This window comes from Anopheles arabiensis, chromosome 3 (assembly GCF_016920715.1).
Source record: "Anopheles arabiensis isolate DONGOLA chromosome 3, AaraD3, whole genome shotgun sequence".
Classification (NCBI taxonomy): Eukaryota; Metazoa; Arthropoda; class Insecta; order Diptera; family Culicidae; genus Anopheles; species Anopheles arabiensis.
Window position 1 is genome coordinate 31,704,830 of NC_053518.1, and position 121,896 is coordinate 31,826,725.

Below are 121,896 nucleotides of genomic sequence, written 5' to 3' on the forward strand. Positions count from 1 at the left end.
GAGTGCCGTTCCGGGAGAGGCTGGCCATACGGTTGGCCGGCAGTATGCGGAGATTTGTTGTTTTCGTTGTTGTTTTCGCCTTTCTTTGCCATCGAAATCGAATGGTTCGACCGTGTTGGGTTCGATGCAGTGCGGTGCAAAAGGGATGCAATCGTATGCAATAGCTCCGTACGTTCAGGCACGACGATGGTGTTGCCCGACCCTGCTAGTGCCTACGTTTGTTGCCCGACCCTGCTAGTGCCTGACACTGCGCTCCGCAAAGGCAAGCGCAAAAATTGGCAGCCGGAGCCGATTTCGATTGCGTTCCAGTTTCCGCGAGCTGGAGCCAGAGCCGAGACGATTTATTTCGTCGACGGGTTGGGAAAAAGGGATAGTACAGTGCACGCTTCCGGCTTTCTTTCCGGCACGCTGATTTGTGGCGGAGTGTGTGTGTGTGTATGTCTGGGTTTTCGTCTTGGGGAAAGGCTTCTCGTGTCGGAGATGCCGGCAGACCGATAAGCTGAATGTCAGCCGGGTTGTGTGAAGGGAGTTTTATCGTTATGCAACTGCGCGAGGTTCTGTCTTAAATAGGCCTACAAGCTGGAGAAAACGTTAAGCAACATTTCGTAAGGTAATGGCTATTTCCATGCGATCCGTAACGCTACCGTACGAACCTCGGTACGATCGCAAGCGATAAGAATGACAACAAGGAAAGGATCGTCGCTGCCAACGATGGACGCTACTACAGAATACCAAACAGCTAGCTTTGTTTGTTCCCATTTCCCTCTTAGCTACGAAGAGCCCGATGCATTCCCAACCATCCAAGTTGGACTTCTTGGAACGGAACCTTGGTGTCCTCTTCCCCAACAAAGTGTCACCAGTGCCTGCATTCTGCGTCGCTGGTGTTGATGAATTAACATTCCGTTCAATTGACCGGGACTCCGAAGAGAAGCAAAACAAACGAGGGTAGGAGGAAGAAAGCAGATAAGCCTGAGCATTGCATCGGACCCGTTGGGGGTTGGGAAGCGATCGAGAAAAGAAGGCGAACATTCTTGTGCCCAATTCCTTCCGATTACTTGCGTGCAGCGTCCCCGAGTGACAGCGTGAAATCCACTTTGCTTTGCTGCGAATAAGACAAGGATCTGAATAAATTCGAATAAATTTTATTCCCCTCTCTGGTTCTGTTCGTCTCTCTCTCTTTCTCTCTCCCTTTGATCACATCACATCCTGGCATAACCGGTGACAGCAGCAGCAGCAGTTAGCTGAGGGAGACCTCATATCTCGGACCCCTCCCGTTGTGCAGATCTTTGCTGGCGCAGTGGCGCACCCGTCCGGCCGGACGCAACCCGGTCACAGTTCAAGCAACTTCAATTGAGCCAATCAAACGAGACGAGTGATGTATGTGTGATGTGACGGTCGATTCCGTTGCGTATTCGCGGCTTCTTGAGGCGAGACAATTGGGTGGCGCGTACAGATGCGCCCTGTCGCTCGTGCGCTTACATCTTCCGGAGCTGAATGTGAAATTGTCCGGCTAAAACACCATAATAATTTAACTGATTACCCCAGTCATCACGATTATGGCGTGATCGGGAGAGAGAGAGAGGGAGTGGTTTGAGAAGGTGCTGTGAGGAGGCACCCTGGGAAGACACCCAGGCGAACCAGAAGACGCTGCCCGGGAGATGTTACGTCTTTGGTGTGACGAATTAAGGGCACGACCAGCCGCGGGGCGGTCGTTACTCGGCCACGGGCTGGTGAGAACTTTCAAAACGCACGCATGACAGGTTTGATGCATGCTGTGTGTATGTTTTCGGGAGTACTTACCCGGATATCATCTCTCGCCTAGCATGGGTCGTCCATCCAATTGAACCCATTTCCTGAACACTGTCCAGAGGGTTGGGCGCTAGACTCAGATCGCGCGCAAAGTGTCTGTGGCATTGGACTCTGGTGGTCGTGATCGTCACAAGTGGTTGTAGCTTTTTGCCGTTTGACAGTTTCATGTGTCTGGTGCGCGGAGAGATAGAGAAAGGGAGAGTTAGTGAGAGTTAGCGAGTGAACTTTCAAATCCAAAATCGCACCACGTGCATCCAACTCATAGGCCCAAAAGCAAACTAAAAAAACAAAACCAAACAAACAGAACCTTAGAGACCTCTTCAAACCACTCGAGACAACATTCCGTGTCGTGTTTCCTGGCTGCGAGCAACTTGAGCAGCAGGCCCTCGTTTGTCAAGTATTTAAATAATGTATGTAATTATATACATCGCAAAGGCGGGTGAAGAATGTGCGTGTGGAAGTGATCGGTAAGGTTTTGTTGGGAGAAAGTCCTGGCAATTCAAAGGACATGGGTGGACGAGAGAGAGCGAAAAACTACGGGCAGAGAAAATCCTGAATAATCATCATCATTCCAACAGAATGAGTGTGCGTGTCCTCTTTTTTCCCTTTACTCGTAACATAACTAGATTGCGTTGTGCTTGTTGACGAATGCGTAGCTGCGTGGATGCATCATTTCGCCATGTGCATGCGACGAGATGGAAGATGAAGGAAGAAAACCAAAAAAAAAAAACAACCACCAGGCAACATGCAGGAGAGAAAAAAGTGCTCATCTGAAGAGCCGGGATGAGGCTGCTGCAAGGGAGGAGGCGGCGAAAAAGGAAATGCAAGGGACGCGTTTGTTTACAAACGCATCCTGCCGGAGCGGATTTTAACGAACTTTCCCACGCATGTGATGGCGATCGAGCTAAGGTGGTGGCAGAGCAGGGGTGGGCAACACGAGAGCGAGGCATGCACCAGATTAAACATGTGCGCAGATGGGCATATGGAGTTGTGTGACATCCTTGTTTGGTGTTTCTTATTTTTTTAATATGTCACCATTTTGCCTGTAGGAATTCGTCTATAGGAATATTACCATGTGGTAGATTGCAATGGCGTGTCACTTGTAGAGGAGTGATATCAGGAGATGTCTAGAAATAGCAGCTATTGGCTAGTCTGCTAGATATCAAAGAATAATATCAAACTTTTGACATCATCTACCAAGACCACATACAATGTTTTTGAAGAAGATTGAATGACTCCACAATGTCGTAATTCGATGTCTTGGTGTCTTCTATTCCAATCTCAACTCGTTGCAGTACTCCTCCATAACTGCTTATGCTCCATGTTGCATCCCGAAAACCATAACCGTTATGGGTTCTTGATGTAAGTGACTGAGTCTCTTCAAACCTGGAGGTGGTGGTGATATTAATTGTTTACTGTGTGTGTACTTCGTTGCAGGAAGAGCACTGCAAAGTTGCGAAACGATCACCATTATTGGTGATCGACCTACAACAGCACCACGAATTGAGCAACTCCAGCAACACCGCTAGTGTGGAATTGCTTCGGGAGCTTCTTACGTTTGACGCCTCACACGCACGCCACACACACCTTGTCAAGCAGCTTGTTGCGGCCGATCATTACGATCTTGGATGCCAAAACCGAACCATCCGTGAAAGGTGCTCATAATTTCTTTTCGCCGTCGGGCCTCCCTTCCCATCCACCCCGTCCGCATCGTCCGCAGTTTTATAGATAGGATCATAACATTAAAAAAAAGGTGAGTGAGAGAAGACAAAAAAAAACTATTGGCCTAGTTCCGCTCTCCGGCCTACGCGCCACGGCCACGCAACACGCGCGCACGCTCGCGCACTATTACCGCATCCCAAGCGGCCGACCGGGAGGGAGGAAACCGGGCGCTGCAACGCAACGCGCCACTCGAGCAAAACAGCAGGCAAGAAATAATACCACCAGCAGCTCCTTAGGCCCAAACCTCGTAACCCACTGCCACTGAGTGAAGAAGCCCACCGCTGCAAAACCACTTTCTTCGGTGGCGGCGTGTGCGGTTGCGTGAGAGCCTTACGCGTCCGATCGCACCGAAAGAGCCGGCAAGGAGTGCGCGAACAGGGAAGGGGGCAGCTCTCACCTCAGCTGACGTTGAGGAGAAGGGCCGCGAAATACAAAAAAAACCAACACAACAGCACAATCATTGATCATCGCGGCGCAAGAGTCAGGAGACAATTGGGCGGAAAAAGTGGGCTGCTAGTTGGGAGTTTTTTTTCTGCTTCCTTGGAGCACCCCGTGTGGCACCCCGGTTTTTTTGCTATTGCATCATACCCGACAAACGATCATCTGCCAGTGGTGGTGGTGGTGGTGAGGGTTTATTTTTCCGCGCCGTCGTCCACCCTCCGGCCAACGTTGTCGAGGGGCTAGCCGGTTGCTGCGGATGAAAGTGGAAGTGGAACTGCTTGGCCGATCGCCGAGCGAGGAGGGATGGGCGAAAGGCAACCGCGGGAGCAATGTTATGAAATCGGATGGAAAAAGATTTCTTTCACTCGTTGGCTCCGCTTTCCGCAAACGCGATTGTCCTCAGTGTGCCACCGGGTTGACCTGGTGGGTTTGCCTGGTGGGGCCCGGTCTCGTCTACTTGGCCGACCGTGGTGGCGCTATTGTTTCGTTTTTGTTTCGGTTCCCCGTCACACACAGGGGAGCAGGAAAATGTGTGTTTGAGAAACTGGTCTTGCGTGGTTTTTGTTATTTTGGCCAGTCGTTTTGGGTTACATTTTTATAAGCTGCATTCAAAACCAACCAGTAAGAGATGCTTTATTTAAATCGTCACGTGTAAACATTTTCTCCAATGTGGTGTTTGTGATAGGTCCTTTTCCACCCGTATGTAGGTTAAGTCATACAATTTCCCGGTCCTCTTCCATCTTCGTACACACATTTGGAGTCGATGATTTCCTGCAAATGAAGTAGGTCGATTTAGAGACGATCTTTTTGAAGCAATTCTCTACAAGACTGTACCGTGACCGGATCGAGAAGCTTTGCCATCCTGAAGATACCCTTCTCTGTCACTGCCATAAGGATGGCTGAAAAAGCAAAGATTATTGGAGGCTTCAGTTCTATTCAGCACCGATATCCGCTTACCGAGGGTAATAAAAATGGTGATTTTCATTAACAGTTTCATTGTTTAAGCGCTAGATCAATGTAATACAAGTATTTCAAGATTATTTAGATTGCAGCACACGCGAACATTGCGCTAAAATGAATGTAGTTGTGATTTAAATGCTTATAGAGCAACAGAATGGGGAGAATTGAACGAATTGTAGAATCAACAAAATTCGTTTGATTGATGATAACGAATTCGATGAGGAGATGGTATTGTTCCTAGAATTATCGTGAGATGAAAAGTGAAAAGGAAGGGAACAAATTATGGTCTTGTGAAAATGAACCAATATGCATACCGAAAGTTCGTCGGAGTAACATTTAACGCTAATAAAGTGGACGTAGTTGTTTTCTGAACGACAATGTCTTCAAACTCCTGATATCTTTATTTTTCGATTCCAGTGCATTAAGTTACACACTTTACTTCAATATCTGTTTCGTCACATTCGCCGAATACGTTCGCCTGCAAGGAAGGAAAGGAAGGAGCATTTATAGACTGTTAAACTGTGTAAATGATTTTTCCGTTACCGTGACATGTTCGCGTGGCTCGTGCGTCGTACTAATTCCAACCTTTGCCGCTGCTACTCCAAGCAGTGCTGGAACAAACAGGTGTTATCGGTTTATCAATGAAAGCAAGGGAATTTACCTCTCATGCGAAGAATGGATACTTACCGAGTAGTGCGAAAATAATTACTTGTTTGAACAGCTTCATTTTTGACCAGAGCCGATTGAGGATTAAACACAATCAACCGTTTGAAAGGGTAATTGCTTCTACTTAAATAGTAAATTATGGTAGAAATACACCGGCTTGCTGTATTTCAGGAAACATGTGGTAGTGCATGTTCTGTTCTTTAGAGTGTTTAAAATGACTCGTTAGACAGCTGTTTGAAACGAATCACGAAAAATGTCTTACAAGGCAAAATAGTTTTGCTTTTTGTGAATGAATTCGACACGGTTTTGTTAATATTAAAACTCCACCAAATTATAACTCCGAGCGTTAGACTATTTCTTCATGATGCTTGGAACAGTCCACTCGGTAGAAGTTCCTTTTATTTCAAATATTTTCAAATATAATGTGTTATAGACTTATACTCAAACCTGCTTGTGTTATACAATAACCCTATTACCGTAGTTTTTGTGTGAAATGACAAGGATAAACTAAATGAATAAAAAATAGAAATAAATAAACAAACTTATTCGAAGTTAATTATCTCAGTTTCATTCAATTCGTGTTTACAAGCAACATATCACCTTCGAATCATTGGTATCTGACTACATGTACTAACTTGGAGTTTTCATAGAGGCACCAAACGTTAGTAATACCGCTTCTATTATTATATTCCGTAATCTGTCGGATGAATGTATCCGTCAGGTTCGAAAGGGGGAGGATCAACTTTTTCCGTTACGGGCATTTCCCTAGCACCCACGAAAGCAACCAGCGCTGAGAAGGAAAGAAAAGCAATGTCGCAAAATATAATGCGATGAAATCTTTACAATAAAACAAAACTATAAAAGAATAGATTACCGAGTAACGCCAAAAGCATAATCTGCACGTAGAGCTTCATGTTGGATGAATTTTGATGTTAACTTTTAGCAGAGAATGCCACCAATAGAAAGATTCGCTCTGCTTATATAGTACATAGTCTAGTACATTATGAACAATCAATTACGAACATTTTACGTCTTTTTGTTTGAATTAGTTTCACTAACGTGTTTGGCACGACTGGTTCATACTATTTGCTCAAAATTAGTTCTGGATGTATAGTGCAGTTCTTGAACAAATTTAAAAGAGAAACAAGTGCATTCGATGCCTAACATGCACCTTGGTGATACAATTCCCTATCAAAAGTATCTAATCAAAAAGTGTGTTCAGTGTGCCTGAATGGTTCAGCAAGCGCAAAAATAAGATTTATCATTAATGCAAGCTGTTGTTCCCTGCAATTATCGGCAGAGGACACTAACTCGGTAAGAGTTTAGTGTGACCGACGTCGAACACTTCTCGGGTCGAGTATTCCCGATACTCGATACTTGATCGAGTTTGATCCGGAACAACTGATTTAGTAAAGAAATACCAGATCATTCTGCGGTTTAAGGATTGAAGATGACAACTTGTCTAACATTTTGAACAAATCAAGTAACCTTTTAAGTAAGCTATTGACATATTAAATTATTAAAATATTAGTTTAGAAGTATTGGTTCTTAGGAAGTTCATTTTAGACTTTGCTCGGGAGTTCTATTCGAATTTTTATTAACATTAAATAATAATAACAAGTGTGCCAAGCTGCCGCTATTAACACAACACGGAAATATAACTGAGTGAAGAGATGCGTAAAGCATAAAAGGATGGTAAATTGCTTTAGACTGATTTCATAAATCTTTAATTATTTCAGTTTAAATTAAATTCGTGTTTACAAGAAGCTTTTTACATTCAAAGCCTTGGAATCTGATTTCATGTACTGATGTGGATTATTGTAATTTTCCCTTTTTTCATGACTTAGCACCAAACGTGAGGATTAGTCCCTTCAAGGCATCCGTCATAGAAGCTCTGCAAGTAAAATGGTACGCACGTTGAAATAGATGTTGACTAGTTTCCTAATAAACTGTTAGCCGTACTTCATCGTCTGGATCGAACGGTGGAGGATCAACTTTATCCGTTACGTACATTTCCCCAGCACCCACGAAAGCAAGGAACGCTGAGGAGAAAAGAACAAAAATGTCGCAAAACATAATGCGATGAAATAATTACAATACAGCAAAACTATGAAAGGATAGGTTACCAAGTAGCGCCAAAAGCATCATCTGCACGTAGAGCTTCATATTGGATGATTTTAGCAGTTAACTTTCAGCAGAGAATGCCACTAACAGAAAGATTTGCTCCGTTTATATAATACATGCACAATCAATTACGAATGTTTTTCATCGTTTTGTTTTTGTTGTACTAACATGTGTGGAACGATTGGAACAAGTATTTACTCAAAATTAGTTCTGCAGGTATAGTGCAGTTCTTGAACAAATTTTGAAATGGAGCTGTTGGAAATTATGTGTGTGTGTGTGTCTGTGTGTTTATGAGGTCAATCGGCTTGATTTGCACTAAGAAAGTGCATGTACGATCGCGGTTCATTTTCAGCTGAATTTTCATTATAAACGAAGATTTCCATTGCATAAAAGTGCTTTTCAGAATATAACTTTGCTCAAAACTTTAATTTCCTTCCATTGAGATTTGACATTATTCGGATGTCACTTTGTTATAAGTTTTGTAGAACACTTTGCACGTTTGTTTCAATTTGTTGGGACGATTGTGGCATTGGTTCAGTCGGTTCGTCTGAAGTAGGGTGTCCACACTTTCCAGCTTCATAGGTTTCACAGGCTTCTACGTAAATCTAGGGAGCAACACGGAGAGAAACATTGCTATCAAATACGCTGAATTTTAACTTGCTTTGAAGCCCTGTCTTACCACATAATCCGGAAAGGTAGGTTTTGGTACTGAGCCTTCGGACAATTGTCCCACCGCTAATCCAATCAGTGCTGTTAGGAAGGTATTGAGATAATTGCAGTCAAAGAAGGGGTTTGAGCATTCATTTTACAATAGTGTGTATACCTATTAGAGTAAGGAGAGCTATTTTCACTATGTTTGACATATCGTTTCTTTGCACGTTCGGAAAATCTTCAATACTACGTGCAATGATTCGAACTAGGCTAGTATTTGAGCAAATATTCTTGTAAAAACCTTGAATTCGTTATTATTTTCTGTTTGGTTCGCCAGATGGTCTGACAAATGGTTATAATTTGATTGGAAACAGTTAGTCTTAGTAGTTTGACGCATTTGAAGCTTAATATGCACTTTCGTGGAACATTTCCCAATAAAAGGTATCTAATCGAGAAGATCTAGTGTGCTAGAATGGTTCAGCAAAGCGTTAAAATAACATTTACAAAGTAGTGCTATTTTTTTTAAAATAAGAAGAAGCAATAACAATGAAATTCGTCATGTAAGGTTAATTTTTCGAAGTAGCGAATGGAGTGAAATCATTACATGCTCGGGTTCCATCCGGTAAAACTGTTGGCGATTTAGTATAGAAATCCAGTAAACCAGAGCATTATGCAGTTTATCGAGTGAAGATAATAGCATGTTTAGAATTCTAAACAAATCAACTGACTGATAAAATAGTTTATCTACAAATTAAATAATTAAAATATTAGTTAAGAAGTATTCATGCTCTTGTTGTTCAGTTTAGAAGTTATTTGAAAATTCCACAGGAAATTTATTAAATATAAAACAATAGAGACAAGTGTTAATTTTTGCAACTGTATTTTTTGTGGTAAAGATGTCATGATGTCAAGACTGCCGGTTTAATAGTCTTTTATTTGCCAAGCACTCATGGCCACTGGAAAATGGCGTAGAAAGTATAAGCATCATATTTGAATCTTGGTTATTTGACATTTGGAATTTGGAAGAATGGAGGTGCACGACTAGAAAACGAGATTCATCAAATTGTTACTGAGGTGTGGGATAGCGAATCGATGCCTTGTGATTGGAATCTTGGCATCATCTACCCCGTATACAAGAAGGGAGACAGGTTGGACTGCAACAACTACAGGGGTATTACGGTGTTGAATACTGCCTATAAAATATTCTCCCTGATCCTTCAGGATCGCCTTGTCCCGCACGTCGAAGAGATAGTAGGAAACTATCAAAGAAGATTCCGAAACGGAAAATCAACCACTGATCAGATCTTCACCATGCGGCAGATCTTGGAGAAGATGGCTGAATACAGAAACGACACATACCATCTCTTCATAGACTTCAAAGCCGCATACGATAGCATAGCCAGGGTAAAACTGTACGACGCTATGAGCTCATTTGGAATCCCGGCCAAACTGATAAGGCTAGTTAGAATGACTATGACCAACGTCACATGCCAGGTGAGGGTGGATGGAAAACTCTCAGGACCTTTTGCTACCACCAAGGGTCTGCGCCAGGGGGACGGGCTTGCCTGTCTCCTATTCAACTTGGCGCTAGAGAGGGCCATCCGCGACTCGAGGGTGGAGACTACGGGAACCATCTTCTATAAGTCAACCCAGATCCTGGCATACGCTGATGATATAGACATCATTGGTCTGCGGCTCTCCTATGTAGCAGAAGCCTACCAAGGGATTGAGCAGGCGGCAGAGAACCTCGGATTGCAGATAAACGAGGCAAAGACCAAACTGATGGTGGCAACATCAGCGGACCTACCAATAAATAATCCGAATCTACGTAGGCGTGATGTACAGATAGGTGAACGCACTTTTGAAGTCGTCCCAGAATTCACCTATCTTGGGTCAAAGGTCAGCAACGACAACAGTATGGAAGTTGAGTTGCGCGCAAGGATGCTGGCTGCCAACCGGTCATTCTACAGCCTGAAAAAGCAGTTCACCTCAAAGAACCTGTCGCGACGGACGAAGCTGGGACTATATAGTACCTATATAGTACCAGTACTCACATACGCCTCTGAGACATGGACACTGTCCAAATCTGACGAAACCCTCTTAGCCGCGTTCGGGAGGAAGATGCTCAGAAGGATACTTGGCCCCGTATGTGTGGAAGGACAATGGAGGAGCCGCTATAATGACGAGCTATACGAGATGTACGGCGACCTCACTGTCGTACAGCGTATTAAGCTCGCCAGGCTCCGGTGGGCTGGCCATGTTGTACGCATGGAAACGGACGACCCAGCCCGTAAAGTCTTTTTTAGGCCGTCCACAAGGACAGAGGAGGCGTGGCAGGCCCAAATTGAGGTGGCAAGATGGCGTGGAGGCGTCCGCCATTAAGGCCGGGATAACGGACTGGCAGACGAAGGCGCGAGACCATGAGCGGTTTCGAACACTCCTGAGGCAGGCCAAGACCGCAAAGCGGTTGTAGCGCCGGATAAGTAAGTAAGTATTTGACATTTACTCAGGTACTACCTAACTACCTGGGAGAGAATAAACAGTTTTATGGAAAGCTGCAATTGCAATGGTGAACTTCAATTGCAGTGCATATGCACTACTACTACTGTTGTAAGGAAGCGTTATGATTGTTTATAACGCTTAACACTTGCGGCCAATTCGTGACATGGCAGTATATTGTTGTCTTTTTTATAGTGATTGTATGTATAAAATACATCCTTGAATCATTCAAAAACACGTATAAGGCTCGCTTTAATGAAGCAATTTTTATTAGCCGATATTATTTATAATTTTTTAATTTTAAAGACATTTTGAATAGTAAGTAAAAATTACTACCATCCGTATGATTTGGTTAGTTCAAATTGTTAAATATGTGGATAAATTCGGATGATTTAATAAGTGGATGAATTCGTCTTAAAGTTCAGTTGTTCTTAGGATAAAGCGATTAAAAAGCGCATCAAACGGCTAGTTTGCAAAGCAGTTAGTTTTTATTTAAAATGCAGCACTGCAGAAAATTGATAACTTTACAGTTGAATAAATGTGAGGTTTATTTTGCAACGTTTTGGTTACAGTTGTGAGCTGTTCAACGCATCAAATCTTTGTTCTCTTTGGTTTCTTGTTTAATGTCAGCAAGAGGCCTTTTCGTTGGTGGGTTGGCAGTAGTCCAGCAGTCCTTCTCCAGCCCAAAGGTTTGGCACAATTTTTCATAAACGGACTGAAATAGAAGGTTTGATGTTAGATTGGAGAGAATACGCTGATGTGTTGATTTTCGATTGAGTATCATACAATATCATTGCGAGATGGTTCGGCGGATCCCTGTCCGAGCAGTGCTAGAGGAGGAAGTGAGTTAAAATAATAATGAAACGTTATTAGATGTTGGAAGCCGCTTAGTACTGTCACTTACCAATAAATGCAAAGAGAATTATGGTGGCAAGGAATTTCATGTTTCGGTGTTCTTTTTTACAATGGGTTTCGATTGAAACAGGGTTAGTATAAGATTTAAACGTTACAGGGACGAAAGAACAGCTTATATATTAGCGTGCTGATGTGGAATCTCACTTGCTACATGTTCTAGAAATGTTGAACATGGATGGAATTGGTTGCAGTTAGCATGTATGGTAACATATTTATATGGTTGTTTATTTCAGAATTTATCATAATAACTGTTACAAGTGTGAGCTTTGCGATTTGATTTCAATTTTGTAGTTGTAGTTGCTAGTTTAAAGTCAAATTCAATTCATTATTTCATTTATTCTGTTACGGATGCGGCGTACATCCGATAAAGATGCCGTCTTCATCAAAACATGGAAAGAACTGGGTAAAGAGATAGGTTAAGAATTAAAAAATGATCCACTTGTTAGCTCTTGAAATTACATACAATTGGTCTTGCGGTGGTTGTGGTTGCCGGATTTATAGCCATTTTTCCGGCACTCACGAGCCCGAGCAAAGCTGAAAAATGAAATTGGTATAAAACATTACAATCGTGAAAGAAAAATATAAGTTAATATCACAAGTCCACTAGTTTGCAATACACAGCAATGAATTACCGAGCAGCGCGAAAAGAAAAACCTGCACGAAGAACTTCATCCTGTATAATATTCCGCGATAATGAACAGCCACTTAGTGGAAACCACTTTTAAAGTATTATTGTGGGCTGAAATCTAGGTTTATCGAGTGAGGTAATTTGATACAGGATTGTTTGTTTTCTCAATTAGTCAAATGAATTGGAACGTCGTAACGATGTTGTTTACACCAATACTTGGTGTGTGGATAATGATTACATTAAAAACTATGCAGTTAAGATTTGGTATAGATTATCGCATGACCTCATTTGATTTATACTGCTTGCAAAATTGTTTAATTTTTTATTAATCGCTGTTCCGGTGTTTTTTTATTACTAAAAGGTTCTCACACAAACTTGTTTAATAACGTTAGTATTGATTTGGAAACTTTCGTTCATATTAAAAAACAATAAAAAACTTCAATATCGTGTTTAATTTTTAGCTGTGAACAATACAATATGTCATGTTTTATTCATGCCTTGTTATTCCTCCTGGATGACACTCAACCAAGAAGCCATTTTTATCGAAACAAGGAAAAAAGGAATCCTGTATGAAGAAATTTGAAAATTTTAAAATAGAAGACCAATAAATTTAATGTAAAGAGCGATCTTCAGCCTGCTCATAGATAGACATGGCAGTACCTACCGGTTGCTTAGCACTCACGTGTCCGGCCAGGGCTGCAAAGACATTATAAAGGTCGTGAAAGCAACGGTCAATTTATCTTCACAAGTTTAGAAGTTTGCATAAAGCAGGAATGTATTACCAAATAGCACGAACATGAAAATCAGTACGACGAGCTTCATCCTGGAAAATGTTTAGCGATCATCAAGAACCACAAAGTGAATTCCGCCAAATGATGTTGCAAGCTTAAATAGCTAATGGAGCTGAAAAGAAAACATCTCTATGGTTGGTTGTTTACACACGGTGCTATGTTGATATATAGAACAGTCGGTTGATAAGGGTGCGATACGGTTGTGTACAATGCGTGACGAATTGTGGTATATGCGTTTATTGTTGCCTTCTTTATTGTGATTTTGTATATTAAATAGATTGCTGAATCATTCAAAAAACACGTACCAGGCTTATTACAAGTAAGCAATTTTTATTAGCCAACAAGAGTTTTAATTTGATAATGCGAAATACATTTTCGATCGATAATTTAGTTATGTTTTGGTTCTTCAGTTTGGCATCATATGATTCACTTCGTTTGGTGGCGAGCGATCATACCCCGGAAGTATCGAAGAGGTTAAATCTCTAGATTAACCTTTAATACCTATTTAAGGACATGTAGAGCGATCAGTCAATGAGCAATGTTAAGGCAAGATATTTTGTACCACAACTTACCATACGGGTGGTATCTGAAACCATTAACGCCAGAAAATTTTTGAATTGTGCCTATTATTTCTTCAATAGCACTTTGTACGATCGGATTACTGCCCATTCTAGACGACATGTATCGAAGCGCTGATATCAGCTCGACGATTGCCGGTTCTATGTCTACAGTTTGAGCTTCTACATATCCGATCGTGCCTATGAGTTGGTACAAAAAAAATCAATCAATCCACTTTGGATTCTTCCATTTACAATAGCATACTCACCCACTAAAACAGTGCAAAGAAATAACACCAGTGCGATCTTCATGTTGATGTACAGTTTTAAGTAACTTGGTCGATACTACCAATGAATGGGATTGAAAGAGACGACAAAGCGTTGCAGTTTAAATAGGAATCTGTTCTGAAAGAATTGACACCTATCACATGTATCTAATATGTGGATGGATTCGGATGATTTATTTGCTACACCAATTCGCCTTAAAGGCCGGTTGTTCTTCGGATTAAGCGATTAAAAAGCGCGTCAAACGACTAGTTTGCAGAGCAGTTAGTTTTTATTTACATTGCAGCACTGCAGAAAATTGATAATTACTTGCTTCATTTCACAAAATTTATACGTGGAATAAAACAGGTGTGAGGTTTATTTTCCAACGTTGGTTATAGCTTCACTTCATTACAGGAGTAGTAATATAGGAGTAATAGAACGTTATTTGAACAAGAAATTTGGGTTTTACGATGTACAAAAGTGGATTTACGTCATTATTCGTAATATATATTTATAATCTCTTTAATCATACTGGTTAGTTTAGCCCAGAAGCTTTTGGAAGAATTGAGTATTAAACATGAGTAAGAAAAATCTCATCTCAGGAGCAAAAATAAAAAAAATAAATATAATCATCAGACTACTTGCATCCAAGGTCTTTTGTTTTTCGTTTTAATTTAATTAGAGAAGTATTGATTACATGCAGTGTTTCAAACGGTGATAGTCGTTGACATAAAATTTACAAAACGTATTTTCGCGTGAATTTCTATACTCCTGTAAGTGAGCACTATTTTGCTGGTGAACTGAGTTCCAATATCTAAATATCGGTAAATGCACGATTAAGCAGTTTTGGCGTCACATGAAAAATGTCAAATGACATTCATTCTACTTTTTTTTGCAATCATGCCATCGCAAAAGCATTGATTGTTATTGCCCAAATGATTACCGTTCTTCGAAAGTCGAAACCATGAATATCATGATCGAAAAATGATTTTGACAGCCGCCTACTGCGAATATCATAAAAATGTCTTCAATTGACAACACTGATCATATGGTTTCTTTTTGCATATTTTTGCATATTTGGATTGTCACATATCTTTGATAAAAAGATTAGCAATTTTAGACAGTTTCAGGGAACAGGTGGGGATAGCATAGGGATTGCATGAGGAAGGTTATGTATTGGTTTGAAGTTAATGTTATAGATTAATTTATGGAGTGCGATATGTTCTCTCCTAATATAGCTTGAGTTCAATTACGTTATATATTGTTATACAAATTTTGATTACAATTGCTCATTTTTGGAAGAACAGATAGTTAATATTAAATAGAATAGGAGAAAGCACGCAGCCTTGAGGTACTTCTGCTACCGGGGTGTATTATTCAGAGGTTTTTGAGACACAAGCACTGCTTTTTTATTTCATTAGTTATAAAACTATGGATAGTATGAATTGAATTATGTGGATATAAAAAATATCACCTTGCCTGAATCAAATAATACTGATCCTGGTGACATTTTCGAGTTCCTCTAAGAAATTATGTCACTCTTTATTCCGTCTAGTTGATGTGTTCTAGAAATCCTTGATAGGAAACCATATTATGATTTAGGAATAATACATCTATTATCTGTGATCTTTCCTTATTTGTGAGTTATTTGCTTTTTAATTACTTTTCCAAGGCAACTAAGCAGAATGATAAGTGATAGATTGTGCAAAATTGTTTAATTTTTTATTGATAAGTGTGTTTTTATTCTTACAAGAAGGAACAAACACACACACATACATAAACACACACACACACACACACACACATAAACACACACGCACATTTCAAAAACATATTTAACCACGTTAGTAATCGTTTAGCAACTTTGGTTCATATTAGAAAACAATAAAAAAAACTCCAATATAACTCGGGTTCAAAATTCAACAGTGAACAATACAATTTGATATGTTTTATTTGTGCCTTGGTAGTCCCCCAGGATAACACACTACAATGTTGCCATATTTATCTAAACAGTCTAAAAATGGGGGATCCTGCATCGAGAAATAGGTTAAAAAATGAAAATAAATTTAACAGACATGGCAGTACCTACCGGTTGCTTAGCACTCACGTGTCCGGCCAGGGCTGCAAAGACATTATAAAGGTCGTGAAAGCAACGGTCCAATTATCTTCACAAGTTTAGAAGTTTGTATAAAGCAGGAATGTATTACCAAGCAGCACGAACATGAAAATCAGTACGACGAGCTTCATACTGGAATTGATAATCAAGAACCGCAAAGTGAACTTCGCCAAATGATGTTACAAGCTTAAATAGCTAATGGAGCTGAAAAGAAAACATCTCTATGGTTGGTTGTTTATATACAGTGCTATAGCTGGATCGAATCGGAATACTGCAGCAAAGCTGAATAATGAAAAACATTATCGTGTATATTGTGTAAAAATGAAGAACAATTTGAAGAAAGCAATCATTAAGTCGGTGTGCCGTCAAAAATGCATTATAGGGAGTAATTATATTAGAAACTTAGTCGCTTTCTAGTATTTTTGCTTTATTTCATATCCTTTATTTGGCTTCAGTACAGAATTTTCCAAGTCTCTTTTGAATGTAAACATTGTTTATCACCGCGTGCAAGATTTTATTCCATATAAATACCAATTTTGCAATTTTTTAACAACATGCCCGTCATGGGTTCAATCCCCAAATAGACCGCGCCGCCATACGTAGGACTGACTATCCTGCTATGGAGGGGAATCAATTAGTCATTGAAAGCCATGCCCACAAGTAGTGGGTACAGGCAGGCCTTGACCGATATCGGTTGTTGAGCCAAAAGAAGAAGAAGAAGAAATACCAATTTTAAATTTCTTCAGTATGATTTTCAACACTTGATGGGTCTATTTCTATTATTTTTTCCGGAGTTTTGAAGCTGCATCTCTTAAAAATTCGTACAATATTAAAAAAAATCACATGGTTTTTGTTGCATTTTTTTGGTCACCATAATCATTAAATTGCACTATAAATTGTAATTGTAATTGTAAACCAAGTGCTCACACATTTCATAACCAACTTTTAAATTTCAAACGAAAATCTCGCAATGAGTAATCTGAGTAATTTCGCTTTACACGCGTCAAACTAAAGTTAAACATTTACCCATTATAAAATTGAAACTTTGACTAACTTCGAAATGATGCATCAAAATGCATGTTATATTAATTTTGAAAATATTGTACAAATCTTGATGAGATGTGACTCGAAAACCACGAAAAAACGATGGCGATGATTTGAAGATTATTTGCCAGTTGATTTATGCAAATAAAAGTGTTTCAGCACAATTTTTTGCCAAAAAATTAGGATGTTGTGTAACTTATTCCTCGATCATAATAAATAATGCTTTGTTCAAAGGTTTTATTGTATGAAATAGCCTCTACAATCCACCAAAGGAGCAGTTTTATCAATCTACAGTGGGTACTGCTACAGCCGATGCATCGGAGGACGCTTCTGTAAGAAATGTTGAATATTTATTTGAAGGTTCAAAACGATGTTCGATGTTTGTTTGCTTACTTGTCATGCCAAACATACTCTGCAATTTGTCGGGATGCTTTTTAGCAACTACCACTCCCGTAACCACTGGAAAATGGAATGAAAAGGCATAGAGAGTAGAAAGTATTATATTATATTATATTAGTACTATATTTGAATCTTGGCTTATTGACAATTCCATAGGTTCTTACCTACTTGGGAGAGAATAAACAGTTTCATGGATAGCTTCATTGCAATGGCGAACTTCAACTGCCGTGCATATGCACTGACACTAGTGTTTGTAATGTATGTTGATAAAAAGTACAGTCGGTTGATAAGGAAGCGATACGGTTGTGTACAACACTATACATGTGTGATGAATTGTGGTAAATGTGTTTATTATTGCCTTCTTTATTGTGATTGTATTTATATATAAAATACATCGTTGAATCATTGAAAAACACGTACCAGGCTTATTACAAGTAAGCAATTTTTATTAGGAGTTTTAATTCGATTATATTAAATACATTTTTGACCGATGATTTAGTTATGTTTTGGTTCTTGCAGTTTGCATATCCATGGTTTGTAGTTCAACAAGCGAAACCTTTACCGCCTTGCAAGATTGAACAAATGACTGTCACTTCACGTCGTTTGGCGGCGAACGATCATACTCCGGAAGTATCGAAGAGGTTAAATCTCTAGTTTAACCTTTAATACCTATTTAAGGACATGCAGAACAATCAGTCAATGAGCAATGTTAAGGCAAGATATTTTGTACCACAACTTACCATACGGGTAGTATCTGAAACCATTAACGCCAGAAAATTTTTGAATTGTGCCTATAATTTCTTCAATAGCACTTTGTACGATCGGATTATTGCCCATTCTAGACGACATGTATCGAAGCGCTGATATCAGCTCGACGATTGCCGGTTCTATGTCTACAGTTTGAGCTTCTGCATATCCGAGCGTGCCTATGAGTTGGTACAAAAAATCAATCAATCCACTTTGGATTCTTCCATTTACAATAGCATACTCACCCACTAAAACAGTGCAAAGAAATAACACCAGTGCGATCTTCATGTTGATGTACAGTTTTAAGTAACTTGGTCGATACTACCAATGAATGGGATTGAAATAGACGACAAAGCGTTGCAGTTTAAATAGGAATCTGTTCTGAAAGAGTTAACACCTATCACATGTATCTAATATGTGGATGGATTCGGATGATTTATTTGCTACACCAATTCGCCTTAAAGGCCGGTTGTTCTTCGCATTAAGCGATTAAAAAGCGCATGACACGGCTAGTTTGCAAAGCAGTTAGTTTTATTTACATTGCAGCACTGCAGAAAATTGATAATTTTACAGTAGAATAAATGTGAGGTTTATTTTGCAACGTTTTGGTTACAGTTGGAGCTGTTCAACGCATCAAATCTTTGTTCTCTTTGGTTTCTTGTTTAATGTCAGCAAGAGGCCTTTTCGTTGGTGGGTTGGCAGTAGTCCAGCAGTCCTTCTCCAGCCCAAAGGTTTGGCACAGTTTCTCATAAACGGACTGAAATAGAAGGTTTGATGTTAGTTTGGAGAGAATACGCTGATGTGCTGATTTTCGTTTGACTGTCATACAATATCATTGCGAGATGGTTCTGCGGATCCCTGTCCGAGCAGTGCTAGAGGAGGAAGTGTGTTTAAATAATTATGAAAGGTTATTTATTGGAAGCCGCTTAGTACTGTTACTTACCAATAAATGCAAATAGAATTATGGTGGCAAGGAATTTCATGTTTCGGTGTTCTTTTTTACAATGGGTTCCGATTGAAACAGGGTTAGTATAAGATTTAAACGTTACAGGGACGAGCGAACATCTTATATATTAGCGTGCTGATGTGGAATCTCACTTGCTACATGTTCTAGAAATGTTGAACATGGGTACAGTTGGCTACAGTTACCTTAGAGTGCATGGCATATAGTTGTTAACATGAATGCAATAATCGATAACAGAAGAGCTTGAACTTTTGAACACGTGCGTTGGTGATTGTTTTCTTTTCATCAAGTAACTTTAAGCAATGTTGTTTTGGTGTATTTCATTTGATTGTGCTGAATGTTTGTATCACATTTACCCTATATGCGGCTTTAGTAGAAATTGTGTTTTTGGTTGGAATATATTCCATTAGACAATCTTACTTTTTAAATTAAAAACTATTGATTTTGATTTTATAGTAACCGTAAGTTTTTCGGTCTGGTCGTCGTCAGTCGTCAACTCGTACGACTTAACAACATGCCCGTCATGGGTTCAAGCCTCGAATAGACCATGTTCCCCACACGTAAGACTGACTATCCTGCTATGGTACCAATAAGTCACTGAGAGCCGAGCTCACTAGTGGTACAGGCAGGCCTTGACCAACAACGGTTGTTATGCCAAAGAAGAAGAAGAAGAAGAAGTTTTTCTTTGATTTTGTCTTTTTCGGATGTTTTTATAAGTTATAAATACATTTAAGTTGCATTGACATATATTTTCGTCATTTTTTATGGTTTACTAGGGTTTAAAAGTACATATCTGTGAAAACTTGACTGCCTCTTGCCAAAATGTTGAATATACAAGCTTATTTATACTGTCACACATGTTTTGAAAAGCTTGCTGAAATGGAAATGTAATATTACGAATTTTGGTTTATAGTGGGTATATATTTATCTTACCAATGCTTCATCCGACGGTTGTGCGTATATGAGCCCCATCAATGCTATTGGGTTATATAAAATAGGATTAGTTCAATCTTAAAAAATCTGTATGGAGGCTTTTGCTGATGCTTACTGATGAATATAACAAAAAGGCTTGTTAGGAAATGCATATTGATTGTGCGTGTTTTATTTTATCTCAAACAAGTTACTATTATAAAAGAAAACGCTCTCCTTAGTTTGCAAAATAGCATTAGTTGAATGAATCGCTTATATATATTCTAGTTTTATTTCGATATTGCTTACTATTTGTTCTTCTGTTTTTATATCCAGGATTTACAAATTCGTTAGTTGGACGCAAAATAAAATAATCATAAACACTGAATTTGTTTCTCATTATTCATCGCTTTGCTTCAATTTATAAACAATAAACACTTCGGAGGTGACACGTGCCTCCTATTAACTTATTTCGATTCACTGTACATGGTCTGGGAACTATCCGATTCAATCTGTTAGGAATATAATATGTTTGCCCAGATCAGTAGTAGATTTGTAAGTAGAAAAGTTTTAAGTAGAAAAAGATGGCATTTAATTAATTTTGTTTCACATCGACGTGATGCAGACTTGACAGCTAGCAAGCCTCACCTTACAGCACTCTTAAATTATAGTTTGCAATGAAGTGTCTCGATGTATTTTTGAATTCAAAGATTTATTTTTGGCAAGCTAATGGACATGTTTGTGATTGGTGAATATTTCTACAGTAATATGTTTGGGTTTTGGTTCTTGCAAGAAGGTGTAGGACAATAGTCGTTTTCAAACATTTACATCTTGCAACATCTTACAATAGTACGAACGAATTCTGCTACTGCCGCTTCAGATGCTTTTTATTTTAAAATTACAATAAGCGGAACTCGTTCACCATTGCGATTGTTCGATGCGATCATTAAGCGCGAGGTTTTTTGGCCGATGGTGCAGTGGTAGGACCAGTCACCCAGCAGTCCTTCTTCATTCCATGTTTTTGGCAACGGCTCTCGTAGTCTTTCTAGTGGAATGAAACTAAAGATAAAATGATAGCTGAAATATTTGCTACAGACTGATCAGTGCTCAATACAAACAATGGGGCCCTTCACGATTCTAGTCAACTTTTTGTATGGAGTTTGACAATTAAAGGCTGAAATCATGTAAACACTCCATACAAAACCGCACAAAAACTAGGCTGCAATTTTTTCATATTTTTCATATTTTTAATATTTCTTCATTCAGAAGCAGAAGCGATAAACATCAGCCTTCGTAATTCATACACCTTGGGATAAGCCCACCTGTATATTATACTCACTTAGATAGCTGCTCGAAAACTGCTATACAATGCAAACAGCTGACAGGCTGAAATTTCAGCTTACAACGGAAAGGGCCCAATGTTAACATTTGTCTCTTCAGGTTGAGCTGACACCAGTACCGCAAGGGCTGTAAAGGAAACCAAAAAGGTTACGTTGCATGGCGTACCTATAGTTGATGTTGCTTGCCACTTAGTTAATCACTTACCGAGCAGTGCAGACAGGAACGCTTTCATGAGGAACTTCATTTCATTTCATTTCATTTCATTTCATTTCATTTATTAATACAATATCCGCCATCAAGGCTAAATAAGGCAGACTTAAAACTTAATAAACCCTAACAAATAAACAAAATAAACAAAATGATTCATGATTCATGATTCTTCATGATTCTTTGATTTGGTTATTGTAACAAAACTACAAACCAGTGAGCGAGTGGTTATGTAGCTGATGGAGCAACTATTTATATAAATAAACAGCTTCTTTACTTATCGTTTTGCTTAGTGAGAAAAATGGGCCATGGCTCTATAATCTTCGATAAAATGCTGGTCGGAGCAATTGTAACATTTCGTTTGGTACATGTTAGGTTTTTGTGTACAAGGTAAGATTGTTAAATGGCATAACCTTACAAGGTTTTCTTTATCGCGATATCGTATTTTACGCTCTCAGGCTGGGCTAAATCTCTCAAGTTTCAAAACAAGTTTCGCTTTTAGTGTATATTGATTGAATAAAAAAATTGCTTGCATTGCGGTTTTTTGCTATATTGTTATTTTTCATCAAATATGTGGTGAAATATCGATAAAATGAGTTTGAATGTAGTAATAGTTGTGGCTACGTTTGGAGCAATTGTATGCTCATTGCGGCAAGTTGATGCAGACGCCCCAATCATTGCATTCATTTCCAGGATCCTACAGAGAAAAGGTGGAATTAAAAGTGGAATAGACCTTAATGGAATGCTATGGAATAATGATGTTACCTCAGCTCCTGCCGTTGGATAGTCTGTTATTTGTCGTCCTGCTACCGCACCGAGAAGCGCTGGTAGCGAAAATATAAAGTATACGAAATTTAATAAGCCAACCGAACCAAGTACAGTAGCGATCGAGACTTACCACAGAAAAGGGAAAATATTACACTTGTCGAGATACGCATGGTTCTTTGAAAGAGACTTTAAGCTTCAAAGATTATTTTTAAGAGTATTTATAGGAGCTAAGGTCGCCCGATGTTACGTGCGATGGTTTTTTTTCCTAATAATCAATTCGTGGATGTTTATGTGCAATTGGTTCTATGACAAATGTTTGCCAAAGCGCTGGAATGATGTTTTGGTGTTTGATGTTTGATGAAAAAGAGTTAATTACTTCAATCGTTTAACTTCATCGCTTAGATATTGTTTACTTAATTACTTTAATTTGCCCGTTCATACAAGGGGTTCTTTCTTGTTATATAAAGCTGTTTTTGAGTTAGTTTTTGAGTTCAGTTAACTTTATCGCTCGATATCAAAATGCCAGACTAACTTTAAAGAATATATAAATAAATATATTAAAGCTGACTACGATTTCTGATAGTCTGATTAGGGTTTATTTTGAAAAAAAGTTTTGTTGATGTTAATTTCAGTGTTTCATTCAATGGTCAATCAAAACACGCATCGTTTCTGCAGCATTCAGATTTTTTTAGTTGTATTTTTCATAAAATCATGTTGTGTTTGAAGTTATTGTGGATAACATTGACATTCACCACCTGGCATTCAGGAAGGAAGGAAGACAAATCTTCATTCCCTGCCACACCATACAATGAGGCACCGCTTCACGCTTTGCGACTTGACTGGGAGCAGATAAAGCCTCATTAGTTAGGCAAGCTGGAATATATAATGCACATAAGTTTGAAATTTTGGAGAACGTGAGTTTAATTTATTGATTATGTTTGATATAGAGCAAACTTACTTGCTACAATGAGCATGATTAAAACAAGATGGTATAATTGCTTCATTTTGCACGTCTTTGGAAACAGGTTAGTGTGATGCAGCAGAGTGATTCTTGTTATATACTGATTTATTTCCAACCTGGAGTACTTTGTACAGTGTTTGGCGAAAAAGATGCAACACGAGTAGGTGTACCAATAAACAAGCAGAATAAAATTCGTGTTGAATTGTTACCTTTTTATTTGATTCTCCTCGGACCAGCGCTTAATACTGGTATGCAGTTTGTTCCTTGTAGCTGTTAATTTGTGCTGCAACAATGATCTAGATTTAATTTTGAATGGAATGCAAAATATTAGGATTTTTTTATCATTTACCATTTCTTTGAATTCTTTTTTACTAAGCATGTAGAGGCCGGCATGATCGCGTAGATCATTACGCCAAATAGAAGAATACATCGGTTAGCATCGGGCCGTGATGGATTCGAGGCCCTGATACTTTTCACACTTTTAGTCAAATGAGAAAAAACAATATCTACAACGATTAGCAATAACATAATATGGTAATGCAGAGGTTTCATATGGTTATTTTCAGGGATTCAGAAGCAATTCTTTTGAAGGTAAAATTTAAATATTCAAAACGCCAACAGGACTCTTTCTGTTGCACGCAGTAAATTATTATTGTAGATTTAAATACGTGTTTTTAAGCTGTTTTTGTCTAAAAAAGTTTTATATAAAGACGCTAAAAAATCCGTCACTTGAATCGGGTGCAGGCAAAAGGGTGACCTTTTGTCTTTCCCCAAGTCACGATCGTAAGCTTTTGAGGGATACTCGGTCTGAATAGTGGTAGACGATGATCACACTAAGCGTTTACAGTGGTGTTCTGTAGGGAATTACCTGAAGCAATACAGTCTGAGCGAATCAACCGTTATTACTAATTTACACAAATGGTATGTGAATTAAGCACAAATGCATTGACACAGTTAGTAGGTATTTTGGTGTACAAATTATCGAACAGTAAAAATACAAGTAAACTGCACTTTTTTGAGCTGTCAAATTGGACGTTTTTATTTCATTAATATATGTGGGAATTCTTTAAAGGCATGATATTGAAATACCTATCAGATTCTGGCTGCCGTTTTTTCTTCTTCAGGTGGTTTGTGAAAAAATCATAAAACTGTTTAGAACTTTCCATAACACTTAGTGAGTGTAAGTTCATGTTTAAATAACTTTTTTTATTCTGTTTTCAGTATACAAATGCATATGTTTTTATGTTTACTTTATTTGAGACTTTGAAAATATTCTATAAATGAGGTAAAACATGCTTTAAACAAAATAAGCATTCATCCCGTGCCTTAAATCCCCGTAGTGCAAAACATTTTTCCAAGATGAAACGTACAAGAATTTGGCACAGCGTCACGCTTTTCCATTTCACTGGATGCAGATACAGCGTCATATATTAGGCACGCTATAATATATCATGAACGTTAGTTGATACATTTATCAAGTTTGATCTAGTGCGTACTTACTTGCCACGATGAGTACGAGCAGAGCAAGATGGGCTAATGGTTTCATTTCGCACGACTGGTCTTTGGAAACAGTTTTGAGTGATGCTCATTATATACTGATTCGTTTGCGATAAATTAATGCGAAGCGAATAGCGTCAACATGACTTGGTTGTTCTTGTTCTGATATAGTATTAACCAAACAAGGTGCAATGTGGCGTTGTGTGGCAATAAACACACACACTCACACATTCATGGTTAATTGTTTCTTTATCATTTGGTGTGTTTTTTTTTTATTTTGTAGATATGGCGACTTCCTTCAGTTTTAATATATATCGCCTATGTTGAGCATACATGCATCGGTTGCCATCCTCGTGCAACAGTCGTCAACTCGTACGACTTTTCCGTCATGGGTTGAAGCCTCATATGAATCGTCCCCCTATAGCAAGGATTTAATATCCAACGGCGTGGTATTAATATATCGGGAAAGCATGTATAGGTCGGCATGATCGCGTAGGTCATTACGCCAAATAAAAGAATACATCGGTCAGGATCGGGCCGTAATGGATTCGAGCCTCAGTCCATCCAGTCCGGTCCATGATATCGAGGCTGGGAATAAACCTTTGAAAGAGTTTTGGGTCTATCTAACTTTTTTCTTAATTTGTTTTATAATAGCTATGGGTCTAATGGATGACATTTAGTAGCAGAGTAAAGAAGACATTTAGTAGCATGATAAAGAAGAGATAGCCAAATTACTGCTTTCTGTTTATTTATTAGAACTATTTCGAATTCAAGTAAGTTTTTTGGAAAGAGCCAAACTATCAAAATCCTGATCAGCATGTATGGATAAGCTGATTTGGAGAGGCATCGGGTTAAGGACAGTGAAAAAATAAACTTTCGTTTTTCTACTTTTTTAAGTTAAGCACTCATTAACATTGGGGTTTCTTGACATCAATAAATATCAATGAGTGGTCAATGAGAGGAGGCCCATTACTGCAGCATTGATAAAAACTTTTATTGTTCTTTTTATCAAATCATGTTGTGATTGTTGCTATCGCGGATAGCAATGAAATTATCCTCCAGGAATCCAGACACCTGGACACATCAGCTTTCCCTCCCACATCACACATTGGCGCATTGCTTCACGCTTTACGACTTGGCTGGGAGCAGTTACAGCCTCACATGTGAAGCATGCTGGAAAATATCGTGAACGTGAGTTTAATTTATTGATTGTGTTTGATATAGAGCGAACTCACTTGCTACGATGAGCACGATGAGAAGAAGGTGGAATAGAAGTTTCATTTTGCCCGGCCGGTCTTTGGACACAGTGTAGTGTGATGCTGAAGAGTGGTTTTTATAGTGATTTTGTGATGTATTAATGCGAAACGAATAGCGGCAACATGTTTCGGTTGTTCTTGTTCTAGTACAGTGTTAATCGAACAAGGTGCAACATGACCTAGTGCAGCAATAAAAGTGTTAGCTAACATTTGCGGTGAATTGCTACCTTATCATTTGACGTTTTGGTTTTCATTTTGTGTATATGGTTTAGTGGACTTGAAGGGTGCCGGTCTCTACAACATGCCCGTCATGCGTTCAAGCCCCGAATAGACTGTGCCCCCATACGTAGGATTGACTATCCTCCTATGGTAACAAAAGTCACTGAAAGCCAAGCCCACTTTGCTAGTGGGTACAGGCATGCTTTGGCCGGCAACGGTTGTTGTGCCAAAAGAAGAAGACAGGACTTGAAGGAAGCTTGAATGCACATTTTGTCACAAGAGTAATGGGAAATTCAAAAAGCAAAAAATCATTCAAAAAGCAAATATTCGAAGTAATTTAATTTTTTCTTCTCCCAGATGGTAATGCAACTGTCACGCTCTGTTAGGGAAGTTTTTTGTTATGTGAGCTGTTAATTAGTATCGCTTTGACAAGCAAATCTATCTGTTAAATCTGTTATCCATGGCGATTTTTATGATGGAGAAAAATTTATTCAGTGAAAGAATTTGTTTTGAACGTTGGATTTTCGTATTCCACGCATGTTTTGAAGAAAAATCTCAAGCTTACGATTTGCAAACTCTCAAGCCTGTACGTCACAGAATTGTCTCGCTTCTGCCGTTTGTCGTTGCCGGTTGTAGCGATTGAAAACAAGCAATGAAATTTATCACTATTTTTTTTATTTTGACTTCTTCATTGCACAATATGAAAGTGTCATTAAGAAATCTCATTAAAGCATTCAGAACACTGTATTGTTGTTGTAAAATACTGTTTTATTGCTGCGAATGCGAAAATGTAATAACGTCAAAAAAGACAGTGTTATGGTAGTGGTTCAACAAAATCATTCTTGCCCTCGTCCCAATGCGGCATTGGGCATTCAATTGTTCCATCGGTACATTGCTCCACTTGATACATTGCTTCACGCTTTACGATTTGGCTGGGAGCAGATGCTGTCTCATACATGAGGCACGCTGTAAAATATCATTAACGTTAGTTTAGTATATTGAGTATCGTACAGAGCCAACTTACTTGCTACGATGAGCACGATTAGTGCAAGAAGGTATAATTGTTTCATTTCGCACGTTTGATGTTTGGAAAATAGTTTAGCATACTAAACTGATCCCAAAGAGCGATGCTTATTATATACTGATTCATTTGCAATGTATTAATGAGAAATGATAACATGACCATGTTGTATTTGTACAAGCACACTGTTCCGCGAACTAGATGCAACCATAATTGTTACCATTTTATTTAATTTTTCTAGGAAAGATGGAACTAATCGTTCAATACTGGCATACAGTTTTTCTCGTGTAACATACAGTGTGTGCTGCAACAATGCTGTAGATTTTATTTAGAATGTAATCCAGGTACTATTTAACGTGTTTGCCTGGTTTGTTGTTATTCTTTGTATTTACAGGGCACATCAATTTAAACATTATATTTCACATTGATAAACAGTTGCATTCAATGGTACCGTTCAACAGAGAAACCTTTAAGGTAAAACTATGCCATGATATCCACAACGAGTATGTTGATGAAACCCCAATATGTTGATCAGTCGGATGCAAAAGTTGGTTTGATAGTTATATGGTCGTTATATTATACATAAAATACAAGAACACCTTGTCAATTTATTGCTTTTAACCCATGTATTTCATTAACTCTCTTCGCACATTCTATGCACATTATATTGTAATATATAACAATTTTAAGTTGTATTTCAGATATTTGTCATATAGGTGGATCAAGAAGAGTACATCGCAAGTTTTAATACAACTTTTAATTGCGCATACTGTATGTTAGCCTGATGTTTATTGAGGTTTGATGTTTTATTGGCATGGGTATGTATATATATATATTTTAAGAATATGAGTTTGCTCTACTTTTTATCCCATCCCAGCAAAACCCCAAGGACAAACCATGGTTCTATTAACAACGATACACATAACAGAGCTAGGAGCTCGCTTTACGACTTTACTTTTGCACCCTGTGAAGTCGCAAGGCGGTTCGCTGACCTCGTCGTTGTAGGTATTAGCAGCGTATGTGAAGCACACTGTAAAATATCATCAAAGTTAGTTGAGTATTTTGATTGTATTTTATACAGATCATACTTACTTGCTACGATGAGCAGAAGTACTGCAAGTTGGAATGATTGTTTCATTTCGTAAGTTGTCGACGTTCTGGCGTCTTTGGAAACAGTTTAGTGAGCTGCTGAAGGGTGAAGCGTATTATATACTGATGCATGGGCGATGAACTAACCCAGAACAAATAGCGACAACATGACCTGGATGTTCTTATTATTGTACAGCGTTAAGGGGTAACAATTTGTAACATGAATTGGTGTAGCTACTTACAAGTAGGTTAATATTCGTAGTGAATTATTCATTTTAACAAATTGAGCACACCTTATCATTTGAACATGCTAGGAGTTGCTGAATACTTGTATTTTGTTTATTCATTTTGAGAGTTTATATAAACTCTCTCAGCATGCTAATTCATTATCGCTTAATGTTCCGCCAGGTGTCAACGATGAAGCTAATACTTTTTAATCGATGTGTTTTTCAACTTCAATGGCTCTGAATTTTCAACTGTCTTAGATATTAGCGATCCACACCGTTTAAATTGTGCTCATCCTCCGCATAGTCGAGTGTAGGACGAAAGGATACAGCTGACCTCAATAGCTCGAGATCTTCCCACTTCAGTACAGCTTTCATAGTGTCGGTGGGTTAATTTTACACGCGATTTGTTTGAAGATTAAATGGTAGCGATTTGGTTATGGTAGCCACAAAGAGAATGTGGATTAAGCTTTGATAGGTTGATCATTTAGATGCAAGAGTTGGTTTGGTACAACAGTATAAAGTTTAGTAATGTGATTACCTTACTTTGAAAATACAAGTATACAACATCCTTTCGATTTGTTGCCTATGTTGGCATCTTTTAATGGTATTATTTAGCAATATCCAACATTTGAATAATGCCTTAGAGTTGTTTCTCCTTCAGCTTAATCAAGAATAGCTCATAGCTGTTTAAACAACTTTTAATTCCTCCGATGTGATACGTTGATGTTTTAGTGTAACAGATATACGCTTAGTACTAAGTTTATAAGTCAATTTATAAAATATTAATTAATTTATTTTCTCCTACCATTGTTCAAATAATCAGGGTAATCTTGAATTCGGGCAAAAATGTTTTTGAATTAACAACCATTTATCCCAACCCAAAGAAACCTGTAGTACAATACATCATTCCATGAATAAATCTACACGTATCGGGGGCAGCTTCACGCTTTACGGTATCGCTGGGAGCAGATACAGCCTCACTTATGAAGCATGCTGGAAAATATCATGAACGTAAATATATTATATTCATTATGATCGATGTAGAGCGAACTTACTTGCTACGATGAGCACGACGAGAAGAATGTGGAATAGTAGTTTCATTTCGCCCGTCTGATCTTTGAAAACAGTGTAGTTTGTTTCTGAACAGCGATTCTTATTTTATATTGATTCATGGTTGATTCACTGGTTCAAAATATAGCGACACCATACCTACGATAAATAGCGATTACATGACCTGGTTGTTCGTGTTCTAGTACAGTGTTTACCGAACAAGGTTGTAGCAACAAAAAAGTAGGTTAACATTCGTGTGGAAGTATTACCTTATCATTTGATGTTTTGTTATTAATTTAAGGGACATGGTATGGTGGGCTTGACTATATTCTGCCTATAATGCGCATGTATGCATTCGTCAACATCGAGAATATCCTGTGGTTTGTCTACTCATACGACTTAATAAAATGCCCGTAATGGGTTCAAGCCTCATGTGGCTTGACCATTCTTTCGTAGCAAGGAGTGACTAACGTGCTGCGAAGTACTAATAAGTGTCGAAATCCTATGGAAGCCGGCATGATCGTGTAGGTGGTTATGCCAAATAAAAGAAGACATCGGTCAACATACGACCGTGATCATTTGGAGGCCCGTATGGACAAGATTTTGAGGTTGGGAAAAACCCGTGATAAATAGAGATAGCAGAATGTAAACTAGGTAGCAGAGGAACGTACAAGCATTAAAAAATGTCAGTACGCCTCTGACCTGCCATCCGAAGCAATCCCAAAGTTATGTTTGTATATCAAAATAGACAACATTTCGTCACAATATAATGAGCAAAGATTTGTGCCATCCAGCCTATGCAAACTGCTCGAAAACAGCTTCGCCAAGCTTGGCACATAATTTTATAGTGAGTGGCAAAGGTGATTTCAACAGGAGTTTTCGAGCAGGTCCACCCCTAATGAGTGGTCAAAGAGAAGAATAGATAGTAGCGAACATTTCTGGAGAATTAATAAAAACTTTTATTGTTTTTTTTTTATCAAATCATGTTGTGATTGTTGCTATCGCGGATAGCAATGGAATTATCCTCCAGGAATCCAGCCAGTTGGACACATTAGCTTTCCCTCCCACATCACACATTGGCGCATTGCTTCACGCTTTACGACTTGACTGGGAGCAGTTACAGCCTCACATGTGAAGCATGCTGGAAAATATCATGAACGTGAGTTTAATTTATTGATTGTGTTTGATATAGAGCGAACTTACTTGCTACGATGAGCACGATGAGAAGAAGGTGGAATAGTAGTTTCATTTTGCCCGGCAGATCTTTGGACACAGTGTAATGTGATGCTGAAGAGTGGTGCCTTTTTATAGTGATTTTGTGATGTATTAATGCGAAACGAATAGCGGCAACATGCCTTGTTCTAGTACAGTGTTAATCGAACAAGGCGCAACATGACCTAGTGTAGCAATAAGCAAGTATGTTAACATTCGTGGTGAATTATTACCTTATCAAATAAAACTTGTTTTTATGAAGTTGATTAGTGTATGGTTAAAGTAGTATAGTATGGTTATTTGTTAGATTTGCAAACTGCTTGCATGTAGTTTATCAATCGAATGCATAGTTGATTCTATAGTCAAACTTGAGCTTGGATTGTAATTAAGATGCTTTTGAATATGGTATTCTTGTTTGTTTTATTTTTATTTACATTATCATTGCATATGAACTTGAGCAACTCTCTCTGAATGTAAAATCTTTATCGCTCAATGCTTTTCCAGGTACCAACAATGCAGCGAAGAGTTAGAGATGATGTACTTTTATTCGTCAATGACTCCACATTCACTTTTCCCCTCGATCATTATGTTTAACATAGCTTAAAAGGTTTCCATCGTCCGCATGGTCGAATGTAGAACAATCTAACGCCAATAGCACATGCTCTTCCCATTTTCGAATTTCGACGTTCTGTAAGATAGTGGATGTGGTGATTCAGAAAGTTGCAAAACGATGTAGTAAATGAATTCACACAAACTTACCAGCAACGGTCACTTATAGCAAGATAGGGTAGAGTAGAGCTTTATCAGCAGAATTTATGAGGAGAATGGACTTGAATCGGCTGAAGATAAAACGATATCCACAAACAGTATGTGGAGTAGACCCTAATTAGTTGTCCCGCTTGATGCAAGAGTTGGTTTGGTAGAAAAGCTGATGCGTCTGTTCCTATCGTTTTAAAACACATAAACAGATTATTAAATAAATAACTAAACAAAACTTCGGGAATTATTCTTGTTTGATTATAAGGTATGTATTTCTTTAGTTTGGTTTGCACATGCTTTGTGTATTACATTGCAGAGTTAAACAGAGTCGAGGCATTTTGTAGTTGATATCTCTCTCGTCTCTCCTTCAACTGTGCTTAGGATAATTCATAGCTTCAGCAGCTTCACGAATGCTTCTCAAAATTCCAGGGGGACGCTTGGTTAAGAATGTATCTGCATCAACCATCGAATACGATACTATGGAGAAGCAAGATGAAAAGGAACGAGTGTTAGAATTGCTGTCATATGTAGCACAACAAATGTTGGAGAAACAGGACTCTTACCAGCCAGAATTAGCACAACGAGTGCGATGTAGAATAGTTGCTTCATCATAGCCATGATTGCGCCTCAACACACAAATTGGTATTAAGTATATCTTAGATGTTTGCTCTATTTTATACCATTGCTTGCTGTTCCGTGGAGTTGTAAACATAAATCGTATCGAATCAAGAAATGGTTTTTGGTTCTGGCTAAATGGACAAGGATGTCTTTCATGAGGGGTAATACAACATTAATTTTTACCTTTTGTGTGTTAGTTTCACGTTCAATGTATAATCGGTATAATTGTATTCGTAAGTTGTTATTCACATTATTATTCATCAGTTTCTAAGAGCAGTCTATAATTATAGCCGCAACAATGGATTCACGAGACACATTCCTTAGTATTTGTTCACATTATGATAAATGAAATCTACAAAAAAATCCATTAGAGCAAAAACTGTATTCGTGAGATGCAGCAAAAAGTTAAAATACATGAGTTCAATATTTTTGTACACTAATGATGATGCTTTTATCTTTTTTTTTATGTAGGGTGAAAAACGATGTGTAAAGTGAAGCAAAAACAACCTTCCAGCAACGATCACTAATAGCAAAACTGAGCTGTGTAAACTTTCATAGCGTTGTTTGCGGGATTTCAGACGCGATTTGTTGCGAGGTAAAAGCAAGTATTGATAAAACTTTATCTTCACAGAGTATCAGAGCTTGATCCAAATGTTAAAATAGTAGAAAAGTTGGTACGTTTTTTGTTATGAATTGAAAATACAGGTATCGAAAATTAAATAAATAAATGAACAAAACTTCACGAATTGAGCGTTTTTGGTTTTAATGCATGTATTTTTCAAGTAATGTTTGCATACTCTTCATGTATATCATTGCAATGTTAAATCGTTTCGAGATGTCAAGAAGTTCAGGTATCTCTCATTGCTTATTCAGTTGTGTTTAGGGTAGTCCATAGCTTCAGCAGCTTCACGAATGCGCCTCAAAATTCTAGGTGGATACGTCGTGTAGGGTTGAGCTGCCTCAACCATCGAAAACGATACTATGGAGAAGTGAAATGGTAAAGGAATGAGCGTTAAAATTTGTGTCAATTGTAGAAGAAAAAATGCCAGAGAAACAGGAGCCTTACCTGCCACAATTAGCACAACGAGTGCAACGAATAATAGTTGTTTCATCATAGCCATGACTTCGTCTCAACACACAAATTGGAATGAAAGAAAGCGGAAATGTTTGCTCTATTTTATACCATTGCTTGCTGTGAGGTGGAGTTGCAAACATGGCTGTTAGCAGTCATGTTTTGCTGTGTATCGAATGTAAAAGCTGTTCTCAATGCTTGTTGCTGGCTAAATTGACAAGGACGTGGATGTTATTTGATCATACACCTTCGGGCAAGTACAACAATCTTTTGCATTTGTTTGTGTTAGTTAGATGTTTAATGTATAGTCTGTATAGTTTTATTTGTAAGCTGTTATTCACTTCATTATTGACTAGTTTGTTAGAGTATTCTATAATTAGAGCCGCAATACTTGATTGGAATAATGAGTCATATTCTTCTCTATTAGGTTCCCTTATGATACCTAAACTCTACACAAAATGAATAAATTACAGCTAATATACGTGAGATGCAGCAAAAAGTAAATATTCAGGAATTTCATGAAGGCTTTGATTGGATAATTTTGACTTACTTAGTCTTCAAAGATTATAGATGAGTCGTACACCCTACATCAGTGCTCATGCACATACTGGCACAGAACTGCTTATGAGCTGTATGTGACGTTTTGCTGCCTATATCGAGACAGTCATTTAGACAAACATGTCATTAGACATGTTTTGCAAATCATTATACGTTGTTTTTTTTCTATTTAGTTTGTAATTGGAACATTACTTAAAGATGCTATTTAGATAGATTCTGACTCTTAATTGAGCTTAGATGCCCAACTACTGTCATGGGAAGGTTCAACTACTGTCATACTGGTAAAGGATAATAAATTGTAGCATATCTGCTATACAGAACATATTGTAATACACACTATCAGCCATAGACACATAGTAACACACTTTGGAAAGCCAAGTCACACCATTGTAACACATTCATTATAACACATTCAGTAAATCAGATCATACCATACACACCCGGAAGAGCTCAGGCCACACCGTTCATATAAAAACAATTGTGACACATTTAACAGAACCAACCGAAACGTACAACATAAGCAGGAACAGTTTATGCTTTATAACCCAAAGCAGGAACGGTATATGCATTAAACCCAAAACAGGAACTTAGTGACAAGAACCACCGTTCTTGTCAACAAAAGACAAACGTAACTAGCTTAGTGAAAACAATAACTTTCCAACATACAACCCGGAACCAAATGTGAGAAACCCTTAACTTCATTTGAGTATAAATAAAACCAACTCCGATCATGGCAGGTCAGATTCGTTCGGACTGTCAGGATAGGACTATGCCCATCCTACATCTATCGAGTTCTCATTTAAAGAGTTTAGATATGTCCCCCTGCCCAAGGTAAGGCCTCTAAACTCCAACGTTTCCAGTAAGGGAAACCTCCTAAAGGTTTCTATGATCGCCTGGACGATCAAGTGTCGAACGTCCGCTTCGAAGCAGTATCCACCTCAGTTCTACTTAATTCGGCAAACGATGACGAAGGCCACCCTGACCAACGCGAGTTCAAAGTTACTACATGGCAACCGTCCCAAAATCGAACATACCGGGACTATCTCAAAACATACCACATGACGACCGTAACAGTCATCAAATATTTTACAAAATTATTTGGAGAAAAAATGAAATTATGTTTCACCTTTTCCCCAAGTAGCTATTCATCGATTGGAATGAACTGAATTCTGTGATATGAGTTAAATTGAGAAACAATGCAAGATAATTAAGGATTATTATCATCATTCATGTGTGATAGATCATAACCAGGCAAATCAGATCTATCACATACATCACATTAAATCTTCAATGAATCGGAATAAACTGTAGAATATTTGATGTTAATTTTTCTTACAATTTTATTGGAAAGCATTTCATTGCTAGGTGCACGATTGATAAGTCCTCTAAAGTTGTGATTGCCATACTCTTCTATGTAACTGTTAAAATAGGTTGAATATACTGTCGTTCAAGTCGTTTTATTTCACCCAGTGTTATCTAGCCCTTCGTTTGCTGCTGGACTTGTGTATCTTTAGTTTCAGGTTCACCTTTTACCTGTTGCGTTTTTGTCTCAGGGGATCCTTTAACCTGAGGATGCCCTGAGCCTTGGGGAGGCTCTTTCACATCAGCACGCTTCGACCCTGGGTGAGTTTTAGTTTCTGCCGATCCTTGTGACGTTTTGGTTTGGGGGGGTTCTTTCACATCAGTACGCTTTGATCCTGCGTGAGTTTTAGTTTGTGACGTTCCTTGGGGCGTTTTGGTTTGGGGAGGCTCTTTAACATCAGCACGCTTCGGTCCTGGGTGTGGTTTCGTTTCTGAAGATCCTTGAGGTGTTTTGGTTTGAGAAGGTTCCTTGACATCGGCTCGCTTGGGTCCATGGTGTGTTTTCGTTTCTGAAGATCCTTGAGATGTTTTAGTCTGTGGAGACTGTTTCACTTGGGCACTTTTGGGTCCATGGTTGAGACCCTCAGACTGTTTAGTTTGCTGAGATTGCTGCAACTTTTCAGGTTTCGAATCCTTATGCTGTTTCGTTTCCTGTCCCCCCTTGATATTTGTCTCGGGTGGTCCGTGCGGTCGCTGAGGCTGTTGTCCTTGTGTTTGCTGTGGCGGGGCTTCTTCCTTCAGTTGTTGGGATGGAAGTTCCCTAATTTCTTGGGTTTGTTGTTGTTGTTGTTGTTGTGAATCTTGACGTTTTACCAAAAGCCCTGCGTTAGCTGTTATTGAATTAGAAGGGATAAAGTTTATTAGATATTAGTTTTTTCCCGAAGAATGTGCAGTGTGGAGATGTGCTTTGTTAGTAAGAATGTAAGTACCTATTGAAGCTATGCAAAGCAATACTATTACTCGCTTCATAGTTGCCAGTTTTCTAGTCCAGATCCTTCAAAAAACCCTGTACGCTGTGCACTGTAGCTTGCTAAAATCGCCACATTTATAGCAGAACAAGAATATTAAATGACTAAAATCGATTGTAGGTGGGAACTAATTGTCCAATTAACTTCTATGTTATACACGAACGTGTAATTAAGGTACAATTGCCAATTTCTTTGATAGTGAAAACTTGTATAAAACAGTCGTGTAGAGCAGTAATGAATTGGACTCATTAATATGGCGTAAACGATAACATGAATCTGAATTAAAAGGATTATCAATGACTAATCAAATTTCATGCAAACGTAGTTTCTCATTACTACTGTAGTACTGTTGTTTTCAAGTGTTGTTGTTATAATTGTGTTAAATTAGAGATGTTGTTTTTTAATCTTTTATTTTTAGTACTTATACATCATGTAACGATATAAGAAACGTATAAGAAAGCTACAAACTAGCAAGCATAGTCAGGAATAACATTATCTTTGAACATGAAGCTCACTCACAATGTCTAATATTATTTGGTTTGTGGCAAGCCCGATGATGCACTCTAAAACCATGAGCATGCAGTTTTAAAAGCATGCCAAAAGTATGGAGTGCACATGCATTTCGAATGTACAACAAATATGATGAATCGTTTTGAGACGGCCAGGAATCAAACACATTTGTAGGGGAAACGTTTAGGTAGATATACGATATTGCGTCCGTCCTTTTGACTGATTTTGGTGGATAATGGATTGGTCAATAACAGCGTATAGTCCAAGAACGTGGTTTAACGTTTGGTAAACGGTCTAATGATTTAGTGAAAAGTTCTGGTTTAATTTAATCCTAACAAAGAGTTTAGCAAAGAAACCATCCAAATAGCCTAATTTGCTTGAGCAGCTATTTTTGGCAGCGCTGCTTGAATTCGCCTTTTGCAGTAGTTAAAATATCGTGTAAGCAGCTTTCTTATGGCACGGTGCCGGGGAATATTTTTCTTTACGATTTATTTTCAATCAAGGCAACATCAATGTAATAAACAACACGAGTTGTTTTTTTTGTATGTGCATGTTTTTTTTAACTCTAAATGCTCTTTAATTTCACATAATTTCACATAGTTTAATAAACCATTCACATCAACCACAATCATTTCGCTCAATATTTTTTCTTCAATTAACTTATCTAACGTTTGCAGTAGCTATGAGATGATTGACGGTACCAGTCTTTGACACTTTGACAATAGCCACCTTTAAGTACTGATCATGCATTAAAAAGCTATTAAGCTCCACCAAGTTTGGCACACCTTCTTGACAAGCCTTCAAGTTCCATCGTGAACCATACACATAATGCTAACAAGCTGCAATGTTCCAGAGAGTGGTTGTTTAAAAGCTCCATAGTGCCGCAAAGCACCGTCTTATCTCTTAATTAGCCATAAAGAACGACATCGGAACGATTTTTCGTTAGACAGCCTCAAATCAGCTTTATAGTTCGAGCTGTCTATTTGGGTATGCTCTTTGCAACTTTCAAAATTAAATTTTACTTTAGGGGAAGGTAGGTAAAGACGGACACTGCGGGTAAGATGGACACTTCTCATAAATACATGAAAAAGGTAATTTTCGAGTAATTCAAATATGTAGAATCCAAACTGAAGGTAAAACAACACATTTGAGAACATTTTTGGCATAATATATATAAAATTGGTTAAATCCACGAACAAAACAAATTTTCAATCATGTGCACCCTTGTGGATCTAATTTGACTACTGCCGATCTTAAGCTCTACAACTTGTATTGTTTATATTTCCGGGAGTTTTATTTCATGAATAGGTTGTCGTGATCATTAATGAAAAAACTGGCGAAAGAACTAGAATGGAAGCAATACAAAATATTGTTTTCTGCTGGTTTAAACATCCTGACACCAAAGCGGGAAAGACGGACACTTTGTTGTAGGGAAAGATGGACACCGAATTTATTGATTTTTTACATCTTATATCAATTGGTGATGAATATATTTCTTCAAATACCTTAAATAAGGGTATTCCGATGCTATAAATCAATCAGTAACTAGAAAAAGTAATAAATAAGCGAGAAATGAAACACCAGTCAAAATAGCAGTCATGCGTTTTGCTATTACTCGCTCGACGCTGATGAGACGCTTCACGAAATCCAATATCTTCTCACGACTTGGACAACTTTAAGCAATAAAAAGATGAGGCATTTATACGACATTGTTCAGGAATGGATGAGAAATTCTATGGGATTACAAAAATCAAATGTTGAATTTTACCATGGTGGAAAATGGATTAAACTATTAACAAGTTCCTCATAAATACTGAGGTCGTGGACTTTTTGCGGAGTAATTTCCTAAAAGGAAGTTCTAGACTGTTGTTCTGTAAGCTGGAGCAACGTTAGCTGCGCGATATGTCAATAATGCTTTAGATGCTGCATTCTACGATATATTACAAGCGCCGTTTACAATTCCTAAACTCATGGCTGAATGAATCGAATGAAGGCCAAGAATTGGTTTATAAACGTACCAAGACGTGGAAAGCGATAGAATTTGTTAAAATACTGTAAAACTCTTCACTTTCTAACCTTTTCTACAGGTGTCCATCTTACCCTTCATGGTGTCCATCTTTCCCATATCAGGTGTCCGTCTTACCCGAACATTTCAAAACTGCACGAAAAAAACATGTTTTTCATTCATGAAAAAAACGCAAAAATCGATGGAAACTTAAAAGTTTTAACACATTTTCTGATAAAACATGAGTGTAAGATAATGTATGCACATTTTCATGGTCGTTGCACTTAATAATCCCTAGATTTTTACCATTTCCCTTAACGTGTCCGTCTTTACCTACCTTCCCCTATATATGTTACTCTGTGTATTTCTCTCATTAATCTCTTATTTTTACGTCAGGAAACTTATTATCATATTTTCAAGCCAATGTGGATGCAGATAGTTATTGCACGTATCGTTTAAAAGAAATAAAAAATTTTCAACATCGCCTTTCCCTTCAGCCCCAAAATAAATCTTAATCCGTCAGTGGGGCCCTTCACGATTCTAGTAAGTTTTTTGAATGGAGTTTGACAGTTGGAGGCTGAAATCATGTTGATCATTCTAGGGTTGGACGTTGCGGTATTTTTTACATTTAATTTTATTTTAACCAATAACTTAAAAACTAAGCGGATTGCGCGCGCGTCCGATCGCTGCCGTTGCCGTTCGTGGAAGAAGGTTCCCGCTGTTCGGGCGATCACCTTTCTGCTGTTGCCCTCTCACGCACATCAACCAACGCGTTGATGGCCGCCAAATTATGGCACTCTAATTATAGCATTATCATATCTTATTGTGCAATTCGCTAATTATTACATTCGCTTATTATAGGATAGCAGCTGCCGCAGCTCCTAACTCTTGTGTATAAACACATTTGTATATTTGTATATTTGTCTATTTATTGAATGATCGACGGACCTCAAAAGCCCTCTCGATATATGTAAGGGTACAATAGGAATAAAACATAAATAGTCACACGCTTTACAATAACACAATAATAACAACAATAACAATTACAACCATGCTAAAGATTCTGGCGAGAGGCGCGAAGTAAATTAATGCGACTCAACACATTTGCCATCGTCATGCCGGGCTCATACGCATCAGATTCCGCGTTCAGAGCAAGACATATACGCAAAAACGGGTCTCGGGAGACGAAGGCAGTCCTTGTCTCTGGGATAGCCAGCATCGCCCGAGGGCGGAGAGTTCTTGCAGGCACGTACAGCTGTATCGACGAGAGCAAAACTGGACAATCGATGCTACCATTGAGAAGCCCAACGATAAAAGCTAGCCTAGCATTTCGTATTCGGTCGTCGAGTTGGGGTAACCCGAGCAACAAACACCTTGTTGTGTAGTCGTTGTTGCTGCCCCACGAACGGAGCGCGAAACGGGTAGCCCTACGCTGGATGGAATCCAAGCGCGCAACCCCCCGAGCAGAGGAGGGCCACCACACAACGCTGCCATACTCCAGCACTGATCGAATAAGAGCACAATAAAGAGTTTTGGTGCAGATTGGGTCAGAGAGCTCGCGAGTCATGTTAACGACTAAACCTAACAATTGACTGCATCTTGTCACAACGTGATCAAGGTGTTGCTCAAACGTGAGTCTCGCGTCGACGAAAACACCCAAGTCCTTGACACAATCTCTGCAAAGTTTGCCCGTTTAGCGTGTAGTCGAAATGCACTGGAGAGCGCGAACGGCTGATGGTGATGGTAACACACTTATCAACACAAATGGTTAAGGAGTTTCGCGTGTACCAGTTATCGAATTCTTCTAGTGAAGCCTGGAGTATGCGATGGTCGTCTGGTCCATGGATTAGCCGAAAGATTTTGGTGTCGTCCGCATAGAGCAGGTGATCTGCAGGAAGGATCGTGGAGACATCATTTATATAAAGGACAAATAGTAAAGGTCCCAGATTGCTGCCTTGAGGGACGCCAGAAGAAGCATGGAGGGATCTAGATAAATGGGGCCCCATCCTAACGGAATAAGTGCGGCCCATTAGGTATGATCTCAGCCAAGCAACTAGGGGATCTGGGAGGCCAAGTCTGTTGAGTTTTGCTAGTAATATGACGTGAGATATCCTATCGAAGGCGGCTTTTAAATCGGTGTAAATGACATCTACTTGAAGGCGAGCATCAATGGATTTACGGCAGCTGCTGACGAATTGCATAAGGTTTGTGGTTGTTGATCTGTTAGGGACAAATCCGTGCTGATTCGGGCTGATGTAATTGACGGCATGAGGAGGGGGGGGGGTTGGCAAATGGTTCTCCAGCCACGGGGCCCCAACGACCATCTTTCCGGCGGCCCTTGTCGCTAATACTCTGTCCACTTGTAAACATACGGCATACTACAGACTAGAGATTTTCACCCACCACCTAGACCGCCTACCGTTAGATCCGCCGCTGGTTTATGACGGTGTTTTCCCCCTGCCTGCAGCGTATGCATTGGGCAGGAGATAGTGTTACAGTATGCAAGTTGCCCGCTGGATAGGAGCGGTCCCACGGCACCGCCATCATTCCTGGCATCTGCATGCCCGTCGTGGGTTACCGCGTATCAACCGTCCGCCGTAGCAAGAGCTGACTATCTGGCTACGTGGTACTCAAGTCCTGAAAAGGCCGGCATGATCGCGTAGGCTATTACGCCAATAATAATAATAATAAGAAGTAGAACTTAGCATAGCAGTCGACACCCGGGGAAGGTTTTTGTCTTGACTTTTTTGCTGTAGGATTTACCGCTGTGGCGCGACAAATCAACGGAATGAACTCAAGCAAAGCGCATGAACCTACCGAGCCGAACCCATTCCAAGGCAGTACCGGTCGCTCGGCGTCATGATACCGACTCCAAGCCAACAAGCCGCTAGATTCTGGACGGACAGGTGCAGCACCATATGCGCACCGTAATAAACAAATCCTGAATCCTCTTTTGTATCAATTCAATTCAAATTTTGTTTCCACTTGCGTCCGCTAGCTGAATTGGAAAGAAATGTGGTACATATCACATGCACGTTTGCTTCGATCGTGTGTCTTTTTAATACCCCCAACAGCAGAGCCGGTCGCAAAGATGGTGGTGCCAATTTAATGGTTGTGTTGTTTCTCAGGTAGCGAGATCGAAAATGCGTGGTATTTTGTAGCCGCAGTGGATGAAAATGTACGCATCAGAATCAAACAGTTTTGGGGTTTCCACACGCACGCACACACGCAAACACACACACGCACGCACACATGCATGTACGCGCGCACGAGAGCACGCACCCACGAAAGCGCGCACGCGACAACGCACCTACGAACGCGCGCACGCGAGAACGCATTAGTGATGGGTAAAGTTGGCAAAAATGCGAAGACGACTCCGATCCGACTCCGATAAATTTGGAATCGACTCCGAATGGTAGGTCCGCGCTGCAATATCCGGAGTCGTTCGGAGTCGTCCGATTCGGAGTCATCCGGAGTCATCCGGAGTCGTTCGGAGTCGTTCGGAGTAGTTCGGAGTCATTCGGAGTCGTCCGGAGTCGTCCGGAGTCGCCAGAAGTCGGAGTCGTCCGGAGTCTTTCGGAGTCGTTCGGAGTCGTTCGGAGTCGCCCGGAGTCGGAGTCATCCGGAGTCATCCGGAGTCGTTCGGAGTCGTTCGGAGTCGTTCGGAGTCATTCGGAGTCATTCGGAGTCGTCCGGAGTCGTCCGGAGTCGCCAGAAGACGGAGTCTTCCGGAGTCTTTCGGAGTCGTTCGGAGTCGTTCGGAGTCGTATGGAGTCGTCGGAGTCGTTCGGAGTCTTCCGGAGTCGCCCGGAGTCGGAGTCGTCCGGAGTCGTTCGGAGTCGTTCGGAATCATTTGGAGTCATTCGGAGTCACCCGGGGTCGTCCGGAGTCACCCGGGGTCGGAGTCGTCCGGAGTCTTTCGGAGTCGTTCGGAGTCGTTCGGAGTCGTCGGAGTCGTCCGGAGTCGTTCGGAGTCGGAGTCGTTCGGAGTCGTTCGGAGTCGTTCGGAGTCGTCGACTCCGGACGACTCCGAACGACTCCGACTCCGGGCGGATCTAGTGGTTCCATTTTGCCGGAGTCGGAATCGAACTAACAATAGTCGGAGTCGGATCGGAGTCGTTGGTGCGCTCCATACATCACATCACTAGAACGCAACTACGAACCCACGCACACGCACGAGCGAGCACGGCTACCTTATCGGTAGATATAAATATATTTTTAAATTTAAAATATATATTTTTTAGCCACTATACATTGTGCTACATGATGCTTAGAAAGTCATGTCAAACATGTTCAAATAAAAAAAAATATTTGATTAGTGTTAGACGTTCTCCTACACTTGTTTTAAATAGGCTTCTTCATTGGCAGGGGCATCGAATGGTCTCATCAGCAGCAGCACGAAATAAAATAAACTATCAATACACCGCAGTTCACCTCAAAGAACCTGTCGCGACGGACGAAGCTGGGACTATATAGTACCTATATAGTACCAGTGCTCACATACGCCTCTGAGACATGGACACTGTCCAAATCTGACGAAACCCTCTTAGCCGCGTTCGAGAGGAAGATGCTCAGAAGGATACTTGGCCCCGTATGTGTGGAAGGACAATGGAGGAGCCGCTATAATGACGAGCTATACGAGATGTACGGCGACCTCACTGTCGTACAGCGTATAAAGCTCGCCAGGCTTCGGTGGGCTGGCCATGTTATACGCATGGAAACGGACGACCCAGCCCGTAAAGTCTTTTTAGGCCGCCCACAAGGACAGAGGAGGCGTGGTAGGCCCAAATTGAGGTGGCAAGATGGCGTGGAGGCGTCCGCCATTAAGGCCGGGATAACGGACTGGCAGACGAAGGCGCGAGACCGTGAGCGGTTTCGGACACTCCTGAGGCAGGCCAAGACCGCAAAGCGGTTGTAGCGCCGGATAAGTAAGTAAGTAATCAATACACCGATAACACTTTAAATCCCAATCCAGCTTCTCCCGCGTCGTCTCAAGGTCACACACAAATTAATAAATGCTAACACCCACCAATAACAATACACAACCGCAATGCACATATGAGTATCAACGCATACACCGCAACAGCCAATCAGCTGGCGGCGGAAGGCACGGGGATTTTTAGTACAACATAACCGGTTCTTTTATTGTTATCTTGAAGCTTGAAGAAGGATTTTATTGATGCGTTCTTCACCCACGATTGATCGTACAATTTGGAGTGCAAGAACGCTACGTCTCGTGGAACGTTATCTTAGCACTTAACCCATCCAGCGATGTCCTCGGCGTTCAGGCGCGTTCTCGAGGCACCATGGAAGCCAATTCATGTCATCGCAATCGTGATGCCTTCTGCGAGGGTGCTCCCAGCCATGCTAAAATTACCAATCAGATAGGTTAATGTATGTTATGTGTCTGGGTTTCTTTCACAAACATAAGCGTTCGCGTAGATCTATCGATCTATGGGCACGGCATTGGGGGAACTGTTCATGTACGTCAATTTCTTCTAAATCGTTGATTAATTCGAAATTGATTTTACGCACACAAAACGAATCGGACTAGAGTTGAACAAAGCTCTATGTCTGTGCATTTTGTATCGGAATATCGAAATGCACGCTTACTTGCTAGGCTTGTACGTACCATTCTTGACAAGCGATTTCCTTCCAGATACTGCATCATCTTTGCCATATGATGCTGCTGCTTCATATGGTGAGATTGCCTGCCATGCCGATTATGACCTTCCACAGAGGGCGAAAATAGACAAACAATTGCTGTGGCAGAAATTGAACCAACGACCATGAGATTGAACGATATAGTATTCGTATAAAATGTTATGAAATAATCTTTGTGATAAAAAAAGCTTACCAATTGAAATCAATAGTACTGCGACGTATTTCATGTTGGCGCGACACTGTTGTGATTAGCAGGACAAACACCAACAGTGATATAGAAATGGTTGGATGGCTCGAACTTTTATAGCTCACTACATGTTCTACGAAAGTCTATCGTCTGTTTGAATGCTTATCACTTAAAAGTCTGTGTCCAATGAGTGCCAAATTGGTTGGACTTGGGTAGCGCTGTGTCTCTAATTCAAATTGCTCGCTTTGATTGATGTAAATATACAGTACCACGTACTACGAGCGCAGCTGAAATAGTCGAGTCATGTATTTCAAGCTTAGTTGCTAGAAAGTAGAATTTAAATATGTTAAGGTTTAACTCTTAACATCTCTGCATCAATCAACACTCCCAACGCAAACAAAATGAATGTTACCAGGCTTGAAGCTTAACTGATATCGTTTGTTTACAAAGTTTTCTCCAAAATTTCTTTCATGCCTTTAAAAGAAAACACTCTGCTTAGTTGTAGTATCTTCTGTATAGAAACAATATATTGAAGCGTAGAAAAAGTGTCTGCAAAATTTAGAATTTGTTGCTACCATGAGCGGTCAGATATTGTTAAAAGATTTCTTCGTCACCATCGTAACCTTGAATGTAAAGTAACCAACAAAAAAAGGAAAAGAACTCATCAATGAGCTTGAACCGTTAGTGCTTGTTGTTCCAAGTGCTAGTAGCCCTTTTTACTACCATGTTGTAGCTGTCCAAGAAATCGTTTTCGTTTCACTGCGGAAGCACTCCTAAAACTTCTTAACCTTCGACGACCAGCACAGGAACGAAAACCTGGGGTTCCTGGGGAATCTCCTCCATTGGGGGTTCAAGATGTTGAACATCATTGGGCTCCTGTTGAGATTCTCGCGCCTGCTCTATCTGCAGCTGCACCCGCTCTTGCATTAGTTTGGTCAGCTGCAACTGCATTAGCATTTCCCGTCCAATCTGTTTTGCCTGCTCCGTGAAATAGTCTTCCTGTTCTGATGCACTCGGAGGCAGTAGCTGTTGGGTTTGTTGTTGTTGCTGTTCAATCTGCTGCTGCAGTTGTTCCTGTTGATGCTGCATCAAAGTCTCTAGCTGATTTTGCAATAGCATTTCACGCCCAATCTGTCTCTCCTGCTCTGAAATATGATGTTTCAGTTTCGCCAGGCTGTCGGGATGGTTCTCGTAGTATGGGTGTTGCTTCTGTTCAATATGCTGCTGCAGTTGATTCTTTTGGCGCTGGATCAATTCTTGCAGGTCCTGCACCATTAGCATTCCCCGTTGAATCTGCTGCTCCAGCTGCTTTATGCTATGCTCCTGGGATGGGCTTGGAGGATCCTGATGCTGAGCCTGGAATCTTCGAATGTTTCGCTGAAGGCGCTGCTTTTGCAGTTCCATCACTTTATCGAGCTTGAGTGCAAACAGCATTTCCCGGCCGATAATCTTCTCGTACATCTTGATCTGTCCAGGTGTCTGGGATGGGTTTTCCATCTGTTGCGCTAGTTGCTGCTTTTGGTGCTCTATCACTTTTGCAAGCTGCATCTGCACTTCCATTTCGCGTCCAATTTGCTGCTCCTGCTCCTTGATCCTTTGCTGCTGCTCGGCTGGGCTTGACGGAAGCTGGTGGTTCTGTGGGTCTCGGTGCTCATTAAGCTGCTGCTGCAGCAGTATCTTTCGATGCTGCATCATGTTGTCTATCTGCTTCAGCAGTAGCATTTCCCTCCCGATCTGCTTCTCCTGTTCTGTCATATTATCCTGTAGGGGAAATTGGCTATCAGGATGTTCCTCCTCGGGTGAGCTTTGACGATGTTGGGGAATATGTTTCTGGGGAGGAATTTGCAGTTGTTTTTGCTGGCTTGGAAGTGGGTGAAGCTGCGGGATTTGCTGATCGTGGGGAGGGATTTGCGGTTGTTTTTGCTGGTGGCTTGGAAGTGGGTGAAGCTGCGGGATTTGCTGATCGTGGGGAGGGATTTGCGGTTGTTTTTGCTGGTGGCTTGGAAGTGGGTGAAGCTGCGGGATTTGCTGATCGTGGGGAGGGATTTGCGGTTGTTTTTGCTGGTGGTTTGGAAGTGGGTGAAGCTGCGGGATATGCTGCTGGTGATCGTGGAGAGGGATTTGCGGTTGTTTTTGCTGGTGGCTTGGAAGTGGATGAAGCTGCGGGATTTGCTGCTGGTGATCGTGGTGAGGGATTTGCGGGATATGCGGCTGGTGATCCTGAGGAGGGACTTTTTGTTGATGCTGGGGGCTTTGAAGTGGATAAATCTGCGGGGTATGCTGCTGGTGACCCTGGGGAGGAACTTGATGGGACTGCTGATGTTGGGGGACTTGGTGGTCATGATCATGGTGAGGGATTTTCGGAATACCGAACTGCTGGTCGACACCACCATAAAACGGAACGACTGCACCGTTTGCTGTATAGATAATTGTTAACAAGTGGAAGGGTAAGATAGAAGAAAAAAGAGACACCTCAGTCAAAAACAGAATCGGTAATTTCTGCTCATTTAGGTCAATGAGTCAAACTTACCAAATGCCACCAGGCAGAGCAGAGCTACCGAAGCCTTCATGTCTACGGTTGAATCAGTGATACAAACAAACCAGAAGACTATGCGGCTATGGGTAATCGAGGCCACTTTTTATAGTAGTCGGTGTGCGTCGCTCCGTGGGCAAATTTCTTACGGTACATGTACTGTGGGAATGTGATGTCGATCATGTTGTAAAATTTGTCTTGCGTTCTTGTAGAAAACGCTGTTTATCGAATGTACACCACTAGGAGTGCTTCTTGCACCACGCAATCAGGCAAAACCACATTAAAAACACGTCGGTGTGCATGTTTTCGAACGTGTAGCGTTCATGCTAAATTTTTTATTGTATGTTACATTGAATGAAACATGCAATGGAAACATGCAATGGAAACATTCAAATTACTGCTAGAAAAAGGAAAAATTCGAATGCGTTTGTAGCCATAGTGGAAAGTATATATAAAGAGTATTTGCTGGGTCGGGCAATTTTTACCAGCGCGTAGTACTGCTGAGCTTAAGAACTCGTTTGAAATAAGTGTTAAGTGATAGGTTTCAAATAAGCTTCATTCTATTCGAAGCTTAAATCAGTAAATTGTTGAGTGTTGTTTATTTCGATGTAGTTAGTAGTTTTTGGTAGATTGGAGGTATGTAAGATGAGTGTTAAATATAACCAATTTTGCGATTATCTTCGGTCCTTTCTCTTGCGAACGTTACATCGAGTTTTGTTTCGAGTTTGTTTTATGTTTTGGAGCTAATTTCATGGTTTTTCGATTTGATCGCATTGAAATTTGGTACCAATAGGCATTTTTCGACGTCGTTCATGATAGAGCACCATGGCAGGTTACTGCTGTCTTGGCGCAGTGCTGGTATATAATACAATCGTCTGATATATTCTAAATTTTGTTGCATCACATTTAGCGGAATCCACCTTTTTCCTAAAACTACATCCTTATGGAAAACATAATCATGGTTTTTCGTTTTGATCGCATTGAAATTTGGTACCAATAGGCACTCTTCGTCGGTCATAGTAGAGCACCATGGTAGGTCACTGCTGTCTTGGCGCAGTGCTGGTCTGTTAAAGGATCGTCTGATTGATTTTACAGTGTGTGGCAGCCAGATTAGCAACGATGAAGGAATGTGAAACGGCTTTCTTAGCAAAACTATTTCCTCACGAAAAACACGGTCATGGCTTTGTAAAGGGATTGCGTTTGCTGCAAATTGGAAGAGTTCATTTAAATGTATTGTCTGTGTTTGGTATCTCGAACAAAGTAAGAAACTTACCCGCAACCAATAGGCCGAACAGTATAATGACAGTTTTCATGTTGTGTTCTGAACGAAGTTTTCTATTTAAAAACTACTGCGCACTTTGCAGTCACTAGTTCACTGTTTTATAGTAGTTCAGAGAGGAGACATTGGAGCAGGCAGCGGTGCAATCATCATTAAGGTTGCAATAATTAATTGAAGTGTGGTTGAATATCCATGGAGGAGCCTTGCAAATGTTATGATGTCGTTTAGGTTTGTTAAAATGTTTTGCAAAGCAAATATAAGATCAATGATAACGGTTGCTGGTTCTATCGTATACGAAGTTTTCAATCGTTTTTATCAATGGGTGTAGGTATTTACTTTCAACTATGCATCCATCCATCAGCAAACGTAACAATGCATTAAATTTAACAATAGAACCTATCGAAATTAAGAATGATATACTTGGAATTTGAACCATATTGCGGATCAATGTCTATGTAAGGCTTAGAAATCATGGAAAAGTCAAAGGTTCTCTTGAGAATCGATAGTATCAATAGTCTACAATAGTATGCTGCACCTACAAGAAAGCTATGTTCAACAATCGGCGCAGCAACATTTGTCGTTGCTCTGCTACGGCTTTCCTTGTAAACTTTGTATTTTGAAATAGCTACGTGAGATAGATTTGGGTACCAACTGCAGGACAATAAGTGGGTGACTTTATACTCCAGTCATAGTTTAATCAGAGGTCGTTACAGGTACTTCCAGTGCTTGCTGATCGTTGTTTAGTTATTTTAGTGTTCAATTTAATTATTGTTACATCATTACTGATCGCTTGAAGTGATTTCTATGTTCGTTTACACAAGCATGCAATCGATTCAACCGATACGAATGACGTCAATCGATCGAATAGAGGTGATTTGAATCTGAGGCAGTCAATTTAAAAATGAGTACAGTATTACTTTTATCGGTACCGTTCTTCTGTATGAGAAGCATGGTTTGCTGGAAATGGAAAATATAGACCATGTATGGTCCGTGTTCTGTATCGCTTACGAGTACGCCGACGTGAAGCCGACAGTTCGAACTGTATTATGACAATGTTTGTGCTGCGCTGTAAATGAATTCATAAAAACAATTCAAAAATTGAAGAATACTTGGTGAAATCGTGTATGGGATACAATGCAGCACCTTCGACAGATGATTACTACTTTAAGACACTATTTTATCACTTATAAACTAGCTACCTGTTATTGGAATGAAATGGAATAAACAAGGCTCTCCAAAATTTGCATGCATGAATGTAGATTTATTTATGCCAATAGTGAAATTTAAGGTCGTCCATTTCCATCATAGCTCTCATTTCTTTGAGGTCTTCCAGTTAAAGTCTCACCTCACTTGTGGGTTGAAAATCCCTTTCAAATTATGTTGGTTGACCAAATATTCTATAGACAGTATCTACGATGGAAGGTAAAAGTGTGAGCAAAAAGCTAAGCTGACGCATGTTCTCACGATCAACAGGGTCGCCACGACGTGTTGCTTCGAAAACATTAAGAAACCCGTCAACAAGCCCTACAAGAGATTCCAAAATTTTGGGTAACTGTCTGTTATCTAAAGTATTTATGGGCATGATTTCAACCATGGGAAATTGCTCTTGTGGGTGATAAAATGGCTGCATTGCTGTGGCTGTAAAAAAATAGCACTAATTAGTGATGTATGTTCTGAATCGCTTACAAGTACGCACTTACCAACAGCCACTAGGGCGAACAGTACTATGACAGTTTTCATGTTGCGAGCTGAACGATGTATTCGTTGAGGGACTACTATCCAGTGTGAAGAATAGAGGGTACGAGCCTGGCGTTTTATGGTGGTTCAGAAAGGACACATTTGAGCTAGCAGCGGTGCTCGTTCAATGCAAGATAGTTACGGGAATTAAGAATGAAACAATAAATTTAGCACAGCTTGAATAGCCATGGAGCAGCATTGAAAATGTTATAAAGCTACTTAGTTTTGTGTATCATGATTTAATTTTATTTAATACTGATTGGTATAACCGATAATGAATACGATTATACATAAAGAAACTTGATCGTTAATCCATCGTAGTCTTTGGCCAAATTGCGATCGAAACAGTCCAATGTTTATGGCACTATATTGTCGAGAATAGGAGTAGCTACCATCACAAGGTAGTAGAAAAGTAATTTATACTGGAGATACTGAATGCTAGCTAAACAAAAAAAAAGTTCGGATTTCTAACATTGTGCGACAAAATCAACAAATAATCCAAATGTTTTTAGAGTCAAATAGATAATTGTTGAAACGGTATCGTTTAAGATCAGTACCTACTAGGAAGTACAATGCAGTGATCGGTTAATGACAATTATGTTTTAAGGGATGCTTAAATAATGAAATGATCCATTCTTTTGAATTCTTCGTCTTTTGAAAATTCTTTTGAACAAAAAATACTATTACTAGCCTGTCATCGGTTCAATAAATAATCGAAAGAGATTCACATTGAACTGTTAATAGAAAATAGGCAATATGATTAATTTGGAAAGTGGCAAAAAGACAAAATTGACATTGAAATTAAAATGAGAGGTAATTCAATAACTAAAACATAGCAAAAGGAGTACTGGAAACGGAATCGCCAATAAAAACGATAAACTTAAACTACATTTATGTAAAATCGGTAGCTTTTAAAGTTGATCTAAGGCAGGGGTCTCCAAACTACGGCTCGCGGGCCGCATGCGGCCCTCAAGAGCTTATAATGCGGCCCGCGATGACTTTGCCGGAGTTAAAATAAATATTACGTTAATTTGACTTTTTCAAATAAAATTGTATTTTTTACTTTTATTCGACAAAAATCAAGCTTTAGTAACACGAAGCTGTACAAGTATAGCTAGTATTTTGTTATAAAAACGAGATTAAAACGTTCACTCATCAGTTAAAGGTAGCGTCAAATGGCCCTCAATATAGTTATTTTTGAAGCAATGCGGCCCGCGAGCTGAAAAGTTTGGAGGCCCCTGATCTAAGGGAATGTTTTGAAAAACAAAAGCTGATTGCTATACCACAAAAGCTGATACCGTTGTAGACGTTGTATCGTATGGTTTAATCGAGTAAGATAAAAGCTTTCGTTTATATTTGGTAAAGATATTTTTTTGTTTTGTTTTTTTTTGTTTGTTTAAGTCGTACACCTCTGCCAAAAATCAGTAAAAAATGGTTTAGAACCATTTTGCAAAGAAACAAAACTGATTCAAATGTTATAGTAGACGGCTTCCATTTTAGAATTCAATTTCAAATGGATTGTCATAGTCGTTACAGTCCCTGTCGGACGGATTACATCTTGGAGGCTTGCGCGGTTCAGCGTTTACATCTCGTAGGGCGGGTTTGATTTGATATAACCCCAATAAATAATTTAGGACATGTTGAGGGTTGAGTGCGTCTTGGTCTCGTGTAAGACTTACACGAACTGGGCGGTAAACATAGTAACTTCTCCATGGTATTGAAGCGGCGAACGCTGCAAGCATTGGAAGGATTAAGAGATCGTAAAAACTGACGCTAACCCGATACCCACTTACCCATAGCAATCAAGGAAAGCAGTACTACGATGGCTTTCATTTCTATTGCGTCTTTAGGACTCACCGGCGGACTATGGTGGAGGCGACGTTTTATAGTGATTCAAGAAGAGTAGTGTACAACAAATGGGTCATGGAAATTGGGAATACTAAGCGTGATGCTTTACTGTAACTGATTGCCTGTGCTTACGTTATGGGTGTTAGAGCTACTTTGATAAGCAGAGCTTTTGTTGATATTCTGGTAGATTTACTATGGTGGTTTAACAAAAAAAGTATATATGCTGTACAACTTGGTGAGTACTAGCAAATTGCACCAAGTTGTCAAAAACTGGTTGAGTTGGTTCATTCATAGAATTTTTGGGGCAAAACGTGTCTATGTTAATCTCGTTTCAATGTTTAATAATACTTTAAATTTTCATAACAATGATCTCTTCTTTATTTTAAGCCATATGGCTGAAATTTGCAGTCTATCAGTGAAACAGTATTTATCATCTGGGTTGTATCCATGTGACAGTTAAGGTCCGCCATATTGGATGGAAGCGTTTGTGTACAAACTAAGATGCATTATAAAATTGTTTTACAGGGTTTCCCACGATTTATTGGTCAGTTCCCATGATTTTTTGGTGCGTTCCCACGATTTTTTGGTCGTATCCCATAGATTTTTGGTTCGTTCCCATAATTTATTGGTATTTTCCGATTGGATATCAATACAATTGCACCAACAAATTCTGGGAAACGACCAAAAAACCGTGGGAACGCACCAAACAAACATGGGAACCCACCAAAAATTGATGGGAACCAACCAATAAATCGTGGGAAACCCTGTATTTTCCTTTTTCTGTTTGAAACATGTTATAGCACTTTTGTGAAACTTTAATAAATGGTTCAAATAACGTTTAACTATTATTCACTCAATATGTATGCATCTTCCAAAAAATTCAATCTTTCATTCACTAATCTGAACGTGCCTGAGACGAATCGGCGTTTGTTTAAATATTTATTAGGCTGAAATAATCTGGGCTGAAAATCTAAGGCTAAGGGTTATGTGTGTGGTTTTGTAAAGAGTGTTGACATGATTTAAACCTGTAAGTGACAAAAACCATATAAAACAGCTGGCTGATATCGTAAAAGCCCCCAATGTAAGAAAGATTTTTAATACTTTCAATGCAATAAGTTAACGCCAACTGGTTAGCGTTAGTTTAAATACAATGCATGTAAGTATTTATCACAGGCCTTTCCCATTATTTTGATCCTTTTTCGATTCGATTTGCTATCCTTACAACAGGGGACAGGGGAGAAACAGAGAAACAGGGGAGATAGCAATCTAGAACGTAAGATGCATTAGATAATTGGTGAGAACAATCATCGCAACATACGGCGATGTGGCAAGCATTATATTTTCATAGCCAGTAAGCGACTTCAATAAAAAAGTGTAAAGTAATAATTGTTTTGCTTACTTGTTTTGTTTATTTTGCAATTTTCAGCTTAAAAAATATTACAAGCACGGACGATACTTAAATTTCCCACTGTTAAATCTAAAAGCTGGGATAGATTCTTATCAAGATTCCACAGGTGGACAATGCGCTGTTCGGAGGGTCGATTTATCCCCGAAGCATGTACCTCGGTTCATCCGCTTTTCTGGTCGTTGTGGAATATTTTTGATTCTGGCGCAACATCTCAGCAGGCGGGCCAGCATCCGTTGTATACTCGAGGCCTCCAACAGGTGCGGTAATTCCTGCAGCCCTTGATGACCCTACCGTTGCCGCATGGGCGATGGTAGCTATTGGTGAAAGAAAACAATTAAAACTTGATCACTTTCAGTGTGGAAGAAAGCAAACACTTTTACCCAGTACTGTCAAAAATGCAAGGAATAGTATAAGCTTCATACTTGATGCGTTTCTGTCGAGCTGTTTATGCGACTGCCCTGATCGATGATAGGTCCAGTGGTTTTATAGCAACCTTTGTCACAGTGGTCAATGGATTTGCATGCATGATTGGCGAGCGTGATACAGCGTGATTTAGGGATAAATTGATTATCGAACGTTGCCCGATTGGATGGAGTTAATAGGAAACGGTTCTTATTAAAAAAAAATTGTATAAAAATGATACAGCGGCATTAACGATGAGAGAATAATATACTTTATAAATTGTTTAGAAAGAAATATAGAGAGAAATGAGAAATATATAGAGAAATAAAAACCATATAAAAAATATATAAAACAATATAAAAACATATAAAAAATATTTTGACTAACAAAACAATATGTGGGTAATTCAGAAATATTTTACGAAAGAAACCCTAAAGCCCTCGTGAATTCACGAGAACAATTAAAATCTCGACACCTCATCAGGTAAAGAAAATAATTTTATTATATTATCATTTTATTGTATAATTTTTCCTAACATTATGTTGCTATCATACGCATCTGTTACTGCTTGTAAGCGTTTTGGCATGATTTTTACTACATTTAGACAATATTTTGACCTATTTCACTTCGATTCCTTCGTGATTTCCTTACAAAGATAAGAATATAGTAAATTCATGGATCCAGCAACGCATTTAGCTAAAAAAAATGGATCGCTGGCCTGGGAAAAAGGACACAAAGTCGTAAAATTCAAAGAAAATCAGTTATGCGACATTGAGTGATATGTACTGCATTGTGTATATGTGTTATTTAAATGAATTAAGTAAATATGAAGTCTGGATCTAAGATGCTTTTATTAAAACATTGTTATACACATTTTCTAATGCTTCAATTTTATGACCCCGCTATCATTATTTGCCACCACGTTCTTCCGGTATTGATGGAAGTTTGGTGGTTCTGGCAGGGGGCCGCTGCCGCAACATATCAGTCAAGAGTGCTCCGTTGGACCCATTCTGCATATGCTTGTAAGTGGGTGTATTCCCTCCCGAGAACGCTGCATGCGAACTGCATACTGAGGGAAAAGAAAGAACATAAAGAAAGAACGGTTATGAATTAATTATGAATTTGATTAACACCACATTAGGTAGTACAATAAACTTACCAAGAATTGTCACAAGAGCCAAGAACAGTATTGCTTTCATGTTGTTGGAATTCAAAGTACAACTTGCACAGTGATGGAAGGAAATCAACTAGAGCGTTGTTTTATAGTAGCAAATTGTTTTTGATTGTACACGTTTGGTTGAAGCATGCATAATGTAATATTCTGTGGAACAAAACTTTATATTTTGCGTAGAGCGTACATACCTACCGTATCTTACCTTTAAAAATAATGTTTTGTTAAATAAAATCTGATGTATTGAATGCTGCTCAATGATTATTTACCGCGAAGTCGTGGTCCCCCTAGCAGAAGTGATATTACAGCGATGTCAAACTGTTTGAACTACGAAGGTATCTAGAACGCATTATATAGACAAATATGTATAAAACAAAACGTTCATAAGTTATAAGTTATAAGTTGTGCAGTATAAGAAGGCTTTGGTAAATATAAAAAACAAACTACAACAGGACTTTTATTTCACATTATTTTTGATGGGTCTCTAATTTATTTAAAAAATATGTAGTTTTGAACCTAACCTAACAAAAAGTAACAATTTATTCTCCTTTTAATACAGCTACTAGGAAGGCTATGGTCTCGGTCTTCCTTAGCTATTATTGTGCTTGACTAGCTTGGTTGGTTTACCCATTGCAGAAGAGTCCTTTACAAGCGTTGAATAAAATAAATAAAAAATAAAATAAATTATCTATAAAACTAAAGAGAAAAAAAGCGTTGAAAATTCGGCATGGTAAAGAGAAATTTAAAAGAATGTGTTGAGGGAATTTTCATTCCCCATGTAATGTGAATTGTTCATTTTTTGTTACCCTAATTATTCTTTTGCTCATCTAATGTATGCATTGGAAGTAGAATCAGAAGTAAAATACGTTTTGGCTAAAGAGTAAGCGGAACGCACGGAACGACCTCGAGGTCCACTAGTTTGACATCTTTGTGATATGAGTTTACTACACAAGAGTTAATTAAACGCTTTTATTCACAAAAGTTAAATTATTGTTTCAGAAAATCTTTCATTTCATTACTCGAAAATAAAACATGTTGCACACAACGAGCACTTCGCTAAGAAATGAAATATAGTAAATCGATGCATTACATTTGCTTTCATTGTAACGCATTGATTGAATCCAATTCTAGGCTTGCGGCACAATGCTTATGTACGATGGTTTTGGAATTAAAGCTTGTTCAATAAACCATGCCTGCCCCTTCCACGTTCCTCCGGTATCGGAGGAAGCTTGGTGAAGTTATTCGGAATCTTTTGGCGCAGCATATCACCGAACTCCATTTCGGCTGCTTCAGCTTCGTTTGCTTCCATCGCATGCAGGAAGCTTGCTGTGGCTGTAAGTATACGCACAGAGAAGAAAATGATGCGATGAAAGGACACGGTGTTGTTGATTCTTCTGCAGAGACTTACCAAGAATCGCCAGACAGCTGAACAACAACATGAGCTTGAAGTTCATTTTGAGATAACAGTTAATAGCTGATGCTTGACTTGGTTTGAATTTATTCCCAGAAACTGGAATGCGAATGAAACAATGTACTCGTTGTTTTATAGTCAGTTTTGCTGGATCAGGGTAATCAATTTGAGGCATAAATTTGTATGGAAACTTATTGATATTTCACATTATTAAACCATGTCTAAAATGTGATAAGGTAGGATGTATATTGCACGCAAAATGGGTATGAAATAAACCATGGCATTGATTTAAGAGTATCTTGATGAAACGTGAGTATATTGAGGCAGGGAAGACCTATCACAGTGACCGCTTCAGCGCTTCTCATCATAATTGGTTGTGAATCCTCAAAATTATAGCTTAAAACATCTGAAATCCGTTGAGAATTTTAATACGAAAAATATTAAAGCATAGAACTAATCGTACAGGATCGTACCAAGGCAAGCTTGCTAAATCCATAGCCGTAGGAATTAAAAACTGTTCTTTATTTTAAAAAGACATTAACAGAAGATACATGATGTCTTGCGCAAATTGCGTGGTATTCCTAGTGGTGAGTTTGAATAATCTATCCCGTTACTCTCAATGTGTATGTGCTCGTGTTCGTGACCAGCGTCAGTGGTCGTCATGATTGGTGCGGAATCGTACCGCCTAAAGCTGCTTCTTCTTGGAACGTGCAAAGGATTAGGCCTTGATGGCGGTCTCGGTGGTTGGGTGGCTGGTAAAACTTTAAGGTGACAGTTATAATCTGGCGCTGTACAGCTGGTAGCGCCATGTGCAGGTTCTGATTGAACGACCACATTCACGTTGACCACTATCGGGGATGGTGCAGAGGGCGTATTGCTTGCGGTAGCGTTTGTAGTAGCATTGGGTGCACCCGACTGTGCAGTGGTCTTTTTGGTTTGATCAGTGATCACTGGGTTTTTGGAGGAACTATCCCCTGGAGATTCGGATGTATCTTTTCTGGGATTTTTACCACCCTTCACATCTTGCCGTTGATCCTTCGATTTTACTGCCGGTGTTGTTGACGTGGCTTGCGATTGAGTTGTTTTCTTAATGCCCGTCGGCTCTGTTATCTGTTGCCCCTTTAGAGCATCGTCAAATTCGCCATCCTCTTCAATGACTGGATCCGTAGTGGGAGCGCCTTTGACAGCGGATTTCATATCCGGCGGTAGAGTGTTCTGCTGTCGCACCTTTCGCACCAGAGCGGGAACCTCATCCGCCAATACGGTGGTGGACGGACATATCAGACCTTGGGGAGGAAAGAGCACACAATAAATCACAGTAAAACTCAACTACTACTTCCACAGCTTACCCAAAGCAAACACCCAAAGAATTAGAACGTTCATATTGCTAGCACACCATTCACTAGAATGAAGTGAGCAAATCTTGAGCAAGTGTAATAAAAGGGGCTTGCAGCGATACAGAATTGTTACCAAGCACATGTAGTGTTGCAATTCGTCCTGTATGCCATGTTAAGCGGTTTGGTTTTGCGGTGTGTGTTTCTGATAAACAAATGCTCCGATAAGAACTGCCACCCTGCGCACGTTGTTTACCAAAATGGCAATGTTCGATTTGAGCACGCCACAATTCGTTCGCGCATGATCACTTGGCCGGGTCTTCTCGTCTCGTTAAAGCTCGTCCCCATGAAGGTCGCCGATGTGACACACTATGATAGAGCTTCCTCCCGAATAAAACTTCAAACTGTCAGGTCAAACTGCTGCCAATCTTTGGACCGAACCCGTTAATACCACCCCGTTTAGGCCAGGAGACACCCGTGGGAAAACTGTTGATGGCGCAGCGCATCGAACACAAAAAGGGAAGAGAATATTGGAAGACCGAAAGTTCAAACCGGAGCCGACCCAGAACAGTGAACACATTTTTTCGCCGCCCTCCCCCCTTTTTGCGAGAGGCCGGACCAAAGTCAAACATTCCATCACCGTATGAAACTTGATCCGAACGGTAGTGCAATTTTTCAGCCAACTTTATGGCTTTTATTCTGGGTTTTTGTTCTCATTCTATCCCCCCGGGGGCTGATGGGACTGTGTTGACGCTTTCATAAAATTGCAAACCCACCAACCACCCAAACTGACACCACAGTCGAGGTGAACATTACCCTTCATATCCACCCGCCTGTTTGGTGTCGCATATGGGCCGATGCTGGAGCGATCGTGATCAGTGTCGCATCGAATGTCATATGTTTGCTACGGGACAGAGTGTGTGTTGTTGGGGAACGTTCTTTTTTTTTGCATCGAGGTGGTGTGAAATTGGGAAAATCAAATTTCAAACATCCGCCATCTTTGCGTGTGTGTTATACGGTGTTATATCTTGGTGATGACATTTGATAAGCGTAGCATCGTCGGTGGTCAACAGGCAGTGGCGCATTGCGAACAAAGGCGACCGAATGGGAAGCCTTCCATATTGGATCGGTTACAAAATTGTCATGTCCTCCTTCCGCACACTGTTTTGTGTGGTGGACTTTGTCAAAACATTTTGGTATTCTAATGCGTGCCATTCTTAAGCTCTGACCACGTTACACCCTGCCTGATCAATTGTGTAGACAAATGATGTGTCTTAGTGGAGGAAAAAATGCACCAACCACCAATTACACACTGGCCCAGATGCATAAATTTGTCTTAATTCACTTTCACTAGCCAATCGGAACCGATTAGAAACGCACTTCAATTGCCCATTCGGAGGCACGAAAGCAGCAACTCCCCTCGGGGTCGCCTCATCCGGAACGAAAAGAGGGAGGACAGGCATTAATTCAGTGGATTGGATTTGTGCAGCTGCAGGGAAGAAAAAAACCTTACAACACAACGACAGCAAGCAGACAAAAGAATAAAAAAAATGCGTTGATCGAAGCGACAAACTACGACGGTCGTTTAATTGACGCAAACAGTAAAATTTGTACCCGATTAGGGCTTTTTCGCTTTTGGGTTGGCTCTTCGCAGTCGGGCGCTGGTTTAGCTTAAATGGTTTAAATCGCTTTGCTGCACTTATTTGTGATTGTGGTTAATAATGAATGTGGAGCGCGCATACGGCGGTTGTTTTAATTAACCGTATTCGGGGAGAAGAGCAAGTTGAACGGACGTTGATGAAGGTTGTGGTTAATAGCGGTTTCAATTAAAGCTGTGAGGAAATTGGAGCAATGATGTAGGGATCTTGTTAGAATATTTGTGAATAAAAAAAGGATAACAAGTTGAAGGAGAAAGAGATTGCTGGCCCTGCGCTACAGGATATAAAGAACATTGATAGAAATAGGATCGTAGCTTTAAATTCAACCTCATATTTTAGGTTCAACTGTTGTAAATGATCAAGATCATTCCAAAAAACTCGCATCAACAAACTCAACTCCACAAAACCGTTTTTCCCACGAGCATTTTTCTTCACACTTTCCACTTGAAGCGCTTGGAAGTGATTTAGAATCCTGAACGGAACGGAGCAGCCAGGAAATGTGGCATTATCTCCCACTTAGACACTCTTTAGACGCTGGTCCCGAACATCGCACAACGCTCATCTGCTCCTCCTCTCCTTCAACGTCAGAACCCTGTTCGATTGTTTGAAACCGCTTCATCCATCATCATTTTGGGCTCGACGCGAGGTAACAGCGGATCGAGGCTTAGTTCAGCTTATTAGTTCGCTTGTTATTATTGTGATAATTTCCAGCAAGCTTCATCCCAATCCACCGTACCCGTACCGACGATGGTGAGTGATGATGATGGTGGTGGTGGTGGTGGTTGTTGAACATTTCGTTTCGGAACGGCGGCAAAGTGTTTCAGTTTCGGTTTCAAACTCCCAATGTGCGCAACAAACACACAAACACTTGAATGGTGATTTACATATTGGTCTTGGAAGACTGGGACGATCAAGTGCGAGAAAGAGAGAGAGAGAGTGTGTGTGTGCAGAAGGGGAAACATGAAAATTATGAGAAACATAAGAGCGCCGGCTATCTCGGTCGGCATCGTCGGGATCGGTAACACGCAAACCCGGGCCAGAAAAATGCAACACACTTCCTTTTTTTTTGGTGTGCATGCAAACGAAGGACATGGATGGTACGATGAGTGAAGGAAGAAAGAAATTTGACTCTACTTCGAGATGTTTTTTTTCTGTTGCTGTCTGGTCTGGTGTCTGCTCTTTGGCAAATGGTTTCCAACTGGGCCAGCACAACGGTCAGACCGAAATCGAACCGAAAATTCAGCACACACAAAAAAAAAACCCGAACCCATTTCCTGTCGGCAGTGGGAGCCTAGGATACCGAACGGAGGACTGAAACCTTAGCGACACTTCCTTTGAAGACTTTCTAGTAATTAATGATCATGGGAGATCACTCGTAAAAGGATGTAAGTGTTGTATTCTTTCTCCGCCAAGCGAGTTCGTCCTGTTTGGTGACATTTGAGTGATTTTGTGGAAGTCAGAATCATTGTTGGAATTGGAAAATGTGTGTTCAAGGAAGAGAGAGACGTGATGCAATACCTTCTGGAAACTCTTCTGGGAGCTGTCAGTACAAACTCTTTTCCTACCCAAGGATCAAACCGCTCTGCTGAGGGGAAAGAATGCAACAAGTTTCTACTTAATTGTTGTAACACAAACTCTCCAGAGGATGTGTTTTTACAGGGTTTTTTTTAGTGCCTTCAATGTCCTTTTTCCTTATAAAACATGATCGAGTACATCCTGTCGGTGTTTATTCGGTCTTTCAACTTCAATTGTCACATTTCGTCACAGAATCCGGGGCTGTAAATGCTTATGTACGGAGGTTTTTGTAGCACGCAGCAATGTCCCAGGTCTACTTCCAAAAGCCATTTATTGTCGCATTGATTTTTTAATGGATTTGAGATTGTTTCTTTCTTCCACACTTTTTTCCACTCCCGTGGCGTGTAATTCTAGGTTTTATTGAAACTCCATTCACTGGGAAACAATGGGAAGGAAGTTCATAAAATCAGTTTCGGAGATTTCCTTTCGTAGGTGTCGGCATGAGCAGGAGGTGCGCCTGATTTATCGCTCGGTGTCATTTGTCATGCCCGATGCCAGGTACTCGATGCCCTTTCGGAGCCGGTGGACATCGGGACACTTTCTTGACCGTGTATCGTGTTTTTTCCTAACTGTCGTTATTTTTTCGGTGCTGCGAGTGAAGTGTTGCAATTTCTCCTAGTACGTTCTTCTTCCATTCTCTTCTGCCTTTCCTGAAGGGCCCAGTGCCGTGGATTCTATTTCAGCAGACGTTCTTGCCACTGCAACCTTCCGGGAACTGCGAGTGCAAGATTGGAAAGATTGGATCTGATTGAAAGGCGGAAACGAATATCTTGAGAGCCGATAGCCAAAAAATCAGATTTCAGATGCAAGTCCAGTGCATCCAATTTCATGCGAGTGTGTGTGCGTGGAATTAATGCACACTCGAGTAAGGATGCGAAATTTAAGCTCGTACGTTTTGTTTTCCATTTCTGTTCGGTTGTGAAGAGCGCACGATGTCTAGAATCTCACTCTTTGTGTTGATTACCGTACAATGGATGAGTGTCAGATGTTTACAAACAGGATAGTGAGTGTGTGTGTGTGTTTTTTTACTTCACTCTCTTAATTTGGAACTCCCGCGGTGGTCAATTCGGGACCTCAATTAAGTACGTAAAGATTATCGAAAGGTGATCCCGGGGCGAGCAGTACCGGGAAGCTGTGAAGTGTTTCAAGGTTAGCTCAAGTAATCTCGCCCTGTGTGTTCCCCCAGGGGATGTGCATTCTTCAAACGGTACATGTCTAGAGTATTTTTTATTATTATTTTGAAAATCTCATACCTTCCAGAAACACGCATGAATGGGAAAATTGAATTCTCGAAGATCGGGTAACACGGTTAGGCTAGTCCCGGCGTTGTTTTTTGTTCTACAATTTGTAAAACAAGCTTTTAATAGCCGATAAATCCGTTAACTCGAGGTCCGGTAGCCAGCTAAACCAGATGTTTAGCTCTCCGATCCGTTTGGAGCAAAGAGCAAACACTCCAACAGAAGCCATGGAAGGTTTGCTGAGGAGCAATATGTCTGGTGTTGTGCTGCCGAAAATGCTACCAACTGTGCTTCCAGGAGCGTACGCGCCGAATCCTTTCTAGTGCTTCACGTATCGTGTTAATGCGGTGACGTACACACAAACACGACAGCCCAAAACAAAAAAAGCTAACCAAGACCACCGGATCCGATCCTCTGGTGATCAGTGATGTCAGTTCTGTCGCTCCGTTTTCATCTAAACCCCGACTGAGGTTAGGCCAAATTCCTGTGCTATCACTGTGTGTGCCTCCTGTAATTCGATCCTTAAAACGCTGTATCGATCCCGTAATATACCGCTTCGGGGTTAAAGTTACCAGCGGGATGAGACAGGAGTTAATTATGACCTCAGAACCGGATGAAGCAGCATGATTTTTTGCACATTCTCCCAACCCTGCGAACCGTTGCAGCGGAAAAGGCTTCGTGTGTGACCTCCACATTGGTTGGCAGCGTTATGATCGAGAACGATCGCCAAAATCAAACCACCACTGCAGTCGTCGCCGTCGGTGCCGTTGCAAGGCTTCGTGAAAATATGTCGACTTCTCTTGGGGGGTGCAGCTGCATCAGAGATGCCACAATGACGATCATATTTTCATCCTGACACACAGGAAGGAATGGATCATCGTATCGGAAGGGTCAAATTTTTCTGGCGGTTAATGTCTGCGGTGTGTGTTTATGCTTGTTCTTGCTTTATTCTCAACTTCTCCTGGGGGGTTGCTTAAATTCCTTCTCGGATCCCAGTACGGACGGAAGCCACTGTGGAGGGCTAAATGGCTCCAAATTCAAGCCAGATGTGTGTGTGGAGGATGGTGGTTATTCGAGCAAATGCAATCAACGCACTGTGACCCGTTGACAGAGCGCATCAGTATGAAGATCCCCAGCAAAGACGTTTTCAAGTGGCAGACTATCCGTTCTCGGTCTGCCCATTGTAGGGGGTTTCTTCTCATTAGTTTGGTGTTAGTTCTGGTGTAGTATTAAGAAGAACACAGTAAGGACTACAAAACTCCGTGGTGTGATTGTGAGACTTAATAATCAAAACCCCAAAACGGTACGATCGCAAACCCTGCATTGTTGCCTTGCCGAGATGATCGCCATCATAAATTCCTTCCGTGGGTAATTAATACCGACTAACAAGGGAAGCCCTTCTTTGCTGGCGCGGTCCCGAGTAGGTGGTGGATGTAAAAATTGGACTTAAACATTAAGCACTAAGGGGTCGTAAACTGCTCAATGTGTGACAAATTGCACCAGCCCAACCAGGGAGGAAGATCGTTTCAATCCTAACGTAATCTTCTAAAAACCCCTTTTCATCTTTGTAAGCAGTACGAGACACTTGATCTCCGATGACACTTCCTCACCCGTCGTTTCGCTGTGTTTGTGTGCGTCCGTATTCATGAAGCAATAAACTATTCCAAATCACCCCCAGCAAAGTTATATTATGTCCTCAAAGTTTTTTTTCTTCTGAAAACCGGAAAATACCATACGTAATGGCGCAGCGCTCATAAATCATGCACGCTTGCCATCGCCTTGCCCTGCTGCGACGATGCTGAGGAAATGAGGCATGGCTGTTATGGGAAACGCGTCAGCCGTGCTAACTGCATGTATTAGTGCGGGAAAAGCGGGATCCCATATCAGATTGCCGGAAAAATGAATGATGAATGTTTTGAAGTATAAAAATCATAACCCCCGCGCAGAACGAATGCGCTGCGTGGCAGGGAAATGTGATCTACGAGGATCACGCGATCATATCCCATCTGTGTGTGTTTTGGGGTGCTGTCTGGTGCGAGAGGTGCAACGGATTTTCAATTTGTCCGTTTCGTTGGGACACGTGTGCCTAGAGATCCGAACGTCGAGCGAGTATTTCAAAGGGAAAATCCCGAAAAGTTAAAACGTGCGTCAAGCGTGTGGCCACTTTGTGCAATCGTGGTGGTTGGGGAGAGTTCCGCGGGTCGCTAGTTTGTTGCGTTCGTTGGAGGTGTTTCCCGTGCAGGGTTTCCGGTTGACCTGGCCCGTGGACAGGATGCGGTTGCGTTATACGTTGGCCTGGGAGGGAAAGATATTTGGGAGAAAAATGATTTTAAAAAAACATAAACATCCGATGGTTGGTTTAGTCTGGAAGATTTTTGTATCTACGATATGGATATGATTAGATTGAAGCAGAGGATAGTGTAAGATCGTTGATAGTATAGCTTGTTGGATTCGTTTAACGATTAGCGAACAAAGTTGTTTTGAGATAAATATTAATTTGTGTTGATGTAAGGAGTAAGGTTAAATCAGTCGTGGGATTGAATACATGGAATGAAGCACCATCAGCATCAGCAACTAGTTCTTGATTAGCTTTTAAACTGCTGTCTCAGGGTGATCCCTCTCAAATATCTTCTAATTCGAATAACAACAAGCGTCAGTATTTAAATGTCAATGTTGTGCTCGATGAGGACACGGTGAAGTGCAAACATGATCCAGTTTAAAATCAATCTACAGACACAAACTTCATCCCCAAGCCTCTCTATTTATCCAACAAAATATCGATCCAACACAACCGGGAGCAAACAATAATGCATATCATAATTTAGACAGCTCTTCAAATGCACACATCCACAGAGCGCGAACCGAAAGAAAAGGGAACATATTTGCTTTTAATAATAATATCATTGCTTCACTTATCGATGCTACTGCAGCTTGGTTCAGCTGGGTTTTGCTTTTTATGTAATTGCTTTTATTCTCTTTCTCTTCAAAGTCTCCAATCATTCCCATACATACTTCACATCAATGTCTCGCGTCTGGAAGTGGTTATAGCGCTAAAGGTCCCGCGTTTAGAATGAACCTGCATACGGGGCCTCGAGTTTCGTTAATCGAGACGCTCGCCCGTGGACGGGATCCGCCGATTCGAAGGCGACGACGAACAAAGCGATCCACTGTGATGCTGCAGCGTCGTGCACGATCGGCACGGCACACATGTGCACCCGTTCACTTCCTCCGTCACTTTCACGGGCTGTTTACATTACGGGTTGGTAATTTGAGAAGTGGTTGAAAACGACAGCAAACCAAAAAAAAAACATACACACACACACAAGTTGCATAGAAAGAACCGTAAAGGTTACGGTGTTAGGAAAAACTTTGCTTTGTGAAAAATAAGGTTTTTTTCTTTCTTATTTGTTATGTGCCCTTCCGTGCTGGAAAGGATAGGTAAGGAGGGCAAGGGAGAAGAAGGCAGACTCATAACGATCGCGCCAGAGCAACATATGATGGCAGGACGGGCTGAGTGTGCGTGGTGGCCCGAAGAATAAAACCCCCTGTGCACACGCACATATGCTGAATACGGGAAATTGAATAAACCTTTTCCCGGCACATTCTTGAGACGCGTGTGTGTGTGTGTGTGGGCGCGGGCTGGCGGTGGCCACCCCCGGGGGAAAGACCTCCTCATGGAGTGCGTGTGCAATGTTTGTGTTCCTTTCGCGGTCGCTCGTCACTTCCACAACCCCCGATCGGTCTTGTGTATGTATACTTTAATATCTGCGGGTAGGGCCAAAGAGCGACCCAGGCACACGCGGGCACACACGGGCGTATATTGGCATGCGAGGGATAAATAAATACGCGGTGCCGAGAGCAACGGGTCCGCCGCGAGCAAGTTCCGAAATAAACACTATAAATTTTAAAACAAATATACCGAACAAGATAATCATCCGCGCAAAAGGTATCGGTTGCCCCTGGGCAGGCTGGCACTGCCCATTTCTCTTGGTGGGAGCGGGGTGGGAAGAACTCTTCAAAATGTTTGAAGTGCGATCGTGAAGATTTTTGGCGGATATGCGCGATCGGGTACATGTGTATTTGGGTATTTTCTGTGCAGAGCCTTTCGACAAGCGCAGTGCAGTACACAAGTAAATGCCTTTTTTAATTGATTTATCACTTGCTTATGTTTTAAAGTGTAACAAACATTGAATTGTTACAGTGTATTACTTCTACTGATGCAGTCCTCTTGGTAACTGTTTCAATTTTCTTTGTTATTGATTTTCTATTCTATACATTTATAAATTTCGTTTTAATACTTTATTTCTATAAATTCATTTATTAATTCGAGCATTATTCTCTGTTTTATTTCGTTTTATTTTATGTTTTTATGACATTTTATACTGTTATTTTCTATGCATTTAACACATTTACTTATTTTTATACTCTATTGTTGTTCGTGTACTGTGGTTTGCTGATTACTTTCAGTTTCTTTTTCTACATATATTTTGCACCAAAAATTATAGTCTAGAACAGCGATCGGCAAAGTGCGGCTCTTTCATATCAACATGGCGGCTCTTAGCAGTTCATATATTTGATAGATCTTTAATTCATTTTTGCTCTTGGGTTAACTCTACAAACATTAATATAGAATTTGGCTCTTTCGGTCGTAAAGCTTGCCGATCGCTTGTCTAGAAGATTAATATGGCCATTATGTACTACGTATTGCATAAACTAAGGCGTTTGGCGAGCTGAAGTTTGCAACACAACCTCGTAACTTGCTAAATTAATTCTAATTTGAGCTAAAGAAATGTTTATTTTAAACTTCTTAAAAAATAAATAATCTTACTTGGCAAATTTAGCACATTCTTTTGAAAAGTATCTTTTTCTTCAACAAAACATCCCTTACTCTGTGTTTCACTACACCTAACACCATTACACCATTCTTTTGTGCACCCCCCCCCCCTCTCCCTCGATCCAGAGTTCATTGCCGTCTTAGAAAGCGCGAAACGATGCGAAAAACAATCGGTGCCGCTAGTCGCTTTTGCGCGACGTTATGTGAATATTTGCATAGCATTGGCCTTTGGTGGACTTAGAATCCCATGCTCATCGTCCTTTCCCCCTCAGGTACGCAAGTGTTGCCACTGACGCCAGGGTCGCTTCTATTTAACTTTCTCATCCCAACGCCGCACTCCGCAAGAGAAGATGGAGCCTATGACAAGAAAAAAGAAAAGCAAGCAGAAAAAAACAGCCATAAAACACTGCGGCACACGAACGCCTAGCACTGCGGCACACTCGGGCACAACGGTATGGCGCAATTGTCCGCGCGGCGTACGCATCAGCGTAGAATATTATTCATCGTACACACCTGCTGATCGGCTGGCCGAACCCGCTCGGACTTGGACTGGATCCCGCGCGCCTGGGACAGGAAGTGACAGTGATTGCATACAAAAGTTTCAACCCCGATGCGGCCGAGGTGTGGGGGAGAAAAACAGTTTCTGGGAATTTTTGGGCCGATGGGAATTTTCACTCGAGAATGTGCGAGCGAGCGCAGGAAGTGACTGACGGGCTTGCGTCAGTGGTTCGGGGCGGGTTTTCAGTAATCCTTTTGTCTTAGAAGGAGTGGGATGGAGGGGGGGTACTGTTTATGTGCGGGCTAGATCACTGGTATGTGATGGAATGCGTGTCGGACCATGTGGGGGGTGCAATTTGATTGATGCAATGGGAATTAAACATTAAAGAGCATTCTATTTCCCTTTCCAACCCAACCCGGTGATGAGGTTTGATGAAGTTCCTGCTTGTAGTGCTATCGTCACTTCTCAGAACTGTCCCATCAGGTCGTTGCACTCGCAGCAAAATAAATCTGCAAAATATCTGTATATATTTTTATGTCCTGTGTGCTGTGCTTCGGTTCGGAGTCAAAATCACCATATACACGGTTGTTATTATTCCGCAAACGGAAACCAAATCTCATAACACACAGTGCGTATGCAAATGTGGTGTTGGTGCTTGTCGCTGCTTATTTGTCTTCGATCGATGGTGGTGGTTCTTTTCGCGGTTGGAGGGACACGCAGCATAAAAACGTCCAAAAAGTGTTACGGTTCCGAGTAGCAGAAGAAGAATAAGAAGGAATCGCTCTGTTCTCTCGCAGGTGATCACACAGCACAGGGATAATTAACAAAACCAATCATGTATCGGAAAGGAAGGAAAATATATCAATCGACCAAAACGACCCGATCGCAGGCTGGACTCGCGCTGGATGCAAATGAGAACGGTTGGACACGGCAGGGGTTGGCTTTGGTAATTTAAACGTGTTCTATTGTGAGATTGATTTACTTTAGGTGCATAAACAGATGATTCTTTCGAATGATTTGTGACGAATGTTTCAACATCAAAACTGATAATTCTTGTATTAAAAATAAAAGACAAAAACGGTTGATTTTTTATGAGGTTTTCTTCATCCGCACTGAGGAAATGTTAATTGCACTCTCAATAGTAGTAACTCATGTGTCAGCAGACAAAATTCGAAAGCTTTATCAGTTGAACTCTAACCGTGGTGGTCCAAAAAGAAACGCGACAGCCCTAGGCTACTTGAGGCTCCAAAGTCTGAGTGAAAAGCCGCCACATCGTTGCGTTTAGGAGATTAAAGTGACCCGGTCATGATGCGAAAGATGTACTCCGACAATTTTGTCGGGAAAACTGAGGATGAATTGATCAAAATCGAATATAGATGAAAAAAAAAAAACGCTCACACTCATTTCTTTCGCCGCCATGGAGAAGGTGCCTAATAACTAGCCAATGGAAGGCAGCTCGCAAGGTCGTAGGTTTGGTATTGCAAGTAATCTTAAATAACCTCCATTCATGGGAAGTTGGGAAGTTTTAGTTTTTGCTCCTAATAGCTGTCCAAAAACAATGAAAATCTATATATTCTACCATAGCTTAAATAGAGTTCAACGAAATTGTAAGCAAAGCGAGAAACCCTGCTCAAAACCTGCGAACACTTCAATCCATCTAAATCCTTCCAAAATGTCTTAATAAAAAACAGCATTTTAAGTCCACCCCCTTTTCTCTAGGCTAGGGCAGGGCAGCCAGCAAACATTACATAAACCCACCATCCTGGCACCTTCTGGCACAAACCTAGAACATCGTTCCATTCGCGTTCCCATCCCATTAGCTCCTCACAAATGGTTATTCAATTCCCATAAATCCTTGTCCACCGTTCGAAAGCGCAGCGCAAAATCGACATTTTGTAATGTCGGCAAGGGGGGATGAAGATCGATTCAGCCCCCGCCAATGTGTGATGGCAAAAGTGTCACAGCAGATAAACAAACAGAAACGGGGAAGAGATAGAGAGAGCGAGAATTCAACAGAACTTGCAGCTGACGAAGAGTTGACGCGCTGTGGATGGCACCACGGCACGAGCATGGAATATGAAATGTTGTGGCTTTGTCCGCCTCCCTGCCCCCCCCCCCCCCCTCTCGGAGAGAATGGACATCGAAATCAAATAAGTTCTGCGCATACCAATCAAATGTTGCCTCCAACCCTGGTCCCTCTTCGTGGATGAACTTGGACGATGGAAGAGCTAAATGTGTGGTAGAAGGGCGGGTAAGATATGAATAAATTTCCTGCTCAATATCTTTCCCCGCGGTTGGGTGACGACAAGACCAATTAGACAAATAAATATGCAAAGAGAAAAAGGGGTAATGGTATGTCGGTGCCGTGTTTTTGTGGCCCGTTTGTGTACACCAATTTTGTGTACGTTATGATGAACACGCTGGACAGTGATCGTTTGCAACGCCACAAGAACGACAGCATGCAGCGGAACGCGCGGAAAGAATATGGAAAACGCCGTTTGCGCAAATGTGACAAATCAAAGCGAATCCACTGAGGCTGACCGGGCGCGCGAACGTGACGCCACATGGCCGGGGCGTGTGTGTGTGTGTATGCATTTGTGCAACCACCGCCCCGGGCGAGTCCGATCGGGGTAACCGTAATGCAATTGCAAACATTTAATTTACAAGTCGAACGTGAGCGGAATCGCTCGGTGACGATCGATCGATTCCGGTAGCGCGAACTCGGAACGGAATTGGAGAGCACCCCGCGATCGTGGTAAGGTGAAAACCGTGGTGTGCGAGAGAAGTGGTGGTCATGCGCGATAAAGGTGACGGATGGGGGATAGTAAAATCGGATCCGTGAACTAGAAAATCAATTAATCTCCCTTCGATTGCGTGCAATCTCGCGACCTGGTGAAGAATGCAATGAACCTGCGGTGCGCCCTCGTCCGGAGCTCACGGGGAGTTGAGTTCCTTTCAAAAAAAATGATGGGTTTCCTCCCGGGGTTGTGTTTTTTTCTTATTCTTCCTTTCATTCGCTCGTTCTTTCCATTTGAACGGATTAGAGTGATGAATAGGAGAAGCACGGTGTGTGTGTTGGGTGCCTTTTGCCTGCACCCTTTCGATCTGGCTTCGCCAGTGGCCAGAGAGGTTAATCAACTGCTACGGCATGATGTTATTCTGGCTTTTCTATTTCTTTCTTTTTTCTGGTTGATGAAGCGGGAAGAATAATTTATTAGAATACAGAACTCTCTATGCGCCAATTGGTCACACGGGCGTTGCTGGCAAGTGGTAAGTCGAATAGGGAAGAAAAGCAGAAAGCAGAGGAATATAAAGGCACACACAGACACGGCTACACAGCCCCATGATCATCACCACCTTCCGTAGGTCCTTAATGTGGCCGAGGCGCCTGTCGGTTCCGGGACATTGCGGGGCGCGTTTGAGACGGTTTTCTTGTTCCAAAACGGATCGTTTCTACCTTTTCCCGAAGGTAGCTGAATCACCGGTTGGGGCATGAAGATGCGGGAATAGCTGTGGAGCGGAATAGCTCCGGCAACAAGTGGCGATCCTCCGGGGATCCGGAGCGCTCCAGCGCGAGGCGAATAGATCACAAAAAGTGAAACGAAAGAACCAAACGGGGTACAATTTATCAATTTGCTGCATACGTGGAGTACGTGGATTGTGGTTGGTACACGGAACAGCAACACATCAAACGGGTTGATGTAGAGGAAAATTTGGTTTTGTGTTTTTTTTTCTAATACATCATTCTATTGAGGGCAGTCGGAAAGTTGACGGATCGATCGGTTGAGACAGCTTCGAGGGAGCTCGTTGCTCGATTGCTTCAAAAGACGGCTAAGTCTGACTATTTGATAGTGAGATGTAAATAATTTGTATTGATCAGACCAGTCCTTCAAGGGTCTTTCAAGAAGAATCAGAAGAAACAGAAGAAAAATAACAAAAAAACGAGTCATTTTAAAGATTTTTTGCTTCGAAATTGCAGATTACTGCTAGCGCCACCCAACGGACACTAGCGAAGCAAGAAATATGAAATGTTTCGTTGTGCTGAAATATTTCACGCGTAACGGTCCGTTTCCAACAACAACAACAAAATTTTAAAACTTCCGCAAAATTTGAAATTTCCACACCGGGACCGTTAAAAATGGCGCATTTTTTCGACAGAGCACGTGTGGTGCCACCGTTAGCTGACCAGATGTGCCGTTTTGAACAGCAAAGTCACATATTTTTTTCGTTTTTCCGTCGTTTAAGTGGGAATTCAAATCCTTGGTCGCAAAGTCCGAAAACCCTTTTTGAACGAATTTATCTATATTTCTCAAATAATTTCTTACCGAATTTAAATAACTATTCCCCTAATCATCCAGTATTCTGTCACCCACAACGACGAAAAAGGGAAGCAACGTACGCCACGACACCATTATCCATCATGTGTATGACCTCGGTCAAAATAAACGAAATCAAAGTGGAGAGAAGATGTTATGTGTGCGTGCCGTTTCGCGTCGATAAAAGCGGTTCTATTTTTAGCTCTACAAACCACTCCAGTCTAACGCTACTATGGCTGTGCTTTATTTACGCATCGCTTGGATGTATTCGTGTCGCTGGAACTCGCTGCTGGAACAGGTGATTTGTATAATAAACGGGATAATGTTGCCTTTAAACGACCTTTATTCATCTCGCAAGCCGATTGTTGCTTACAGAGTTTTGTACGTTAAAAAAGGAACATAAAGCACGCTGATGACACTGCTCCTGAGACTGCTGGAGAAACACTCCATTTTCATCACAACCACACTCACACATACACATTAGGCCATTCCTATCGCAATCGTTCCACATATCTTCCGGGTAATAATAAACGGTATGCTCGTTATCTTATCGCCCGTACCATAGCAAGGGCTCGCCGCCTAGCGCGGAACCAGGTTCATCCAGAAGCCATGCTTCGCGTTCAGCCCCGCCGACGTTTCATCCAGCACGAGCGGAATGGTCAGTTTGCTGCCGGGTTGGATGATGAAATTCGACAGCATGTAAAACAGGAAGCACTTGGCCTGCATCAGCGCCAACCGGGACCCGATACAGTTCCTCAACCCAGTTCCGAACGGCACATACGCGTCCTGGTTGATGTTGTTCGGGTCGGCAAACCGCTCCGGATCAAACCGTAACGGATCGGGGAAGAACTTCTCATCCAGATGGAACGATTTCAGCGGGATCGACACATTGAGCCCCTTCTCGATCGTGACGCGCGTCCCGTCCGTGTTGGTGAACGTGTAGTCCTTGGTGCAGCGGCGATTGGTCAGACCGAATGGCGCCCACCGCCGCAGCGTCTCCGACACGACCATGTCGAGGTATTTCATCTTCTGCAAGATCTCGTACGTCGGCGTCGCACCATCAATCAACTCGTCGCGCGCACTATCAATCTCCGCCCGCAGCCGATCCTGAATGGGCGGATTGACAGCCAGCTCGTAGCTGGTGAAGCACAGCACCGTGGTCGTCGTCTCGATGCCACCGAAGAAGAACGATGCGGCCGCCGCCGTAATGTCCACGTCGTGCCACTGGAGCGTCTCGCCCGTGGCACCGCGCTGCTCCACCGTGTGCGTTTCGGCGGTCGAAAACCCGGCACTCTCGAGCGCATCGTCCTCCGTCTGCTCCGAGTTGAGCTCGTTCCGGCGGGCCTGCAGCAGCAGATGGATAAAGTCGGGCCGCTTGATGAGGTTCCTCTCGCGGTAGCGAATGTTGGTCGAGACGGCTTCCAGGTAGAACTCGTTCACATCCTTGTACAGTACGCCGAGCCGCAGGAACTTGAACAACCCCGGCAGGATCGTTGTCATTAGCAGCTTCAGCCCCGGCAGCCCGTCGATCTGCGCCAACCGTTTGCCCTTGAGGAAGAACTCGTTGTCGGGATCGGTCAGCGAGTCCACGTCCACGCCGAACGAGATGGAAGTCATCGCATCGTTGCCCAGCTTGGAGTACAGATCGCGCAGCTCCATCGCGAACGGTTTGCCGCGGGCAAACACCACCAGCCGCTTCATCGCATCGCCGGCACTCTTGGACAGTAGCACGAACATGTTGCGTATTTTGCTGCCGGTAAAGGCAGGGCTCAGGCCGGACCGATGATGCCGCCAGCGGGCTCCGTTGGTGAAGAAGAGCGAGCGGGCCAGCAGTGGATCGTGCTCGAGCGACAGCTGCGTCACGTGGTCGGTAAAGTGGTCGAAATCTCTAATCGCCATCTCCTTGAACAGGGCGGGATCGTGCACTAGGTAGGCCGGTGTTCGGAGTGTAAACACGCCCGAGATGCGCGTGTTCGGAAACATGTGGTAGCCTTCCGAGGCCACATCAACGGCATGCTTTTCCTGGGTGAAGAACGACCACACTTGGCCGAAAAATGGGACCGGTTTCACGTACGGGATGTTACGCTTCTCGAAGTAATCGTACGTCGCGATGCTCCACCGGTAGAGCAGATACAGGGCGAGCGGCAACGCCCATAACAGAAACATTCTGGACCCAGAGACCTATAGGTTTGAGCGGGCCTAGGGGCCGCCCCACACTACACGCACAAAAACCGGTGAGAACGAGAGCGCGCGCGCGCTCGTGCTCCCACTCGCGCCGGAAACAAACTCGCGACTGATCTTGTACGCGGCTGCCGGCAAAGGTCGCGGTTGTCGTCGCTGTTGTCGTTCCCCGGTCTCGTGTCTTGTGTGTGCGCGAGCGCGCGCTTGCCTGAAACCACTACATTCGCGCTGGAGCAGATTGATCGAACCAACGAAAAAACAGGCAAATTTTGGAAGCAGCGGGGGAAGAATCTGCGTGCAATTGCCGGCTGGCTATCGCCGTGTTGCGGTTGCCCACACAGCCACAGGGCGATAGGAAGCTGTCGGGTGCAGTAATTGATCGTGTGCCCAATCTGGGGTAGGGGGTAGGAGGCACAAGAGGTGGTCGAATTGGTGGAACGAATTTGAAGTGCTTTGAGCGGTGCGTTAGGTGGCAATGAGTGGCTGTTCGCGAGGGTTTTCGGGGAGGGCAGTGAGATTGTGCGACGCCACCATCCGGAACCATATGATCGAAGCAGGAGAAGGAGAAGGCCTGTATGATGTAACTGGTTGACGGGTGTAGTGGTGATGTTTGCAAGATAAGCAGCGCCAATGTTTGCAAGATTGACAAACACACCCAGTATGGTTTGGTGTTGATGATGCTTTTTGACGCTCAAGTCGCTTTTGCCGCATTCGCGGTGTAGCTGCAAATGTGTGTGTTATGCCGGACAATATTCTAATGGTTGGGGCCAGAGAGGACGCTAAAATTGCGCCCCCAAAGTTGTAGTGGTACAGCAAAACCCAGAATAGAAGAGCATTTGTAGGGAAAAGATAGATTGGTTGCAATTTGTGGGGAATTTGGTTGCAGTTTCGGTTTAAACTGATTATTGTCGCTTATGTTTTCTCGTCTTTCTTGCTTTAACGATGCATTATAAGTTCCAAAACAGCTATTTCATGTTCCAAGTTAGCTGAAGAATGCTCTTATTGTGTACCTTCAATGATTCAAAACACTGTAACTAATAGTCGTAGCAGTAATATTTATTTTTGAGCACTATTCATGGTGATCTTAGTTATAAGTAGTTATAATCTGTATAGTTACAGTCTTAGTTATAACTCATTATTATGAACATAAGTAGTTGTAAATAAGCAATAGGGCTTGGAATACACAGTATGAACTGCGAAAAAGAGCCATTGACAGCACAAAACTAGCGAGAATTTAAACATTCATTACAGATTTTTCACGATTTATTGGTTGGATCCCACATTTTTTTGATTGCTTCCCAAAATGTTTTGGTGTGTTCCCACGAATTTGTGGCATTCCCCAGAATTTTTTGATTCAATTGTATTGATATCCAATCGGACGATACTAATACATTATGAGAAAGAACCAAAAATCTATGGGATACGATGAATAAATCGTGAGACGAGCCCAAAGAATTATGAAAACCGACCAATAAATCGTGGGAAACCCTGTAAACACTTCAAGGACTTTACTGGGTATCTCTGGCAATTTCAATACTACAAGCAGCAAATTCAAACCAAAAAGTTACATTTGAATTTTGGGAATTATGTGTCAAATACATTCCAATTAATCCTTCTTAAAGACTAGGGAAGCTGCATTTTATGTGGTGTTTTAAACGACCTTGAGTTTGTTAGTCAATCGCGCTTAGATGGAGTTCCTAAAGCTCTCCAATCCTGGGTAATCGAAAATTTACGTTAAAGACCTTCAAATTCAGTCCTATATCCGTCAGCTCAGCTTTGTCTCTTATACCCGTGTGAGCTCTTCTATTATTAAGAACCTCAAACAACAATGAATCCACCTTCCAACAGTCCTTTTATTGGCATTTAGTCATTGACTTAGAATATTGCACTGCTATTAAAATGGCGCTTGGTGCACTCCACTCGTAACCGTCTTACTACCTTTACAAGAACAAAAAAAAAATACAAAAGATAAAACCCTCCCAACAAAATATTCCATTTACATTCCCTCCTTCAAAAGTGGGTCGCACTGGACGTGGTCCAATCGCAAAGTACCGGATTGTCATTTGATCGCTTGATATCACAATCTGAGTGCTCTTTTTTGTGCTTAATTACTAGTGTTTACTTGCTAGTCGTTTTCAAGAAATAACTTCTGGTATACGTTCACATTAATCCTGTTTCTTAAGGTAACCGAAAGAGTTGGCAACTGAAAAAAATGGTGGAAAAAGGACATTGAGCATCACAATAGCAATAACAGTGCTGTTAGATAATTCCACTTACGTTCATATTCTTTGTGATAGAGCTCAAACATCTCCCCGAGTAGCATACCGTCCGTTTCGAGACACTCGAGTGTGCCGCCGTACTTGGGGCGCAGGCACTTCGCCTCGACGTGCGACATCAGCGAGTTCCAGTCCTTCTGATGGAAGAATAACTGCAAAAAGACACCCAACAGTCCGAAATCAGTTTAATAAAGTTACATCTCAGACACATCGCTAGTGTCTCTTATAGCCTTACCCGCTTGCGTAGCTTCTCCGAAAGGAATGGCTTGAAGATGGCAAACAGCATATTGAACAGATACGAGTTGTTCACGATGTGGACGGATTTGAGGCGCATCGCAGTACACTGCTGTATCCAGTCGAGTGCCATCGCCGCAAACTTGGGCGTAAACTGCATGATCTGTGACAGTGCCAGTCCCTCCATGTCCAGGATGACGACGGCACCGTTCAGCTGAGTGCGCGGCTCATACATACCCGCCTCCAGGGCGAGCTGGACCGCGCGGAACAGATCGGTCAGGGACACCTTGGACGGTTTCCATTTCTCTGTGGGCGTTGGAAGGAAGAGAACGCTTAGTACAATTTAAAAGTATCATAAAAATAGCTTTCTCGGGGGAAGAAGACACACGGACAAGAAAGATAACACGCATTGGAGTTCGAGGTTCGAAATGAGGGCTTTATTTCAACCAAAGCTCTTGATCACACGAATTTCACTGATTGACCAAAATAGGACTTACGCGTCCAAGATAGCACCAAAAACGGACATGGAATCAAATATCGCACAAATACACAGATATCTCTGCGTATCGTATTACAGCGTCGTTATCTTATCACAATCACGCTTGGTTAGCAAACGCTCGCTTACGCGCTGCGCGGTACCAAGTTCATCCAGAAGCCATGCTTCGCGTTCAATCCCGCCGACGTTTCATCGATCACAATGGGGATGGTCAGTTTTGTGTCGGGCTTAATGATGAAATTCGATAGCATGTAAAACAAAATGCATTTCGCCTGCATCAGCGCCAACCGGGACCCGATACAGTTCCTCAGCCCGGCCCCGAACGGCACGTACGCGTCCTGGTTGATGTTGTTCGGGTCGGCAAACCGCTCTGGATCAAACCGTAACGGATCGGGGTAGAACTTCTCATCCAGATGGAAGTACTTCAGCGGAATCGATATGTTCTGACCACGCTCGATCGTAACCTGCGACCCGTCCGTATTGGTAAACGTGTAGTTCTTCGTGCACTTGCGATTAGTAAGCCCCAAAGGAGTCCAGCGACGCAGCGCCTCAGACACGACCATATCCAGATACTTCATCTTCTGCAGCACCTCGTACGTGGGTGTCCTGCCGTCCGCCAAACTCTCCCGCTGTTCGTCAATTTCCACCCGCAGCCGTTCCTGAATGTCCGGATTTACGGCCAGCTCGTAGCTGGTGAAGCACAGCAGCGTCGTCGTCGTCTCGATGCCACCGAAGAAGAACGAAGCAGCCGCTCCGGCAATGTCGATGTCAGCCCAGTTCATCTTCCCTTCGCCCATCTTCTGCTCAAGCGTGTGCTCTTTCACTGTTGAAAAGCCAGCATCCTGCAGCGCCTCGTCTTCATGCTTCTCCGCACCAAGCGTGTTCTTGCGCGCCTGCAGCAACAAGTGGATAAAGTCCGGCCGGGTAATGCGATTCGTCTCGCGCAACTGAATGTTTCGCGCCACCGCATCCGTATAGAACTCGTTCACATCTTTATACATTCCGCTCAGCCGGAAGAAGTGAAACACCCGCGGGATGGTGGTTGCCATCATAAACTTCAGCCCCGGCAGCCCGTCGATCTGCGCCAACCGTTTGCCCTTGAGGAAGAACTCATTGTCGCGATCGGTCAGCGAGTCTACCTCCACACCGAACGAGATCGACGTCATCACATCGTTGCCGAGGCGGGAGTACAGATCGCGCAGCTCCATGGTGAATGGTTTGCCGTCCGCAAACACCAACAAACGGCCCATCGCGTCACCGGCACTCTTGGACAGCAGGCCAAACATACTGCGCATTTTGCTGCCGGTAAAGGCAGGGCTTAGGCCCGAACGATGCTGCCGCCAGTGCGCTCCGTTGGTGAAGAAGAGCGACCGCGCTAGGATGGGATCCGTTTCGATGCGAAAATCGGTCACGTGGTCGGTAAAGTGGTCGAAATCCTTAGTTGCCATCTGCTTGTAGAGCGTTGGATCGTGCACCAGGTAGGCCGGTGTTCGCAGTGTAAACACGCCCGAGATGCGCGTATTTCGGAACATGTGGTAGCCTTCCGAGGCCACATCAACGGCATGCCTTCCTTGGGTGAAGAATGACAACACTTGACCGAAAAATGGGACCGGTTTCACGTACGGGATGTTACGCTTCTCGAAGTAATCGTACGTCGCGATGCTCCACCGATAGAACAGATACAGGGCGAGCGGCAACGCCCACAGGAGGAACATTTTGGAAAACACAAACGAAACCAATGCGGACTTGCTTCTTCGGGAACGAGTTGTTCGCGACTGACGCAACCGTGCCGAAAGAAGCGAAAACGGTGCCGAAATTCCGCGCACCATCACACGCAAACATACGCATTAGAGTCGCCCAAATACTAATCCACAGCGGAATATGCGAGAACGCTTGTGTGTTGGGGTTTTGTGATGAGGCGAAGATAATGAATTATCTTCGCGTTTGGCACCAGATTGCGCGTGTGGTTGTGTGGCAGTGGCTTGAATGTTTGGATCTTTTTGGGAGAGCCCAAAATGAGTAAGCAAAAAATGGGGCTTTGGCACTGCGGAATGATTAGCACGTTTTTTTGACCGTGTGCCCTTAGTATCAGACTTGCTCCGAAGTTCCGAAAGCAAGCGGGAATATTGCATCATTTCCAAGAGTTCAATAGTTGAAGTGATATCCGGACTCAAAACTGCTAACAAATTGATGCAGACACTTACAACTACCAATTGCGCCCTACTGGGAACATCCGAGCGGCAAGCCTTACGCACTCATTGTTGTCCAATGTAAACTTCACACACCCACCTAAACTTCACGTTTTGCTACGGAAAAGCTTTCAACGCTTCCGTAATACCGTATCCCAGTGCAAAACAGATAATCCGCATCCCAAACAGCAAACCGCACAGCAAGGTAAACAATCGCGGTTGATTATCACCCCGCGCGATCAAAGATCTTGTCTCCCCCATCGCTCGTTCTCATGTGAAGATAGCGGTACGATCATTTCCAATGATGAGTTGTGTGTATCAGTTCAAGGGCATCGTCAGAACGCTTAGCGGGAGCATCGAACTGACAGGTTTTCGTACTCGTATGTGAATGATTTGGTTTGAAAACATAATAAAAGCAAGGGTTCGTCGTTTGCTGCTTGACAAAGTTGTTCGTTCGTATACTTACTGCCACACTCGAGCACCAAAATGCGGGAACCGTGCTGATCGCGCAGGGGCAGAAAGTGGACCAACCCTTCCGCGTACACATGCTTGACCGAGGCCGGGTATAGCTCGTCGCACAGGTCCGGGTGTTTGCTGCGGAAGCGATAGTAGCGTTTAATCTGCCAGTGGGAAGTGGTGTGAGAAAAAAAAACAATCAAATGATGTTAGTAGCTCAATATAAGGTAAGATGCCATCTGGCAATCACTTACCAGCTCGAATGCACTTTGTGCGTAGTATTTGCACGGTCGCAAAAACTTAATCATGAACGCATCATTATCCATCGGGACGTAGAGAGTCTTTTCCTCTGGAAAGAGAACAAAAACACATGATGATGTTATGAACAAACAGGTTTGTAGCAGCGAGAGGATAATTGGGGCCGGCTCCGTAGGGCTAGAATTAGAATCGCTCCAGTATTGGCACGGTTCGTGTTTTTCAGCTCAAAGTCCGGCCCGGTTTAATTACCCACTGCAGTGTGTTCTACAACATCCTCGGGGGAGGCCATCGTGAGACCGTGTCAAGTGCAGAGCACGCTCGATCGATCGTTTGTGTATGTCAATGGGGTTAGTAATTTGGTCTAGCTTACGTGTGCTGTATTATTAGTGCCTTTTTGTGCCTGTGTGTCGACTATAAGGACCTGTCGTTGATTCGATCCACAAGGAGGTTAAACGTATGCGTCAATCGGTTCGTTCTAGTGTGACATTCCGCTCGGAAACACACTTCCCCAGTTCAATGGAGATAGCAATTGATTATGAAAATTAAAAGCTCTAAGCGTGTGTAGGTGAAACTGTGCACAGAAGCTTTGACCGGTTTGTGGGGGCAAACCTTCGCTGACCTTAGTGGCGCTCAACACTGGCCTGTGCGCCTGTAATGATCGTAAAGATAATTGTAGTCGCACTCGAGCCTCGCATAGATATTATTTATGCGACAGGATGGACAGCATGGAGTGGGATGACATCAATTGGAAGTAAAACTGGTCACCCGCACACAGGTTCAAAGGTAGAAGGAATCCTCGGGCAAGCATTTTGAGCAATCGGAATACTAATCAAATACACTTAGACGTACGTTTTATGGTTCGAATAATTTAATATAGAAAAACAAACGGCTACTTCAGAACAACAACGCCTGCCGGCAAGCAATCAGTCATCACGAAGCGAATGAAGGTAATTTACGATTATTATTTCGCAGTCATCAAGACAACGAAAACAAAAGCAAAACTAACGACTCACGTTCTCGACCCGCTCTTACTATCTCCACCTTCTTCACCTTCCGTCCGTAAACAACCGTCACGTTGACACACGCAACACGCAACGGAACGATCATCGAACGAATCGAAGCGCTTTGGAGAAGCTAAAGTCACATAAACAAACTCAAACCTCCATGCTGCCGGAAAGAAAGAGTACCGGGCCGTGTAGCATGAGAAGCGAAATTTGGTTTCCCCAAGACGTCATTCCCAGGGCACACAACACAACATCCGTTTCGCCCTTTCGGACGTCAGTCGGGCGTTTGAGAAGGGTTTTGTGAAATTTCGGAGGCACTGGTTGAGTGTCAATGTCCCTGCTTCGATACGTCCGTCGTGCCGATAATACAACGTGCAACAACACTGCAATCACCGTAACTGTGCCGACTCCTTAGCTGGCGATCGTTGGGCCGTCTGCCTTGAAAATAGACATAGAGACACATGCGGTTGGAGTTGGAGCAGCGGCAACGAAGGTGTGTTAGAAATAGTTCCGACGACTGTAACGACTAATTACACTCCACACTGCGTGTCGGGTCGGGCGGCAGAGTGGCTCAAGTTCAAGTTCGCGGAGCTTCACGTTGAAGGTTTGCAACTTATGTGAAGCTTGATGTGTTGATCTTTTCCTGTCGGACAGGCTCGTAGTTGGAGTAGGCACATGGATTATTGTTTCAGCTTGGATAAGCTTTCTATTTCTTTTCAACATTTTGCAACCCAGTCTGGGTAGTCTTTCCCCCCAAAAAAAGCGCCCTCCAAACCGTTAGGAAGAACCAGTTTCTAGTAACCTCATTTGAATACCACACGATCATACGATCGTAAAACAGAGTCAACAAAAGAGTCTCGGGGAGAGAGTGTGTTTTGGCAAACCGCCAAGGCTGGGGAGCGATCCGCGGAACCGAAAATTCTCGTTCTTCTTCCGGCTGACGGCGGGATTCGTTCACCACGAAATTCCAGTTTGCGACGCATGTTTGGGGAAGAAATTAAGCGAGCGAATTTGGAGTTTCCCCACTTTCGAACGAGTTCGAACGCCGGATATCACAACCTTGATTTTTCGGTTGGGGTTATTTTTGGTTATTACTCATAATGATCATAAAATTACTAGGAAGTGTAGCTGACCGTGAATTTTACTGTGTTCAGCTTCACCTGTTATCACACAAACACACAAACGGTTTTGTTTTAGACGGCACCTGCCGTACAATTACGTCTCCTTCTATTGTCAATCGGCGCTCGATTGCCCTACACCCGCGGATTGACGCAGTCCACAATTCTAATCACGCACGGTAACCGTACCTTGCAGCAGGGAGCGCAACTCCTGAAGCGACTGCTCCACCACGTCCGGCGTTTCGCGCAGCTCCCGGGCGGCCTTTTCCTTCGCCTTCGCGTCGGTGTACTCGTCCCCTTCCAGGGCGATCCGATAGCCGTCGCCGAGGTCGAGATAGGGGACGTTGTTGTCATCAAACTTTAGCGACGCCATGACCACGTGCACTGTTCTGAAGCTAGCGTCGTAAAGCGAGCGAAACTGTTGTTACGGCACACGCAAATGTCACACACGAACGGCACACGAACACGCACTGTTTGGTCGAAGAGGATCGCGAGAGTATTCTTTCACTTCTAGCAGACGCACATCGAAGAAGGCGCAACACGCGGCGGAGGTTGTTAGAATGTGGCGAGCAGGTGTGCTGCGCAACGCTTCTGATCACTCGGTGATTTCAACGGTGAAATGAGCCAAGCGACGAGCGTGCTGCTCCGTTTTGTTCGCGCGCAATGCAGGGTTACTCAGCAAGTATGGTGGGTGGAGTGAATAGAAAAGATGTTTCGAAAATTTAATGTAATATTTTATGTTGGATATTCTTTCTTGGAATTGCTCTGATACATTCATTTCAATAGGAAAAAATCTTTTTCAATTATCTACTGATTTTTGTTTGCATTTGAATAACTCACGATCCGGATATGATCAGCAAACTTATTTGTTGTAATATTCGTGTTGCCGTTTGTTTACGCTCAATACATATATAACTGCTTTTTTTACTTTTCTCATTAGATACAGGGTTTCCAATCATTCCCGATGAAACCCAGGTAGTTTTTAAAAAGGTCCTTCAAGTTTATAGATTATTTCAGAAGAATAGTGTAGCAAAATCAATCAATCAATCGATTCTAAAATATTTGTAAACAGTCCTTGGTAAAACAAGAAAAAAATTAAATGGAAAAATTCGCGTTTTTGTAAGTGGTTTGCTAAAGTTTTGCCTTGACTACAAGGGACACTTTATCCACTTTATTCCAGTTAAGGGGTTGTGTGGAAAACTAGAGTACAGAACCTCTACCTGCAAAGTTGTTAATTTAATAGGAATGATTAGTATCCGCAACAACCCATTCAAACAAAGCCTATCAAGAAGGATTATGATTTAAGCCCTTTTCAAAACTTGTTTATCTAAAAGATCATCACTTCAAAGGAAAGTAGTATTTTCCTTCTTTTAGTAATAGTTCTGTTTATTAGAGCAAATAACCCTGTACCCTGTACAAAGCTTCCAGACACCCTAATTGCGCTTTAAATTCGAAGAACGAAAGCTTCGATCGATTGCTTGCACGCAACTTGTTTGCAATTGAAAGCAGCTTACACACAACTGACCACATCTGTGGAGTCTTTCGTTTTTCTCCTTCCTTTCCAACGGGTGAAGCGAAACTCTCCAGTATCGCAATAAAACATGTATTAAGAAGCAAGCAGAAAGCATTCCATGCTATCGACACAACAGCATGTGGCTAATCAGTTCGTCTTGCAAATCAACGCCAATTGGAAATTATACGTACAACAATAAAGCTTACTCAGGAACGAATTTGATCCGAACCGGCTTCACTCACCCACCCCGATCGTAAGAACCGGACAGCCGGCATGCCTGGAGTTGGAGTTTACCTCCCACTCTGTTTTGATACACACACACACACACACTCACACAACCTGTATCTTGAGCTGTGTGCGTGTAAGCACCTCCAAAGCCAGAATGCCAGAACCGACTCCAAAACGTTCTTTTGGGACGTCTGCACTCTCCCGGACGGACGCGATCGGGCAGTGTTATTGTCTCTCGTTGCTTGGTGGTGGCGTTTTTTTGGAAGAATTTCAGTGCACAATGGCTCTACGTTACGATGAGCATAAGGTCCCGTTTGTTGACTTTGGAAATGGTGTAAAGTTGCAGTTTGATTATGAGGAGTTTTCGGACAAACCATCGAAGGAGAAGGCAACGAACGAGCTGCGCGAAACGCCGGACGTGATGGAAGCGTCCATTCGGAAGCTGCGCGAACTAATTCAGCGTAAGTTTGGGATCGTTTCAAGGGCAGCATTGGTCATCGACTTGGCGGCTGGGGATCGTAACAGCTGATTGGTGGAAAATTAACTTCATTTTTGTTGCGGTGTGTGTTTTTTTAGAGGAAAAGCAGCTCGAACTACCAGTGGACGATGAGTCGTTTATGAAGCGATTTTTGCGACCGAAGAAATACTACCCCGAAAGTACATTTGAGATGGTGAGTGATGTGTTTGAGTCCTATATTGGTTCCACAACTTTATATGTGTGTTTGGTGTCTTCGCTAGTTGAAAGCATTCTATCACATGAAGGCAAAGCCAAACTTCATCTCCGACCGGCTGACAACGAAATCGATCCAGAACGCGCTGGACGACCGGGCGGTACAGATTCTCCCGAAGCGCGACCAGCACGGTCGTCGCATCCTGTACATGGAAATGGGAGGTGAGGACACTGCCACTGCCAAAGTCACACAATCTAGCCTGCTAACCTCTGGTGTCTTGTGCAATTGCTTTTTTGCCGCTAATTCGCAGCCAAGTGGAACTGCACGAAGGTACCGTCGATGGAGGTGATCCGCTGCACCAACCTGCTGATGGAGATGGTCGGGCGCGAACCGGGCACCCAGCTGCACGGCATCGTGTTCGTGATCAACTTCGATCGCCTGTCCCTATCACACATTAGCCAGTTTCCACCGAAGTTCGTCAAGACGGTCGTGGACCATGGGCAGAAGCACTCGCCTTACCGCATCAAGGGCATACACATTGTGAACAATGCGCGCATGTTTAACATCTTCTTCAAGATATTCAAACCATTCCTCGGGAAAAAGTGGAGCCAGCGGGTAAGCAGCGGGAGCGTTTGCAAATTTGCAGTTGATTGAATATTGATCGTGTGTGTGAGTGTGTGTATGTGCGTGGTTTACTTGCAGATATTCCTACACGGTGTCGACTTTGCATCACTGCACGATCACATCGCGCCGGACTGTTTGCCCTCGACTCTCGGTGGAACGTACGAGCTGCCGGCATACGAGGGGGCCGTCATCGGACAGCTGTTGGACTGCTACAAGGAGAAGTTCGAGGGTAAGTAGTGCATTCATCAATGTGTGGAGGATGAATAGGAATTTGTTTGAGGATGAAATAATGCATTTTTTCGCCCCAATTTACAGAGGAGGAGAAATATGGTTACGTTTCGGAGGTGAAAGAGTCGTAACAAGCCGCCAATGGCACAAGAAGCAGCTTAAATGTAACATCACGACATATTTTCAACTCCTTTTATCAAATGTAATTCCATGATTTAATAATCTTTCATTTGCTGAAATAAAGACAAAATAAACAATTAACAACATAATAAAATAATTTCTTATCCGACAGAAGCAGCAGCATCTACGGTGAAGATAGTTTTTTGATCAAATTGACAGTCATGTCGACCTCTTTCTCACTCTCGCCATACCCGATTTTTGCTGCATGTAATTGGGATTTTTGTCGGATTATTAGTACCAGGAGAGCATGCTTGCATGAAGGCCTCATAATGGCCGCAAATTAGAATGGGAAGAGAAAGTGATCGATAGTGTAGGCTGGCTCCGATAGAGATGGATGCTTTACTCTTTCTCACCCATCCGCAGCATGCAGGAGAGCTTTTGATCCAGGAAATTCCGTCCTGTTTCTTTACATACAAGGCAGCATCCATCGCTCTTATCAGCAGAGAGATAGCTCTGATTTCTTTCTCGCGATTACACTAAATGATCTCGTTTGACTTTTATCACTCAGGGTGCTCGAAAGAGAGATAGAGAGTGATTGCGATCGATTATCGTTGCTCTCTCTTTTAGGCAACAAAAATAGCTGCTCTAATTGGAGTAAGGCAAAGATTAATGGAGGAACGATAATCTAGGAGGAATGGCGAACGTTTTATGTCGTTTCGGATTATTTAATTTGCTGGTCTGATATTGGGGCCCCTTGCGTTTTAAGTTCGTAGGCTGAAATTTCAGGCTGTCAGATGTTTGCATTGTATAGCAGGGTGTAATATACAGATGAGCTTATCCCAAGGTGTATGTATTTAGAAGGCTGATATTTTAATGATTTTGCTTTTGCTGTGCATCCTGTCAAATCCACCTGGACTACATACACTTTGATTCTGGATTCCATCACCAGAGCTCTTTATTACTTACTTACTTACTTATCCGGCGCTACAACCGCTTTGCGGTCTTAGCCTGCCTCAGGGTTGTCCGAAACCGCTCACGGTCTCGCGCCTTCGCCTGCTAGTCTGTTAACCCGGCCTAAATTGCGGACGCATCCACGCCATCTTCCCACCTCAATTTGGGCCTACCACGCCTCCTCTGTCCTTGTGGACAGCCTTAAAAGACTTTATGGGCTGGCTCGTCCGTTTCCATGCGTGAGGTCGCCGTACATCTCGTATAGCTCGTCATTATAGCGGCTCCTCCATTGTCCTTCCACACATACGGGGCCAAGTATCCTTCTGATCATCTTCCTTTCGAACCTTGGGATAAATGTAAACATCATCTTGTTTTGCCATATTTTCGATCAGGTCTTCGAATCTAATTCTAGCTTTGAGGCTAACATAATCTAGACTGAAAATCGCAAGCTTTGTGGATTTGTATGGAGAGTTAACATGATTTCAACCTTCAACCTTCAATATAATAAAGATGACTAGAATCGTGAAGGGCCCCATTAATTGAAAACATTTCATTACTAAAGGTCAATAAAAGCGCTGTAGTTCATTCGTTTCACACTGTTTATTAATCGTAAGGAACTAGTTTAATTACGGTTTGAAGGACTTACACTTTATACTTATCATTATTCCCTTCCTTTCACTTTTTACTTTCGAAAATTGTTCTTGAATTGAGTTATTCTTTTTATAATTGAAATAGTTTGTTTTTTAAGCCTTGTATTTTTTTAACTCATTCTCGACAAACTATCCTCTTTTTGCACTATTCACTAGCTGTGCTTCATTTATTGCCGCGGTATTGATCGTCAAAACAGAAACAAATCGAAAGAAAAAACGACGCCAAACTCGTACGCGTCTACCAATAAAACCAATAAATAAACATCCTGTCGGCACAGGCTTCTTGCCCTTCACTGCGCGCACAGCACTGCTCGTGGTACACACAAGTGCGCGGTACTGCCGGTACAGTACTTGAACTTTAATGTGTATGCACGTGAGTAAAAATAATGTCTCCAATGCAAAAGACAGCCGAACGGTGGCAGCACGTTTCAATGTCAAACTGCCCGTTGCTGGTGGTTGCTTTTTCTCTAGCAATCCTTACCCATTAACCCTCAAGCATGATGTCCCACTACCCGAAAAAGCTTACCTAATCGCTTACACACTACACTAACGCGACCGTTCTGGGGCGATCCAATGCATCGCTGATATGATCCGATCGGTCGGTCGGTCGCTGTCGGTCAATGTCAGAGCAGCACACCGGTCGCATTAGGAAAACTAGACGATAGAGGCGACAGAACGAGTGCCCTGGAGTGGACTGGAGTAGGTGGTGGTGCCTTCACCCGTGGTACGGCGGGCGAGAGACGAAACGTTTGCGGCATAGATCACAGATTGGCAGCACTGTTGCAGTAGGTGATTGTGATGGGTGGTGGTGGTGCTTCACTTAGCATTGCTTTCCTCGTACCCGAACGCGTCCATCGCTGCAGAAGAAACGACAAACATGTGCGTTAGATGAGTCATACGTCTCCCCCGTCTCAGCCCGGCTTACCTTCGTAGTGCTTGTCGTACAGCTGCATAAAGTCCCCGAGCAGCTGACCTTCGCAGTCGGGCGCATCGAGCGTGCCACCGTACGCGGGCGGCAAACACTTGGCGCTGATGCATTTCGTCAGCCCGCTGTAGTCGCGGTTGTGGAAGTGCATCTTGTCCCGCAGCTCCTTCGAGATGAACGGCTTGAAGATGGTGAACAGCACGTTGAACAGCATCGAGTTGTTGACGATGTGGATGCTCTTCAGCTGCAGCGGGCAGCACTTCTGGATCCACTGCAGGCTGACCATCGCGTGCTTGGGCGACGCCTGCGCCACGTGCGACATCGACAGGCCGTCAAAGTCGAAGATGATGCGTATGCCGTTTACCTGCACGAGCGGATCCATCAGCGACGCTTCGATGTTGATGCGGAACAGGGCCACCACGTCGTACATCGAAACCTTGGAGGTGTTCCATTTACCTGAAAGGAAGGAAGTCCGGCAAAAAGGCAAAAAATGTAAAATTATTTTAAACCACACAAGGGCAGTGATACGGATGAGTTAAGAGTCTGAAGTTGGCGTGTGAAAGTCATAAAGGCGTGACCTAAAATGCTGCCCGTACTACCGGCAACTTTGTGAGGCATGTTTCATATTGTTGTGCAGGAAATAGATGTGCGTTTATGGTACAAAAGTGAAACGATCCGTAGAGGTCACTGGGTATCGGATGAGCTTCTCGGTGTAGCAGGGCAAAGATTACGTTTAAATAAGCGGAAGACGTAAGAGAAAAGAGTGTAATAGCACGTGCCCATAAGGGGCCAAGGTCAGAAAATGAATGATTGGAGCTATACAATCAATAAATACCACCAGCCTTGAAGAAATGAACAAATATTCGTTGAGAAATGTGAAGCTTAGTGTATTCAATCGCCTTTTACTGAGCTGTGTCTTGTATTCGACGGCTGTTTTTGTGCTCTTAAAATGTTCTTTAATATAAATTGTAACAAAACAAAATTCATTTTATTTTGCAAAATTCAATTTACACTTCCTCTACTGCATCGATCAGGCCCGCTTTCTGGCTTACGTCTGCATCTCATCATACTGTATCACGTAATTTTCCTACAACTACTCTCATTTTTTGTTGTCATCCCGTCCTGCTACCTTTTACTCACTGCTACTTATCGATTCTGATTCCGATCGCGGTGGCATTGAAATCGATTCATTCTACATCTGTGCAAAATGGAACGATTTGCAGTCCGATCGCGATTGCTTCGCACTACGCGTGTAGGAATATTCCACGTGCTGGTGCTTGGTGCGTCAAGGTAAAATACGCTGAAAGTAGTGACCGGTTCGGTCGGGTGCGTCACAGCAGTCCGATGAAAGTGACAGCAGTTTCTAAAGCGTTGTAGGAGCCCCAGTATGTGGCGTTTACTGCAATGGTTGTCGTTTTACTGCCCGTTGGTATAAAAGACGGGAGAAAATGGGTCAAGATCATGCCGCGGTTTTAGTGATAGTGGTATGGTCAGTTGAAGTATGACCCAGAATGGACGAAAAGAGAGGAAAAAATGGGGAATGATTTTGTAACAAAGTAAATAAAACTGTGATTTCTTGATGCCTATTCAAGCCTATTACAGCGTTAGTATTATAAGTTTTGACATGGTTTATCTTTTAAAAACTAATGAGATTTATATTTCACATTTTCCAATGTTGTTTCTAATTAAGTGTTTCTTAAAAGTTTTGATTTTATACATAGAGTTCTTGTTTAGCTATTACAACAGAATGCATTGTCTGTTTGTAGTGATAACATTGTATAAGAATGTGATAATGTTGTATTGAATCTTTTGAATTAAACAAAATCAGAAATGAGTTTAGAAGAAAGATATCTTTTGAAAGGTTATCTGCTGAAATATTCTTCAAAAAGAATATATGGAATTAAAACCATACTTTACTTTTTGAGCTGATAATGAGCGAAGCTTGGAACGTTATTCTTTAAATTATTTGTACACTTTTACTACTTTATTTGAGATTTCATAATTGTATAGCCCCCAATGCGCGGTGCTGTAACGAACTATATCGCCATACACATAGAAGCGAAACAATGGTAGGACAAAATAAAACAATTACAGCAACAACACCTGTACTGATCGTGACACAATGGGCCGGAGTTGATAGAAAAATGCTCACTACCTTTACTACCCCTCGATTGCAATCGCTGCTCTCCCACCACGGCAGCTTCCATTTCATCAGCAAAAAAGCATTTGCCATTTACAACGTGCACGGGGCACAACGGGGCACCAGGGAGCACCGAACAGTACACACGCAAACGCAAACCGTGTGATGATCATGTTTCAGCTTCATCGTTCAGAAAAGAATGAAACAGACAGTGTGTATGGAAAGAGAGAGAGGGCGAAACTGTTGCAAAAGTTTTATGCTGACGGTTGGCAGAGTCGGTAAACAAACCGTGATCGTTTTCACAACATCCCCCAACCAATAGAACGATCATACCATGGGGTGAAGAAGATGATCTTTGGCACTGTTGGTGTTTCCAACCGAAAACTGGTTTCTCTATCCATTTCGATTTCGGGAGACTAAGGAATGTCTCAAATCACCCAGCGTTTGACATTGAGAAATAAGGGTCAACGTACTCGTTGGGTGGATTACATTAAGCTTTGTACCGCATGCTCTCCCGCTTGTTCGTGTGTTCACATACACGCGCGTACGTGAGTGTCATTGCAATGTAAGTTGCAGGTTACAGTTCGCTACTTACGTCCGAGCTGGGTAACGCATATGCCGCAGCCGTCGTCGTCGCGCAGCGGCAGGAAGCTCACCATGCCCGAATCGTAGATGTGCCGTATGTGCGACGGTTTGATGCGCCCCTCGTAGTAATCCTTGCCGTAGGTGCGCTTCATTGCGAACGTGTGCCGGATGCAGTCGAACGCCCGCTGCACATCGTAGCCGAGCGGGCGCAGAAACTTGAGCAGAAACTTCTCATCGTCCAGCGGCACGGTAAGCTTCGGCTCGTCCCGCAGCAGCTCGCGCAGCTGCTCCAGCGAGCGTGCCTTATTTTCGGCCGTCTCGTTCAGCTCCTGCTCGGCCTTCAGTATCCAGCGCTGGTCGGTGTAGTCGTCGTCCTGCAGGTAGATGATGTACCCGCGCCCGAGATCGATGTACGGGTAGTTCTTTTCGTTGTACTTGATCGACATGTTGAGCGGTCACTTAGGCGCACGGATTGCTCAAGGGCTTTCACTTTCGAAAATCACTCGAAACAAAAACAAACGAAAAGCCTCACTACTAATGGCGTATCAGGGACGCGTCACAACACCGCCTATCCAATTACCACCTCCCCGAAAAAGCGGACCTCTATCGAGCGCGAGCCCGGCTGACCTTGGGGAGCCCGTGGAGTGGTGCCGCTCGGTTTGAGGGTTTTATTTCCGAAAGAAAAAAACAACACAAAGACCAACACGCACAACACTGCTTAGGCAAAATAACACTCCCCCCAAAAAAACAGAAAAAACCGGCTCAGTAGAGGTGAAGGGTGTACAACGAACCAACGAATGCTCACGGACACACGGCACACAGAACGGATCACGCACGCACTGTGTAAACACGGAAAGCAACTGAGTGGGATGCAAAGCGTTACGCAACTTGGTCAAGAGCTCGTCTCTACGGCAGCAACACAAGCAACGTCGTTCGTCGTTCCCGGCTGCTGAGCGATGAATGAAACCGTGCACAGTGGGCACCATTCGCTTTATAGACTAAGCGCCCTGTACCGATCGGTCGAAAACGATCGCGTCTGTGGCGTGTTGTGTAGTGACCTTTTTCCCGATGCCGGCTTTGAGTGTGTGTGCTGTTTGGGTGCACGAAGCTTTATTTGTTTATTGAGTACTATCGCCTTCCGTCCGCCATTGATTGCGCTCGGGCGAAAAGAGACGAAAGACTTGCACCGACTCCCCGTGTGCCCGGGATGCGTAAGCGACGAACCTGCGATTTGAAGAGGGAAATGTACACCGAACGCAATGCTCCCCGGGGGTTGGAAATGGAGCTGCGCTTTTTGTGTGACGCATTTTTGGCTGTATTTGTGTTTTTCCACTGGACCACTGGTTCCACGGGTTTTTGGGAGGTGCAGATAATCCCACACCTCCTGACCTTCGATTGCCGGTACGGTCGCCGACATGGCATTGAGCTGATTGGTAGGTGGGATGCAGGTGAGCAGCTTTTGCGGACCTGGTTGTACGCCAAATCAGTGATTGTAAAAGTGGGATCATGTTATGTTTCTTCGCTATTTATTTTCTCCCGGAGAAGGTTCTCGAAATCCCAGGGGGGGAGTCGAGATTGCAATGTTACAGCAAGGGAAGAGATTAAATTTCCAACCCAAAGTAAGCACAGCCGTCGGCAGCCGTCTGTTTGCGCAAGTGATTCGTGCAGTACTTTGAGCCTTCTTCTACATCTTGTTTTTTTTTTCATCCCTCTTTCTCCGTCTCTCTTCTCTTTTTCGCATGTTTCGCTTTGCTTCTTCGCTTGGCGCCCGGCGAAGAAGACCAATCCATTGGGTGTGGGTAGCTTCTTCCATGTTGCCAAATACTTCAAACGGTAAGCACTGAAATTGAGGCTGATGACGTAACAGCACACAACATCTGGCTTGATCGAGCCGCCCGGCTCGCAAACTCGAACTGCAAACGAAGCGATCTTCGAGTGTAGTGGTGTGAAGATCGAAGCTACCACGGTGACGACGATGTTGTTAGAATGGGGCATTAATCAATAGCAGACAAGCCCGCAGACAAGGAGTGGAGGTAAAGTGGTTTTGTTGCGCCGATTGCATACATTAAGGCTCAGTTTTGTTGAGTTTGCTCAATAGTGTAGGCAAAATTAATACGTATGCTTCAAAACGCAACAAGAGTGTGTCAACGAGTCACTGAAGGTTCATCAACCACAGCGTGTTGACTGCCACCTGCTTCGGAACCGGACGCAACAATATATTGTAGCAGTGGAGAATCAAACTCATCAAACCCCCCGCCCTCGAGTCTCCTAGTATCCAATGTGCGCTGCGGTAAGCTGTAATGAAAAGATAATTATCTCGCCACGGTGCTGAGGTTAGCTCTCGGATGGATATGATTTGTAGGAATCGTGCTGACGATCACGTTTGATCGTCAGTTGCTTCTGAGGCTGGTGTGTGAAGCCAACGATTGAGACACTCAATGAAACCTGTATGGAGGACTGGCTGAGAATAGAACAGTACAACGTAGAATCAATATCAAAATGTTGTTCTTTCTATCTACGAATAGGAAAAGTATGAGGTTGCACCTCCAAACAGCCCTTGTTTGACGAGGTCTGTTTCTCCAAATCCAAATGCACTTGCACCCAATGTCTTTATCCACCTTCGTTCCGAACAAAGGTTATTTTCCGGGGGGGAGGGCAACAGACCTCCCATCACAACAACGGCAAACTCGAAAAGATGTAAACTCATTACCAGCTGTATCAATCCAAGCACGGTGGTCGTCGCGAAATTCGCTCAAAACATTCGTTATGTAAACCGCCCGCCAGGGGTTTGATAAGATTCACTACCACCGGCCCCGTGGGGGGGATTCAATGTGCAGTCTGCAGTGGTCCTATCGGTAATCCACAATCCCCGATAAGAAACGATAGGCTTAATCCCAGGCCCGAGAGTTCGAGTACTTAAATCGTGCCAATCGACGGGCCGGCTCTACTTTCGCTGGCTTCCCATCCGACTCGTCCGCAGTGTTGTACAACAGAGTGATTGCAAGTGATGCCGGGCCCGTTTGAGATTGACCGCTCGCCGCCGAGCGCCGAGCTGCTCGAGGTCGCCAAGCAGGAGCTGCGCGAAACGCCCGAAGTGCGGGCGGCTGCGATCGAGGAGCTGCGCAAGCTGCTCAGTGCGAGCGATCTGAGCTTCCCGGACGATGAGGAGTTTCTGCTGATCTATCTCCGTCCGACCAAGTTCTATCCCGAGAGTGCACTGAAGCTAGTGAGTTTGGGTTTGATCCGAGAAGTAAGGTGTCCGAGAAGGTGTAATAAATCACTAATTGTGTTTACGTTCTCTCAAAAAAGATGCGCAATGTGGCGGAGTTTAACAAGACGTACAAAGACCTGCTGCACAACCTGATGCCCGCCGACGTGAAGCCGGTGTTTGTCGACCATGGGCTGATTAACATTTTCACCAACCGCGACCAGAAGGGCCGCCGGCTGATGGTGGTGCACATGGGCGAGAAGTGGAACACGAAGGAGGTGACGGAGGATCAGATCTTCCGGGCCCTGTACACCATCCAGAAGCTGGCCGTCCTTGAGCCGGCGACCCAGATCAACGGGGCCGTTGTCATCTACGACTTCAAGGGCATGGGCATGGGCCACGTCAAGGCAATGTCGACGAGCGGGGCCAAGCGGCTGCTCACGTTCATCCAGGAGGCCTGCCCGCTGCGCATGAAGGCGGTCCACTTCGTCAACGAGCCGATGATCTTCAACATGGTCTGGTCGCTGTTCAAACCGTTCGTGAAGGAGAAGCTGAACAAGCGCGTAAGTAGAAAGTTGTTGGTTTGCCGGAACCTTGGCGACATTTTAAAGATGGGTTTTTGGGTTTGCTCTCGTTGCCAATTTGTAGATGTTCTTCCACGGCGAGAAGATGGCCAAGCTGCACGAGCACATCTCGAAGGAGTGCCTGCCGGCGAACTATGGTGGATCGCTTCCGGCCCTGGATTATGGTGGCAAGGAGTGGTACCCGGTGGCAGAGCAGTACAATGACTTCATCACCAAGTGGAACACTTGCGGGTTCAAGTAAACGTTCCACTGTTCATTTGTTGATTAATGTTTTCATGCCATTTACCAAATAAAAGTAAGGAAAAATTGGGTTTTTAATAAGTGAATTTTCTAAATGCTTTAGAAAGATAGATAGAAAAAATAGAGTGGTTCATGCCTGGGATTTTGCTATCATTACCCAGTTTTCTCAATACATCTTACAAGGAAGCATCAAAAACAGCGCTAAAAGTCAGTTTTTTTCAGAAAAAAGAATGTGATATGAGTATAATCTATGTAAAAGAATGAACAATTTTATTCCTTGGTCCTTTTTGGAGCAAGAATATATAAAAATATATGTTTCTTTATAGGCATCAACGAACAGTTTTGAAAAGAAAAGAAAAGAATAACTGTTAAAAGGTGCATCTCTAAATCAAATAGGATAAAAACTGAGTTAAAGAAAAGCTAGCCATAATAAAAGCACATCTTGTTTGGTCAAAAGTTAAGATAAAGCCAAGTAAACGGTCTTTCTGTCGTCTCATTGTTGGCCTGGCGGTTTCCCTATCACGGATGACCTTTGCGCAAGCGGGCGATTTAATCCACCTCGATCAATTACGATAAGATTATTTCCAAGAAGCAATGCTTTGTGAGGGTGTCCCTTTATAAAAGGGGATTTACTTACAGTGATTATCGGTTCGCAATCGGTTTACAGCCCATTGGACGGTGGGAGGGCGATACAGGGTTTCCCACGATTTATTGGTCAGTTCCCATGATTTATTGGTGCGTTCCCACGATTTTTTGGTCGTATCCTATAGATTTTTGGTTCGTTCCCATATTTTATTGGTATTTTCCAATTGGATATCAATACAATTGGACCAACAAATTCTGGGAAACGACCAAAAAATCGTGGGAACGCACCAAAAAAATATGGGAACCCACCAAAAATTGATGGGAACCAACCAATAAATCGTGGGAAACCCTGTAAGGGGAGTACTGCTGCCATGTGAGCGAACGCCTGTAAATGGTTGGTGAGTTATGATGGACTAATATTTGCTGATCTTCTGTGTGGTCTATGTCAGCAGATCAAAGATTTCCAAATTGAGCTGTTAGGTGTGTTTCGATAAGTCCCAACTTTGGGACGTTGGGAAGATCCCTAGTTCATACAAAGTCATCAGGAACTCTTTCTCCAAAATCACCAATTCCCAAGCCCACAATAATCATTTAGCAAAGACAATCTGCAGACTCCAGATTAAGACTCCAGACTTCAGCAATCTCAAAATAGGTTTCAATCAAATCAGGAACTGAATTAGAACGTTAAACAACATTTTAATTTATTTTTCAATGCACAGTTCTGCGCCAAAACAATTGATAACAGGCACGAAATGAAATGGTTTGTGGTACAACAGAAGCATGGGCCGGGTAATGCAAATAATCGAGTCTTTTCTTGCTCTTACGAGTGTCACCAGTGCTCTTACCAACCTCCCTGCCATGACTGCAATGACCCTACGCAACCCTACATGTGCTCTCCTTTCCAGCAGCGGAAAATTGAAACTAAAAATAAATCACTCGCCCCGAATGAAGGAATGATAAGCAAACCCAGACCGGGAGTTAGAGAGAAAGGCAGTGACCGAGAGGCAGAGAGAGATGAACGATTTGACGCTTATACACGGAGAGCACAACGACCGATTGATAACGGCTTAGAGTGACGTTAGAGTTGTGTTCGCTGCTGCCTTCTCTTTTGCTGGTCACGGTCATCGGATCTGAGGGGGGAGGAAGGGGGGCAGTTCGGCATGATAAAGATGCACTTTCGGCAACGTCAATCTTTGGGTCAGTCGGGTATGGGGGGCTATCCGGCCTTACTTGAAGCCGCACGAGTTCCATTTCTTGATGAAGTCGAGATGCTGTTCCGCAACCGGGTACCACTGCTTGCCACCGTAGTCTAGGGCTGGTAGGGTGCCACCATAGTTCGACGGTAGGCACTCCTTGTGGACGTGCTCGTGCAGCTTCGAGAGCTTGTCACCGTGGAAGAACATCTACAATGCAGGAAGGGCACATCATTAGAGAGTCCTGTTTTTGTGGATGAAAGTGTCCACAGTGATAGTACTTACGCGCTTGTTCAGCTTCTCCTGCACGAACGGTTTGAACAGCGACCACACCATGCTGAACAGCATCGGCTGGTTGATGAAATGGATGCCCTTGACGCGCAGCGGGCTCGCCTCCTGGATGAACGTGAGCAGCCGCTTGGCCCCGCCCGGTGACATCGAACGGACGTGCTTCATGCCCATGCCCTTAAAGTCGTAGATCACCACGACGCCGCTGATCTGGGTGGCCGGCTCGAGCACCGCCAGCTTGTGGATCGTGTACAGCACGCGGAAGATGTGCTCCTCCGACACCGCCTTCGGGTCCCAGGTTTCGCCCATGTTGACCACCATCATGCGCCGGCCGTGCTGATCGCGATTCGTCAGAATGTTGATAATGTTGTGCTCGATGAACACGTTCTGCACATCGGCCGGCATCAGGTTGAACAGCGTTTCCTTGTACGTCTTGTTGAACTCGGCAATGTTGCGCATCTACAAAGTGACCGAAGGTGTGAAGATGCCCCTAGACCAGTACAAAATTTCAACTCCAACCTACCAGCTTGAGTGCACTTTCGGCGTAGAACTTGGTCGGGCGCAGGAAGATGATGAGGAACTCCTCATCGGTCGGGTAGCACAGGTCGGTGGCCGCTTCCACCAGCTTGCGCAGCTCCTCCACGGCGGCCGCCCGTACTTCCGGCGTTTCGCGCAGCTCCTGCTTGGCAATCGCCAGCAGCTCCTCGCTCGGTGGCGCCGTTTCCAGCTCAAACTTTCCCATGGTTCCCAGGCACTATAGTTCCGTCGATCCGTCCACAATGATGATCACCAGCACACTGTACCAGTGGCCGCTGCCCGACCCCGGCACGCTTTGGAAGACACAGTTGTGTTCCCTTCAGTTGTGTCCGTTATCAGTCATCCCAAGCCCTCTCCCGCTACCCATGGTCCTGGTTGTTTACGTTGCTGATACCCTTGCCCTTGCGGCGTTCGATTCGTGGCGTTATTTTTTTCCTTCCTTTTTGGTTCACTAGATTAGAGGTGTCCGGTGCCGAAACGATTCCTTTAGCGCACACACTATCACATCGGCGCAGGGCTTTCTTCGCTGCGCAAGGTGCCGTGGAGGAGATAAATGGTCGGGGCACCCGGTCGGCAGCCATCGATTGGATTCACATAATCCAAACAACAAACCGAGCGCGTAAGACCGTTAGCACTTGAAGGAAGCTTGCTGTGCATTACTTGCCCGTCTGCCTGCCTGCGCTGGGGCTGTTTGGAATTGATAAACCAAAGGGGGGGAGAAACGCATCGTTCTAGCAGCAAACCGTCTTATCGGTTCCACCGTGCTGTGGAACACTTTAGGCGGGCCCAGAGAGGATGACAAATTTTGGGGTGACAAGTAGCGAGAAACGGGGAATAGAACGTTGTATTGATATGACGACTTCGGAAGTGGACTTTAGCACTACAAGGGGGTTTGCTCGGTAATTCCAACGTTGTCCAACAGCACTGTTGAATGGTTGGAAGGGTAAAGGTTGAAGTTAGTCATACGAAAAAAATAATGTCAAGAAAAAGAAACAGCACATGCAAATGCAAAACTCAGCTATTGAAAACTGTTAAAACGGACTCTAAAGCCCGTTTCTATTTGTTGATTTTTCTTTTAGATTTCTTGTTGTGATTCTCGCCGGTTAGGTTAATGGCTTTGCTAGTAAACAAATCGTCATTCACTTCGCTAAGATATGGAAAAAGTATCTTCAACGTGTTCGTTTCTAATGCTGATTTGCGGTTATGTAAGGACGAGGCACGCTGATAAGCCAATCAGCAAGCATGGTCAACCGTTTAGTGCAAATCAATGCCGTGCGTTACACAATTAGATTAATGAAGTTTTACTGCGGAAAACAATAAGTTAGGGCTTAATTAATTTATTTACAAAATTGTTCAAAATTTTGTTGAAAATAATACATATTTTACTTCATTTTATTCCGGAATGTTCTAAATGAATGTTCATTGTTGATTGAACTAAAAACTATCTGTTAGAACTGACTAACAAATTTAAGTAAAGGCTAGACCATGATACGAAAAACGTCTCTTTCGTCTTCACTTATATTTCTCTGGAATGAAGCTACAAATGTATGAAAATAAACCGTTTCTAATTTCACGTTCCATCTAATTCATTGTTGCTTGAAAAATCAATTATTGCGCTAAGAACCCTGCAAACCCTGTCACGCGTATAACAAAATGAGATACAGATTGCATACATTTAGGCGTTTCGGTTAGAAGCGTCAAGCGCAGCAACACAGCAGTTGCAAAAACAGCTGGTGTAGGTTTTTAATTTAAATTTATGGATTTAGATGTAATTATGTAGGATTTATGAACTTAAATGCAATTGGAACATTAAAAATGTGCTTTTAAAATAGACTGTAGACCTATGCAAAGATATTTTTAATGATTTGTTCCTCCAAATATTCAGATACTCGTAGAAATTTGACACTCATTCCTCAACATGGATATCATGTTGGCTTGTCTTTTAAAACCCCCGCTAGCGTTATCAGCGAATGCCTGAATCAAACCCGTCATATCGTTCGCAGGCAATCAATTAACCAGGAAAACCCCATCGTAACCCACAATTACCCCGCATTCCGGTCAGCCGACTCGACATTGATCCCGGTGTGGACCTTTAATCCTCCGATAACGAAACAAAAAAAATCCAAAAACTCACGCCTCCTTTGATCGATCGTCAGTTTATTCAATTTATATAGCTATAAATACCCGAACTGCACGCACCCACATTGAACGGGGATTAATCTCACTAATCCTTACACACAGGCACACACAGGCACGCAAAATGCTCCGTGTTCCACCCTTCCTAATCACTAATAGTGTCCCTGTTTTGATCCCATGCGTGTTTTCGTGGTGGGCCGGCATGGTCCTTCGAACCTTATCGCCACACACCGTACCACACGCCGGCTGCTCGATTGCTTTCGACGTCATTGTCCGCGCGATTGCTTATCACCCTTTGCGTTGATCGGCGACAATCGGACTTCGCACCTCCCCCTTTGTCACCCACCGTACCCTGCAACCTGTGCTTAACGTTTAAATTGTTTGTGAATGTAAGTCTCACTCGCGGTAAGTAGTTTTTGGCCCGTTTTTCTTTGGAAATTGGTGCGAAATTGTTTGTTTGTGTTTTTGCTGACTTGGATTCGCACACACCCCCCCGGCATGCCGCTCTCAAGGTCCGGCCGCGTAACCGTAGCCGTTCCATCGCTGGATGTGCTCGGTGTACTTCTCGATGCAGGGATACCAGTCGCGGGAGCTGTAGTCGAGGGCGGGCCGCGTGCCGCCATAGTTTTTGGGCAGATCGGCCGGATCGATGTGCTTGTGCAGCTTCTTCATGTCGCTGCCGTGGAAGTAGAGCTGAATGGGAGAAAGCAAGAGAGAGAGAGAGAGAAAATTGATTTAAAAAAACTTGAAGTCACTTTGCCACCCGTTGAAGTCACTTACCCGCTTCTTCAGCTTATCGCCAATGAACGGCTTAAACAGCGTCCACACCATGTTGAAGATATACGGCTGCTTGAGGATGTGGAACTCCTTCATGCGCAGCGGCACCGCCTCCTGCAGGAACGTGAGCAGCAGCTTCGAGAACGAGGGCGACAGGCCACGAACCTGCTTGAGCGACAAACCCTCAAAGTCCATCACGATCACCACCCCGTTGATCTGGGTGGCCGGCTCGAGCTGGGCGACCAGATGCACCAGGTAAAACATCCGGAACAGCTTCTCGGCCGTCACCGCTTTCGGGTCCCAGACGGCGCCGCAGCTCACGATCAGTATCCGCCGACCCTTGCGGTCGCGGTTCGTCAGCACGTTCACGATCTTGTGATCGATAAAGGAGAGCTTCTCGTCCTCCGGCGCCAGGTTGTGCATGAGCGGGTAGTTGTTCTTCTTGAAGTCTGCTATTCTGCGCATCTATAAATGTGTATGTGTGTTTGTGGGGTAGAAATGAACGTAAACAATACACCCATTATAATGGATTTGTAGATAGCTGCATGGTCCCCGATAACGTTGCATCCCATCGCGCCATCCTTTCGGTTTTAATCAGTGGCTTGATAAGGTCTTCCCAAGTTTTTGGTCAAAACACTCGCTCGGAAAGCTTATCACAGTTGCCGGTTTCTTTTTTCCGACGGTGACGATGACGGTGTGTACCGTTTTGAGACACAATTCAATTCAATCAATTCAAGTCAAAAGTCGAAAAAGTGATTTCTGTGCGCAATAAGCGCGCCGTTTGCAAACCCAGAACCTGGGACTCACATTACACACTGAAAGCAAGGTGCTGACGCAAGGGGCCGGCGCGCACTTACCATTTTGAGCGCACTGTCCGGGTAGAAGTGGCACGGGCGCAGAAACACCAGCAGGAAGTCGTCGTCGTCCGCGTAGTGCAGATCGGTGGCGTTGTGCAGCAGCTCGCGCAACTTCAGGATCGCCTGCTCGCGCACCTCGGGCGTTTCGCGCAGCTCGTGGCGCGACACCTCGAGCAGCTCCTGCGATGGCGGCTCCGTTACAATGTCAAACGGTGGCTGTGCGGTCGTCTTCATCTTTATTTTTTTGTACCGGAGGGTCTGTAAAATCACTCCCAACTGAAAACTTTACACTACACCTCGGGGTAAAACGCGCGCACCCACACACACACACACAGAGAAGAAAAAGGCTCCAAAAAAGCTAAACCGCTTCGTTACGCGTCCAACGCACGAATGCTTTCGCGCAATGGCACTCACCCATCGATTACGGCAAAATCGCGCGCGCGCAGCGCGCACATTCGCATACCCACCACTCTAGCCTCCTCCCGCCCTGGTTTTGGTCCCCTTTTTTCGCACCGTCCACTTGTAATCTCTTTCTCGCTCTATCACTCTTTCTCAACATTTTTGGCTGCGGGCAGTTTGTTTTTTTGGGGCTGAAAAACTGAAATTTCAAGCTCTGCGTCACCAATCTCGTATCGACCCACCGGTGGCACAATCGAACTGGCAGAAAGGGAGCGAAGAAATACCGCACCACCGCAAGCACTTAATCACCTTTGCCAACCCCCATCCACCTGCCTCGCAAGACATTCCGCTTTGCATCGTACTTGAAAAGATAGAGCTGGGGTGGGTGTTGCTTTGAAAATAGAGAGCGCGAGAGCTCGACAAGACGTGTCACCAAACAGCTGATACAGTGGACAAAGGGGGATGGTGGTGGTGGTGGTGGTGATGGGTGCTGGTGTAACTAAAAACACCCCATCCCACCGATCGACAGCGTTGGGTTCTGGACGACGGTGACGACCCTTATCAGCTGCGCGCAAGTGACTTAGGCACTAAGCGCTGATCGAATTGAAGGCCAAACACGCTAGTTCACAAACTGTGATTTTGAGGTGGTAATACTTCCTGATTTCTGATTGCCTGCGTGGGGGCACGGGCATAGGAAGGCGCACGGTAGCATCAGGACGGACATTAAGCTTTTCTTTTTTTAATTCCGATGTTAAAAAGTTAGTAATTTTACTGCAAGAATCATTGGTACTTAGTGTAAGTCGGAAAGTTCACTTATTTTCATTAATTACGTTAAGATATATGAAGTATGAACTTGGTCCCATAGTACAGTAGTCAACTAGAATGACTCATAGACCGTACCCTTTCATACGTAGGACTGACTATCCTGCTATGGGTAATCAATAAGTCGTTGATAGCCAAGCTTATTAGTGGAACAGGCATGCCTTGACCTACTAAGGTTGTTGTGCCAAACAAAAACAAGGTTTTGAACTAGAAAATCCTGTGAAATTCTAATTGAAAAAGAAATCATTGATCCTTCGATATTAATTACACCACAACAAACATATATGGTCGCTCCTATAGCTACACGGAAAGGGGTATTTTTACCAAACAGTCATTGACGCCAATTTTCGACTCTAACTCATCATTTTTTGTATGTAAGGCATCCATTTTTTGCAGCGTATCACAATTATTGCCTCTTGAGCATCAATTTTTTACACTTCACATTATTATTTTTTACTCTAACGCACCTAGTTTTGTCTCTAAGCCAAATATTGATGCTAGGCAAATATTGATGCACACTGTCGAAAAACGATGCCTTAGTTTAGTTTTATTGAATGTAATTCCAGTTCTTTGTTTAGAAGCGTGTGCGATCAAAAAACTGCATCCCGTAGCGTCTAAAACGGACTTCGTGGGTCAATTTTTGGACGATGTATTAGCCTGTTTCGGCATCTATAACATCTTGGCACTATTAGCCAACATTTAAAGGATCAAAATAAACGCCCGGTTTCAAATAACCGACGACCTTGAGCGACGAGAAGCTCCAAACGATGCTGAAAATGGAGACCGAGGGAAAAGTGGCTACATTGCTGCGTTCGCTTGGCCGAGGGAGATCGATGCAACCCGCCAAACAGTGAAATAGTACCTGGCACATATCAGGAAGCAAAAATCGGGTCCACAGGCTTTGCAGCGGCAATCAATGACGCCAAAACTTAATTCGACCATTTCAAGCGAATTTCGTCTGAATTTCGACACGACACCCTAGTACGTGAACCGGTCCAACGTCTCCCAGCTGCGTGCCATCCAAGTTTTCTTGGATGCAAATGCTCTACACCAACAATTTTGTCGTGAAAACTGAAGATTAACTGTTGAAAATTGAGTTGAATCTTCAATAGATGACTGAACGCATGTCTTCGTCCTCCACGGCCAAAACATCCGGATAGCTGACAAAAGGCAGCTCACATGGTCGTAGATTTATTTTTGCTTAAATAAATACACTTAAAAGGATGTTCATTTGAAGAAATTATCAATCGCAGTTTTTTTCTGCAGCCAGCTGAACAAAATCCATATTTTCAATGCATACGTTCTAGCAAGTTGTTCTTGTTATGATTATCTTGTTATGATTTCCTGAAAATTTAAGCTGTTCCTTGTAGCCCCATATGATGTTTTAAACATTTAAATAAAAACATTTTTTCCACGTTCATTTGTGACTTTGTAAAAATGAGTTGATCCTAAATAATGGAATAAAAAAATAAAGTGATTAAAATGATTTCTACCAGTATTCTCATTAAACACACATTTATTATGCTCATTCATACAGTAATTCGAGCGTTAAATAATGTTAAACACACATTTCACTACACATGTCGTTTGTAAGTATTGGTACAGTGGCGCCATCTGGATGTCCAACATAGCCAGAACACACCGAAAGATCATCGAATGAATACAAATGATACTTGAAAATCGACAAATGTGAGTCCACTCATTGCTTTGGAGGGGAACCACTGTGCAAGAGGGGCTTGATTTATTATCCTTAAGTTTTTGCTATTTTTCCTGGGAGCAAAACTACTCACAATCAACTACTCAATCAAAGAAGAACGAAGGTGTTTTTTTTTCGTTCAATTTCTATTCCACTAAAGCTGTTCACTAATCAACATCAAGCGCGATTACAAACCTTATCGCTACGCCCGTACACACACACCAGTGACCTTTCGCCAAACCAAAGGAAGAAGTTGCGTGAGCGATGTTTAGAATTGGGTGTTTAATTTATTGAGTTGTTTGTGCTACACACATCTGAGACCACGATTACGCTCGCTGTGTATAGAAGCGAGTGACAAAGTTGGTCAAACACAAGGCATACCCCCCCCCTCCCCTCTTGCCCACACCCTTATTTGGACGTGCAATCACCCGTAAAACTAGAAGTCCCGATCCAGCTTCGCAGCATTAGCATGCCAACTAACTAGGGGCGCTACTCCTTCGAAGGCTCCACAAATCCACACCGCTGGTACTTGTTGATATGGTCGATGTGTGATGCCACGCACGGATACCAATCCTTCCCGGTGTAGTCGATCGCGGGCAGATTGCCACCGTAGTCAGCGGGCAGCCGGTCGACGCTGATGTACTGATGGAATTTGCTCAAATCGTTGCCATGGAAGAAGATCTGTGAAATGCGGGTTAGCAAAAAAAAGAAACGGGAAAGAAAGTGATCAGTAATCAAACAGTGGAATGGCAATGGCCGCGTTAGCCACTTTTGCTTTGATGAGGGGTTTTGATAAGGCGCTACTACATTGTGTGTTGAGGATGATGCGAAATCATTAACAGTTTAGTAACAGGCAGCATTCGTTGTGGTGAGGTAACACATGCACAGGTTGTTGGGCGGATTAGCATGCAACAGCGATTCGAGGGTAGATGGCAGGATGAAGAACAACACACAGGGACACCAAAAGATGGCACAGGCAGGAAACAAGTACAAGTACACTCACCTCTGGCTGGAGATCTTCGGAGAGATGCAAACGATCTTTTTTTTCTTTTCTCTCTCCCTTGTTAAGTAGTTATTCCTAAGTCTTGAGCGTCATTTAAAATCTAAAAAAGAGCCTTTCGGTGGAAGGCTCTCGTGACTTGATGTAAGGCTTCTACATGGAATTCGACGCAGCATTTGCGCGCTATCCTAACCGTAAGTTACTAACGTTACTAATATTCGACTGTGCATATTCGGAGGGTATCAGTTAAGATGGTTCAGGCTTATGTACTCCTAATTCTAGCTAGAAGCTTAGATTCTCCCATCACTTCTCCTACTCCACTGTCATTGCTCACTGCACGTTCGGTAAAAACCCGAACGTGTTCCACTGGTTGATGTGGTCGATGTAGTTGTACACGCAAGGATACCACTCCCTGCCGCCGTAGTTGATCGGTGGCCGATCGCCGCCATAGTTCGCCGGCAGATCGCTCGGATCGATGTGCTTGTGCAGCTTCCGCATGTCCATGCCGTGGAAGAAGATCTGTCAAATTTCCAAATTCGGAAATGGAACAACAACAACAACGATTACGAAACACAGATCGCATGGTCAGCATGATGGGGCGAATTTTCGATCCAAATACGCAATACGAATAGTACTGTTCGGTAGCCGAGACAAGAACAGCAGGAGCGGGTTTGTTTACCAACAGAGACCCCGAGAGCGATTACTCCAAAAAAAAAAAAATAAATAATGGAAGCAAAACAAAAACTATAACCTGTTAATGTTGATATTGATAGCGGAGTACCGATGAAGGATCATCGTTGCTCCAACACGGGTTTGCGATTGCGCAGAAGCTCTCCGTCTGGCTAAAGTCTGAATATTATGTTTTTTGGGCGTTTTTTTGTTTTGAGGCCGCTTAATTCTCGCTGTTGATAACTACAACTGAAGAGGTCATGGGAATTGGAACTCCTGAGCACCCAAAATTCCGGCATACCGTGCATACTTACGCGACTCTTTAGCTTCTCGCGGATGAACGGTTTGAAGAGTGCCCACACCATGTTGAAGATGTACGGCTGCTTCAGTATGTGCACCTCCTTCAGGCGCAGCGGCATCGCGTCCTGGATGAACGTGATGAGCCGCTTGGAGAACGAGGGCGACAGCGCTTTCACCTGCTTGAGCGAAAGTCCGTCAAAGTCGAGCACCACTACGACCCCGTTGATCTGGGTGGCCGGTTCGAGCTGGGCGACGAGATGAATGAGAAAGAACACCCGGAACAGCTGCTCCGAGCTGACCGCTTTCGGGTCCCAGGCGGCACCACAGTTGACCAGCAGCACGCGGCGCCCCTTCTGGTCGCGGTTGGTCAGCACGTTCACGACGTTATGCTCGACAAAGGCGAGCTTTTCTTCCTCCGGCTTGAGGGCGTGCAGGAGCGGATGGTTCGTCTTCTTGAACTCGGCAATACGGCGCATCTGAGGATACACAGAAGAGAAAAAAAAACAAGCAAGTTGATAAAGACCACCTGAGCGTGGGATGGATTGATTTGATTTGCAGCAAAGGGAGAACAAACGCACACATTGGTTGACGTCACTGCTCCAAAGTGCAAGTCGGTCGGGTGTTTCTGAGCGCTGCCATTTCATGCAGCAGAAGGCACGTACGGTCACTATTTGCACGTCTTGCACGGCCTGTCTCTTATCTTCGGAAGTGGGGTGGAAAAAGGGGGGGGGGAGGACAAGGAACTGATTGCACCGTTTCGAGAGCGGTCAGATTGTAGATATAGAGTGCCTATTCGAGTGCTGTTGCGTTCCAAAGTCTATTCAACTCGTGAGAAATTGGAATGCTTTGAACAGTCGAAGCACTCGAGAGCACAAGATGTGTGTGTAAGAGGTGGTTGCGCTGGTTAATCTAATCAATTCATCTTATTCAGCCTGCAGCTGCTTGTGATAAGGGAAGGTGTGTTGGACTCGTTCGATTGGGACATTAATAAAATATGGTACACGTTGTTCGAAAACGCCGATTGATAGACGTCACAAGGCGACAAAGAGGATCAAAAAGATCCCAAAAGAAGATCACCATCAAACGACCGGTAACCGTACATGATGTGCGTCTAATTACGCTTCCTTCTTGCTCTCAGAACACGCCACAGAATGGATGACGCAAAATCGAATGCAAAGCGACTTCTTCATTGGAAAAAAGCGTCTCTTCACCGTCTCTTCCTCAAGAACATCATTAGCAAACGAACAAAAACAAAATCGTTATAATAAAATGGAAACAATGCTTCTCGGCACTTTGCACGCCTTGCGCCGCTGTCGCAAGTACAATGGCCCAGTGTTGACACTGGAGACGTTTGTCGCCCTTCCCCCGGGGCTTCAATATCGATAAGTCACACCCGGGACCGGGACCGGAAAAGAAAGAAACCCCTTTGACTCATCGTCTACTACACGCGCGCGCACGCTCTTGCAACAGATGTACACTGTCTGCCTTCTTTGTCATTCCAAGCAACTCACCATTTTCAGCGCACTTTCGGCGTAAAAGTGACACGGCCGAAGAAAAATAAGCAGAAACGCTTCCTCCTCACTGAAGTGCATATCCTTCGCTTCGCGCAACAGCGCCCGCAACTCTTCCACCGCCTGCGCGCGCATTTCGGGCGTTTCGCGCAGCTCGCGGCGCGCAATCTCCATCAGCTCGTCGCCGGGCGCATCCACCTCAATGTCGAACGGTTTGAGGGACATTTTTATGGGGGGGATGCGAAGGAGAATTTTCACACGGCACACTAAAGCACACACACGCAGAGTCACAGCACACACAAGCACACACAAAAAAGCCCACTCGGTGTTCAGGTAATTGAAGTTTGCAACAGGCCAGTTCGTCGTCTAACGCGCTTACGGCGGCTTAAGTAGCGCTTAAACGCCTGCTACACACATCCAACCGCTAGAACGATCGATCAGCTACTGGATGATCGGTGGACGGCCGCACCAGGCCCTACCCTATTACATAAAGGCGCTGAGGACTTCCTCTGACTAATGACCGACTACCGCCGCTACCCCTTCCTTCCTTCGCCCTTGTTTTCCGCTTCCCTTTTTTTGCAAAAAGGGGTTTAAAGAAGCAGCAGCAAAAAACGAGTGATCTAGCTTGTCCGTCGGCCTGCTTTTATCACAACAATCACGGGGAGCCTCTTCACTGCCGTAATCGACAGCGAGCGTGTGCTTTATTGTGGTTTATTTACATTTTCACGCCCTTACCCGCCCTGTCGATCCCCGTGTTGAAAGGGGTGCGAGAGAGGCACACACGTCCGGTGAATCCTTTGTTTCCCGTGCGCGGCACTGTGTCTGCTGCCGTGTGTGCCGTTATCACTTTCTTTCGGAACCGCGTACAGTGTTTTTTACTCTCTTTTTTGCTTGCACACGGGATTGGTTGCAGTTGCAGTCGGGCAAGGATCGTGTGAGTGCCCTGCAGCTGTCCGTTTCGGGGCCACCGCGATGGGTTGAGCTGGATTATCACACACTGCGCGTGACGTGCACGGCACGCCACTGATTTGTTATGACACGTTTGCTTATTGACGTGTAGCGTGTGACGACGAGAGAGGCTGTGTGTATGTGTGTTTGTGATCAGTTCCATTCTTTAAACACAACTGCCAATAATAATTACTCAATTATGAGCTGATTTTTTATTATTTTAAAAAGCATCGTTAATTTCCATTTTAAAAGTTTCGTTCAACACAACCTACCAGATCCTTTTTCTCCCCCTGCTCGTTCCCCAAAAAGCGGTGCAAAGCGATGCTGCACTGATTGTTTGCTGCGGAATCGGATCAAAACAAGCGTGCGCTCGCGGTCCGTCGGTGATGCGTAACGATAAAGCGTGCGCCGTGTGCTCTGCGCATGCGTCATTCGCTTCCCTGGCTTGGTGGCGGGAAGCCTGCCCCAGAATGCACAGCCCGTCCATTCCATTGCAGTTCCATTGTGAGGATTGGGTTCAAAAGGTCTGGGACTAAGGGGGGTCCCTGATTCAAGTGTGTTTGCGATCGATAGGGGATGGAAAAGACGGGGGGAAAGCCGAGGAGTGTGTTGGTGTGGGCCACTTCACACGATTGGCGCTCCGAAGGAATTTGTTTTCTGCGACGATTTGAAATGAGGTGATAATAAGTGACACTTTTGCGCCACTAGTGTGGTTTTGTGCCCATGTGTGCGTGTGTGTCGCGATGAGGATGATCAACAATAGTAAATAGAGTAGAAAATAAGGCGCTATTAATAGGACCGCCGATGTGACCTTCCCGGCTGATGGGCAAGGAACATCGAGCGCCCTGTAAAGTATGCAATCGTTGGAATCGGATGGGTAGTTATTGTTTAATTTTTGAGTAAAATAAAAATAATAAAAATAATAATACACAATTGAACAGAGTCCGCGAAGGAATATATAAAACAATTATCTTCTAGAAATAAAAAATGAATTAAAGAGTAATTGAACTGAAAGCACCATTTTTTCGCCATTATTCTTAATACGGCATCAAAAATGGAATCATTACTAATAAATCAACTATACCACTAATGCACGGATTGGTGCAGAATAAGAGAAAATGCCATATTGATAACGAATAATATACTCCTCTATCGATCACCCTGTCTCGATCTACGATCTACCTGCTGATAAAAATCACCTTTGCCTATGGATGCTCTGATAGCCTTATTTCGATAAGGAAAGGAAGAACACAACGAAAGTCACAGAATAATTGATTATTACCCGTTTTACTTTGTTCAATATTTGAATATTTGGTGAGGTTGCATGTTACAGTCGTTGCCCTCGTTATTACAAGTTTTTGGCTCCTAAGGCAACAAATTTTGACTCTAATGTACCTTTTTTTTGACTGTAAGTCAATAATTATTTTGTTTTCTCAAAATCATGATAAATTTACAAGATATTTGAGCAGAGTTATGACAGTTGTAATTTTACATCACAAAAACACTACAAACACCGTGTAATTTGATTGATTGATTTGTGCAAAAAAAAAAAATTAAATTTAACATATTCTCAAGACACACTATTTGTTTTACACTACATGCCAACTATGGTAACTACATTAAAATATTCAAGCCAGGCATAACAATTGTTATAGTTTAAATTCCATCTATGAAATTATTAGCTATTTAACTTAAATTCAATGATTTTGGAACATACAGCTATAGACATTACGTTAAATTTTATAGATTAGAGACAAAAACAGGCGAGCTTGAGCCAAAATGTAGTGGCAAGACGACTGTATATCGGTTTTGTTTGTTAAAAACTTAATTAAATCGAATAATGATCTATTTTTGTAACGTAATCGATGCAACTTTTGTCACATTTATCTTCTTTTTTCACGAATCAAACAACATTTCTCAGTAAATAGAACTTTTTGTTACAGTATAGTGTGTGTACATGACGATGTTTACGAAACAAACGATGTGATCGAGTCAATGAATCAAACCAATACCAACATCATTCAAGTGGCGTGAAGCAACAAACAAGTTCTTTCAAATGTAAAACGACGAACCAGTTTATTTGATAACACACTTCTTCGCCAACAATAAGTAGTTTAAAATAAGTTCGGAAAAGTGATTACTAGTCAAGATGAAGATGATCATTAGGAAGAACCACAAGAAAAAATGAGTAATTGAACCCATGTTTCCTTGGTTTCATTCAAGAACGTAACCTTGCACAATCTACAAATTCGAAGCATGATGCCTCTTCCCTTAATCTGCTCCCGAACAGTGACGCATTCGGAAGTAATCAGTGTGTGCGCTACGCTAATTGTTTTCGCCGAGATAATCGCGTAGTCCCCCCAAAAAATCGTTAATTACAGAAACATTGAATGGTGGCAAGAAGAGTATGGGCGATCGTTTTTTGCACTACCAACATCTCTTCACAGTCTTTCTTTCCCTCTCTCGAAGTGCTCAGCACATCTAGAATGAGAAGTCGAGAGAGAGAGAGAGAGAGCAACGAATCTAGGAGACAACCCGACTAGCTCGTCTAGCCTCTTTAGGACTATTACGATCCTCTTCCCATCGCCACTTCTATGCCATTCTTAATGCGATAATGGTCTCCACATCTACTCAGAGTTTGCCGGTGTGCCGGTGTGTTGGTAGTGATTTTGGAGACGCGTGTTAGACACACATGCTAGCAGCAACACCACCTCACCGACTCCGGTTTCACGAGTTAGACTTTTCGGTGTTCAAGTGCACACCACAGGTCACCGACCGGCCCATATCATAAATTGCCGTCGAGACGACGATAGACCGACACCAGGACGGTTTCATTGAACTGCCAAAAATGAACCTTCCCTTCCTCGGCGTCTCACCAGTCCGAGGTGGGAAATAGTCTCGCCGTTGTCTCCCTTAATGTCCTCCTCCCAATCCCCATGACTTCTAGAGCACCTACTCCTGCCTGTGTTGCAGTCCCCAGGCTGCAAATAAACTGTCCCGAATTCCCTTGGCTCTTTTGAAAAGTTTTGCACTTTTGTTGCACTTTTTTAGTTCGTGCAGTCAAATGCAGCATCGGACAGTGGGTACCTCCTTGCATGGCACTGCCCCATCCTCCCCTTTCCCCCAAAAACGCGAACTCGATGTGGCGCTTCGATTGGAAAGGCTTTGAACTGCATCAATGCCATTTTGATTGAATTCAATCAAAACTTTCGCGCGTCGGCTCATACACACACGCTTGCTATTTCTCTCTCTCTCTTTCTCTCTTTCTCTGTGTTGGCCTACGGCATCCCAGCGCTCCTTTGTGTCGGCGTTGCAGTGGTCTTTGTGGTATCGTTCTCGATCAACGGCGGCGACAAGGTCCATAATTGATGTATCTCGCTGTTGTTTTTTGGTTTGTCTTCCTTCGTTCATCGCCAGTTGGTTCTAATAAATGCGTCGTTTGCTCGGCGTTTTGTCATTTCTCTCGATCGATATCATCGCTCTTTCAACTGACAACTTGTGCGTGTGTGTGTGTGTTTGAGTGAGTAAAAAAGGGTAATAATTCGGAACGCCACAACCACACACAGACCAGCCAGAACAGCAAGCGTACACATACACACACAATTAAAACATTTTATTTCATCCACAACACAACCCTCCCCATCCCCTGCTGCAACTTAAACATACAATAAAACAGGCAAAACCACAGGCAAAGTCTTGATGTGTCCGCCACCCCCACCCACCAACCCCTTCACGGACATGTTCTCCTCCTACCCCACGCACGCGGTCAAACGGGGAAGAGTTTGATGAAGGGTGTCACCGCGAGCGCCTCATTCGCGACGCACTGTATTCGCTTGGCCAGCTGCAGCCGAAGGTCCTTCTCGATCAGGCGCTTCAGTTTGGCCGCTGCAACCGTCCGGCTGGCGTCCGTTAGGTGGCGATCGCTGTCCGCCAGACTGCTGCCACCGATCACCATCTGTGGGATGGTAAGGTGTAGCCGTAGGTACTTGCCCACCGTGCCACTAGTCCCACTGGTTGCGGTGTACAGGGTGCCTTTCCCGACAAACGTTACCGCTGTGTTGCCTGTCGAAAAGGAAAGTGTTGTTTTAGGAATTAGATTTTGAGAGAATGAGCCGAAGAGGTGAAAAAATACTTACGAATGGAGAAGGTGAGGATGGAGTGGTCCGTCACCGAATGCCGATCGTTGACCGTTTCCATCGAGAACATGCCCAGCATCTCGAGTGCGGGCATCAGGGCGGTCACGTTAAACTCTAGCTTTTCCATGTCCACTCTGCGGGACAAAGGAAGAATTCACACACCCCAGAATTAGTACATCAGTTGAACAAAGTTTTCAAACGAACACAGAAACACACACCTCACATTCTGGATGAAAGCATTCTTCAACCCTACGAGGTATCGGTTCACGTAGACAGCCTGGCCAATGGTCATGTTGGGCAGTAGCAGCGGATCGAACGGGGTGATTGTGTGGCGCGGCGACAGCTTCCCACTGGACAGAAAGTTGACAAAGTGCTGAATCGAAGTACCGATGCACGCGGGTAGTTCTGTCACTGCACTCCGCCTACATCCTCCGCCATCACTGATGTCACCTGTTTTTTGTTTTTTGAGAGATAAAAAAAAACCCAAAATGAATCCCTGCATCACTTTCACCTGGTTTGATCAGGGCGGAGCTACACAACAACCAAAAATACTTACGCATCGGCGCACCGCCGACTAATCGCAGCGAGCTGATGGCGGCCAACACTGCCAGCGTCCGTAGATACTCCCCGGCAGACACCATGATGGACGAGTGTAGAAGAATTGGACGAACACGGCGAGATCAGCGAGCGAACGAGCGAGCGAGTCTTCCCCAGCAGGACTGACCGTGCACTACCGCACGCCACGAACGATCGAGCACAAGTGGCGCGACGCATACCGTTGCGATGCTAAAATTTGTTGCGAAAAATTAACCTTCCCTTCTTCCCCCGCATGCTCAACTGGAGCAGTTAAACAAACACACACACACATTTAGGCGACCCAAAACGGTTCCAACTCTTAACGCCCGGCTTCAGAAAAAAAGCCGTTTCCACAGATCGTTCTATGTCAGCGTGATCGTGTGCGCTTCCCCCAGCGTGTGATCTGGCGCGCCCACCACAACTATGACAACACAGCGGGACTCCGAGGGCGCTCTGGAAAGCAACAGCGCCGGCAATAAGCTACACAGAGAGAGAGAGAGAGAGAGAGAGAGAGAGAGAGAGAGAGAAAATAAAAACACAACAACAACGAACAGCGAAAACAAACGAAACATTCGATCAATTGAAATTCGCGCTGATTTAATTAACTCACTGTTGTTGAGTGTGTGCGTGTGTGTCTGTGTGGTGGCGACAAATGGCGCCAGCGCGAAGGAGGGACTAGCACTGCAACAGCATCACTTTGTCACCGGGTTTCGGTTGTTACTGTCCCCAATTTGCAGGCTTGCAGCGGGATGCAACCTTCCGATCGCTTGCACAGTTTCACACTCCGCACATCGTTAAGGGCAAACCGATCGAACTCTGTTAACCAAAAAACCACCGGCCCCGACGCCAATCGAGGGCAAATCGAGATCGACTTCAATTCTTTTTTTTTCAATGGGGAAGGGTCGTTCAGTTCGGCACATAAAACGCTCAACCATCCCGAAAAGCTAAATGCGGCACAATCAAAATTCATTGAGAGAATTTGGCTCAATGAAGTTCCCGCTTGCCTTTTGGACGAACGGCGGATTGAGAAGGGATTGGGGTAACTGAGGGTGGGGTCTTTCGGTGCGGTAGGCGCGTGCGATTCATCGCCCCGCATCGTTGGCCCAGGTCATGGGCGGTGTGTGTGTGTGTCTTTGTGTGTGGTTAAGGCAGCGTGCGAACGAGACGGACGATGCGCACAAGGGATGATTGGGTGCAAGTGATCGCGTGATACGCGCAAGCACTTGTATGCGAGAAGGCTTAGGCGTTATCCATCAATTAGGTAACGCCGATAGAGTGGGAGAGATGGGTGTCGACATTTCGAGTAACAAATGAGTAATAAACGATCATTCTTCTTCGTGATTTAACAACCTTCGCGGTGATGTCGGCCTAAATGATCTCGCTACTTTGTATGCACTACACAGCCGAATAGACCATCCTTTAGTCCGTCGAATTTGGTTATCACAGACGGGTGGACGGAAAAACTTAACACAGGATCGTCGCAGTAACGTTGCATTCCATTAGCGCGACGACCACAGTGTGCGTGCCACTCGATTATACACAGGCAGGCATTTCAGGATGGTAGCATGCTATTCGTCGCTAGTGACGACACTCGATTCGAAACAAATGGTATAAGAATCAACTCTGACGTTGTTAACAGACGTAATACCGATGCAACTCCATATAAACCCTATTCGTTTGAAACAAGAGGGAACTAATGCAGTCAGCCTTTTTTTCGTCAGAATTGATCAGTGGTTGTAATTGTATGGATACATAGATCAAAACTGCAGCAGCAACTTTTGGAAGCAATAACGATTTTGTTCGTAATTTGTAAAACATGCGTAACATTTCAGTCGATCACGTAGTACAGTCGTCAACTCGTACGACTTAACAACATGCCCGTCATGGGCTCAAGCCCCAAATGGACCATGCCGCCATACGTAGGACTGACTATGGGGGGGATCAATAAGTCACTGAAAGCCAAGCCCACAAGTGGGTACAGGCAGGCCTTGACCGACATCGGTTGTTGAGCCAGACAGAAGAAGAAGAAGCGTAACATATGTTGATGATGTGATATGATGCATCATGATGATGATACAACATCTTGAGCCAAACAAAAATTTTTAAAATGATGGACACAATTATGGATGACCAAGAAAATGGCTGGATGAGCAACGCTTCTGATGATGATGCAAGGACATAGCAAACCGTGCTGAGCAACCGATTATCAGAATCTTTTTGAACTTGATTGATTGAGATTTTTTTGGTTCATTTGCAATGTTTGCGTTACGTAATCGATGGATGACGCCATAATTAAGATGTAGGAAGGATTCAAAATGGACTTTTCCAATATGTTCTGTCACGATGGTCTTCAAAATCGTAAAATATGATAAAAAGTGAAAATCTTAAATTATGATACAAATTAAACTATTGTGGGAAAAAAATCGCTATATAATCGCTTTTCCAAAGAATAATCACAACGTTGCATACAAGACCTCTATCTTTCGCCAAATATTGCACAAAATAACTCAGAATTGCACACAAACTTTCATGCAGCTTCCAATTTCCACAGTCATTCTTCGCTTTCCTACAGTTCAAATTTGATTTATTCGTAAAACAAAGAAAAAAAAACGGCTCCCCAATCGTAAACCCTCGGACTAGTGGGGCGCATAAAGGTATCCTCCTAAACATATATACAAAACATTCTGTCGATACTACCATTTCCCCGTCAGCGCGTCGGGAAGAACCGCTCGAACGGTGCCAACCGGAGGATCTCGTTCAGCAGCCGCTGAAACCGATCCCGCACACTCTGCACCAGATCGCGCTCCACCACCGGCAGGATGTCGCGCCCCCGGATCTGCTCGAACCGATCGCTAAACTGGCTGTAGTTGCCACTCATCGTGAACCACCGAAAGCCGACCGTATGATCACCGATCTGTTGGCTCCAGTCGGTAACGTTCACCTTCAGGTAGACGCGATCGTCCTGCTCGTAGTTGAAGCCTTTCAGCTGAAGCTGAATCGAGGAGTTTCCTGTTAGTAGAGAAGAGTTGAGTTTAGGCAATGCCCATTTTTGGTTTTAATAATGATCCGAAAACTTACGTATCGAGTAGGTCATTTGGGACCATTCGGCAATTTCGGGTCGTGCTTGTAGCCGCGCGTGGTACGAGCCGCGCGTGTCGATCGCTGCGATGTGAAACTTGAAGTAAAACTCCAACCGGCTTATATCCGATCTGGTGGCAGAAGCAGAAGTTGCCTCATAAATTAAGACATTCTTTAACAGAACGAACCATTTTCTTACCGTACGTCCGTGATGTACATGTTGCGGAAGCCGGTCGTCTGGCGGTGGGTAAACGTCGACACGACCTCATCGCTTTCGATCAGCGTCGCGTCGGGCAGGACGAGCGGATCGAGCGACGACACCGTCGTACGCTCGTTGATCGTACCGCTGTACATGTGGCTGATGTAGTGCTGGATCGCACCCTCCATGCATTTGTTGAGCGACGGGCTGGAGCGCATACACCGAAACTCTTCGAAACCAGTGCCTGTTAGACCGCGAAAGAGAAACACCAGAAAAGAAGCAATCAGAGACACGTTTAGCAGCCGAAACCGGCAAAGCAGAGACAGTGTTCTGCTGACTCCAACAAAAAAAAAAACCATAAATCATCATGCTACCGTAAGGTTTCGGGTTCTTGAACGCGCGCGCGACCCAAACGTAACGGGGTGTGTGTGTTGGTGCTTAATAAAACCGTAAATCTTTGGCTCGTTTTTTTGAAGCGTTGCTTTTTTGCACATTCTTGGTAGGAACATTTCATTCTAGCGGTGGAGATCCGCTAATTGAATTAAAGTTAAATACTGGAGGGGGAGTCAAAAGTGGCACGACAGCTGGCGATCTACAGGGGAGGCCCGATTATAGCACAGACATACACACCCCAACCGGTCCCCAATTAATCGTGTGCTCACACCAATTAACCTTGCCCAGTGGCACATGTTGGGGTGTTTCTGAAGTGAAGCATGCCTGTGCTACTGTGCAGTACTGTGCCGTTTGTTGACATGGGCCATACGATTTAAAGTGACGTCTGTAAAGTTCTTTACAATAGCGACAATTGAACAAGACGAGTAAGAGATCGCCTGTACAACAGTTAGGCTGTAATAAAAAATCCACAATCACTCCACCAGTCCACGACAACTTCGAACGCGACTACTGAGACGCGTGTCGTTGTCCAGCCGGCTTATCGGCAAAACCAACCGGGCGCCGGAAACCACCCGGGCGTCCATAGGAAAGGGGGGAGGAGGATTGGTGCGTCATTTTGCGTTCACTCCACCCGTCCACTTCGCTATCAATTCGTTAATGGTTTGCACGATAGCACGGAGCTGGAGAGCTGGATATTTATAGCACTGAATAACAGGAACACGCGTCCAGTGGAGCCAAAAGGAACAGCAACAGTTCCAATCCAGGTTTTGTCCCTGTGGAAAAACTTGCGCCAAAAGGTCAGCAGCACGATGATACCTTCCGCAAACTGGATTTGGTCCCATTCACTGTTGGCTTGCAACTTGCGGGGTGTACAAAATGTACCTTTTATTCCCCTTTCACCACCTTTCCCTACACCACAGGCGATCATTTCTTCGACCTTTTTCCCTTTTTTTGCCAGTTGCGATGTTCCGGGTTGTAAAGCGACGGCCTTCACCCTTCAAGTTGACCCATCCGGGTTTTATGCTCTTTCTCTTGTTCTCTCTCTCTCTCTCTCTCTCTCTCTCTCCCCTTCTCTCTCTCTTCCATTCTTAGTTTGTATCAAAAAGCAATAAACAAAAGGGCTCCAGGTGTGAAACAACTAGCCAACAACGATCGTGCACTCCCTCTACCATTTCCATCCCAAGATCAGTATCTTGAAGCTGCAAACTCTCCACCGGCACAGACTTAAAAAGCGCGACACAGGAAGCGCGAGCGAATAAAACCCCTTCCCTCCCTCCCTCCCTTTGGGGCACCCAAGGTCAAGGTGCCGCGAGTGTGAGCCGGTCGGCCGGTTGGCCGTTTTATTCGAACTTGTTTAGCGATTAAATTAACACACCGTAACAACGCGTGGACACTTCGCGCGCACACAGAAACACACACTTCACACTTCTGTACCGCGTCGGACGGGTCATAACCCGGTGAATAGCACTATTACACCGAGATCACCTTTCTGTTATTCATTCTGAACTATGTTGTTTTTTTTTTTCGTCGCCAAACGGTGCGCGACACTTACGCGGGAATGCTGCAACGCTCGCCGGCCGAACTCCAATCCAGCACATGATCAGCAGACAACAGCCCAAGGTGCTCCAGCGGTGTTCCATTTTGGGGCGGTTTGTTTGTTTTGTTTTTTTCCGGGACTTTTGTTCTTCTGTTGACACGGAAGCTCCTTCAAACTCCTGCAAGTCCGTCCGTGGCTTGTCTCGGTTTGTTTCTAATCCGAGCGTGCGCGCGCGAGCGTTATTCCGTTGAACATTCGAACTGCACCACACCGCACGGCAACGAGAACTAATGCCATTTTCACCCCGCTAACAGTCGGGCCAGCAATTGCGAGCGTGCCAGAGAGAGAGAGAGAGAGAGAGAGAGTGAGAGAGAGCCGGCTGCTTTCCTTTGGAGTTGCAGCGTTTCCTCGCTTCTGCCCGCTTCCGCCTTTCTCTATCGGCTCGAGTGTTTCGCATGTTGTGTACGCTTCAGGAGTGTTTGTTTTCACTCACCACGATTGGGTGGGGGGTTGGTGGAAAATTGGATACCACCAGCCATCGTTGCCACCTTGAAGGAGAGAGAAAGAGAGAGCCTGAGAAAGAATGTTACAAATTCCAAACGAACGCAAAAAGAAACACGGACCCGTATCTAACGATACAAACACAAGAGAAAGAGCGTGCGAAAGAGCGTGTGTACGGTGGTAACGATGGAGAGAAAAGGAGAGAAGAAAGGAACCACTTGATCGCTCGATCAACTTATCGTCGCCGCCGTACCGGCTTCCCTCACCGCCCCCTGCGTCAGCCAAACGAGAGGAAACGTGGGTGTTGTTTTCAGATGGCCAGGGACGGCTTTCTTTCTTTGGCCGCGCTTTCGCACTTGGTTTTCTTCCAGCTTCTTGCTCTATGTCACTTGCCTGTGCGAAAGATGCTGAGAGCTTGTCATAATCATGCACCCACGGCCTACACACAACAACCGGCAGGCCTACCCATCCCACTTAGTTCCTCACACCCCCCCCCTCCCCCCCCCAACAGTCTGAGATTCTTCGGGCTGTCTCTTTCCTTCTCTCCTCTTGGCAAGAATAGCAGCGAGCGCGAGCGAAATTCCAAGGCGCGCGCTGGGAAAACGTGAGTCAGAGAACGCACCGTTGATAAGCACGGAATCGGCACATTCTTTCCCCTCAAACCCTAAACCCCCCCCCCTTTTACCATCCCAACGAACGTGTGGCACAATGATGGTGCACACACGCGCGTGGGGCAAATTAAAATTGATGTGCAAATTGTTACGATGACACTCCGGCCCATCGAGCCGTACCGTGCCGTGGGAGAAGGGATGGGATGGTGCCACCAGGAAGGCTTTCATTTCCTGACCACGGAAGTGCGATTGGACGGGGAAGCGGGAAAAAGGGGGTAAGGGAGGGGTTAGTGTCTCATCATCAATGGAGACAATGGCCGAAAGGCCAAAGGCACAGATCTAATGCCATTATCAACCTTGTTTTCTGTAGTGTGTGCCGTTGCTTTGCCTTGACTGTTGACACGGAATGCCCTCCTGCGTTGGGATGAATGGCAAAAAACAAGTGCATTCTGAGTGTGTAAGTGTGTGAGTGTGTGAGAGAGAGAGAAAAGAGAAAAAGAAATAGAGAAATAGGAAGGGGTGGATAGATTATCTAACACTGGCTGTCTTATCTACAGCAAAACGGGGATCTACAGCGATGATTGCCGCTGAGGATCGCTTGATCGTTTCGGAGAAAGTGTGGGACAGCTTCTGGGAAAGCGCATCATGCATATTGGTTGGAACAGTTTTGTTTGGTATTGCTGTGCACGTGACAACGATTTTTGCCAGGGAAGAATGATGATTCATTTGATTTATGGCACACAATGCATCTATGAGTGTGTTTCTATTATCTCTGTTTGCTTATCTATGCTGATGGTTTATGATCGGATCAGTGGTGTCAAACTCATTTGCCTGCCAAATACGTGCGATGGAAACAGTTGTATATTGCTTCGGTTTTGCTCCAAATTCTAGAAATTTAGGTAAAAGGCAAATGTTTGGAATTTTTAAACTTATCAAAATTGATTGTTATCAGTAAAAAAACTCATTCAACAATTAAACCATCAAACCTAACATAATAGAATGCTTCTAGTCAGTCATTCTCAGTTATCCTCATGTTTCAAACGGTATATGCACTGTTTATGGTATTTCCTTACACTACGTAACATTATTTGACATGCACAAGAAACAAAATTCGAAAGGATCTTCAATAGAAGGTTGAAGATTGAACCTCATATAGCTGAATAAATTGTTTGGGAAAATAAACACTCAAATTAACCGGAATCGTGTTACAGTCTCCAACTCGCACGACTTAGTAACAAGCCCGTCAAGGGTTCAAAATCAGTATGGGCTGTTTCCCCTCAAGCGTAGTACTGACTAGTGTTAGGAAACAACGGAGTCAGATTCTTGATTCCTAATGAAATGATTAAATGAATCTGAATCTCGGTTGGAAAGATTCATGAATCTCAAAGATTAATGAATCTCGAAAGATTCAAAAATCTCGAAAGATTAATTAATCTGTATTGAAAAGAATGATTGTATAGACTGGCATGACCACGTAGATTGTTATAGACTACGTTAGTTGTAGAGAAAAACAAGTAGCTCAAGCTCTAGGAATCTTTGGAGATTAATAAATCCCTTGAGATTCTTGAATCGCAAGAGATTCGTGATTTTTTCGAGTTATACGAGTCTTTCGAGATTCATGAATCATTGGAGATTCATGATTCTTTAGACGCTCATGAATTCTTCGAAATTCATTATTTTTCCAGAATTATGAAGCTTGAATGATTTTTGAATCCTTGGTGATTTGATTCGATTCGAGATTCCAATCACTAATAGCTGAAGATTTATATGAATGAATCTCAACGAAAGATTCATAGAACCCAACTCTAGTGCTGCCTATTCTGCTATTGATAATCAATATGTCCGCTGAAATAGCTCAGCCTGATCACAAGTGAGATCAAATAATGCCAAAGAAAGCCTGAACTGCGACTCGTATCGTAGACTGTCAATATTGTTAACTGGATAGCCTTTTTATCATGAATCTCTTAGGATTCAGTATTTTTAACTGGATAGCATCTTTATCATGAATCTCTTAGGATTCATGAATCGCAAAGGATTCTTAAATCTCCAAAAATCCATAGAGTTTCTTATTATTCTTCTTCAACTATTCACTATTCTTCTTGGCTTAATAACCTACGTGATTATTCCAACCTATACAAGCTTTAGCGACATATTCACAAGCTTTTAGATAAAGAGGCGAATGAGGCCAATCGGCTCAATGTCTCTTTAAAAATAAATAACAAAACAATTATAGATTGATGTCTTGTTTTTACTATAAAGTTGTGT

The 121,896-nt window shown here is 43.2% G+C and overlaps 15 protein-coding genes and 8 long non-coding RNA genes across 26 annotated transcripts; 5 read left to right on the forward strand and 18 right to left on the reverse strand.

Moving 5' to 3' along the window:
* Positions 1–11,395: 11,395 nt before the first annotated feature.
* LOC120903738 lies at positions 11,396–16,340 on the reverse strand. Of its 2 annotated transcripts, none has more exons than XR_005739645.1 (7): positions 16,238–16,340; positions 16,120–16,151; positions 12,420–12,980; positions 12,251–12,321; positions 11,777–12,186; positions 11,659–11,702; positions 11,396–11,587 (listed from the first exon to the last, which is right to left on the reverse strand). It is a non-coding gene; the product is annotated as an uncharacterized LOC120903738 (long non-coding RNA). The 2 variants fall into 2 exon arrangements; XR_005739644.1 differs by lacking the exon at positions 16,120–16,151 and adding an exon at positions 13,080–13,111 and having other exon boundaries at positions 16,238–16,282.
* Positions 16,341–23,080: 6,740 nt separating this feature from the next.
* LOC120903053 lies at positions 23,081–25,091 on the reverse strand. Its single transcript, XR_005739529.1, has 5 exons — positions 24,987–25,091; positions 23,836–24,925; positions 23,696–23,769; positions 23,484–23,610; positions 23,081–23,398 (listed from the first exon to the last, which is right to left on the reverse strand). It is a non-coding gene; the product is annotated as an uncharacterized LOC120903053 (long non-coding RNA).
* On the forward strand, positions 23,351–23,694 carry LOC120903054. The gene is made up of 2 exons (XR_005739530.1): positions 23,351–23,439; positions 23,551–23,694. It is a non-coding gene; the product is annotated as an uncharacterized LOC120903054 (long non-coding RNA).
* A 2,995-nt stretch (positions 25,092–28,086) lies between the features above and the next one.
* LOC120903219 lies at positions 28,087–28,685 on the reverse strand. The gene is made up of 2 exons (XR_005739558.1): positions 28,572–28,685; positions 28,087–28,509 (listed from the first exon to the last, which is right to left on the reverse strand). It is a non-coding gene; the product is annotated as an uncharacterized LOC120903219 (long non-coding RNA).
* Positions 28,686–30,780: 2,095 nt separating this feature from the next.
* LOC120903218 lies at positions 30,781–31,154 on the reverse strand. The gene is made up of 2 exons (XR_005739557.1): positions 31,049–31,154; positions 30,781–30,986 (listed from the first exon to the last, which is right to left on the reverse strand). It is a non-coding gene; the product is annotated as an uncharacterized LOC120903218 (long non-coding RNA).
* A 179-nt stretch (positions 31,155–31,333) lies between these two features.
* Positions 31,334–32,223, forward strand: LOC120903220. Its single transcript, XR_005739559.1, has 2 exons — positions 31,334–31,462; positions 31,562–32,223. It is a non-coding gene; the product is annotated as an uncharacterized LOC120903220 (long non-coding RNA).
* A 3,268-nt stretch (positions 32,224–35,491) lies between these two features.
* On the reverse strand, positions 35,492–36,477 carry LOC120903802 (polycystic kidney disease protein 1-like 3). The gene is made up of 2 exons (XM_040313412.1): positions 36,356–36,477; positions 35,492–36,256 (listed from the first exon to the last, which is right to left on the reverse strand). Exons 1-2 carry the CDS (start codon positions 36,393–36,395, stop codon positions 35,541–35,543), a joined length of 756 nt encoding a protein of 251 aa, XP_040169346.1. The 5' UTR covers positions 36,396–36,477; the 3' UTR covers positions 35,492–35,540.
* Positions 36,478–45,255: 8,778 nt separating this feature from the next.
* On the reverse strand, positions 45,256–47,423 carry LOC120900983 (putative mediator of RNA polymerase II transcription subunit 26). The gene is made up of 2 exons (XM_040308635.1): positions 47,291–47,423; positions 45,256–47,177 (listed from the first exon to the last, which is right to left on the reverse strand). The coding sequence occupies exons 1-2, from the start codon at positions 47,328–47,330 to the stop codon at positions 45,544–45,546; spliced, it is 1,674 nt and encodes a 557-aa protein (XP_040164569.1). The 5' UTR covers positions 47,331–47,423; the 3' UTR covers positions 45,256–45,543.
* Positions 47,424–47,764: 341 nt separating this feature from the next.
* LOC120900986 lies at positions 47,765–53,796 on the forward strand. Its single transcript, XR_005739267.1, has 2 exons — positions 47,765–47,929; positions 53,584–53,796. It is a non-coding gene; the product is annotated as an uncharacterized LOC120900986 (long non-coding RNA).
* On the reverse strand, positions 48,006–48,660 carry LOC120900984. Its single transcript, XM_040308636.1, has 2 exons — positions 48,567–48,660; positions 48,006–48,496 (listed from the first exon to the last, which is right to left on the reverse strand). The coding sequence occupies exons 1-2, from the start codon at positions 48,604–48,606 to the stop codon at positions 48,024–48,026; spliced, it is 513 nt and encodes a 170-aa protein (XP_040164570.1). The 5' UTR covers positions 48,607–48,660; the 3' UTR covers positions 48,006–48,023.
* LOC120900985 lies at positions 49,813–50,388 on the reverse strand. The gene is made up of 2 exons (XR_005739266.1): positions 50,273–50,388; positions 49,813–50,210 (listed from the first exon to the last, which is right to left on the reverse strand). It is a non-coding gene; the product is annotated as an uncharacterized LOC120900985 (long non-coding RNA).
* A 3,254-nt stretch (positions 53,797–57,050) lies between the features above and the next one.
* On the reverse strand, positions 57,051–58,023 carry LOC120903683. The gene is made up of 2 exons (XM_040313248.1): positions 57,899–58,023; positions 57,051–57,835 (listed from the first exon to the last, which is right to left on the reverse strand). Exons 1-2 carry the CDS (start codon positions 57,930–57,932, stop codon positions 57,087–57,089), a joined length of 783 nt encoding a protein of 260 aa, XP_040169182.1. The 5' UTR covers positions 57,933–58,023; the 3' UTR covers positions 57,051–57,086.
* A 14,303-nt stretch (positions 58,024–72,326) lies between these two features.
* LOC120901351 (probable cytochrome P450 9f2) lies at positions 72,327–74,320 on the reverse strand. Its single transcript, XM_040309212.1, has one exon. It carries the CDS (start codon positions 74,167–74,169, stop codon positions 72,583–72,585), a length of 1,587 nt encoding a protein of 528 aa, XP_040165146.1. The 5' UTR covers positions 74,170–74,320; the 3' UTR covers positions 72,327–72,582.
* Positions 74,321–75,219: 899 nt separating this feature from the next.
* LOC120901353 (alpha-tocopherol transfer protein-like) lies at positions 75,220–82,849 on the reverse strand. The gene is made up of 6 exons (XM_040309214.1): positions 82,405–82,849; positions 80,090–80,184; positions 79,846–79,999; positions 76,696–77,000; positions 76,462–76,612; positions 75,220–76,387 (listed from the first exon to the last, which is right to left on the reverse strand). Exons 1-6 carry the CDS (start codon positions 82,586–82,588, stop codon positions 76,350–76,352), a joined length of 927 nt encoding a protein of 308 aa, XP_040165148.1. The 5' UTR covers positions 82,589–82,849; the 3' UTR covers positions 75,220–76,349.
* On the reverse strand, positions 77,110–79,839 carry LOC120901350 (cytochrome P450 9b1-like). The gene has a single exon (XM_040309211.1). The coding sequence runs from the start codon at positions 79,017–79,019 to the stop codon at positions 77,316–77,318; it is 1,704 nt and encodes a 567-aa protein (XP_040165145.1). The 5' UTR covers positions 79,020–79,839; the 3' UTR covers positions 77,110–77,315.
* Positions 82,850–84,082: 1,233 nt separating the features above from the next.
* On the forward strand, positions 84,083–85,740 carry LOC120901352 (retinaldehyde-binding protein 1-like). Its single transcript, XM_040309213.1, has 6 exons — positions 84,083–84,417; positions 84,533–84,627; positions 84,695–84,848; positions 84,938–85,242; positions 85,330–85,480; positions 85,567–85,740. Exons 1-6 carry the CDS (start codon positions 84,111–84,113, stop codon positions 85,608–85,610), a joined length of 1,056 nt encoding a protein of 351 aa, XP_040165147.1. The 5' UTR covers positions 84,083–84,110; the 3' UTR covers positions 85,611–85,740.
* Positions 85,741–87,131: 1,391 nt separating this feature from the next.
* Positions 87,132–91,810, reverse strand: LOC120903244 (alpha-tocopherol transfer protein-like). The gene is made up of 3 exons (XM_040312533.1): positions 90,861–91,810; positions 88,126–88,581; positions 87,132–88,057 (listed from the first exon to the last, which is right to left on the reverse strand). Exons 1-3 carry the CDS (start codon positions 91,294–91,296, stop codon positions 88,017–88,019), a joined length of 933 nt encoding a protein of 310 aa, XP_040168467.1. The 5' UTR covers positions 91,297–91,810; the 3' UTR covers positions 87,132–88,016.
* A 1,971-nt stretch (positions 91,811–93,781) lies between these two features.
* On the forward strand, positions 93,782–94,963 carry LOC120903197 (retinaldehyde-binding protein 1-like). Its single transcript, XM_040312474.1, has 3 exons — positions 93,782–94,076; positions 94,160–94,621; positions 94,707–94,963. Exons 1-3 carry the CDS (start codon positions 93,858–93,860, stop codon positions 94,881–94,883), a joined length of 858 nt encoding a protein of 285 aa, XP_040168408.1. The 5' UTR covers positions 93,782–93,857; the 3' UTR covers positions 94,884–94,963.
* Positions 94,964–96,139: 1,176 nt separating this feature from the next.
* On the reverse strand, positions 96,140–97,765 carry LOC120903196 (retinaldehyde-binding protein 1-like). Its single transcript, XM_040312473.1, has 3 exons — positions 97,472–97,765; positions 96,946–97,407; positions 96,140–96,870 (listed from the first exon to the last, which is right to left on the reverse strand). The coding sequence occupies exons 1-3, from the start codon at positions 97,688–97,690 to the stop codon at positions 96,694–96,696; spliced, it is 858 nt and encodes a 285-aa protein (XP_040168407.1). The 5' UTR covers positions 97,691–97,765; the 3' UTR covers positions 96,140–96,693.
* Positions 97,766–99,622: 1,857 nt separating this feature from the next.
* On the reverse strand, positions 99,623–102,531 carry LOC120902841 (clavesin-1-like). The gene is made up of 3 exons (XM_040311878.1): positions 101,256–102,531; positions 100,402–100,863; positions 99,623–100,314 (listed from the first exon to the last, which is right to left on the reverse strand). The coding sequence occupies exons 1-3, from the start codon at positions 101,487–101,489 to the stop codon at positions 100,129–100,131; spliced, it is 882 nt and encodes a 293-aa protein (XP_040167812.1). The 5' UTR covers positions 101,490–102,531; the 3' UTR covers positions 99,623–100,128.
* Positions 102,532–103,974: 1,443 nt separating this feature from the next.
* On the reverse strand, positions 103,975–108,273 carry LOC120902842 (clavesin-1-like). Of its 3 annotated transcripts, none has more exons than XM_040311879.1 (3): positions 107,653–108,272; positions 106,156–106,617; positions 103,975–104,853 (listed from the first exon to the last, which is right to left on the reverse strand). In XM_040311879.1, exons 1-3 carry the CDS (start codon positions 107,875–107,877, stop codon positions 104,662–104,664), a joined length of 879 nt encoding a protein of 292 aa, XP_040167813.1. In that variant the 5' UTR covers positions 107,878–108,272; the 3' UTR covers positions 103,975–104,661. The 3 variants fall into 3 exon arrangements, with proteins under 3 accessions (XP_040167813.1, XP_040167815.1, XP_040167814.1); XM_040311881.1 differs by lacking the exon at positions 107,653–108,272 and adding an exon at positions 106,720–107,536; XM_040311880.1 differs by lacking the exon at positions 103,975–104,853 and adding an exon at positions 105,221–105,691 and having other exon boundaries at positions 107,653–108,273.
* A 3,913-nt stretch (positions 108,274–112,186) lies between these two features.
* On the reverse strand, positions 112,187–113,703 carry LOC120904302. The gene is made up of 4 exons (XM_040314193.1): positions 113,293–113,703; positions 112,955–113,186; positions 112,737–112,870; positions 112,187–112,662 (listed from the first exon to the last, which is right to left on the reverse strand). Exons 1-4 carry the CDS (start codon positions 113,375–113,377, stop codon positions 112,367–112,369), a joined length of 747 nt encoding a protein of 248 aa, XP_040170127.1. The 5' UTR covers positions 113,378–113,703; the 3' UTR covers positions 112,187–112,366.
* Positions 113,704–115,830: 2,127 nt separating this feature from the next.
* Positions 115,831–118,817, reverse strand: LOC120903863. Its single transcript, XM_040313520.1, has 4 exons — positions 118,535–118,817; positions 116,590–116,833; positions 116,391–116,521; positions 115,831–116,321 (listed from the first exon to the last, which is right to left on the reverse strand). The coding sequence occupies exons 1-4, from the start codon at positions 118,620–118,622 to the stop codon at positions 116,020–116,022; spliced, it is 765 nt and encodes a 254-aa protein (XP_040169454.1). The 5' UTR covers positions 118,623–118,817; the 3' UTR covers positions 115,831–116,019.
* Positions 118,818–121,896: the final 3,079 nt, after the last annotated feature.

Excerpts from the sequence above, each read along its gene's own strand:
- LOC120903863 (XM_040313520.1), bottom strand. The coding sequence starts at position 118,622 with ATGGAACACCGCTGGAGCACCTTGGGCTGTTGTCTGCTGATCATGTGC. Across the intron at positions 116,834-118,534 it reads GAGCGTTGCAGCATTCCCGC|GCACTGGTTTCGAAGAGTTT; the intron begins GTAAGTGTCGCG and ends GCGGTCTAACAG. Across the intron at positions 116,322-116,390 it reads CCAAATGACCTACTCGATAC|GAAACTCCTCGATTCAGCTT; the intron begins GTAAGTTTTCGG and ends CTCTACTAACAG.
- LOC120903244 (XM_040312533.1), bottom strand. The coding sequence starts at position 91,296 with ATGTCGATCAAGTACAACGAAAAGAACTACCCGTACATCGATCTCGGG. Across the intron at positions 88,582-90,860 it reads ATGCGTTACCCAGCTCGGAC|GTAAATGGAACACCTCCAAG; the intron begins GTAAGTAGCGAA and ends CCTTCCTTTCAG. Across the intron at positions 88,058-88,125 it reads GTACGACAAGCACTACGAAG|CGATGGACGCGTTCGGGTAC; the intron begins GTAAGCCGGGCT and ends TTTCTTCTGCAG.
- LOC120902842 (XM_040311879.1), bottom strand. The coding sequence starts at position 107,877 with ATGTCCCTCAAACCGTTCGACATTGAGGTGGATGCGCCCGGCGACGAG. Across the intron at positions 106,618-107,652 it reads CCGAAAGTGCGCTGAAAATG|ATGCGCCGTATTGCCGAGTT; the intron begins GTGAGTTGCTTG and ends GTGTATCCTCAG. Across the intron at positions 104,854-106,155 it reads GCGAGAAGCTAAAGAGTCGC|ATCTTCTTCCATGGCAACGA; the intron begins GTAAGTATGCAC and ends CGCATTTCACAG.
- LOC120901350 (XM_040309211.1), bottom strand. The coding sequence starts at position 79,019 with ATGGTGCGCGGAATTTCGGCACCGTTTTCGCTTCTTTCGGCACGGTTG.
- LOC120901352 (XM_040309213.1), top strand. The coding sequence starts at position 84,111 with ATGCCAGAACCGACTCCAAAACGTTCTTTTGGGACGTCTGCACTCTCC. Across the intron at positions 84,628-84,694 it reads CCGAAAGTACATTTGAGATG|TTGAAAGCATTCTATCACAT; the intron begins GTGAGTGATGTG and ends TGTCTTCGCTAG. Across the intron at positions 85,243-85,329 it reads GGAAAAAGTGGAGCCAGCGG|ATATTCCTACACGGTGTCGA; the intron begins GTAAGCAGCGGG and ends GTTTACTTGCAG.
- LOC120903197 (XM_040312474.1), top strand. The coding sequence starts at position 93,858 with ATGCCGGGCCCGTTTGAGATTGACCGCTCGCCGCCGAGCGCCGAGCTG. Across the intron at positions 94,077-94,159 it reads CCGAGAGTGCACTGAAGCTA|ATGCGCAATGTGGCGGAGTT; the intron begins GTGAGTTTGGGT and ends CTCTCAAAAAAG. Across the intron at positions 94,622-94,706 it reads AGGAGAAGCTGAACAAGCGC|ATGTTCTTCCACGGCGAGAA; the intron begins GTAAGTAGAAAG and ends GCCAATTTGTAG.
- LOC120901353 (XM_040309214.1), bottom strand. The coding sequence starts at position 82,588 with ATGGCGTCGCTAAAGTTTGATGACAACAACGTCCCCTATCTCGACCTC. Across the intron at positions 76,613-76,695 it reads CGGAGAAGCTACGCAAGCGG|TTATTCTTCCATCAGAAGGA; the intron begins GTAAGGCTATAA and ends GTCTTTTTGCAG. Across the intron at positions 76,388-76,461 it reads CTATCACAAAGAATATGAAC|TTGCCAACTCTTTCGGTTAC; the intron begins GTAAGTGGAATT and ends CATTTTTTTCAG.
- LOC120903196 (XM_040312473.1), bottom strand. The coding sequence starts at position 97,690 with ATGGGAAAGTTTGAGCTGGAAACGGCGCCACCGAGCGAGGAGCTGCTG. Across the intron at positions 97,408-97,471 it reads CCGAAAGTGCACTCAAGCTG|ATGCGCAACATTGCCGAGTT; the intron begins GTAGGTTGGAGT and ends GTCACTTTGTAG. Across the intron at positions 96,871-96,945 it reads AGGAGAAGCTGAACAAGCGC|ATGTTCTTCCACGGTGACAA; the intron begins GTAAGTACTATC and ends CCTGCATTGTAG.
- LOC120902841 (XM_040311878.1), bottom strand. The coding sequence starts at position 101,489 with ATGAAGACGACCGCACAGCCACCGTTTGACATTGTAACGGAGCCGCCA. Across the intron at positions 100,864-101,255 it reads CGGACAGTGCGCTCAAAATG|ATGCGCAGAATAGCAGACTT; the intron begins GTAAGTGCGCGC and ends ACACATTTATAG. Across the intron at positions 100,315-100,401 it reads GCGATAAGCTGAAGAAGCGG|CTCTACTTCCACGGCAGCGA; the intron begins GTAAGTGACTTC and ends TCTCCCATTCAG.
- LOC120900984 (XM_040308636.1), bottom strand. The coding sequence starts at position 48,606 with ATGAAAACTGTCATTATACTGTTCGGCCTATTGGTTGCGG. Across the intron at positions 48,497-48,566 it reads GTTCGGCCTATTGGTTGCGG|CAAACGCAATCCCTTTACAA; the intron begins GTAAGTTTCTTA and ends TCCAATTTGCAG.
- LOC120904302 (XM_040314193.1), bottom strand. The coding sequence starts at position 113,377 with ATGGTGTCTGCCGGGGAGTATCTACGGACGCTGGCAGTGTTGGCCGCC. Across the intron at positions 113,187-113,292 it reads AGTCGGCGGTGCGCCGATGC|GTGACATCAGTGATGGCGGA; the intron begins GTAAGTATTTTT and ends AACAAAAAACAG. Across the intron at positions 112,871-112,954 it reads GCTTTCATCCAGAATGTGAG|AGTGGACATGGAAAAGCTAG; the intron begins GTGTGTGTTTCT and ends TTTGTCCCGCAG.
- LOC120903683 (XM_040313248.1), bottom strand. The coding sequence starts at position 57,932 with ATGAACGTTCTAATTCTTTGGGTGTTTGCTTTGG. Across the intron at positions 57,836-57,898 it reads TCTTTGGGTGTTTGCTTTGG|GTCTGATATGTCCGTCCACC; the intron begins GTAAGCTGTGGA and ends TTCCTCCCCAAG.
- LOC120901351 (XM_040309212.1), bottom strand. The coding sequence starts at position 74,169 with ATGTTTCTGTTATGGGCGTTGCCGCTCGCCCTGTATCTGCTCTACCGG.
- LOC120903802 (XM_040313412.1), bottom strand. The coding sequence starts at position 36,395 with ATGAAGCGAGTAATAGTATTGCTTTGCATAGCTTCAATAG. Across the intron at positions 36,257-36,355 it reads GCTTTGCATAGCTTCAATAG|CTAACGCAGGGCTTTTGGTA; the intron begins GTACTTACATTC and ends ATTCAATAACAG.
- LOC120900983 (XM_040308635.1), bottom strand. The coding sequence starts at position 47,330 with ATGAAGGCTTCGGTAGCTCTGCTCTGCCTGGTGGCATTTG. Across the intron at positions 47,178-47,290 it reads GCTCTGCCTGGTGGCATTTG|CAAACGGTGCAGTCGTTCCG; the intron begins GTAAGTTTGACT and ends TTATCTATACAG.